Genomic DNA, 141,492 nt, shown 5'->3' on the forward strand with positions numbered 1-141,492 from the left:
CTGGTAAGTAATAGGTCAGTAACAGCAAATGTTTAAATACCATCTTGTTTCATCATTGAACATAAAGCATAGCAGTAATGGGTGAATTAGACAGAACATTTTTCTTGACCTTTGTACATATAAACCTATAAAACAGAAACAAAGCTGCTTTGATTCGTGAGCATTAATAAAACTGCAGCTTATAAATAAAAAGGATCTATGAAACCCTTTGACCAACCCCAAAGCTAGTCCCAATGTGTGCATTTGGCAAAACTAGTAGGATAAGGCTTCCTCATCCTTTTCAGGTATCTGAGCCCTTAGCAACATTGCTTGTTGCATTAATATTGATGTGTACATTCAGAATTGGATTATTATGTGACTTAATGTGAACTGGTATTACAATTTTACTTCTTAAGACATTTACCGTATGTGTTTTAGTTTAAAAAAGATTTGGTAATACATTTTTTTAAACATAGTAAAATGTTAACCACATCCAAGTCAATCACACACACACACACACACACACACACACACACACACACACACACACACACACACACACACACACACACACTCATACCTGTGCCAAGCTTACCAGAAGCCAATTAACTTACCAGTAGGTCTTTGGACTGTGGGATGGAGCCCTTGTGACTACAAGGTGAATGTACACATTTCTTGCAGATACCAACTCAGGTCTGGAATGGGACCCAGGGCCTCAGGGCTGTGAAGTAGCAATAAGCACTGCACCAAAGTGACCCTCCCCACCTACAACAGCTACTAATAACCACCAATATTATTTAATTTGCCCTTCAAATACCAAACATTTATTTGTACACATTTATGTAGTATAATTGTTATCAGAATGCATTGATGCAGTTACAATCACTACCTGCTTAACCAATGGCATAGAAATTCATTTAAACAGAATGATTTTCTTGGTTGGGCTCTGCTGAGTGTTCATGGTGTTCTATGCTGTTTTACCACCAGACGTCAGTATCACCTACTTAAGGGTTACATTATTGGACAGACACCCTCATAAACATCCTCATTTTCACTACACAGCAAACAACAGTAGAAATTACTTTGCAGTATATATAAAGAGCAAAATACATTTTAAAAATACATTGAAATAAATTGTATCTCTTTTTCAACATATTTAGCATAAAATGTTATATAATATCATAAATATTGTATAATAGTATAAATTCAGAGAAAATACTGCACTGTATAATTTCACGAATACAATCTTTATTTCATAATGCAGCCCAACACACTGTATTAAAATAATGTATATAATAACATATTTGGAAAAAAAAACTTATTTTGAATGTACAAAATAATGCCTTAAAACTTTTAGACAGTCATTTTCTTGAAATGTTCAAGGTAGTCACAAACCTAAGATTAAATCATTCACTATACAACAGGAGTAACAGGGTTATTCAAGCCCAAAGGAATGTAATCACTGATCAGCAGAAGACAGATAAAAGACACTGGATGGCATGTAAGAGACACACCATTTGTCCACCATGAGTTTTTCCATACTATAAACCTCTTAATTAAATGTCTGATTTGAGTTGAACAGCATGCTGAACCCCTCTTCTTAGGTTTTAACAATGTTCAAAATGTCATCCATCCATCCACCCACTTTCTAACAGCTTCCTCCAATTTATGATTGTCGGGGAGCTGAAGCCTATCCAGGAAGCAACAGGCGCAAGGCAGGGTACAGGCATGGTCTATTAATAGACGCCAATCCATCTCAGGGTAGACAGACACAAACATAGATACAAACATACTCACACCTCGGGCCAATGTTCTCAGAAGCCATTTAACCTACCAGTATGTCTTTGGATTGTGGGAGGAAACCCACACAAACACGGGGAGAACATACAAACCCCATGCAAACAGCACCTGAGGCCCAGAAAACACTCACCCCTGGGAGAGGCAGCAATGCTATTGATGAATTGAAACCTGGATTGGAAGAAGCAGTTAGAAAATAGATAGATGGATCAAATTTACCTACCAAAGGGAAAGAGTTTGATATAAGTTCCTTAAATGAGGAATAACAAGGACACCCAAATATGGAAGCTGTCCCTGAGCCTATTTGAAGGGTAATTTTATTTTAAGATTCTCCAACAGAGAAGGCATTAAAAATACTGCAATAAAAGTTTATTGAAGAAAAACTAAATTCACGTACAGTACGGTCAAAACTGCAGGAATGGATACTTCAGGTTTGTACTTGATTAAAGGGTATCATCAGCATAAAGTCATATTTTATGCTCTACCTCTCCAGTCTGGACACTGCATATCATTAATTGACCTTCTAGACTCTGCAGGAGGTTTTATTAGAAAGGTTACATGGATGCTGAGGAAGTTAAATGGCAGCCAAACAACTTGAAGGAATTATGGAAAGTGGTAGAATTTAGAATAATACTCCACAGTCTTTAATTGATTAACTTCATGGGAACAAAGATGCACGAAAACAAGTTCCTGAGCTCCAAAACGGGATTATACGCCAAAAAGTAATGTTCTGAACAATGTTTTCTTTTGTCTTTTCTTATGAATTATGCTTGTGTCTGTACATATTTGTTTTATATTTTTTGCATTATACAGTATAAGCACTTCATCTTCTGTTACCCTAAATACTTCCAATATTAAATGTTGGCATGTTCTAAAATGATTTTCTTTCAATTTCTCCAACTAACACATTTCCACTCTTATCTGTCAGCACTTTTCTGAGTCAGGGTTTAAACCAACACAAGTATTCTGTGTTGTCAATCATGTCTAATGCAAATGTCTCCTTCACAAAACTAACCTAACTGAGTTGTACAGTTTTTGAAAGAATTATCACACATATATTTTTTGTTTCTCCTTTTGCAATTATTTTGACATCAAAATTTAACAAGGAAATGTAGTCAAACTAAGCATTTGAAATTGTTGAAGTAATTTTCATTGAAGTACAAAAATAAAGCGTGGCTTGAATTCTGAATAAAAGTAAACTCTGTAAACTCTTCTGCTGGAAATCCATCCAGTCCTGGGCATTAATTAGATCTGATAGCTTGTAAAATCTCACTGCAACATCTATTTTTTATAAATCTAACTATAAATATTTGCACCGGAACATTATGTCTGATTTAACGTAAATTTGAGCAGATGCAGAAGTGCTCTCTCACTGAGATTAATGTAAAGTAACATAATGTATTTTACTGAGGGCTAATTTAAATACCTCATTCAGTTTATTCTTTTTTAAGATGGATATGCTGGATGTGCTTCTGAATCCAATACAAATGTATATCAAGGTGCTTGTCAAGAACCTTAGGTTGCACAGTACTGTGCAATAGGACATGTGTAATACACAACAAAAGCAAAAATAAAGAATAAATTCACAAAACAAATTGGTGATGCAGTGGTCAGCGGTCAGCATGGCTGCCATGCAGCACTGGGGACCTGGGTTCAGTTCTAGACCTGGAATAGTATCTGTGTGAAGTTCGTAAAGTAAGTTCTCCTTGTGTTTCCTCTGGGTGCACCAGCTTTCTGTCAAAGCTCAAAGACATACTGGTTGGTTAATCAGCTTCTATGAAAACTGACCCTTGTGTGACTGTGAATATGTTAAATCTGGGTGGGTGAATCTGAAGTATCCCTGGACTTTGGGATATTTTGGTGGGTGTGTGCTTTGGGATCTGTTGGTGGGTGTGTGCTTATCCAATGCCAAAACGCTTGTTCATTTCTTAATAATACATTTAACAAAATTATATGTCCCAGACCTTTGAGAATAGTATTCCACAAATATTTCTGTATTATCTGTGGGGGTAGTAGTAGGAGGAGTAGGAGTAGTAAAAATAGTGCTGTTGATGAATAAGAGAATCCGTATGGATTATTGTTGAAGTAAGTGTTATTCCACATTATGACCGCTTGAGGCAGTTGTATCGGGAAATATGACCTCGCTTATGTTGTTTTGTCTATGCGAGCTTTCTTTGTTAAGGAGGCAGGCCATTTCTCCTCCTTCAGACTACAAAGTCAAACGCCGATGAGAGTTCGGATTTCAGCCAGCCCGTGTAATCTAGTGTGGATAAAATGATTTTTGCGGTGGCTGTTTGAATATGGCTCTGTCAAGAGGACTACGATGCTGCCAAAGGATTTTCTCTTGGATACCCGTGATTATTATTACAGCGGTGGTGGTGTGGTCTTATTACGCTTATGTTTTTGAGCTGTGTCTGTGTAAGTAGCTTTGTTGTTAATGTTAGATCTGCATAAAATAGCACTCAGGAAGTACTGGGCAGATGAACTGTAGTAGTGTAACCAGTAGTTGTAAGATTCGCGTTAGATACTCCAGCCTGACTTAATGAACAACTATTTATTTTTAAAATATATGTGTTTTAATTTGTATTTTATGTGGAAAGAATAAATGTGAGTTGGTTTTATACGTCTAGTAACCACTGTACAGACCTTACTCTTGATCTGCAAGAGGCTTTGTTTATTCTGTGATATTTTCTTTTCTGTTTAATATATTTAAAAGTTCAGCTTTTTAGAACAACTATAGCTTACAGTTGAATCGACCTATTTATACAATTAGACAACGTTCGTGATGTAAAGTGATTTCTGCTCTACGCAAACACGTACAGTAGCTGTAGCTGAGTCTGCTGTTACTAGTTCCTGTTTCAGTCACATACAGTAGCAACGAAAGTTGATTTCTGGAAATTGCTGGAGATTTTTATTTAAGAAGGTTTTCTCGTTATTTTCCTTTTCTTCATTATATGTTTGCAAGAGAACGATTTTCATATCTTAAAGGTGTTCGTTTGACTAAAATAATTCTGAGGATTTAAAAATGTTTATTTTTTAAAGGTAATCTATGGTGACTAATACCTGATTTGTTCAGCTAATTGGTTCTATTTCTTCACAGTTACGCTCGAAAACACTCTGGAAAAAGGTAAGCCGTGTGATTGAATGCAACTGTTTTGAAACCAGTTTTGAAAGCTATCAGTTCATTAATTCATCTGGTGATCCTGACTGGTAAAGGTATTTAATGATACTGTATACTGATATTATTCATGAACTATATAACTTACTGTATCTTGGATAAGAGTTCCCGCTAATCAATACCATTTTGGTTATTATAAGTAAAATGTGCCTAATGTCTTTATCTAGTGTCACTATATTCTTTAAGATTATGCAGTGTAATATTAAATATTTAAAGAACGGAATTAAAATACAGTGCAAGATACATTATGGACATAAATAGTTGTAAATAATTTCTAATAGATAAGCCTAAATGGTAGAAATGCCTGTTACCAAACTAATCAGTAAAACGTCATTGTGGTTTTTTTTTTTGTTCAGTTGAAATAGAATCATGATAAAGCAGAAATTAAACTTGATCTTCTGTTTAATGCATAACATCTCTTAGCAGTTTGGCTGATTCATGATCACTTCTCCCTTGTGGATGTGGAACTGCATTTTGTCATAGGTTAGAAATGACTGACCTGCCTGGCATTGTGGATGATAAAGTTACAGGATGCCTATTTGTAACTTAGCGATGATCTCATTTTCAGTCACCTACCTTGGACTGTTCCATGTCTGTTTTGTGATGTTTTCCTGGACCTATTGGAAGTCCATCTTTACACCACCGTCTCAGCCATCAAAGAAGGTAGTATAATGGAGAATTATGTATGGGTAATAATTAATTATGCATTACATTTATGTATAGAAATATAGATGTGGATATAAAATGTATTTACAATTATTAAAATATAATACAATTCATATATATAAAATATATTATAGACTATATATAATTCATTATATTCAATATAAAATTATATTGGCACCAGTATAACCCAAAAAGCCTTAGCTAAGAACATGTAAATGAGTACACTTTCTGTTCTCAGTCAAGAGTGTTACAGACAGGTTTCAAACTGAGACAAGAGACAAGTGAAATTGTGGGGCAAACTAGCTGATCTGCTCTGTGAATGTCATGTCTGTGGTTTCAGTTAAGATGGTGGGGCAGAAAAGGTGGAGGATGATGATAAGGTGAGGGTGATAAAATCTGATCGTGTATATATAGTATGTAATAAAGATACTATGAAAGAGAAAGAGCAAAAAGTGTTTTATTTAATGAAGTACAGATCTCAGTCAGCAGGTACAGAGAAGCTGTGCAAATGAAAGGATCTGACATAGAAAGATGAGAAACAATGAAAGGGAAGACCACTATTTTTTGAAACTCTAAGCAAAAATTGTTTGCTTACCAGCCCTCAGCTCGATGCTGATCTTAATTTCAAGCCATACCTCGCCAAAAATATTGAAATGGTGATTTTGAGCACCTGGTATAATGGGGAATGTTGTCAGGTGGGGAAACCATTGGTAATGCCAAGAATTGTCATTTAACAGAACAAAAACAAAGCAAAAGAGGGGACTGTTACTGTATGTAAAAAAATTAAAAAAGTTTGGAACTTCATGAAAACTGGAAAAAAATGAAGATTGTTAAACTGCTTCATTTGCCATTAGCAAATGGAGATGGTTAACATGAATCTTTTGGTGGTTTTGTAAAGCTTCGGTTTCCAAAAATGGAATGAGCAAAATGGAAGAGCAAAAGTAAAATTAAAAAACATCCTGTATGGAATATTAGGGAATAGAAAAAGTCTCCTTCTTGGTGAGTTTGATTCTGGGCTGAGGTGCCCTCTGTGTGGAGTTTCCATGCTCTCCCAGCGTCTCAGTGCTCCCTTTTCCCCCCACCTCACAAAGGCACACTTGGCAGGTTTGACAGATTACTTAAACTGCCTCTTACTCTGTGTTCCTGAGACAGACTGGTGTCCTGTCCAGAGCAAGAGCAGAGCAACAGCAGCCATGTGCTCTCAGTCTGCCTTGTGCCCTTGTGTGTTTTTGGGATAGTCTCTAAGGTGCCACTATTGCACAAAGACAAAACAGCTTTCCGATAACAGGTGGATGGACGGAGTCTCCAGGAAAAAAAAATAGGGAAAGGTATATACTGTGCCAGACGGGAATTTTGAATTTCGAATGATTCGGAAGAATGCCCTTTCCTCAGCTGGGCAAAGCTTTTCGATTCAGGAGATGGCAGGTGATGATGCTGTGGTGTTTGTATAATAACATATTGAATTTTGTTCCAGTTCCATCTTTCCTACACGGACAAAGAGCGTTATGAAATGGAAGAGAGACCTGAGGTGCAGAAACAAATTCTTCTGGAGATTGCAAAGAAGCTGCCAGTTTTCACCCGGGCTGCCTCGGGCGGTAAGTGACTGCTGAAACATCCACTATTTGCTCTTCAGTGTGTTCAGCCGGAGAAGATGGGTAGATATCAAGTATTCAGCATTACATTCAGAAACCTAAACGTCTGACACATCTGGCTACATGAAACAGAACATGGAAAAAACATAAATGTAAAAACTTCCAAAACAATTTTTTGGTACAAGTGGCTTCAGCCTGGAACAGCCCCAGATTATTTGAGCCATTTAAGCATAATACTAAAGTAATTGTTTTAATGTCACATTCTTCTGGCTAACCTTTATCTGGTAGTTATAGCAAGGGTTCTAGATCCACACGACCTGCAGGATAATGTATGCAAGTTCTGTATAAGAATGAACATCAGGCCTGTGCTATAACAGTGTAACTAAGGCTACACTTTTAAGTAAAATTTACTTTTGCTTTTAAAAAGGTATACAGTGATGTGAAGCATCTGTTATACAGATTTAAAGGCTATCTAGATTACTTGACATACTGTAAGATATAGTATATAGTACTATATATAGTATATATATAGTAAATATATATTATATAGTATATAGTACTATATATAGATATATAGTAAGAGGTGGGCTATCCATGTGCCGAAGCCAAGCCTTTATCCTGTTTGCTTTCTTTATAATGTCCTGTTGACAAGTATACAAACATAATCACTAATCATTCTTCATTTCTCTGTAGCTTCTCTAGAGGATCCACTAGGTATTATGTTGAAATAGGACTATATCCATTTGTTTTTTCAGTGTATCTATTTGTATCTTCCTAGTAACTGTCTAGTGACCCATAAGAGCATCCTGGCTTTGTTAGAATGGCTGTGCTGGCATCATCCAATGAGCACTGCTCCCACATAGCTGGCATGTCTGAAAACTAGAGAGATGTCTAAATGTGATGCTGGTTCAGTGGGCGTCTGACTTGTGAATATTAGGGAAATGTGAAAAAAGAGAAGGATGTGTAACCTCTATTATAAGCACCTTAATCATTCTAAAAACAAATCCAAATGTTTTTGCTTGTTGATATTTTTGGAGATTTTGTTAGTGTGTGCGAGGGTAGTCAGTTTTGCTTCTGATTCTTATGGTTTGTGCTTTCTTTAACCTTTTGTATGAGCTTTAGAATAATTGTATCTTAATCATTTAAGTAGATGATATATTACTACATAACGCTCACAGTCATCACATAAGGACGGGGACTGCCTCCTCCTCAAATTGAGCAATCTTGCTAAACGGATTACAAACTTAGACTTGTTCTGAGTCCCAAGAAAATTATGACTCAGTGCAGTCTATAAATCATACTAGATTTTTTGATGCAGGGCTCGCAGAAATATCCTGGTATAAACTAATATACCACTAGCAAATAATAATAATAATTTTATAGTTCTTAAAACAAGTTTCAGCCTTCTTATTCCAAAACCACTTGAGCGGTTCTTCTTTTGGTTCTCCCAGTCTTCTTATTTCATTGTTTAGTTGTGTTATGGCTGTGTGACGAGAGGGCAGGAGGTCGGGGGTCTTGGTTTCAGTTCAAATGCATTTAACCAGCGGCTGTTTTCATTATGTTTCCAGCCATCAGGTTCTGTGATCGATGCCAGGTAATAAAGCCAGACAGATGCCATCACTGTTCAGTCTGTGAAATGTAAGTCTTTTACCAGATCGTACGCCTTTTCTGTCAGGGGAGGGGGGGAGATTGGCTACCCATTATTTTGTGCGTGAGCCTTTAACTCTTTTAATAACTGCAGACATTGGGGGTGCTGGTTTGAATAAACTCCGTGAAGTTTACTGCCTGAAATCAGGGTTTCTTACATTTTAAGAGCTATTTTCAAGAAGACTTCTCAACTGATTTGGATTTTAAATTTTGTTCCGCATCAAGATCACCATCTTCAAAGTAATACCAGTTCTTTACACAGAGTGCGTTTCATCCGATAGGATTTCAAAGTGCTTAACAGGTAGTAGGAGAGTCACTTTATCAGTCCCTGAAGTGCAGCACCTTCCCAAAAGCAACTTCCAGGAAGCATTTAGCCGGGGGATGGAGAAAGACAGTGTTCTTGATTCACTGTATGAGTAAAAATTTGTCACCTTCAGACATGCCAGTGAAAGCTGTATCAGGCCTACAGTTAACGAGCAAGCTATCCAGACCCTGTCATGAATTTATAGGATAGCATTAAACATTTAATCTGATGTCCTGTTTCACATGAAAAAGGTTCTTCTGGGACAGAACAATTTAAAAGATGTTGGTAACACATTTTTAAAGACGTGTTTCACCCAGCTGATATACTGTTGTATTCATGTTGCATCCCAGTTTGAAGGTGTGAAGGGAGACTTTTTTTTTAGAATACCTGTTTAGTTTAGAATATAGTGTTTAATAAGCAAGGGCACTGAAATGTTGTCCTTTTATACCTCAAACTTTGTTGATGTTTGGTACAAAAGTATTACTGTGCATTTAAGCCTCTGCTGTGACTTACTAATGGCTCACTTTCTGCACTCTGTTGTAATCTACTATGATTTTATCATTTGAGGGTAAAATCATCTGAGTGCAGCACAATAGAGCAAAGAGATCCACTTGTCATATGATCACTTCAGTTCATAATAACCTTCTTGTTCTTTAGTGCCCCTTTCTGAGTCATCAGCACAATAATCTTTCACGGATTGGGTGCAGGAGAGGGAAATGGCCTACTGTGAGCTGCATGCTGTGTTGCGCAGCTATTTTAGACTCAGAAAAGAGAAATAAACCCCAAGCCTGCATTAAAATCATTTTGATTATAAAGATGGCAAGCAAGGGAGACAATGTATCTCAAATATAAGACGTTGATAAAGCTACCGTATATTGCAGATCTTAAAATAGTTTTTTCACCAAAATATCTTTACCACTATGCATTTACTATAATGAATGAGTGTTGAGTTAAAAGAAGCATCATTGACCAAAGTAGCTTGCCAGTTTCTAATATAATTAGCAGTGATGTGATGTTGGAAGTTGCATTGAATGGACATACACAACACATACATTCACAGAAAACCAAAAGCTATACTTACCCAATTCTGAAATTCTGTGTTGAGATTACAAAACACACTGCCAGCAAAACCAACACATGGAGGAAGGAAAAGGGACACCATCCAGCACACATAATAATGACAAAGCAAGTGAATGCAGCACACAGTTGTACACTCTGTATAACTATCCGTTGTATCTAATTGTCACTGGCCAGTGCTATGTATTCTTCTCTCTTTTTCTCTGTTTCTGTGCGTTTGTATTGACCTTTGCATACGTGTTGCAGTGTTCTCTGCCCTGAAGGATGTGTGTATTGTTTAGTCAGGCCTCACTGGTCTGTTTTTAATTGAATGGTCATATCTCTAGACTTAGAGCACAATGGTGTGAACTGTAATCGGCAATTTGGAGGAAGAATGTTTGTATATACTCGGTTTTATTTATAGTTTACTCTTTCATTCCTCCTTCACCTCACTGCTCGCTCTCTCTCTCATTCTGTTTTTTGGTTGTAAGTATGTGGCTTGTTTGTTTTGATATTTTTTTGTATTTCATGCACTGTAAATAAAGACTCACAATTTATTTAAAGTGCCTTGCGAACATATTCATTTATGCCCAGTTATGTCCCATATTTTAGAATTACAAATGGTTGACATTTTCTTAAGTGAATATCTTATCAGTCAATTTAATGACATTTTGGGTGGTCAAAGAAAACACTTACATGCATGAAAGAGGTTAAATGCCACAAAAAAACTACAAAGAAAAATCAAAATAAATTATCACCTTGTATATGTAAAATATGCGAATACGTAAAAAGAATTATAATACAGCACACTGGTGAGGGAAGACGTTTATTTTACAGCATTGTAGCATTGAACATCTTTTTATTTCACACCTTTCTCCTCCCCTCGCCACTTTGCACTTCCTGAGTGGCCTCTCTGCCTCTCCCCTCTCCCTCCTCCACTTTTCCAGCTTTTGTTCTCCTGTGCTATTTAATCTTTGCCATCTACACTGTCTTTACATCTACATTGTTTCCTTTCTTTTCTTTTCAGCATGGAATAAACCTGTTACCTGTTACTTTTTATTTCTACTGCTATTTCAGTTGTGAAAATAAAAGACAATTAGAGGCATACTTAGTGCTTAATCCAGAATTTCCGTGAACTTTTTGACTGTTTGCCAGTTCCTTTTCTGCTGCCTATTGTTATTGTTGCCATGTACTGTATCTGACCTGTCTTGGTTTGTTGCCATAATTTTTTAACTCTTATCCTCAGTTTTTCATTGGTTATAATAGTGTCACAAAGACCTTTTATAAAGCAATCTCAGCCTATTCTGAAACTTTATATTATGAGTACATGGAGACTTGTTAAAAATGATAGAAACTGATGCATAAATTAGTTTTCTGTATTGTTTGTTTTATTTCAGGTGTGTTCTGAAGATGGATCACCATTGTCCTTGGTAGGTAATCACTAAGCATATCGCTATAAAATAAATGCTGAATATTAATGGATATATACCATGAGGACATTTGCATTTTTCCATCTTTTCAGTTTCTTTATAACTTTCATATAAAGTGCATTTAGCCCTCAACATTTATCTATGATAAAAGGTTATTTTAAAAACAGTTACTGTACTGTATCAGTCCAGAAGGATTTAGAGGCAATCACTAAATAATTTTGAAAGAGCTGGACAATTAAACTGTGACCAATTAATCAAGTGATTTGTTAAATTAAGTAGTTTAGAGATCATCTGTTATATAACATCTCAATACCCACTAACCCTCAAGGACTAGAGTTGCATTACTGAACAAATTGATTTACTCAGTTGATCAGTAACTTTCAGTGCTGCATTAAAAATGCAATTTAGGGTGAGCTATAAGATTGGAGATCCCAAATCTGAACTGTTGAGTAGCCTTGGGTAGAGTTCCCACGATGTATTTACAGTAGCATCTAATCAGGCCAGAAGCAGGGAGCCTGTTTTTAGCAGCAGCTACTGATGTTTAATTTATGTCCGAACAACTACAGTACATTGTATATACAATGAGTGGCTGTAGCTTTTCAAGACCTCTCAGCATTGCAGTATTTGCACATCATCTTGAAATGACCAAGGCAAGGGTCACACATTGTTTTCTCTAGTTTGATGACCAAGAAATTTACTAGGCCTTTTGGTCCATCAGTTCTGTGATGAGCATCTGATTGTCACAGTCACAAATGCAAGCAATGGTTGCAGTCACAATGAACCATGATGATATACAGCCCACTTACAACACTCCAGAAACAGTTTAAAAGTACTCGAATGTGATTGGGTGAAGATACTTCAGTGTAAACCCTGAGGATATAGCATATATTAAAGCTGAAAACGGAAAGAGACCTTTTGCCCTAACATGCTTACTTCTAGTTGCTTACTGATCTGATGGCATCATCCTTCTTTTTTCTTAAAAGCACCCAAAAAGCTGGCATCAACTGTAGGCCATGGTGGCTTGTTTCTGACACCAAACACTCTTTGTGTAAAGAATGCCCCCTACTTTCTCTTTGGTTATTTATTTGAAGCCTCCTTTAAACCTGCTAATAAATCAAAAAAGTTCAGGACTAAACTTTAGAACAAGACCAAAGATGTTCAGTTAATGCTGATGTCCGTGAAATGGTTTTAAAACCAGTAATTATTTTAGTTCCTTCTTTTTTAAACTTTTTCCATGGCAGAAGTGACATGGTGTTATACTAGCAGCGTAGTAAATTGTCTTTACATAGAGATCAGTTAGTAATTTGTAAGTTCAAATTTTTGCAATTCATTTGCAGATTTGGGGTCAATCTAAGAACGTAAAAAGGTTGCAAATGTGAGGAGGCGTTCTGGATCTCTTACAGTTTTCCTTTTGCTGATTAAGTGCAAATAGATTTGCAGAAGCAGTTTATAATTCAGCCCTACACTGCTGCTGTGGTTCACATAAATTCTAAATTTATCAAAACATAAAGGCATAAATGAATTGTATTTAAACAGGTATGTGAATTACAGGGTATTATCACAGTGTGCCATGACCTGATTGCAGCAATGAATGCCTTTAAATTATCATTGTAATTTCTCACAAACTATACAGTTGTATTTGATCCCATGATACGTTTTAACACATTCCTGACATTTATTAGATAAGCGTATTTGTTGCCAAGATTTCTAATTGTTAACATTTTTCTTTAGCTTTTGTTTTCTTCTTCAATATACTGTATATATATACACCGTGGTCATGGTAACAACACATTGTTGTGTTTTACTGAAAAAAAGTGTTTCAAAATTATTTTTCAGGGTGAACAACTGCATTGGATTTTCAAACTACAAGTTTTTTCTGCTGTTTCTGTCTTATTCCATGCTGTATTGCGTCTTTATCGCTGCAACAGTTTTTCAGTATTTCATCAAGTTTTGGGAAGTAAGTAAGACACCCCATTAATTTTTCCTATCTTGATGAGAAAAATAGTTAACTGTTATTGGGGAAAAGTGTACCTATTGTGTTTACAGTAAACCTGCTCTGTGTACACTTTAATTTGTCGTGATTTATAGCTTTGTGACATTTATTGTCTTTTGTCTGATAATATAAACCTGTTGCCTTGGTCTTGTCCCTTTTTCAATCGTACTGTATGTATTTTGTATATTATTCAAACTTTAATTCAACAAATTGTACTGTATGTACTGCCATATGACATAAACATACATGAGAATCAACTTTTATATCTGAAAGTAATAGTATTGCCAGGTGTCTTTTCATTTCAAGGTTTTTATTACAGTGGGTCAAAGAACAGCAGTGAAGATATGCAGCAAAAGATATGGGGTCAGTAGAAAATGGAGCAGACACAGACACTAATAAAAACATGACAAGAAAGGTTTTGAGTCTAGATTTAAATGCACTCTCTGATGTCCTTGGGGATAGACTTCCAGAGCTCTTGGGCATAGCAGGAGAAGGCCCTGACACCCATAGAATGGAAATGAGCTTGAAAGACCTATAGAAGAGCAGAATCAGAAAAACGAGGGTTGTGAGGTTAGAAATAGTCAGACAGGTACTGAGGTGTCAAGCCATGTAATGCTTTATATGTGAGCAAGAAGGTTTTGAAATCAACTTGAAACCTGATAGGAAGCTTGTGCAAGGGCTCCACGCCAGGCGTAATGTGATTGCTTGCACGCAACCTGGTCAGGAGTTTCTTGGAGTTTGTGGATTTGGATAAACCAGTAAGCAGGGCATTGCAGTAATTATTTATAGAAAAGACAAATAGGTTGACCGGCTTTTCTACTACAGTGAAAGACATTATAGGACATAGTTTGATAATATTTCTGAGATGGAAGAATAATGTTCATGCAATATTCTGCACACAATGGTCAAAAGTCAAGCCAGGAGCAAATATCACTGCTAAATTCTTCAATTATGTTTAAAATTCAAGGACAGTGCCATCCACAGATAGGGTTACTGCATTTGCTTAACGTAGGTGTAGGTGCCAAGAAGAAGGCCTTACTCTTGTCACAGTTTAAGTAAAGCAAATATGGAACCATCTAGGTTTTTATATCAAAGACACAATTAGAGAGTACAGAGAGCTTTTTTAGTGTCAGGTTTAGTATGGTATAGGACTTTACAGTCAGTTGACTGGTCCTGCATTGATCAGACGCAATTAGTATTGCGTATAGTACTATCTTGTCAATTAGTATTGCTGCTATAGTCTACTTATTGTGGACTGGTCTATGCATAGTGCATAACGTGGAGATGTTGACATAGTGATGCTCCTGCAATAAAAAAGATTCCTAGAGCATGTTTTAATATACCTTCATGCTACAGTATGATTAAAAGGGGGTAATCCCATTTGCTTTTGTTTGCCCACATCTTCTTAGCACATGTAAGCTCATGAGTGCACATGCTGTCAAACCTTTTGTCATGAACATGTGAGCAACCTCTCGTATCTTCACCCTGGAACAGAAAAATCCTATTAATCTATAACTAAAATAAACGTTTATTTTTCTACTAATAGCTATATATTTTTATATAAGAAGCACACTTGACACAGGCCCTTATTGTTATGTAAATAATATTTGGTTTAATTGGGTTTTATCTTCAGATTCCTAAGTTTGTTCTTGCACTAAAAATTCTGTGCACCAGTCCCTAATTCTGAGTGTCTGAGGTGTTCAGGTGGGGAAAGAAACTTCTTTTTGTCTCATAAAACATATTTTCCAGTACATCTGAAGGATCTCCAACTTGTTTTAGTGGTAGTATAATGATAAGTGGTACAGTGATACCTTTTACAGCAATAAGTCGTAGTACAGTGATAATATCTCGAGACATTGAAATGAAATTTGGCATTTTTTCTGTGTATAAATGAAATTTGTATTCTGATGAATATGTTGGAAAGACAGAATTTTGCGTTTTATTTCTGGATATTATTTTGCATGTTTAGCATGCACCTGTTTAGCCATGTTAGCATGATGCCATATGTTGTGTTCAATCCCCCCATTTCAGGTGAGCATAAGACAAATGGCTGACATGTTTTTGTAACTGCTCCTCTGTTCCATGTTGTATTAATTCTGAAAACGTAAAAGAGCTGTGAATACTCTTTGGGTCTTCCTCTTGAGTTAAAAGGCATAAACCAAGATGTAGACCAGTGAGATGTCTGTGACGGAGAAGCAAGCAGTTGTGAAAATGAGAGCAAAGCAAATTTCAATTAGAACCATTGAAGTGAGGTCAGGCATTGCAAAATCAACAAAGAAACCAATGGAGGAGTAAAAAACATGTTGTCCAAGGAAGATGACAGCAGTTGATGACAGAAAAATCATTAAAATCATTAAACCTTAAAAGTACAGCCAAAGAGATTGCAGACAATCTCCAGAGTGCAGAGGTGAAAGTATCTCAATTTATTGTGCACAAAATACTTCAGTAGGAGAATTTACAAGGGCTACACTGCAAGATGAAAACCTCTCATCAGCATTAAAACAGAAGGGCCAGCTTAAATTTGGTGAAGAATTACAAAGATGAGCCACGACAGTTCTGGAACAAAGTATTATGGACATAAGAGACAAAGGTAAACGTTTATCAAAGGGATGGAAAGGGTGGAGAAAGAGAGGAATTGTGGTAGTGTGATCCTCAACACACCATCTCATATGTGAACTATGGTGGAGGCAGTGTCATGGTTTGGGCATGCATTGGCTGCCTCTGAAACTGGCTCTCTGGTCTTTATTGATGATGTAACTGATGACGGCAGCAGCAGAATTAATTCTGAAGTGTACAGAAACATCTCTTCTGCCACATTTGGTTGCAATTTGTCCTGCTGCAAAGACATTAACTGAAAACATACTGCTTACTTAACCAAGGAGTTTGTCAGGGAGAACAAGTGGAACCTTTTTGAAATGGATAAGTCAATCTCCTGATTTCAGTCCTATGGAGAATGCATTTTACTTGTTGAATATGAAACTAAAGTCAGAAAAACCGACAACAGGAACAAATAAAAGTGACTCCACTTATGGTTTGGCAAAACATCTCAAAGGAATATAATTATATATTAGGATACTGTGATGGTGATGTCAATGGGTTGCAGACTTGAAACAGTTCTTGCGTGTAATAAGTGGTATGTAACCAAATACTAACTTTACACTTGCTTATTTTGCTTTAATTTGTCCTGGTGTTTATTCTGACCTGAAACTGCAGTGGATTGAACACACTAACATGGCTGAACATGTTTGCACAGAAATCCAGAAATAATCTGACATTCTGTACCTTGCACCCATTTATCTTTTGATCTTAAATACAAGTTTCAGTAGTACACAGCAAAAATGACATTTCACTTCACTGTCCCAAAAGCTCTCTGATTTTCACTGAATGTCCTTTCTTGTTCATTTTGAAGAGATTACCAGTATTCCAATTAAAACAGACCACTTGAATGATGTAGTAGATTCTGTAACCAAAATGGAGAATTTTTAATCTTTTGCTATTATGACTCTGTGAAAAGGGTGACATTTTGCCTTTCTCATTCTTGATGTGCTCTACAAAAGAAATTGTCCTACTGCTGAGTGAAGGTCCCAGGCAGGGCACATACCTTAATGGTTTCTGAGATTTTGTGTTTAACTTTTCAACAGGGTGAGCTTAGCAACGGCCCTGCCAAGTTCCATGTGCTGTTCCTGATGTTCGTTGCACTCATGTTTTTCGTCAGTCTCATGTTTCTGTTCAGCTACCATTGCTGGCTGGTGGCTAAAAACAGATCCACTCTAGGTAAGAACGTGCTGCATTTCTCTCTTCTCATCTTCAGATGCGTCACATCTGGGAATGTGTACAGAATGGGAGTGTTATTTGTATTTCCCAGTGTTTCTTCTTTAAATAATTTCTGCAGCCAGGAATGGCTTGATACAGAGAAATACTTGTTTTAAAGGTGAGAATTCCAAGGGAGACCTGACCTTCCCCTTTCCTTCAGTTCACCCAAGTTTTTTAATAGCAGTCATTAATAATGACTAGTCTTGCCGACAAGTTCTATTTCTCTGTGTATTGTTACAGGGTAACTGATGTATTACCTTGCTTTAATTGTTGGGGACAGGAAGGTTGTTAAAAAAAGAATCAAGCTTTGTATGTACAGTATATTAAAAAGGAGATTTAGCTCCAGTCAGTTTTTTTTTATATGGTCTATATGGGTTAATTGGTATCTGTACACTTTTGTGGACCGGAAGGTGCTGCTGCATAATGCTTCTGTGTGTTTTACTGGCTTCTACATTAGCCAGAATATTGTCTGCTTAATCAGCTGTGACGAATAGAACTTGTGTATCCGCGATCTAGGAGACTAAATAATCTTGTGATCTTCAAACTAATATATTCACCATTCTGGCATGCTTTAGTCTTGCTGAAGTCTTACACTATCTTAATCACCACATAAGCCAGATCATGGGAGGTGGATCAAGAATGAATAGTATTACATTTATATTATGAGGAAAGCAGAGCACTGTGGGTAGGTTTCTGGACCTTGAGTGAGGTACTTATCCCAGTATCTCCAGTCCACCCAGCTATGTTAGTGAGGATCATCATTGCTGAGGGTAATCCAGGAGCAAAGTCATCTAGATGTGGACTCTAGTCTGTTTAACACTAAAGAAACCAGGATGATCTCTGGCCTGATGAGGTGGTTCTGAAAAGGACATTTATATTATACTGTCATGCTTTCATATATTATATTATGTATTCTAACTATTGTTTTTAGGAATAAACTGGTCTAATAAAAAAATGGAAAGACCAGTCATCTGCAAATGCACAACATCTCAAAAACAACCAAAATTTCTTTGTCACAAATACACAAGTGCTAGGTACCATACACTATCTTTTGGTTCTGTCCCTGGTACATTTTTGCAAATCAGAATCACTAATCCAGTACGTTTCTCATTGGTTGTAATGGATTTTTAACATCTGAATAAAAAAATAACATTTGTAGAAGTATTGTGAAAGGTGAGCTATATTAAGTGAAAAAATTGTTAAATAAAACTTCTTATTTTTATTTCACCAAAGAGGCATTCTCTGCTCCGGTGTTTCAAAATGGACCTGATAAGGACGGCTTCAGTGCTGGCTTTCGAAAAAATATCCAGCAAGTGTTTGGAGAAGAAAAAAAATACTGGCTCATACCTGTGTTTACCAGGTGAGTTGTGGATTGGGTGTTGTAGGAAAAATTGTTAGCTGAGTATTGCTGAAATTACAGGAGGTGGTATACCACTGTCTGAACACCATCTGGGTTTGCCAGATTCCCAATTATCCAAAGATTCCTGTGCTTGCCACTAATAAGTCAACCCAGAGTGAGACTTGCTTGACTCCTGTAATCTTCTGGGTAGTCAATGAAGGGCCTGACATTCCTCCAGTTATTGCTGACTCTGTTTACACAGTGAGAAAGTTGGAAAAAGATGTTCTATTTCTGGAGGGGAACAAACCAAGTCCTTGTTTTCTCATTACTGCACAGGAAGCTCAGTTGATTAGCCCATTCCAAATTGTGAGGAGAGTGTTACATAAAAGAATAATATCCATTCCAAATTGGAAAGGGAAATCAAATGAAAAAGGTGGCATAGTGGTGCCCTGGTTAGCATTGCTACCTTGCAGAAATGGAGCCTTGGGTTCTATTCCTGAGGTGCTATCTGTGTGGCGTTTCTTTGTTCTCTACATGTTCACTTGGGTTTCCTCTGGGTGCTCTGGTTTCCTCCCATAGTCCAAAGACTTGCTGGTTGGTTAATTGGCTTCTGTAGAAACTGGCACTGTGTGGATGTGTGACTTTGTTTGGTATATCTTGCTTTTCTAGCTCCCTACTGGATACTGGATAAACAGGTATAGAAGATGGATTTATGATGTTTAATAAAATAAAGAACACAGGAATGATGAACAAGAATAGGCCAGTTAGCCTTTCATACTTGTTGAGCAAGAATCTCATTTTGTCATTTCCGGAAGGAGGCCAAAAAATGAGCCTCAGCTACATGGCTAATGTGTGTTTTTAAAAAACAAACAAACATGAGCTCTCCTTATTCAAGCCTAAAACTACCTGTCCACTGAATAGCCCCTGGTGTCCGTGGTCGTTGTTAAACTGTTTTTGTTTGACTTTATTAGTACATCCAAGGCATTAAAAGCCTACGGGATTTGGCATCGATTTATATCATTTCTTTGAAGAAAGGAATAAAAATAAAAAAGGGGAGAAACTACAGCACCCAAAAAAACTTTCTAACCTGGCGAGAACGTGTGATCTCCACACCGAAGATGGCTCACAAATACACAAATATATGACTTTTGTCGCACATTCATTTGGTTGTAATGTTCAGAATAGTACGTGCTTGTTTGTACTGTAGATGTAATTTTCTGCATTTTAACAACCTCCTGTTTTTTCCTCTGTGACTCAAGCCTTGGTGATGGCCATTTCTTCCCCATGCGGTGCTTGAACGAATCTCAGAATCCTCTATTAGCTAATGAAGAACAGTGGGAGGAGGAGGGATCAGATGAAGAGAGCTCGGGTAAGCTGAGACATTTGACAAGTGGAAATAGGGAAAAGTCATTAAAATAATAAGATGGTCCACAGTTACATGTGCCGAGCGTGAGGTAATTAATTTAAATGACCATTGGGAGTGATGCCGAAGTACTTCAGCAAAGCAAAGAAGCAAATTATCAGGAAGGATCAGATACCTGGCAAATGATCATACACCTGTGATTGGAAGGCCTATACATTTCATGGAGCAACAGAGCAGATGAGAAGATTCCAATAACCTGCATTTGCTGAGGAATAGCCATCCACATCTACAGTTACAAGGAGATCTTTTACAGATCATGTAAATGATAGAAATAATCCATAGCAATTTGAGCCATTTCAGGTTTTGTCAGTTACACCTCTCTTGTGTAAATCGTACTCGGGGTGCTGGACGTTTCACATTTGTAAGGAGAACAAGCCTATCTCTGCAGTCAGTGTTGAAAATATGTAAACCTGCATGATCTGTACAGTTTATCAACCTATAATACTCAAAATGGATCAAGGCATTATAGGTTAAGCTCTGTATTGATTCCCTAATGAATATCTCCCATTCATTCCCTTAATTTCTGATTAAGTCTAATTTATTTTCCTTTCTGATGAAACTCCAGTTGTTTCTTGTAAGAGATTGTTTCTGCTTGATGAATGATCAGCAGTCTGTGATGAGTGTACTTGAACCTCACTATAGAAATGTAATATTGCTTGGCAATGTTAAATTCTTGACGTTTAGGACTGGATTTCCAGAACAGGCATTTGTAAACCACCTTATTTTATCAAATTAAACCACACTAAGGTTATTAAGCAAGTACCACATTAATTTTCAGAGTATCCCTAAATGTGGAAGTTGCTGCATTAGGTCTAAATTACATTAATACGTTTTTAATGAGTATTTGGAAGTTGATGAGATACTAGAACAGAGATTATGTAGTGTTTTACCTCCCAAGCTGTGCACTAAATATGAATATTTACTCATCTTTTTCAAATATGTTAAATGTTCTTTACATTTATCCTAATGAGATACAGAAGAAATAATCTCGGAAACATTTAACTGAGGAATATATAACGTTGTTCACAGCACCATGGTGTAGAACTTTGTCGCCACTCAGTGGAAAAATCATACATTACAGTTTTGGAAAATAATTTGTATATGCACCGGAATCACTGGTAAAGTTTTGATAAATCATTTTATCATTTCAGCGATATCCATATGTTTTAATTTCTTGTTTGTATTTCAGCACTTCGGAGAGAGTGTTCAGTCACCATAGAATTGGAGTCATAGCAAACCTTTGTAGGGGCATTATATCTAAAGACTGGTGAGTTTATTTGCCTTCCTTTGTAAAATAAGCAGGAATTGAAGTTTGGAAAGCAGTATATCAGGGAAACCTATAAGACACACGTTTCACAGCATTTTAATCCATTCCAGGTTTTAAGAGCAGTAATGTGCATGAACACCATGTTCAAAGGATATTTGAAACTATTTCTGAAGTTGATGCAGTATGAAGTGTTCTGCTCATGGAACCTTAAATGACCCTAACTGATATGATGCTGGCTGTCAAAATCCTATTTTAATGCTACACTACAGTGTGCAGTATTGATGAAACATTGCTATATTTAAATGTGTCTGTAAAGGATAAAAAATATATGCAAATATAAGAAAATACAAGGAAATATGCATTTTTTGAAATTATATATAAATATTTCAGCCACCTGATATACATTTTGGCACACATAGAGTTTAATATCCCTAAACTACTCCATTTTGACCAGTGACTGACCCAGATATTTTTGTTGATTTCTACTGAAAGGGTGATGCCATTTATTTTAGTCATCTTTTGGGTAGTATATTTATTAAACATTCCATTGCCTTTCTGTATATTTAGTTTAGATCGATTTTGATATAGTTCATGAAAGTGTGATTGCAATTTGTCTAGATGGAGTCCAGTTCAGTTCCTGGGGTGCTATCTGTGTGGAGTTTGTATGTTCTCCCCATGTTCATGTGGGGTTCCTCTGGGTGCTCTGTTTTTTTTCCCCCACAGTCCAGTCACATACTGGTAAGTTCATTGGCTTTTGGGAAAACACAGGCCCTGGTATCTGCTGTTACCCTGTGATAGACTAGTGTCGGGTCCAGGGTGTATCCTGCCTTGTGCCCATTGCTTGTCGAGATCAGCACCCTCCGGCTCTCCTTGAATTTGATGCATTTAGAAAATGAATGGATGGATTCCTTAAAAAGGCCTCGACTGTTCGTAGTTAAGGTTGCTCTGTAGTTGTCTTAGGTGATGACCAGTGGAATTTCCTTAACACATGCGGCAGCTGCTGATATTAACTTTTGATATTTTTCAACAACTACAGGAATTGCATCTTAAAGATCAGGACCCCCCAGAAAGAAGAGGAGTGAAAGGTGTGCTGCTCTTGCACTTAGTGGCAAGCCGATGCATCTCAGCTACTGAAGAGTTACGAACCACACTGGATGAAAAATATCCAAAATGAACAAGCTAAGGCTTGAAGAAGTGGTGAAATGGAAGAACCGAGATGTTTGGTTTTAATCCACATTTGTCGTATTTATACATTTTAAGTATTAAAAGTGGGAACATAAATGCTCACTCTTGACCAGTGGACACTCTGAAACGTGGGAATGTTTGCTGCAACCTGGATTAGCCACAGAATTACAGAGACTCACCGTACAGCATGTGGTGACAGGGGGATAATAGGAGACCAATTTTATGATACTGTGCATTTAAACTCAGTCTTAAATCTTAAAACTGTCTTTCTTTCTCACCTGTTAGAATTGAATATTTGTTTTGAAGTTTTTAAAGTCTGGTTCCTGTATTTTGCAAAACTGTAGCTTAGTAAATTGGTTGTACAGTCTGTCATCGGTTCCGAGTTAGTCCTGAGTTAGCCCATTATGTGAAAAGTAAGGGAAAATGAATGCACCAGGGACATGGGCGATTTATTTTTTCTTCTTTCTGGCTTGTAGACCATGGCTATCTATTAGTGGGGGAAATTTCAGTTAGATAATATTGAGTGTGATTAATTTATTTAAAAAAATAATCAGGATAACTATGCCACATATTCTTTTATTGTTGGTGTGTGAAACTTTTTAATGCCATACAGTTTCTAAATTAGAAATCCTGTGTGGTCAAACCAGATCGGTTTAAGAATCTGCAATTATCATTCCTTCTTAAGTAATAACTTGCCTTTCTATGTTCTTTTTTTATTTAGAAACTAGCCTCGAGACCATTCTTTCTCATTTAAAAACATGAACACTCTGCTACTTAGAAAAAGGGGTGGCGCGGTTGTTAGCATTGCTGCCTTGCAGGGGCTGGGACCATGGGTTGAACTCCAGACGTGGGTTACTATCCGTGTGGAGTTTGTATGTTCTTCCCATGTTTGCATGGGTTTTCCCAGGGTGCTCCACTTTCCTTCCACAGTCCAAAAACATATTGGTTGTTTTATTACTTTCTAGGAAATGTGGCCCTTGTGTATTTGTGTCTGTGTCTGCCCTGTGATGGACTGGTGTCCCATCCAGGGAGTATTCCACCTTGTGCTTGTTGCTGGCTGGGATAAGCTCTGGGTCTTTCATGACCCTGAATTGGATGAAGCATTTATCAAACGGATGGATGGTTAAAAAAAACAGGCCAGATCTGCTTTTCACTTCACATCCCCAGTCACTTACGAGTTTGTCATTAGCAATCCCTTAAATGTGCAATATAATTTAAGATCAAATTGATCACTAATCCTTGAGACCATTCAACTCACATTTCAGTCCTTCAGTGGGGAAAAATGTGTAGCCATTTTTGAAATATGTCTGACGATATGATTTTCAACAGGACAGATGTATATAGTGTACAATAATCAAAACTATGGTATTTTAAATATTTGTGGTTCTAACCTTTAATTAGAGGGGAATGAATAGGTTTTGCCAAATTGGAGTATACTGAAGTCACTATTAGTGTTAATATATTTTAAAGGGGAGGTATGTTGGTGTAAATAGACAGTGATTTTAGAGAATGCTTCTGGTGTACTTCTGGGTTTATGCTGTTCCTTTCTCAATTCTGCTCCCACTTGCTAGAATATTAGTTAAAACTACTCAATATTGAAAACTCAACCAGAGTATTATAAGTGTACAGTGGACATAGTCTTGTTTAAATCCATCTAGAGAGTTACGTTATCTTCACCACTGCAAAGGGTTCAGAATAACATGAATTCTGAGAAATTTTCTTAAAGTTGAAGTTTGGTGATGAAGGTAATAGAACACATTAACCACAAATGTCCTTTTTCTGGAAATGAATATTTTCGGAATGAAAATTGTGTGGTCATACACATTGATATTTGACAAAAAAACTATTCTGGTAGTCACTAAAAAATGAACAGCAGATGACTGTAATTTTAGTCATGACATGTGTGCACAGTTTGAGCAGTGTTTAGATGTGTTGATTTAATGTTTGGATGGATAGTTTCCATTTAGTTCATATGTGAAGCAGGGCCAAGGACTCCAGTGTGAAAATAAATTACGATGTAATCCTGAACACAATTATTGGACTCGTTTATGCTAAAGTGAAGAGGTGTGTTGCTCACATCACAAGTGTGAGAGATAGTGAAATAAGTTCATAGCTGTACGTAAGCTGTGTGCTGCTGAAATGAGCTGGTTTCACTCGTTGATTTGCCATGCACTGACATAAGGATCGCTGGCCATTCACCAGGTTCCAGTTGGTTTTCCATGCAACAGCTTCTCCTGTCACATGCCTGCAGGCTTGCCTTAATGTCCCCCAGTCTTTGTTAACTCTCCTGTCAATCACTGAGGCGCTTGTGACGAGCCAAAACGCAAATGGCTCCATCTGGTGGGCATCATCACTGGCAGGCATCACACAAAGGGTATATACTGTACTGTAATTATAAAATGATTAGCTGTTTCAAATATTTTTAAAAAATACAGTTGCAAGATATGCGATCATCAGATATATTAAGAAATATTACTGTTAGGTTTATGAGCTGTCAAAGTCTTGGAATCTCACTTGTTAGGGGACCATTTTCTGTGAGATATCTGCTGGAAAGAAAGCATTCTGTATTATTGCCGAGAGAATGAATTTGTGAGGGGGTAGTAAAATAACTGCAGCCTCTAATCTCATTCTAGTTTAGATTTATGAAGCCAATATCCTTTGAACTTAAAATAAATGGAGAAGAGCAAGAAGGAACTGAAAAAAACTAGGCATTTTATCTATCTTGTTCTTTTAACATTGTTAAGTTATTGTAAATGCAAACACTGCAGGGATCTTTCATTTTGCTTTGCTCACTGTTTTTGAAAATAAAAATAATAAAAAATCTTTTTCATGTAACTTGCTCAGGAAATGACACCTCCCAAATGTTCTCCTGGCCCTTTTGTTACACATTTGAGACACAAATCCACCATACAGTGAAAAAAAAAATGGAATTAAATGTGCTTACCAAAATGAAATGACAAGAAATGTCAGCAGAGCCCAAAAGAGAGAGGGAATTATTAAGGCAGGAAAGATAACCTGAATTCTGACAAAACATTCCAGGACACACTCAGAGGTAGAAGGTAGTGGTAGAATAACAGTATATATTTGTATGCTTTGCTACTGGTTTCACAGCAAACATATTTCATATGTCAGAGCTAGATACAGTATAGCAAAAATGAGAATCCTGCATTGAAATGTAAACATTCAATATACCTTTTGTTTCTAGACCTGGAAAAAGCCGGTTAAGGTGGTTGAAATGTGTCACTGTCTGTTGCAGAGCTTGGCTCTGCATCACTAGGCTCATTTATTCACTCTTGCAAGAGAAATGCTTTTTGTTACATGTAGTATTGGAGTGATTGGCAGCTCTTTTGCTTGATTTGTGACCCAGGGATTGAGTCCTTGTATTGAAGCTTTCCCAGATTGTTATTCTCACTGTATGATTACAAACTACTGCCAAATTGCAATACGCTGTTATTGTGTCATAATGTAGGGACAGGATTATGACATGCACTATGAGGATGTAAATGTTTCAGCTTTTATAGAAGGTTGCCTTTCTTATGTCATTTGGTTTTCCCTTTTCACTGTGGTCAAACAAAGAATTATGACTGTGTCATTCTTTGAAGAATTGTTTCCCATTTTACTTCTGGTGACGAAAGCAGCTGTTACATGAAGACCAATATTCTGACTGGGGATGTGTTAATTAAGAAACATGACGATATCTAGGCTTTTATGACTGAAAAGCAAGCTAGAAATGTATACCCAGTAGTATATACCAAATCATGTACTACTGATTTGAAAATGGCTTTAGAACTTAAATCAGATATTCATCTGACTGGAGCTCAAAAGTATTCAAGTAATGGACACTATAAGAAATTGTATGTGCTGTGCATGTACTGTATGAAAAGCTTGATATGATGTTTATGTAGTGATTTGGCAAGTATTCAAGAATCTTTCATTTGGTCTACAAATATATTTTAAAATAGATTAATTTGTGATTGTATGACATAAGTCTAGCACTTTACCATTCCATATGTTTCCTAAAGTTGAAACTATTGTAGGGGTTATTTGATTTTATACCAGTATACTGCCTTTTGTATCTAACTTCCAAAAAAATGTTCCAGCAGTGTCTGTCAGTTTCCAGTTTAATAAACCACTGTATTTTACAAAGCACATGATTACTTAAATGGTGTGGAATGCAGACAGATTTCTAGGGACCGGTGGAACTAAAACAGTACAAAAATAATCAACATCACTGAAAAGCTTGTCTCCAATAAGAAAACAGTAAGCAATTTCAATTCACTCTCCAATAAGAAAATAGTAAGCAGTTTCAATTCACTTGATAATTGAACCAGATTGACTCATATTATGTAACCAACAACAAATACTGAATAAAAGTGATAGTGACTTTAACTTTTGTTCAGTCTGCAAGTTCCTTTGTTTCCTCAGGAACGTCTGATTTGTAGGATATAGTCTTTAAAACTGGGTTCATTAAAAAAGTGCAATTTTTGGTAGGGGGAACTGTCTGTCTTAAACATTAACTGTCAGGAAGAAGGCTGGACCTGAACTGAAGCCCTGTATTTGAGTAACAGGGTCATGACACAGAGGCTTCAATCTGTGTCCATGTGGCAAACCTATATTGTCCTGATTACCCAGAAAGGCACTGCACTTGTTTGCTTGCTTTAATGTCTTCTTTGTGAACTTTTGCATTTAGTATGTCAGCTTCCCTGTGCCTGAACCGACAAACTGCAACCTAAAATATTGAAAAGTGGTGTGGGTCATCACCAATGTGCAAGTGAATTCCAACTGTTCAATAGTAGTACAAAGGTAATTCACTGTGTGAATGGTGAAAACATTGTCCCTGCAGAGATCCTTCTTTTCTCCTAGTTTCTGTCCCCATTCCTCAATTGTTGGGGTTGCATCTTTGTATTTTAAATACATTTTTCTGTATTCAATTAATAGTCCTGTGTTAGAGTATCCTTAGGGCTTTGGTCTGTTGAATGTTTGAAAAAACAGTTACTCCACTTGTTACTAAAAAAACCTTTCACTAGTGTTATTGCACTACCTGCCAGTCTGGGAGCTCAGCCTTACTACTGTAGAGCATAATATATCACTTTTTACAACTGTCAACTCTAAGTTTACCCTACGTTTACCCAAGTATTTTAATAGATGACCAGTCAAATACAGTAATTTTTAGCATGCTGTTCTTTATGAATCTACTGTATAGTATGTAAACATCTGTTATTTGTTTGGGGGCTATGCAAGTGTGGTGTTCCTTCTACGTGGTGTTTTACACTTTTTGAAACGGGGGTATAAGAATAGCAAGATTTTTTTTTCTCCAAAGCTTTAATGATGCAAGGCAAATCAACATATAAATATTAATGTCTATGGAGGCTTTCCTACTGACTTCATAAACCAATATATCACATTTGTAATAAAATATTGAGGGTATTACTTAATAAAACATACGTACTGTGTTTTCTTAATGCATTGACTGGATTGTCTTTGTGGGCAAGGCTATATACAGTATCTTACACTGAAATGCCACTTCTGAAAAGGTGGAAAAATACTTTGTCTCCCCACCTTTGGATATCTTGAACTAATCACAATCCAGGTTCTGGAATTCTGGACTTTCATCCAGTGGAAACTTGTGTTCTCCTTCTACTGCCATCCTTTCATCACTTCTTGAACATAGTTTTTAAAAGCATAAATGAGGAATTCATTTCAGCGTGACATTCATGATTGCTTCAGTGATCCTATTCGTGGTGATGTACAGTAGATACTTGAGCTTAGGAACACCTGAGGCCAGAAGTAAATGTCAGTTTATCTAGCATTTACTGAACTAAGAGTATGAAGCAGCCCTATATTTCTCTGCACTGCTCCCAGTAATGTCCACAGTGCCATTTATAACTTGACCATATATTAGTCAGTTTTTTTTACTATTAGATGTATTTAGATGGGTTTTGCATTTTTGATGGCAACTTTGGAAGAAATGGTCTTCCTTAAAATATTCTTTGTGCTATCCGTGCTTTGTAATTAATCCCAACAACATCCATACATAGAACGTGTTCATTACAGACGTTTTAATTCCATACAACAGCACATGACACACAAATGAACTCACAACTGCTGTGTCCCCAATCATATTCTAAAGGTTGCCTCTTATCATTATCAAATTAGTTCTTCCTACCAACTATCAACTCTTTTTGTACCAACTCTTTATTTTGTATGCCAGGATATCTTTGTACAAATAAAATGTTTTTGTTTTATTAAAGCAATGTTTCCTAGCAGAACATATAAACTTGCTCTGCTGTTGTCTGTGCCTGCATTAACACATAAAAGCAATTAATCAAGATAAAATTAACTAGGAGCCCGTCAAAAGGAAACACCAAGAATGCAGCAGAGGTTATCTTTTGAAAGACAGTATAGTCTTCATGGCTGGCATGATTTTAAACTTTGTTTATTTAAAATTGGTGATGATAAGAGATTGAAGTAAAGTAGCGGAGAGCTATAAATAAACTTTTTAATCTGTCGCAATCAACTATATAAGACTACCGAAAGAAATAAATAAGATCAGAGCACACAGTATGCAGCAGCCCACCAAAGCACACCATTTCCTGAACACTTGTATGGAATGTGCTTATGAGAAATGCTTAACTTTGTTCCAGAGTAAATATGAGAGGGTAAGTCATAAAAAGCAAATCCAAGGAAATGCCAAATCAAGTTAAAAAAAAACTTCTTTTAAGGACAATAAAATAATACAAAAAGAAAAGCAGACAGTCAACAGAGTTATAATGGCATGTGCATTTCTAGAAGGCATCACTTATTAATCTGTCCCAAAATATTTCTGTCCAAAATGCGTGGGAGCCACAGGGTGCACCTCAGTGGTGAGGATTGTGATGTCTGGAAACTCCTGGATGATTGACTTTGCACCTGTGCAACAGAAGATAAAAATGTTAACCTTGTGACCGTTTTACTGGGTTACAACATAGAAGTGCTGTGCTTAGTGGCAGTGATAGTCTGTCTTTTGTTGGAAATTTAGATTTGATTTTTTTTTTAACATCCTCCAGCCCAATCAGAATTTCTTAATCAGCACAGCTAACTGCAATAACTCTCATAGTCCCTCAGGACAGATAAATATGGTTTAGGTGTCAAATACAACATATAACTTGGCACTCCGTCTGCCTCAGAACCAAGTGGAGAGCTACAGCCTCAATGACAGGACAGATGTACCACAAATATTAACAACAGCACAACTTTGCAGGTGTTGGAAAGTGCCAAGTGACCCAACTGGGGGCTGAAGCTTAGACAACTGTGGTGCCAGTAGACGAGCCCAAACTCAGATTCGCACAGGCTTGGGTACAGGATGTACAGTGACAAATGCAGCTTGTAGTGGGATTCTATCCCAGCTAGTCGTAGGCTCCCAGCACAGACAGCCCCACTGTCTAGACAGCAGATAACTCCAACACACCAAAAGCCTGGGTCCTCTGCTGCAGGAGAGTTTCACACTGCCAAGACTTCAGAAGAGGGTGCCATAACTTCCTCAGTGCACTGAGCCCTGCTACACAGGTACTTTAACTGGAGAAGCACATTGGGTGCAACTGTGGGCAGAGGTTTAAATAAAGCTCCTTCCATTTTTTTATACATCTGTGAGGTAGTGAGAGGTGACTTTGAGAGAAAACCACCTTTACTGGGAAAAAACTGGAATGAGCCACACCTGTTCTGATTGAGTAAATAGCACTAAAAGGGAAGCAAATCCCACATGGGGGGAAGGAGCTGTCAGCTTAGGCTCTTTGTGGAGTCACATCTCACAGCTAATTAAGAGGCTTATATGACCAGTTAGGAGGAAATGGGTTTCAGTCTGGAAGGAGTAAGAGTGAGAGTTGCAGAGGAGAGTGTTGTTTAATGGGAATGAAATTCACAGCTATGGAGTAGAGTTGGCATGGCTGACTGAAGGCATTAGCACCTGGAGGAACAGGGCAGTGCTAGGCAAGGTAGCAGCGTATTTTCTCCCCGTAGATGAAAGAGATGAGATAGTACATGCTGAGTCCACAGTACTCCTTGGGGCTTGCCATCAACAGACAGACTGATAGTCTCAGAGTGTGAGAAGTGAGAGGGGGAACACAGCAAGCCAGCTGCAGCTGTGTCAGGAATACAAGTGTGAGAGGCATCCCTGGCCAAACAGGATCAGACTGGATAGTTAGTTATGATAAGAGGTACAGGTTGTTAGTAAGATCTGGTGCTTAATGAGGCAGAAGAGCTGGAAATTGAGCTGGAGTGATTTTAATAACAATGATTTCCCATCTGGGTGACATTTAGTGTCTACTTGAATATTCTAGTGCCCAATGGTGTTAGTGAGTAGTGACTGGTGTAGTGAAGATTAAGAATTGGGTGTGAATGGAGAAAATATGAATGCTCTCATGCCTGGTAATTAAAGAAGATGGGAAAGAGGTAGTGAGAAGACCAGAATAAGTGTAATGGGTCGTGAGTTGGTTGTAAAAGATAGGAAAGACAAGCAGACAGATGAAAACTGTGCAGGTCACCCTGAGAGGGGAACACTAGGAGAGAACTAAGATCCAAGAGGGGGTCTGAAAGATGAAAGACCACTTAAACACAAAAACTAACATAACAGACTGGGAGTATTGTAACTGTGGTGGCATTTGTGCAGGCATTGTCACATCATTTTGTAATGCAACAAATTAAGTTCTTTTTGCTGTGAGCAGCCTTTAAACATACTGAGTCCCTGAAGATTTTATCATAAGCACAGTGGGATTTCTATTGAAACGTTCCGGGGAGTAAAAGAAATCTTTAGAGAATATCAAAAACAAAACACCTATTAAATATACCTAAAAAGATTGTTTTGTGAAAAAATAGGGATACAAGATTTATGCCTAATTACAAAAAAAAAAACTTTTAAACAGATTCTTAGAGGACATTAAAAAGATTGGCAAAATCAGATCTATAGTTACGTACCATGAGGTGTAGAGAACAGACTGAGCAGTATGATGTGTTTAGGCTGCAGGCCATGCTCAATCAGTACTTTGACAGCCTCAATCACTGTGTTCCCTGTACCTGCAGTGGAGTGAAAGAAAATATAAAGTTTACAAATAAGATTTAGGCCATTTGGCCTGTCATACTCAGCTGATTGCTTAGTAATTCAAAGGCCACATATCTAGGTCTTTCATAACAATAAGGAAGAGATCCCAGCCTAGTACAGTTGTATTCCACTTGTTACATCAGGCCTCTGTGATGTGACACCTTTTTTTGTCCTGTCCTTTTGCACACTTATGTTGCTGACCCATACTGATATATCATCTTGATACGGTATACTGCAGCTTTCATTTCAAGAACTTTGAACTTTGAATTTTATCGGAGGTCATCTGAAAATCTAAAAGAAACTTTATTGAAACTTTATGTCTTCCCAGTTTGGGTTTTAACATCCTCAGAATAAATATGCCAGCTAAATGACTGACATGCTAGCATTTACGTATACAGTATATATATATTAAAAAACTTATACAGTAGGGTTGTATAGCAGCATCTGGATTTAAGTAGCAAGTGCTGGTGATGGACAAAACAGTATACTGAAAACAAGGGCTTCCACACAAGGCGGTTCATGTTAATTAAACAACAAACATTCCAGTATGCTAAGGGTCATATATACAAATGCAGGACAGACCTGTTTGTCTATAATTAGGCAAGTATGGCTGCAAGAAGAGACCTCAGTGACATTCAAAGAGGGGATATTGGCAGGAGTTTCGGTAACCAAGACAGCTCAATCTACTGATGTTTCGTCAGTGATGTCAGCATGGAAATCCAAGGATAAGAATTTGTCAGCAAAAGGCAACAGTAGGCAGAACAGTAGGCATACTGAAGAATAGTGATATCTGTGCATGAATTCAAAGTGGAAGGTAAAATAGCTTACTAACTGAAAAAGTTCAATCTGTGGCATGAGCAGCCAGTTGCATCAGAACTGTCTTCTGAGGACTCCAGAACAGGATACCCTAGCTACAGTGGTTATATACACTGGTTACAGCGCACAAACCACTTTTCACACCTAGCAAAGCACATTTAGCAGTGTAGTGGTGCAAAGAGCACAGACAATGGATTACTGAACAGTGGAGAAATGTCATATGGTTATATGAATCATCCTTCACTGTGTTCTTGACACATGGATGAGTGCATATTTGGTGTCAATCCAAGGCGTTTTTCTGGTTCTAATGGTTCCATTATGTTGTGGGGTCCATTTTCCTGGTATGGTTTAGATAACTCATTCTCTCTGAGGGCAAGGTCAGTGCTGGTCAGTCCTGCAGGGAGTGTGTCTTTCAGTATGACAGTGCACCACCCACAAAGCACATGTGGTCACCCAGTGGTTTGTAGAGCATGGCTTTGATGTTACCCAAATGTCACAGCCTACTCAGTCACCAGATCAGAACTCAATCGAACACTTATGAGATATGCTTGAATGATGCCCGAGAAAACATTTCCCCCCCTCCATCAACAAGGCATGAGGTGACTGACATTCTTGTGAAAGAAAGGTGACACATCCATCAATTCAGAATTCCAGACAATGGAAGACTCTCTGCCACAGCACTTACAGGCCATATCGGATACCTGTAGTGGGAATAGTAATAATTAAAAATTGCTTACACTTATATAGTGCTTTTCTGGACACTCCACTCAAAGCGCTTTACAGGTAATGGGGACTCCCCTCCACCACCACCAATGTGCAGCATCCACCTGGATGATGCAACGGCAGCCATAGTGTGCCACAACGCTCACGCCACATCAGCTATCAGTGGAAATGAGAACAGAGTAACGAAGCCAATTCATAGATGGGGATTATTAGGAGGCCACGATTGGTAAGGGCTAATGGGAAATTTGGCCAGGACACCGGGGTAACACCCCGACTCTTTATCCGGGGATTTTTAATGATCACAGAGAGCCAGAACCTCGGTTTTACATCTCATCCAAAGGATGGTGCCTTTTTACAGTATAGTGTCCCTGTCACTATACTGGGGCATTAGGACCCACACAGGCGGCAGGGTGAGCGCCCCCTACTGGCCCCACTAACACTTCTTCTAGCAGCAACCTTAGTTTTTCCCAGGAGGTTTCCCATCCAGGTACTGACAAGGCTCACACCTGCTTAGCTTCAATGGGTTGCCAGTTGTGAGGTGCAGGCCATAGTAGCTTGGTGTTTCCTTTTTTTTTGTCCACTACCTGTAGTCAATAGAATCTTGTTTTATCTCTTATTTCTGGTCCAACGCAAAGTGAAGGAGAATAAAATTCTGTCAGATGCATCAGGGACCTTTTCAATTAAAATTACCCACTCCAATTTGTAATTTATTTTACCACCACAAGGCAGGTAATTAATCATGATATTCTCCCAAGTCACTGACCCCGCCTGAACACTTCCAGCATTGAATTAAAAGTCAGATTTTCACCATTTACTTACCGTTTTTAAAAGCTACAGGGAAACAATCTCTGAGAAGAAATATCACACTTATACACATGTAAGTACTATTGTTCTGTTCAGTGAATCATAAGAAAATTGTCTGTCAACTGCACGTTAAACTTTAGAATTAATATCTTATATGACGTGTTACAGTATCTGCTACTCTTATAATCAGATATATTTTGGAAATTCAGCACTTAATCAGCAAGACTGAGACTTAGAAACCGCATAAAGTCTCTGAGGAGAAAATTCAGTTCTTGTAGCAAATTTTTAAAATGGTTATTTGGTTAAGTTTAAAAGTAAACAAAATTCTTTTGGAAAAAAGAAAAACAGGTTATGGGCTAAAACACTAGAATAAAATTTTGCTGTTAGTGTTATTTTCCAAATGGCTTTTATTCAAATGTTATAGTCCAAATGTCCTTTATTTAAATATTCATCACCTTAATGGCCAACCAACATGATCTGTATAATTTCCCGAGATTGCTGTAATTATGTGCCTGACTTAATGATGCTGAAAGTCGTTAAATGAGCTGCTAAGGTCAATGTGATGAATCTAATGAAAATATACCTGGCTGTTCGCACAGACGAGGGAAAAGTGTCATGTGAAACCATGTACAAACATTTTATTCAATGGAAAATGTATGGAAAGTAATTTTTAACTGTTAATCTTCATGCGAATAAACAAGCCAGTGGTTAGTCTTTCATTACTTTGATAAAAAAGCAAGGTAACAAGGACAAAGAAGTCAAAACGTTGATCTCAGATGAGATCTGTCATTGCCAAACACCCTCATGATGCAAATCATCCTGATTAGCAGGGTTTTGACTTAGGTGATCACTGGACTACACCCATTTAAGTGGCTGTGCCTTTATTGCAGCAATCTGAATGAAGCTATAAGAGTATGAATCCCTTTTTCCACAAAGTGAGTCATATAGCCATAACAGTATTTGTACACTTAACAGCTTATACACAGTACATTCTGTACTTGACATTCATAACTCTTTTCCTTTTCTTAGGCATTTTAAGGGCTATTAACACTCAGAAAAACATGAAATGAAAGCAAAAGTTGGATCTTAAAGTAAACAGGACCAGGCTGCCCCAGAGCGAGCCCAAGTAGCCTTGAGCCACACCCCCTCTTGATGACCAATGAGTGAGCCCCAGTTCACTGCTCGTATATTTCAAGCACATTCGCTATTTCATATGAAATTCGAATTACTTATAACAGGAATCAGTTCCTATGCTGTTTCTATGTCCAGATGCTCATATCTTGTATTCTAAAATCAGTGTCCCAATCCTTTGAGTGGAATCGTGTCTCATATTGTCCCCTATTTGGGTCTGACAACTCCTATTACATTGTTCTGTCCCTTCTCACGTCCCTAACACAAGCTTATTCGCTCTCGCTAAGCCTGTCTCCAGGGACACTCAAGATGGATCTTGTTGTACTCAAAGATGGCTATTACAATAGTAATTGCTATTTTCTTTCTGCTGGAATCATTAACAAATAAAATTCCCAAGTCACTTTTTACTCATTTTATGCTTGATAAGATTCTCGAGTTTAACCCTTAACCTCAGAAAACCAGCACAAATTAAGACATGAATTCAAAGTTTTAGGTTTTGTCCCTAGCGCATGCAGGATGATGATAAATAGGAGATTTTGGCATTTTTGCGTGAAGGGTTGGTGAGTGATAGTCCAGACATTCCCACTTTTCTCTGTATCCCCATAGCTCTGCACAGTATAGGCTCTGCATTAAGCTCTAGCTGTGGGTGATACTTACTCAGTATAGGGTACATGAGCAGGACCTTCCTCCTGTAAATGTCCGGGGGGAACTTGGCATAGTAAACTTTGGCTTTTTGGGTTTCTTCGTCACTCTGAATGAGGATCTTGCCGATGCGGATGGATCTGCAGCAGTCTCGCAGTCCCTGTTCCATCGCTTCACCTGAAATCATACAGTAACAACCAAAGCTCAAGCCTCACAGCCTTCAAAATCTGTCCTGTAAGAGGGAAACTGATCAACCAGTGTTCTGCCTTTGCCAGCCTTGCAAATTTAAAAGGTCACCTTTAAACCTGGTAGCAAAGCTAAACCAGTGTTTGAATTTTTTCAGAAAAAAATCAGACAGTTGCTGGAGTGGATCAGTCAATTGGTCTTTTGTCCACTGTGCTGTATAAGGCACTCTCTCTTAATTGACATGCTAAGCCAGTATCCTAATAGCTTGTAGTTATGTAAGAATTAATGTCACCATTTGAAAGAGTACACATGAAAATGAACCAATTCTTGGTTCCAGGTCTAAAGAAATTTCCCACTGCAGTTTAATTCAAGTAATTCCTAACATCTCTACCTTATTCGCTTTGCTTTGAACAACTTCACAAAATGGCTGCCATATACCTCTGAGAGGGGATAGCAATTTTACTGGTGGACAAAATAAGTCCCTTTCTGCCTGAGAAGCGCCTTGGGTTCCTTTAGAATTGATTTGGAATGGAAGATAATTGTTATAATTACTAGTAACTGCTTTGGGATCCTTTTTGGGAAGGAGCAAATGCAGTTATTTGCACTAATAACCACTTTATAGAGTCATATATGTATTACAAATACACTAACAATTATCTGATCTTATACCTCTGATGTTACTTTTAATGGAGAGGCAGTTTTTGTGTCATGTGTTTATTATAGCTTAACCTTAGTAACTAAACACTTTGAAGGAGATTTCTCCTTTTCTGAATTAATATTTTAAGTTCTGTATTCATTAAGGGCAAATTGATATAATTGGTTTTCTATCCTCTAATAGCATGGTAGGTCTTAAAAAGGATGAATTCAACAGTGGCTGTAACAAGACAAAGATGCAGCAACATTAATTCTCACTTCAAACCATACTTAAGTAACCAAGAAAAAGGCAAGATATTCAAGATTAGGTTTCCCACATCTGTAGCCGCAGGCTGCAGATACTATACAGTAGCTCTGTCATTTACATGTACTGAACTGTGAGAGACAAACCTTTTTGTCCCTTTTCTTTCTTAAAATTTGGAATGAAGAACTATTTTTATGTTTATGCTACCAGTTTGATGAAGGTAACATTAGAGAGTGGCACTTAAGGAATCTCAAATTTAGCAAATGAATGAAATAGATGAGATCTCTAGGTTACAGAGTCAAAGTTTCACTGTGTGCTAAAACCTGTACTGGATGAAATACTCAAGACACCCCTCACAAGTCTTCCTTATACATTTCTCATTCATATGAGATATTTAGGAAATACAGGAATTGCCAAAAAGTCTATTTGTGGTTAAGTTTCTCTCGGTTTGTCAGTGCAGGAACTGTAAAATTGAGAAAAATGTTGCTTTGGGCATTGAGCTGCAAACTTAACGTAGGAGCAAAAAAATGGGCTTAGACAAAATCTAAAATCTTCCACTATTGCTAAAAAAACTGTCCCTATTTTGTCACAATATGGCCTTTTTCTTTATGTTCATTCCCCACAATTTCAGTATTAAAGACAAAGACAGAGAAGGGATGAGCCAGATCAGATTATTCAAGACCAATACCTGCGTTCCAGAAACCCAGAAAATTTTTCTTTCAGCTCAGATACTCTCAAAATGACTGATGTTTAGAATTTACCAAAGTTTTTTTGGCGGCTGAACATTAATTATGGTGATTTTTTTTCATTAAAATTAGGCGCTAAAATGACATTGATGAAGACCCGCAGAATGTTAAAATCCCCAAAAGATCACGGGATCACCTTATTTCCATCGCTATAATATTGCATCAAGATTATACTAGATGAGAAAGCAGGTCGGACTAATTTGGTTTCCAGCTGACCTTGGATGAATAGACACCAATCACTGACAAGACCAGACAGAATATAGGCTATCAGCTTGCAGTGCTCTTTTCCCTTTAGGTTCTAGTTGACTAAAATCTTACCGCTTCTCATGATACTGACGCCACAGTTGCCCTTTTCAAACTTGACCCCGTCATACTTGTGCCCTAAGGAAAGAGAAAGGATGACTGTGAACTGAGGTGCTGGAGTCTAATGTTCAGCCTCACCACTCACCATCCTGGGCAAGTCAGGCAATCCACTTATTTTTTCAGCAACATGAATATTATCAAACCAAATCAATCACAAGGGTAAGGTAAACTCCTCTCATGCGAAAATATGGTTAGAGGGTGCTTTCTGAATGCATGTCTGAAGAGACCTTGTGTGAGCACATTAGCCATGAACATTTACATCTACTGTATGATTCACTTCACCATCTAAAAATTGCATTGAGAAACTGCTTTCCACCATAGGTGCGACAGGTTTAGTAAAAACAATTCAGTTTTTTTACTGTAGAAACCTAATCCTAATCCTGCATCACTGGCTCAATAAACAGAATTTTATATATACCCAAAAATGAGTGAAGTGATTGTGCCCAAAGTGTAGGGTGAGTGGGGTTGATAGTGTGCTGTCTCACCTGTAGAGGTAGTGACTGTGCCCATAGTGTAGGGTGAGAGAAGTTGATTGTGTGCTCTCTCATCTGCGGGGGTAGTGACTGTGCCCACAGTGTATGGTGAGTGGGGTTGATTGTATGCTCTCTCACCTGTGGGTGTAGTGACTGTGCCCATACTGTAGAGTGAGTGAAGTTTATTGTATGCTCTCTCACCTGTGGGTGTAGTGACTGTGCCCACACTGTAGGGTGAGTGAAGCTGATTGTGTGCTCTCTCACCTGTGGGGGTAGTGACTGTGCCCACACTGTAGGGTGAGTGAGGTTGATTGTGTGCTCTCTCACCTGTGGGGGTAGTGACTGTGCCCACAGTGTAGGGTGAGTGAGGTTGATTGTGTGCTCTCTCACCTGTGGGGGTAGTGACTGTGCCCACACTGTAGGGTGAGTGAGGTTGATTGTGTGCTCTCTCACCTGTGGGGGTAGTGACTGTGCCCACACTGTAGGGTGAGTGAGGTTGATTGTGTGCTCTCTCACCTGTGGGGGTAGTGACTGTGCCCACACTGTAGGGTGAGTGGGGACGATTTCGTGCTGTCTCACCTGTTGGGGTAGTGACTGTGCACTCAGTGTAGGGCAGCTGATTGAGTCCTTCTTCCACCACTAGCCTGATCTGTAGGACAAGAAACAGTTTCAACACTCTAGTAAAAGAAAAGTGTGATGAGGCAGGGCAGATGCAACTCACAGAGTTTGGGGTGCTATTAAAATATTCTCATGACATCACTGCAACCATATCTGTACCCAGACTTTGACTTTTCATCTTCTTCCTCCCCTAAATAAAACCTCCTATATTGTGGAAGATATCCATTCTCCTGCTTCTTTACACAAGGGACATTTTTTTTGTTGTTGTTTTCAATTAACTCACCCTAGTAAAATACTGTACTGAACATTACACTACATTCAGTATTGAAGAATCACTGTTAGGTAGAACTGCCTTTGATTGTAAGTTCAGATTTCAAATAGGTCAAGCTATTTCTGTATAAGAAGTTATGTACTCTGTAGTTTGCTCTTATGAGAGATTTAAAACAACAATACAATTTTCTTGTTGTACAAAAAACAAGCAATAAATATTACAGCAGGTGTGGTATGGTGAATAGCTATGTGGTGTTTTGGGGAAGATCTACCATTGAACATCAGACAGACAACCAAAAGATCTCATGCCAAGAGCTGTTTGCAGGAATTTATAGACATTTGGAATCTGCTGGTTTTGGTTGCTTATCACTTCACTGCTCATGATGACTATATGATAAGGAAAACAAAGGGGGTGTGACAAGCACTCTAGACCAGTTTCCACTTTTCTTTCCTGTCAGACATGTGGATGCCACTTTTCCTCTTAGTTTAGCAGAAGATGAAATTGGAGGAATTTGTTCCTTGCGAGTGTGATTTTTAAAGAGGCCCAGGTAAGCAACAAGCTACTGATCAGACATCCACCAAAATTAAGACTTCGGAGGAAATGCTTCAAGAGGCTGTCAGCTTTTATTCAAATCAAAGCAAGTGACAACAATTACAACGCATGAAAGAACGTGAAAATACTGATTGTTATCTTACCAGTCGATCAGCACAAAATACAAAATCCCCTCTGCTGGTTGTCCTATAAGGGAACAAAAAAAATATTGGAAGACAGCAACTTCTCCCATGCTGCTCCTGTTTAAACTGTTTGTTACTTCCCCGTCTCTGATATCTCTATGTCCAGCATCTCCATCACTCAGGCCCCTCCTGTCTCCAATCTACCCTCTCTCCCTATTCCACCTCTAACCCTTTCTGCCACATCTGCTCATTCTCCTCCCACACCGTCAAACAGTAAAGATCACAACTGTAACACCTCTGTCGTACTGTCAAGTGACTTCTCATAACTGACATCTTCACACTCACTTACAAATCCTGTTGTCTTTCTATGTCCTGCTGCCTAGGTTACTCCTCCAGCATTTGACTGCTGAACTCTCTTCTTCAGCATGCCTTATGTCCAGCCTTATTGTATTGTCACTAATCCATTGCTGTCGCAGCTGTATTTTGCCTGTTACTGCATTTATGATTCATTACATAATTAAACAGCTGTAGTCTGTAATTTGTAAGAGATCTTACATCGGCACACTAGTGCAGTGGTTAGCATTGCTGCCTTGAAGCATTGAAGCCCAAGGCTCATCAGGCTCATCCGTTCCTGGCATATTATTTGTGTGGAGTTTGAATGCTCTCCCCAAGTTCCATCCCAACTGGGTTTCCTTCAGGAGCTTTAGTTTCTTCCCACAGTCCAAAAACATAATGGTAGTTAAAATTTGCTCTGGTGTGAGTAGGTGTGTGCTTGTATCTATGTGTGCACTGTGATGGACTGGCATCTCATCCAGGGTGTATCCTGCCTTGAGCCTGTTGCAATTGTAGTTGTGGGAGTGGAAGAGGGAAATAGAGATCCTTTCGTAAAGTACTGTATATACTACCAAGGCTTTAAATGAATGAAGGTGTAAGAGGAAAGCTGGGTAATGTCAAGAGAATGCTGGTTTGTCCCGAGGCATTTCTAAATATACCTTATGAACCATTACACTGCTTTCTGTACAGTAGCACAACTGAGTTACAGAGCTTCTGAAACACTAAGGCGCTCATTGTAAACTGAAACTGCCAAAGCCCGATTTTCTTGATGGCAACTAAGTAGCATTTCTACTCCTGCTGTACCATAAAATAGTGCAGTCCAGTAATAGTGTATATCTATAAGCCTCTAAAACTAAAAATGACAAGCACAGGAATTGTAGCTTCAGCATCAATATTACAGTGATCTAATGTATGCACAAGCAACATTTTAATGGTGATGCCCTATTTAGAAAAAATGACCCATTTGCGCTTAGGTGCAAAGTTTCTTAATTAATTACTTCCAATTAATGTTTCCAGACAAGTGTCTGGAAGATGATCCTCTCTCTGGTGTGTTTTATGCAATTGGATGTAGATGACAGTCCACAGATAATTGGATGCCTATTCTTTTTCACTTACTTTTGACAGGTAAAATCTGTCATCTACTATGGCCATCAGGCTTTGAGGCTGCCATAATGTATTCTCACAGGATCTCAATTTTCCCAAAGGCACGTCTTCCGCTAGGTGAATCATGTTCTGATGGTAAAATCTATATTTCTTTAATCCAAAAAAATTTTTCACCGGCCTTTTCCAGAGAACGTCAACCCACCTTTTTATAGCAAATGAAACTTGGGAAAGGCAGATGTTGTATGCATCCACCCAAATCGAAGCCTGTCCAAATCAAAGGTGGGGCTGTAAGTGTTAAAGGGGATCTACAGCCATTCTTTAAATAATTCCTTGGATGGGCCAATTGTCAAACCAGACCTCGAAGTTGTATGGCTACACAATTGTTTGAAATCCATCCATTTTCTAATCTCTTCATCCAATACAGGATCACGGACACAAACAAGCAAACAATCACAATGTCTTTGGACTGTTGGAGGAAACTGGAGCACTCAGAGGAAACCCACGCAAACACGGGGAGAACCTACTAACTCCTCAAAGATAGCACCCCATGTATCGAACCCCTGGCCCCAGTGTGCTGAGGCAGCAATTTTAACCTTTGTGCCACTATGCCATGCCTGTTTAAAATCCTGAAAGCCTTGTCATTGTGAACAGCTTACACAATCTGGACTGCTCATGCCTCCCCACCACACTCCTTTATTTATATCCCACTGATAGGTCCAGTCATTAGCTAGGCAGGGGTGGGTAGCTCCACTTCTCCAGTTGCAGAGCCCTCTTGTTTCATTTCCCCTTCTGATCTTAATTAACATCAACTTATGATGATGCTGTAACTGGTTTTGTAAAACCAGCAAAACTCCAGCTTCCAAAAGACTGGAGTTCATCAAACTTATTTAAATTCAGTTATGAGACATGAAACAAGCCTTAAAATCCATGATTACTTTAACCCTCATTAGCCCGTTCAGAACAAATTCTCATTCACAGCATGTATGAATTATGTTTTTTTTATATATATACATAGAAAAGAACACAGAAAATATATTTTAACCTTGTAAAGTTAAAGAAGAGAAACAACAACTAATAGGTTTATTCTTCTTTTTTTCAGCATGGAATAAACCTATTACTTGTTCCTTTGCAGCCTACGCATGCTGACGCAGCTACCCACCTGAACTACAATAACAACTAATGCTGCTCTCGGGGAACTGTTGTAAATGGGCAGGTTGAGGGAGTTAAATCTCTTCAGTATTAGAACAAATGAGACGGAGGAAATTTGATCCAGGTACACAAAAATCCTAACAGGCAGAGATACAGTAGGTTCAATATGGGGGATTTTTTCACACTAGGTAATGAAACAAGGACACAGGGTCACAATTGAGAACCCAAGAAGAATATAGGATGGAGAATAGAAAACACTTCTTTACTCAAGGAGTGTCTGGAACAGACTTCCCAGACATGTTATTGATGCCCAAACTCTGGCCAAAATGAGAGATTCACTCAGCTACCATTTACACAGTGCCCATTCTTTATAGAAAGAAAGGCAATGCAAGGCTCATGGGCAAAACACAAAAAAACAGTTTATGTATCAGAACTGCCAAAATGTCTGTGCTATGTGATCTTAGGCAGTGGTTATTAATATGTGAAATTCGGGATGTGATCTAATTATGGGAGGTGAGAATGACTTTGTATGTACATTGTTCTAGCTCCTTTATAAAACAATACGTTTACTGGTGACCAAAGGAGGAAAATAACTGAGCATTGAATTTAGGGGTGATGTGATCTGAAAGATCTCTGTAAGTTAGTAATCTAGTTACAGAATCCTGTACAAGCTACCATCTGATATACTGTAGGCATAACAGTTATCAGGGCGCTTATTATAATGGAATGATGCTGGTAGTGCATTTATAATTTTAACTCTTGTAAAGTCTTTTATACTAATATAAAATGATTAAATGATTTCCTCGGTGGATTTCATTTCAGCCCCAGAAAGATATACAGTGGTATCAGTATGCCAAGCGCGTGCAGCAGAGGTGGACACAGCTCTGTGCGCGCGTCATACATTAGACCAAACGAGGCTGTCAAAAGACACAAAAGGACATTAAATTACAATATCGAATCCTACATCACCAATTAAAAAAAATGAATTGGCATTAGATTCTAGTGGTACATTAAGACATGTGACTTTGTTAACCGTGACTTTGAGGTGACATCGAAAATGTTATTCGAGTTTAAGGTTATTCTTTAAATTCACAGGTTCCTACAGGACGGTCTACCTGAACAAAAACCACATAACCCATCCTCGCATCCTGGTTACCTCCTGTCTCAACTGTAATGCACTGGCTTGAGTCCTGCTCACCCTGCTACCGTCCGGCCGACCAGTGACGTTAACAATCGCGTCAAGATAAGAGAATCAGACCGAAAGCACATCCTAGAATACTCACTTATCCCTAATGATGGTCTGTAATTCTCTGATTTAGAATACTCACTTATCCCTAATGATGGTCTGTAATTCTCGGATTTGATCATTTAGAGGTAGAAGTTTCAACTGCGGCCCGATCTGCCGAAGCGCTTCACCGCTGATATCCGTCTGACAGGGGTCAGGGACTTCCTCAGCCTCTGTATTACACACAGGCGAGTCGCTACTGCCGGAGCTGCCGTTACTGCTAGCAAACCTGACCTGCTTCGTGCTGCTTATCACAGCGTTCTCTTGGTTAGCAGTGCTACTCAGCTGCTGGTTATGGCAAGGCATTATCTTCTCCGTGGCAATGCTGATGTCAGTACAGGTTTCCATAGAACAGGAACTAGTGCCCGTCTGTTGTGTAGCCGTGCTACTGGGTCTTGGCTTTCAATAAAAAAGACAAATAGCAACAAATAAAACAACGTGTCCCCGCAGCCATTGAAGAGGTCTCGGTGACATCAATGCGGCGGCCAGCGCGTAGCTAGAGAGCAGTACAGGCTGTAACAGGATATGCGATCACTGTGTAGAATACTCTCTGAGTGGCTAGGACTCCAGTCAATCACGGGAAACCCGGTTTCGGTAATATATAGAATAAAATAAGTCGCTCTTTAAAAAAGAAGAGTGCTGTACGTACGTTTAAACACGGGATAGTACAGTGCAATATTTCACTTTTAACCCAGCACTATTCCAATAGATATGCAAGAATACCACAAGCTACGTTAAAACCCCCAACTGTAACACCTCATCGATCGCGCTGGAATGAGCTGGCTCTGTCTTCCTGTCGATTGCATTGACAGTCCTGCCCTCGTTGAGTGTCGCCTAAACATGCCTTTGTGCAAAGAGTCGTTTTACACGTGATGTTACAGTCTCCAGAAATGGCGACATCACTTAGTAAAGTAAGTTACATTCCACTCCATAAAGGGTGAATGCAACAAACTGTCCGGGTTATTGGGAATAAAAAATGTTTAACTTGATAGATTTGTCAGATTATTGTCAGATTACATGTAGTCATGTTCTTGCTTTAAACTAGTGTTGTTTATTGTCCTGTCATAACCATGTTTGATCATTTAACTTTTTTGTATTATTCTTATTGTTTTAAGTATATATAAGTGTATAGTGTGTTCTTGTTGACTTCCAGTTCCGATTTTTTTAAAACCCAGTTTATTACAGACTATATTTTAAGGAGACACTTCGAATTCTATCTGTAAGGTAATAATAATAATAATAATAATTGCTTACACTTATATAGCGCTTTTCTGGACACTCCACTCAAAGCACTTTACAGGTAATGGGGACTCCCCTCCACCACCACCAATGTGCAGCATCCACCTGGATGATGCGACGGCAGCCATAGTGCGCCAGAACGCTCACCACACATCAGCTCTCAGTGGAGAGGAGAGCAGAGTAATGTAGCCAGTTCATAGAGGGGGATTATTAGGAGGCCATGATTGGAAAGGGCCACTGGGAAATTTGGCCAGGACACCTCGGTTTTACGTCTCAGCCGAAGGACGGCACTTGTTTACAGTATAGTGTCCCCTTCACTATACTGGGGCATTAGAACCCACATGGGTGAGTGCCCCCTGCTGGCCCCACTAACACCTCTTCCAGCAGCAACCTTAGTTTTTCCCAGGAGGTCTCTCATCCAGGTACTGACCAGGCTCACACCTGCTTAGCTTCAGTGGGTTGCCAGTTGTGAGTTGCAGGGTGATATGGCTGCTGGCTATATGGTTAACTGGTGAGTAGCTTAAACCAGTTCATACCAATAAATATCAGTTCAGAGCATTTGCCCATCACTTTTACCCAGTTCAGGATAATGGGGGAACTGGAGTTTATACTGTTAAGCAAAGGGTGCAAGGCAGGATGCACCCTGGGAAAAATTGGTGTAAAAGTGCATACACACACTCACAACAGGGCCCATTTTACCACGTTGTTTTTGGAGTGTGGGAGAAAACCCATGTGAACACAGGGAGAACATACTAACTCCACACAGACAGCACCCCAGGTCCAGAGTTGAACCCAGGGCCTCAGCATAATGAAGTGGCAATGCTTACCACAGTGGCACCTTGCCACCCCAGTTCAGACCAATAGAAACCATTAGCTTATTTTAATTGGATGCAACTGGAATTTCCAGTAGGAATGTCTCTGTAAAAAAAAAGAACTTGATCTCAAGGAGACTTCCTTGCTAAATTAAGGTTATATAACTATAAAAATGGGACCACTCAAAGACAGTCCCAGGAGGATGAACCTTTCACCTAGTAAAGCATAATAAATAGAATCAACAATCTTGCACTGTGACTAGGTTAGTTCCACGTTTCTGATGATCTTGGAGTAGGATCTGTTGACCTTTAGGTACGTTTTTAATATTTTGAATTTTAAATGAATACAATAATTTGTATTGCTATTATATATTTTAGTTGATTTATAAAGAGGAGATTTTATTTGAATGGTACCTCCAGCCCCGGTTTCCAAAAAACATGGAACAGGGCTACCTCTGCCTATCTAACGCAATCCTTCAGTCTGGAATAAACTAACTAGAGGACAGCCTATACTGAACTCATAACACACCTTAAAATAGTTACCACCTCACTGATCCTGCAATTTTAGCATCATGATTAAATAGCGTTATCGTTAAATACATAAATACACCGGCATATCTTCCATTGACAAAAGTAGTCGCTTTCATATTCGGAAACTACACAGGATGGGTCGCCATCTTGGCTCATTTTCATAAGAAACACTCCACGGGCTGTTCGCCCTCCCATTGACCCAACATGGAGTCAGTTTCTTGATAGGAGCAAGCTACACCATATCCCATAATACGTCAGTCACTTGCCTAACTTGCCTCTTTTTCGTTCAACATGGCGCTGTTGGTAGGTTCACTGAAATGTGGATTTTACTTTCAGAGGAGAAAACTGGCACTTTTACTACAACAGACTAGCTCCTACCATGTTCTAAAACATCACAACGGCCAGAAGAACAGGACATATCATCTACAGCAGAAGACATGCCAGGTAAGAGCAGCACGGGCAGCATGAATTCACAAGGACACCTAAGTAACACAGGGACGAACAAATGAGGTTGTAAAGTTATGTTGAAGTGCAACATAATTTCGTGTCATAGCAACTGTTACGTAGCTTACAAAGCAAGAAGTGTGAGTTAAACGTATGAGGAACATTGGAGTCCAATTGCATTTAAATTGATTTAGAGCTGCATTAAAAGTTGTTACTATAAAGCTCAGTGTTGCGATTTATGAAATATGAGGACTAATATTTTTGTGTAGGAAGGGATTGATAGTATGTAACCAGTTGTATATTATCTGAAGTTATTCAGAAAAAGTTTTTTTCTCTCAGGGAGATACTTGGCTGTTAATAGTGTGTGTTTGTTTAACGTTGCCCTTCGGACCATTCGGTGTTTGTTTAACGTTTTACCATCGGTGTAATTTTCTTTACCTCAAATCCTTAACCCGCAATTAGAGCTGCAGTGTTTGCGATGTGTGTCCGTGATCACTATTTACAAAAAATAATAATGTATTTCTGACCAGTGTTAGAGTTGCGCTGACTTTGCCATCTGGCTTGGCATTTATTTTGGTGGTAGGGAAAAAACGCTATTAGAAATGCCGTTTTCTTCCGGTTGTTATAGGTCATCTATAGATAATCTTTATAACACTTGATTGTTCCGGTGCAGGAAAGTATCCGATCCGTGTTGCGAAACACAAAAGTGTGGAAAATGTAATATTACACTACCACCGGTGTAGGTGGTCAGGCGACCTCGTATCACATGACATTCCTATCACAACAAGGCTTGTTCACATTTTGCAACTTGTATTTGGAGATAAAGTACAATGCACTCCTAACAGTGGAGCTACTGCTCCGAGGTGATGATGAAAATTCGTATTGCATGTACTTACCTCCAGGCGTTATATAACGCATGACAGACGCTGTTTCTGAAAGCGTTTTTCTAGTCCTATAGAGCTGTTGGGTCAATTATTTCTTCAGACCAGTTTATGTATATACTCCAGTACAGTATGTATACCAAACTCTTATGGAACAAGTAATATCCTTCTTCTCCACAGCCAAAACGTTGTTTCCTTTCTTCTCTTTTCAGCTTGGAATAAACCTATTACTTGTTCCTTTGCAACCTACACATGCTGACACAGCTACCCACCTGAACTATATATCTCTTATGTCTAGGCAACAGAAAACTGGTTTAGCTGCAGGAACCTGAATGATGAGTAAACTTTGAATTACTCCTTTCCAGCACTAGTCCTGGACAACTTGGAAAAAGCTGCTGTAAAGAATTACATTTAGATAAAAAAAATCATCTGCTTGAGGCATTTTTTACATCAATAAATATAGCTTAAGATCTTGATTTGGAACAAAACCTAGGTATTTCACCCCCGTGTTTAGCTCCTTTGATTCAAATTCACTCTTTTCTTTCTCACTTGATATGTTTAATACAGTCAGACATTTACTGTTTTTTGTGTCAGTGAAGACATTTTAGATTGTTAGGTGTGTGTTTTCATCTGCAAGGTTCTTGATTGTGTGGAAATGGAAGTGGAGGTGGTCACAGAAATAGCCCTGTATGTTGTTATACAGAGACTAACATGACATGGGTTAGCCTCAGTGATTAAAGAGTTGTCTGCACCAGGTTCCCATTCCTGGTCCTGGAGACTTGCATGCTTGCTGGTTTGTGTTCCAGCCCATCTCTTGCACTAAACATAGTTTAACCCGTAACTGCCTTAAGAAGAGGTTTCAGCTCTTAAGAAATGCCAACAGTTAATAGATGACTTCCAGTGTGTTCAAGTAAATTATCAAACGTCTCAGTAGAAAAAATGCTTTCTCCTTTAGAAGAATTATAGAATTGACTTTCCTTGATTGTGCTGATGTAGTTTTGTAATGTAAATTCTGTGTGGGGTTTGAGTTTGACATTTTCTATTTTTGCTCCTGAAGTGAGTTTTTCTGGAGCTTCCTGAGGGACTCAACTGATAGACCAACATTCCTGAGTGCAGCTGGAACTCTATGGCCACAGGTTCGAGCCTGGGTCATGTCAATAGCCGCCTGGGACTTGGACTCCCTAAACAGTGGTTCACAATTGAGCTGAGCACTGCCGATGCTAGGGAGGGATTAGCTGGCTAGGGCTGTCTTGTCTGTTAGTGACACAGCGCCCCCTGTGGCCACCTGGACGCTTGTAGGCACGTGGTGCTATTGGTGAGTGATGCCCTGCTCTGCCGATCAGTGCTCATCCTCCACTACGGGGTTGTGTTGCCAATAACGCCTTAAAACACTTGTGGCTCAGAGCTGGCAGGTTAGTGAAGTCTTCCTATGCTAATAATTCTCTTTCTAGCATGTGTGTGGTCACAGGATTCATAGCTGCAAGCCATTAGGTGAGAAACATACAACTGGCAATCCTAAAATTTAAGCACTTTTTAGTGTCCAAGCTGCTGTGCAGCTCAAATCCAGATACCCGAACCCATTTTAGGATACATTCTAGCTTCTTCAGCACTGGTAATATTTGTGATTAACTGACCAATAAGCACTTTCTAAAATAAGGCTGACCTGTTTTTTTTTCTGCAGGTTTCAAGCACATGTACAAGGGCAGCAGCATGGCAAAACATAGGAAGGGACAGTCACAGGCAGTTACTGGAAGCTACAAAGGTAAGCTGATGTTCTACACACCCATATCATGTTTTCTTCTGATGCAACCTGACCTTGCTCAGTTAATAATAATAATAATAATAATAATAATTGCTTACACTTATATAGCGCTTTTCTGGACACTCCACTCAAAGCGCTTTACAGGTAATGGGGACTCCCCTCCACCACCACCAATGTGCAGCATCCACCTGGATGATGCGACGGCAGCCATAGTGCGCCAGAACGCTCACCACACATCAGCTATCAGTGGGGAGGACAGCAGAGTAATGTAGCCAATTCATAGAAGGGGATTATTAGGAGGCCATGATTGGTAAGGGCCAATTGGAAATTTGGCCAGGACACCGGGGTTACACCCCTACTCTTTTCGAGAAGCACCCTGGGATTTTTAATGACCACAGAGAGTCAGGACCTCGGTTTTACGTCTCATCCGAAGGACGGCGCCTGTTTACGGTATAGTGTCCCCATCACTATACTGGGGCATTAGGACCCACATGGACCACAGGGTGAGCGCCCCCTGCTGGCCCCACTAACACCTCTTCCAGCAGCAACCTTAGTTTTTCCCAGGAGGTCTCCCATCCAGGTACTGACCAGGCTCACACCTGCTTAGCTTCAGTGGGTTGCCAGTTGTGAGTTGCAGGGTGATATGGCTGCTGTAGTTAAGCTTGGAATCCCATGGTGCTCGTATATATCTGGGGTACTGTTCGCTTATTTTATTTCTCTTTAGTAATTGCCACTCATCTGACAGCCTGGGTGTTTTCAGTACACACCAGGGCTGCAACTGAAGTTTCCATCATGGATGAAGTGCTGTGGGAGTCAACTTTTATCATCTTCACTATGAAATTAGGACAGAAGAGCAAGTATAGAAAGGGCCATGTTTCACACTGGTATGTGTTCCACATAGGCTGGAATTGTAACCAGTCTATATGCTATAAAATCAAAATGAGAAAGTAGAAAAAAATGTGATATTTTTGGGCAGATGGGGGAGTACTCTTAGGTGCAATGTTTTAACTGGGGAAAAAGACAGCAGAATTCGTCTTCCTCTTCAACCTCTGTTTGACCTGCTGTCCTGCCCTGCGAGTTTGCCTTTTTACCAGATTAATGAAGTCTTTAGGGTGGTTTATACTGAGTTCATGAGTTTAGGGAAAGAAAGGCTCTGTTCCTTTGCCAGACAGCTCAAATTTTCCAAAAGTAAATGGACATGCTGTTTTCCCATTGTACAAAAAAACATTTAGTCTCTGTTGCTTGGTTACTGACAGCCGCCTTCAGGTGAGTCTTAATGCGCTTTCACATTCTGCAATCAATCTGTAAGTAACTTATTGCAAGTTTGAAGGCACCAAGTGGCAAAAGAGGAGAATGCAGTATGTTAGCCTGGGGAGCAAAAGAGTAGTGTGTGTATAAATGCAGTATACAGTATATAAATAAGATGTAATTAAAGGCTACAACACCTTACAAAGGAGAGGTTGGTGGCCAGTTATTATTTTAAAGACCTCATCAAGTTTTAAAAAGGTGCTACTGTCAAGTGTTCTTTGTCAGCCTGTCCAGGTAAGGTGTTCTCCTTCTTTTGGTAAGAATCTGGTTCTCTGTAGGTTGTATTTTGAAAGCTATACAGGTCGTTAGAATGTGGCAAACCAGTAGAAAGTAGTGAAATTTCTTATGTAAAAGGAAAGTATTAATACAGTGGCGGGAGACCTTTCTGTCTGTTAGTCTCTGCACGGAACTGCTTCTTATGTAGGTTATTACAGTTATGTTTTATGTACATCAGGATTGTACATTCTCTTCAGTCTTTGCCTCAAACATCTGGCTGCAAATTAGTTTCATTCTTTAGGTATTATTCACTAAGTAAACACCTGCAGGCTTTTTGATTGAAGAATTTGTCATGAAGTCTGTCTGAACTTTTCTTTCCCGTTCATCTAAAAGCATTTTTACTGATTGCTGAGAGACAATTTAACCCCGACACCTTTTTGCCTTGTCTTATTGTTGTTTATAAGACATCTTTATTCAAAGCAACAAACGAGACAATGTCAATGTCATTTTGATTTGTAGCCAAGTATAAAACACTGATAATACAGAAGTAACTGACAAACTATTTTTGTTTTTCCTACTGGCACTGCATTAAATGTCACTGTGCTTCATTTGTGCTTCAGGGCTTGAAGTGGTGGGATGTGGCAGACAAACGAACATGCTGGCATGGACACGCTGGTGGAGGTCTGAATGCGGATCCAAAGAATGTGGTAAGACTGTCGTCCTTTGGATTTTTAAGAAAAAACAGGTGCATTCCTCAGGGTGCTGGGTGTTACCTATTGTCTGTAGTTCAGAGGCTGCTCTTAAAGTTTTTGTCTGCCAGTAGTTTAACTTTAAGATCTTATTAGTGGGTTTTATTGAGGTATTCTTCAGAATAGTTTGCAGAATGTTTTACACAACTGCAGTTTTGTTTATTCGTAAATAGCTCCTTCTATTCTTTATTTCCAATCTGCAGGTGCTTAATTGCGAGTTGTCCTGTTCACTTTATCAGCTTGGGTTGTCAGTCCTTTGTTCTAAGAAAAAAAGATGGGACTCTTTCAACTTGGCTGTATACATTATCCTTTCATTTGTGGGATTTTTCCCGATAATCTTTTAACATTTTTACAAACAAAAGCTTCATTGGAATATATTTTATCCCTCGACAAATCTTTACTATCTGTTTTTGTGTTTACTTCTGTAAATAAAAAAAATCACCCCAAATGTCAAGGCAGTTATTTTTGTATACTGTAGGTTTGTCTTGGAAGTAACTTTGTGTAAGTCACAATACATGATGCAGAGCGTGCCCTGTATAATTTTTGTGTGTGGTTTTGATTTGAGTTAGGGTTGTCTTGAAGCCATATTATATTCTTAGAGGATATCATGTTGGGTGGAATAGAGGAGCCTACACATGCTTCTGAGACCACAGTTGTCCCTGTAGCAGGTGGTAGTGAGCAGTACGCAAGGTAAACAGCTACACTGGCAACAAACTGCTAGTCTGTCAAACTCAACAAACTAGAGTCTGTTTTGCACTTATCACAGATCCTCTGGGCTTGTGGGAGGCCTCACTCTTTAAACACTGAAAAGAGTTATTGTGAAGTCAAAACAGTCAAAGATGCATTACATGAAAACTGAGTGAAATTTAACCAATTCACCATGGGGTTTCATATACCTTTCCTCAGCTCTGTCTGGAGTAATGTCTGTCGAAGAGGTTTGTGGAGACCAGAAGAATTTTGAGAGCAGGAACATTTATAATGGGGATTAAACTGGGGATAAAAAAATGTGGTTATTTTTTACAAATGGTAACAAATAGCAAAAATCTCTAAATTACAGAATGGAAGTGCGTCAGCACTTGCTTCCAGTATAAAAATGAAAGGGTGATGGTACTGACATCCATTTATTTTCTAACTGCTTCATCCAGTTGAGTGTCATGGGGGAACTGGAGCCTATCCCGGCATGCAAAGGGGGCAAGGCAGGATACACCCTGGACAGGATGCCACTCTTTGGCGGTCACACTGACTCACACACTCGCACAAAGGCATTTGAACTCTGGGAGGAAACTGGAATACACATCTAAAATCTATGTAAACACGAGGAGTTCCATGCAAAAAGCACCCCAGGTCTACAGTTGTACCCAGGTCCCCAACACTATGAGGTAGCAATGTTAACCACTGCACCACTTGTCATTCTGTTCTTGCCATAATACACACAGACAGCAGGGTTTGGAAAGATGCAGTAACAAAACAGATCACATCTGTACAAAACTTTTAAAATGACCCATAGTCTGTAACAGATCACCATCCAGCCCTGTGAAAAGCAGAAGAAAAAAGGTCTGTGCCCTGAAGATTTTAGAGATTCTGCAACCTGGTCCTTGTGTGACACAAATTCAGCGACCTCTGCATAGCTTGTTGTGTTATTGGTAGGAACTGGGTTTATCCTTCATGTTTTTAACAGCACAGTTGGAAATTTTCCTGAAAGTTCGACTCAAAAGACCAGTTTAAATTTTTGAACGTCAAATACACACTCCGAAGGTCAGTATTTTTTTTTTCAGTTGGAATTGGGAGTTATTTTCTGTGTTGTATCCAGTTGGCCTGAAGACCTTTGTCTGCACTCTTCCACTGCCCAGGTGTGAAAGGCATTCAAGGTGTACAGGGCTTTACACATGCAGTTGACACCACCTGGTGGAGCAGTGGATCTCCGTCATGATACTGGATGCTTGCAGGCGCTTGACAGTTTCCAGGAGACACTATTATGTAGCAGGTTCAGAAAATCCTGGTCAGCTTCTAGCACCACTCAGCCAATGGCAATCCTAATCACAGTTGGTTGGTGAAGTAGTCATCAGTGCTTAATCAGTACTCTGTGGTTTATAGCTTAACCTGTACTCTGATCAAGCACCTTTATTGATTAAGTTGCTTGGGGGATTCTTAGCACTTTGATATTGCAGGCAACAGACTTTCACCAACATCATAGTCATTGGCTCAAATTAATTTCTGAAACTGGTTTCTATTTTCATTGTGGAATCTGCAATAGTACTTTGGGTTCAGTCTGTTAGAACTTGTTAGAACTTGTCAGGATTTTGAAAACTTGTATCCAAGTCTCTATGTAGTTCTTGTTCTTAACACATTTAATTTAGAATGAGTGAAAAAATGGGAAGAAAATAAGCAGTATTACTTGAAACAATGGTATATGTGTTTTAAAACTGAATTATGAGCCTGCACACCTAACACATACAGTAGATTTGCGTTTTACACTAAATGTACGCAAATTTGTTTAAACGTGGCATGGTGGCGAAATAATAAATGAAAAATCAAATAATGCAGGAAATTTCACAAATTTATGTATGTCGTGGCACACACCTGAGCTTCACTTTGGGAGATAGTTATAGAGCCTCTAACACACTGCTGCTTTCTTTATCATGCAACAAGAGTGAATCTTGATCTGTGCAGTTAGAGACCGATTTGTGAGAGCTGTGCATCTGTGTTCCCTGCATTTTATTATTGTTAAATTGTATTTGATCTATTTTGTACACTGTCTTGCTATTTCATAATACTTCAAACTACATACATGCACATACTAATACACTTATGATTGATTTTACTTGTTTTAGGGAGGAAGACTTGTATTTTGTAATCCCTTCTCATTTGATTAGAAGGTTATGAACATGCTGAAATGTACATCTGGTATAAAATAAAAATCATACATTAGCTACAGCAAACTGCATTTCATTTAAGTTAGCTTATTGTATAATCACTGTATGTTTCAAAACACGCCGTAATGCCATACCACCAACCCCACAAACCAGCCATTGTAGGCTTCTGGGACACGTAAAGGTGTCTTTTGTATGTGCCAGATCTTCTACTGATATCGTTAACACTTTAAATAGCCATGGACACATTAAAAGTGTACATTAGCACTAAGTACATTAGCAATATTTAATATATAATATATATTTAATATATAATAATGTATTAGTACATTAGCAATATTTAATCTTAATATTTAATCATCTACTCCCTGTGATTATATGGTCTTTAACATTCAAGGCTGAAGCCCATGGATGTGGCATAGGGCATTGCCAGTCATGCCCCTGCTGGTATGGATGGCATCTTCACATTGTTCTGTAGGCTGCATTGAGAAAAGCACACAATTTTTTTTAGCTTGGCCATGTAGTATTAACTCAAATCTAAGCTGTGGCATTAAATAAAAAAAAAAAGGAATGCCAGCCTTCAAACTTCAGAAACAAATTTGTGAAGCTTATTTGTGATGTTAAAAAAGTTAATTTTAGATGACGCAATACATTCTGAACTCCAGCGCAGTATAGTTTTAGTTTTGCCTCTTACCAGATATTCCCTATAATGTTTTTGAGAGGGTCTCTGTGAACTTTGTACACACTTTTCCTGCAGAAGATGCAATATTTTATAAGGCGGACATTCAGAACTGGTTTGAACTGGATTGAAAGAATGCTGGACACAAGGGCTACTACATAATTCTATATCGTTATATAGGAAAGTGTGCTACGAACCTAAGTAACCAATTGTATTAAAAGTAATACGTTTTCTTTAGTAAATAGGGAGATAGGAAGATGTGCATGATTTTGGAACACTGACAATCTTGTAAGCACAGGGAAGCGTGATGGATAACAGAAAAATATTTAAGGACTGTTCTAGTTAAATTACCTTGAGAAAAATACACAGAGCATCTCTGTGTGTTTCGCTCCCATGTGCATTAAATAACTTCTGAGACGGACTCCTGACTGTCTTTTAAGGGGAAGCGGGGAAAAATTTATCCAACATGTCGTTATTTAGGCTACATGTGTGTCCCTCTCAGTGTGTGTTACACAGAGGAAGAGCAGAGACGAGATGATGTTCTGTGAAAGAGTTTGTTGATTAGAAGGTAAACGTACATTTTTGTTCCTCTAAACAGCTGAAGGAAGTTGATGCAAGGAAGATCCTGGCAGCCATGTTTTCATATGTGTGGCCCAAGGACAGACCAGATCTCCGGGCACGTGTTGCTGTTTCTCTGGGACTTCTTGCTGGCGCCAAGGTGGGTATGGTAGGGCAGAGTTTGTGTTGCAGATCGTTTCAGATTGCCTGTCTCTGCATCTGCTACATTATGCTCCCTCTGCGTTTTTCATTAATTTGTTTTATGTATCCTGTTAAATCATGAATAATATCCTTTTAGCTCTTAAAACAGTGGGGTGATGTTAGAAATTTGCACAACTTAGTGGTGAATTTTATATACTTTTACCTTTTATTACTTTAAAAATACTCTGGGTATTTTGTCTCCACAAAAACGTCTAGACCTGGGCAATTGCATAACTGACAATACTGTAGTATTTTCACTTTAGTTCCCACTAGTTAGTAATGTACTAGAATTGCTCATATACGAGTTTATAAATCTCCTTAGGCCAACATGGGTGATAAGCTTGTGTGAAAGGTGTTAAGTTACACAGCGCACCTGTTCAGTCTCAATCAGTGGAGCGTCTATGTTATTTTGGTTTTTAATGTGAAACAGGGTGTGTAATTCACAATCTAAAGTCATTTACACCCATTGTTAAGGAGTTTTAACAAGCTGATAACTGCTTAACTGCCTTCAGTAAAGAACTGAATCAAAGTTTGGGTTATGCTGAGACCAAGGGCTTCAAGCTAAAAGAAGTCGATACATAATGGTAGGTACTTACTAGAATCAGTTAGCCTAATTACTAGTTATTAGTAGTTCAGGTAGGTTAAAAATCTGAAGATATCGGAGATCCATAGAGCTAGAATTGTTTATTGCCTTACAATGATCAACTTGGGACATGCTTTCTAAATGTTACACAAATGCATTTTACAGTTGAACATTGTGCAGTTTGATGTAGATTCAGTAATTTGCATATATCCAAAATTGGTTTGAACTGTCTTATAATGTTTGATAAACCTGCTACAATTTCTTATTTTTTGCAAACTTAGCAATGGTGCTAAATATACCCGAGTCTAGCCATGTGAAATAGGTTAAAAGGAGTGGTATTGGGTCCTGTTCCATATCTTGGTAAGCATTGCCACTTTACCATTTCTCCCCCTATCAGAACCATCCATTTTCTGTTTGTTAACCGACTCCACACATACACTTTATCTTGGGTTTCTTTAGCTTTGAGTTAAAGGCTTAATCTTTCATGTGGAACTGCATCAAAATATTTTATACGCTGTTATCAATTGCTTTAATGTTTTCTGAAAAGAATTTTAGCACACTGGATAAGATCTTCATTTTCTGCACCCATGCTGAGTTGTTTATGAGGATCAGTAAATCTCATTATAACCCAAGGTTCATTGTATATGAAAATGGTCACAAAAATCCTCTACCCTCATTATTTCTGCATATATGTTTGCCTTTATGAGAAAAGGCTTGACTGACTGACAGAAAAAGGTGGTTTTGATATTGTTTAAAAGCCCTAGAACTGCCTTGGCTTTTCATACTTTGTAATGTTCTTTGAAATGTAATTATCTTGGTTGAACTCAGTTTATTCTATTCCAAGATGCATATTCACAGGCTTTGTCAAGAAGGCTTGATAAAAAGGGCAAGGCAAAACACTATACATATACTTTGTGCTTCTGAACATTTTTACTTCGACTGCCCATAATCGTACCTTTCAACTTTCAGGTAAATAACTGCAAAGTAAAGTCCTGATTTTTGGTTTACTGTTGTGGTTACAGGTACCTGCCCTTTGGTACTGTATTACTGTCCTTTCTTATGCCCACTTCAACAACAGTATAGCACAGAAGAAAATTTTCTATTCCTTGTTGAATCAAGGGTTGTTACCACAGTGCTTGTAGATTAGGGATGTAGGCATCTGTACCAGAATACTTACAGTTTTTAATTGACACACCAACTGTGCCAAAAAACAAGCACGTAAGAGCCGACATCTTGTAAAAATAAAGCTTGTCAGTGTATTAACCATGGAAACAACTACTGGTATATCATTTCAGCAGATGTAGCAACATGTGGGAAGCATGTTGCTCCTCTAGGGAACCCTGTTACCTGCTCTTGAAATAGCATGAACAGCTGTGGGGAAAAACAATGACAATGTGAAAATGTTTTTATTAATGCTTCACGTTGTATCTGTTAGACAAAGAGCTGTGGACACTGATTGCTGCACACCACTTAAAGATGTAAAACGATTTCCTGCTGTTTTAACACAAGCAACAAAATAAATGTTGATTCTCTTATATCTGAACGCATTGAAGACTGATATCTGTCTTGTAATAATCCAACCTGACATGTCTTGTCCAAGTTAGTTTTACAGAGAAGGGATACATGAAATAAGATGGCAAAAAATTATACTTGCTTTAAAATGTTTCGGGTTTGGACAGGACAGTTTAGAAAACCAAAGCCAACAAGAATGCAAACTCAAGACAAAGAAGAATGTTGAGGGGGTTAATACAAGAAGTAAACACATTACAAAAACACTCTGTTTTTACTCTACCTCCACTCCCTTAGTGCAGTTTTAGAGGAGTGAGGATTGCATTAAAAAGTTCACAGGATTTCCCAGACTGTAGTAAAAGTAAAACTAATTTATAGTCCAAACTAGTGTATTTGGCTCTTGTAACAGAGCACTACATTGTATATAATGGGTTTAATTATTTAACTGTGATTGTAATATATCTTACATGGTTTCAAATGATTTTATATGAAACTATAAGTTTAATGAAGTGACTTCATTTATGAACTGTAAAATCTTAGATATTTTCTGACTTAGAAATGTATAGAAGGATTAGGTAAAATTGACAGCTCAGGTTGGAACAAAAACCAGAAGACACTAGGCCTTCCAGGAGTTGATCTCCAGGAGCACTGCTCCAGATGTTCACAGATGGCCATTGAGATATAGGGCCGGTTAGCCAGCAGGAGCCACACCATCTGTCCACAGAGGAATTTGCCATCCCCATGTGGACAGATGGTGGTCACTGCCAAGTGCTTCTGGTCAGCAGTAATGTTGAGGAGCATGATATCATGAAACATACCACCCAGAATAGCCAGGGAAGCTGATGTCCCCATCAGCAGCCTGAAAAATGGTCATAAAGCAAATGGAATCTATGCTTCATGGGCTGTCCTCTATAAACTGATTCTTCCATCAATGCGGAATAACAGGAATTGGGATTTGTTTGGCCGTGTACATCTCCAATGCTCCCCCAATAACGTCCATTTTACACTCCAAGAAAACATGCGTTAATTTACAGCTACTAACAGATTTTCCAATTGTGCAGCCTTCTTTATATGAGCCTTATTATTCAGCCCAGCGTGCTGCACTTGTTTTACACAAGGAAATTACCTTCCCCTTGCAGTGCTCTACAGTGACCTTGCTAATTTCACTCCCTTAGGCTCCCTTAGCCCTAGTGAAAGGTGTTTTGAAGCAGCTCTCTTATTGATGCATCCAGTAAATGTTAGCTCTGCATTAAAGGTGACATTTAGCTCATCATTGCCGTTTTTTTTGTTTGCTAAATTAATCACTGAATCAGTGTGCATCCAAAATGAACACATTTGACAGTGAAAGTCATTTTATTAAGTACAGTGCTCTTCACAGCTCCTCTAAATGGCATAATTTGAATTTTGAAATCCCAGATTATAACGTTTTTAAAGAAATTTTAATTCATTGAGAATATTGGACATATTGTTTTGACACGGCTGGGAATGCCTAACTTGCTGATAGGCCCTTTTTTGTATAAAATTCAGTTAATGAGGAAAATTAAGGAATATTAACCTCACTGAAAGCCTGTGTTGTGAGGAGAGGGGAAGTTGTGAACTGTCAACAGGCCATGCAGGGATTAGGGTCTGTCAGAGGAGGAGTGTGTAAAAGATCTGGAGAAGGTGAGACTCGGCTGTTGCTTATGGTTGTGAATCTGTCTGTGAACCATTCAAAGCAAAATGGTGACCATACTCCATTTTAGAGATGTGTGCAAAAATCTTTGTTAAAATTGCAAAGAGATATTGGATTGTGCAATGAGAGAGAAATCTGGTAGAACAGCTTTGTCTAGAATTAGATATGAAGTTATACTTTTAAATAGAATGTAAGTTAAATCAGTTGGCTTCTGGTAATAATATTTAAGCCATATAACATTTCTATGAATGATCAAAAAGAAATGTCCATGATATGAATACAAGTACAGTGATGAGATCAACGAAAGATTTAGTTTGATTGGCGACTTTTTATGTTTTAAAAGATTAATTTGATGTGTAGTGGCACTACTTACTGTAATGGTGTTAATATTTGTGGCCACTGCTTCACCTGTAGGCTTATAGTCTTCAGTCAAGTAAGCCCATATTGTGCTACTCAACACTACTTCTCTCTGTATACCTTTATTGTGCTATGTTACACTCCATGAATTTTGCTGAAAGACCCTTGTGACCTAAAAATGCAAATCAAACAGGATCTGATTTGAGCAATAGAAGATTGTTGTAGTTCCAGTCAATAAATGTACTGTGAACTTTGACACTTACCTTGTAAATTCAATGTGACATTTGTTATAACTAAAGCAGTCAGAGCTGTATGCATAGAAACTTTCTACGTTTCTATATTTCCTAGTTTCCCAGGGAACTAAGTCCTTTCAGTCCGTCATATAAGCCCTTTTATGTAACCACAGTTGAGAATGATTCTCACTTAAATGGCATACTCAAACTATGAAATGCCAGTATTAATGAAGTAAATTAACAGCAGTGGTAATCAAACACCTTGAAACACAGGCACTGATGGCATCTATGTGATTAAAAGCATCACCAGACAGGAATGTACTTTCAGGTGGGTAGCTGCGTCAGCATGCGTAAGCTGCAAAGGAAGTAATAGGTTTATTCCCTGCTGAAAAAAGAAGAAAGAAAACGCAACGTTTTGGCCGTGGAGCCTTCTTCAGTTGTAAGGTTCAGGTTCTTCTTTGCAGGAATCTACAGCCAGCAGCCATATCACCCTGCAACTCACAACTGGCAACCCACGGAAGCTAAGCAGGTGTGAGCCTGGTCAGTACCTGGATGGGAGACCTGGGGAAAAACTAAGGTTGCTGCTGGAAGAGGTGTTAGGGGGTCCATGTGGGTCCTAATGCCCCAGTATAGTGACGGGGACACTATACTGTATACAGTTACTTCGGATGAGGTCCTGACTCACTGTGGTCATTAAAAATCCCAGGGCGTTTCTTGAAAAGAGTAGGGGTGTAACCCCTACCTGGCCAAATTTCCCATTGGCCCTTAACAATCATGGCCTCCTAATAATCCCGATCTATGAATTGGCTTCATTACTCTGCTCTCCTCCCCACTGATAGCTGATGTGTGGTGAGCGTTCTGGCGCACTATGGCTGCCGTCGCATCATCCAGGTTGATGCTGCACATGGTGGTGGAGGGGAGTCCCCATTACCTGCAAAGCACTTTGAGTGGAGTGTCCAGAAAAGCACTATATAAGTGTAAGTAATTATTAATTATTATTACTTTTACCTTCTGAGGTAGCTCCTTCCAATCAGTGGCTGCTGCAAACTGTAATAAGTAACCAACCAGTTGAGATTTAGAGAACAGCCAAATCTGATAAGAAAAGATAAGATCACTTTATTAGCCATATACAGATTCTTGCATTAGGGATTTGTCTTTTCACATACCCCAACTTGCTCCATGAGATACACAGACAGGGAGAGAAGCTTGGGGTCAGAGTGCAGGGTCAGCAGTTGTAGAAGCACCCCTGGAGCACTTGGGGTTAAGGGCCGTGCTCAGGGGCCCAACAGAGTAGGATTCCTCTGCCGGCCGCGGGATTTGAACCGGCAACCTTCCAGCCACAGGCACAGATCCTTAGCCACAGAGCCACCGCTCCACCCCCTGTACACCCCCTGAGGCCTGAGTCTTGGACTTTGCAATAAAGAGGAGGACTGTAATATGTCATGCATGTCATCTCGAAATTGTTCCATGGGGGTTAATTAATATTTTCTGTTGTTTTAGGGGTCTTATATGTAGCAAGGGTCAGTAAGGCAGAGAGGAAAGATCACAGAGCTAAGATCAGCAGGGAGCTTTGTTCAATAACAGCATGATTGGATTCCACTTTCTCCTAAACAGGAGCTGGAATACCAGTATTTTCTCATGAAATTGAGTATGTCTGTTTACAAGTAGTCCAGGATCTCATGTTTTAGTTTTTAGATTATCTTTTGTTTTAGCACAATTTATGCTACAAAGTAATTGCAGTTTGGATTCACTTATGCACAACTGAATTTAAAAACAATTAAATTGCTGAATGATTACACCTAAACATTTGGATTTGTTATATAGTTGTATATCAAGGGATATATTTATATTTTGCAGACAAATATTTTTGGTTGTAGGTAGTAATAGGATACTTGGAAAAAGTAGTAATGGTGGTTAACTGTGGCCTCTCCACTTTCAAGCGTATTTTGTTTCACTCTACCATTGCAGTCTTGTGTTTTCTGGAAGAACTGGTCATGTATACCTCTTAACTAAGTTCTTGTGTGTCTCAAATGCAAAACAAAATGGATGACTAGTTTGTTTTGCAAAGAGACACACAAGAAATACAATACAAAATGTTTATTTGAGAAAATAGCTTTTATGTATGGAGGGTCAGTTGCTGGTACATTACATCAAAATCAATTTTATCAAGCTACTGTGTGTTTCTGCCACTTGATAATACAACAAGAGAAAACACTTCTGAAAGAAAAGAGAAGCAGTGGCATGTCTGAACAGTCTTGATACTGATTAATCCTTTCACACAGCTACTGTACGTATTACTGTGAATGTTAACAGTTTCATGAAATGTAAAAGTCATTGGTAGCATTGTTGACCCTTAGTACAGGACCCAGATTTTCACCTAAGATTTAGTCTGGAAGAAGTCACCCATTATTATCATTAAAGCTAGTATCCTAAAATCCTTCAAGAAACACAGTTGGCAACCAAGTGTACTAGATGCTTATGTTATATTAAACACTTCTAACAAGTTCTTTCTTTAAAGATGGCTTGCGTGAAGCATGTTTTTTTACTGAAAGAGCTGTTTTGCAAATAAAACTACCCATCAGGCCCATCTGCTGATAGTGCTAAAGCCCACACAGTTTTTCCAGCTTTGTCTGACTGCTTCAAGTTTTATTCATTTTATAGAATCAGTTTGCATAGGCATCTCTGCTTCACCCAATGCAATGGTATTGCAGCTTGGGCATATTATTGAATTTGTAAAACATTGTAAATTGTAAATATGAGATTTGACATCCATTTCTGCAAACATAATTTTCAACAAATCACTTGTCAAAATACGTAACTCAGTAATAATTCTGGACATTCCACTCAAAGCACTTTACAGGTAATGGGGACTCCCCTCCACCGCCACCAATGTGCAGCCCCACCTGGATGATGCCAGAACGCTCACCACACATCAGCTATCAGTGGGGAGGAGAGCAGAGTAATGAAGCCAATTCATAGATAGGGATTATTAGAAGGCCATGATTGGTAAGGGTCAATAGGAAATTTGGCCAGGACGGCAGGGTAACACCCCTACTCTTTTCAAGAAACACCCTGGGATTTTTCCCAGGACCTCGGTCTTACGTCTCGTCCGAAGGACAGCACCTGTTTACAGTATAGTGTCCCCGTCACTATACTGGGATATTAGGACCCACATAGACCACAGTGTGAGCGCCCCCTGCTGGCCCCACTAACACCTCTTCCAGCAGCAACCTTAGTTTTTCCCCAGGAGGTCTCCCATCCAGGTACTGACCAGGCTCACACCTGCTTAACTTCAGTGGGTTGCCAGTTGTGAGTTGCAGGGTGATATGGCTGCTGGCTGCTGGCAGTAACCCAATGTAGCTCACTATTTGATAATTCATTTGCATTATTGTGCAAAAAACAGTTGAAAACTAAGTCAAATAGTGTAGAGCTTTAAAAATATGCTGATTTAATAGAATTAAAATGCTAAAGTTGTTGGAAACTGCAAATGTGCAAAGTATTCTTAAGAGAAGCTGAAATGCTGCCATAACGTATAAAAGTTTGAACTAAGGAATTCAGAATCTTTGAACCCTTAGTCCATTTATGAGTTTTCAGATACTGTAGTTTATAAAGTTTTTAAATGATTTTTACAGGGTTATATGGATTTGTGGCTGGTGAGGAATTTATTTTTTGTAAGAAACCAATGTCTGGGGGATTAAGATAAAGATTGACATGCCAATAGTGAGCAGGGACAGATAACCAGCTTTATCTTCTAATCGAAGTACTGTACTTCTGTCCTGTTCAGCTGCAAGACTGAAATTTACAAAGCAGCATAACCTCTTTTAAAAGAATAGGACATAACTTAAAGAATCCAGTCTTGTTCTCTCTATGATTCAGGGTGTTCTGCATAATGTAACAGCACTCCATCTTTATTTGTACTTGATAAATTTGGGTACAGATGACGTTGGAATAAACAATACTTTCCATCCCAAAAAACTTGGCAAGATGCAGAAAAAACAGACTAAATCATTTTTTTTTCTGTGGAATCCTACCAGACTGGGCAAAGGTGGAGATCTGCAAATATGAATATGACAGAAGATGCAGAAGAAGACTTCAGTTTTCTGGGACACTGGAAACCTTTCCATGAGAAAAGGCAGCTGTACAGAATTGACATCTAAATCTATATCTAAAATGATATGTGGAAGAGTGTTTTTTAATCATCTGATTAAAAACAAGAAGATCCAGTTAAAGGAAAGGATCATAATGAATTGCAAGCACAAGTCATCAAAAGGCCAAGAGATTAACTGAAACAAATATTGTAATGCTGGCTAAAATACATTATTTTACTGTCAATAAAGAAGTAAAATATATCTGGGAAAATTATCAGTGATGGAAAGCTTATGTGACAATATGAAAGAAAAATGGCTTAGGTAATGAATATTTCACTCAAGTGTTCCCAATGGGTAACCAGCTTATTGGATGTTCAAAGAAATCTAACAACAGTAGTGGATACATAGGGGGCATACTATACAGTGTATTTAGATTTTCAGCAGACTTCTGATTAAGTTCATGACCAAACATTAATTTTCATTACAAACAATAACCATTCAGAGCAATATGAGTATTTGGATGAGAATTGGTTAATAGAAAATAGATAAAGGTGAATGCTGGGGTGACATCTTTAGTGTTATACAAGATGTTATACATCTGTAGTAGAACCACAGCCCTTTCTAATTTATTATTTTTTGATAATTCTTATTCAAATAACTACACCCTATTATGGTAAATAAGTAAGTAAAGACTATACCAAATTAGCTGGATAAGCAAGCACTGCAGAAGCAGTAAATCAAATTCCAAGAAATCTTGATAAAGTTCAAGACTGACATATTTTTTATGTAGTGCCAACTATGTATACAGGTAGCAAAAACATTAAGCATTGCATAACTGTTTTGCCCCAATGAAGAATGTTTGAGTTTTGTCAAACATTTTATTTTGTAAAATCATGAGTCATGAGCTCTCTTAATGTGTGCATCTGTCTTAGGTTTCCATTTCGATGGTCGAACAAATGGTTCCGAATATATTGAACATCAATGATAACATCACTTGTCACTGAAACAAAAACAGAAAGTTATTTTTGGAAAGTCTTGTTTACAGACATAAGCTTGTTATTTTGATTAACAAGTTTCTCATCAACTGGGTTGGTCAACGAAGCTTCTACTATGAAAGTTACAGGCTAGTAGTCTAACCACCATTAGGAGCAATTCTAATAAGCTTCCTCTAACATCTGCACACTTCCCTCAAACCCACCTCCTTAAACCATCACTCTTGGACCTCTCTGCTGTTGTTCTTCACAACAGTTTGTGTTCTGCAGGTCTGCAATACATTCACTGACATCTATCGGGAAGATCTTCACAAAACCTTGATTTATCAATAAATATGACCTATTTCCATTGCTGGAGGTCCACTTGTTGTGGTTTAGTCCAGCCTTCCAACATACTGATGGCAAAAAGACATTCCTATGATAAGCGGTGCATATTGGTTCCCTACTGTCTTTTTCTGTCTTTAATCGTCATGATGTTTTTTGATAGGCTTAGCATTTAACAGGGTTAATCTTCTTGTCAGCTGTGCCTGACCAACTTTTATTAACGGAATGATTTAATGTTCTTGCACCAGTCATTCATGTCTATCGCGGTCAATCATCTAGGGATCAGTTAATCAAAATGACCCCAAAACCATTTAATCAGTATCCACAATTTGGTTGTCCATGTCGTGTCTGTGACATTTATATCCTCAATTGCTTCATAATCATTTAATTGGTGTTCTGTAAATTGAAGTCTTAAATATTCTTTGTGCCCTTGACATTCCAGTATTATGTTCCAGGAAAGCATCAGTGGGCAGAAGAGCTTTGTTATGATAGAAATGCTGTCATTCTATGTCTTGTGTGGGCTCTGATGGCTAGCTTAAGGTTAGTTGATTTGCTCTTTGTTTAGACAACACAAAAGCCTATTTAGTAAAGTAAATTCTGAATTAAGACTGTTTTTGACTTCTGGGGACAGTCGGTGTGTAATGGCCAAAGCACTGAGCTCCCGCATTATAACCCCTATTTTTTTCATTTATATTCAGATCAGAGGTGGATTTTGTTTCCTCTTTTTTAATTTTTCTTTTTATTGATCATGCTATCAACAAAGAAGGAGGGCTCATCTCCTTCCGCAATGCCCGAGGGGACAAGCTTCAGATCGGTACCAAGGCACAGTGAACTTGTGCCTGTTTTAGAGGGCATTAGGAGCACAAAACGATTCACTTTGCAGTATGATACAAATTTTAGCTGAGGTTTTGAGTCTCATTAAAGAGCTTTGTAGCCTCTTCGATATAACAAACAAGTTCAAACTGTTGAACAGCTTTCTACTTTCTATGGTGGACACACTAAGTGCTGCTGTGCATCTGGTAAAAAAGAGAATTCAATGCCAGTGTGCAACATCTGAGCGCGCCCCAGGCCAAAATGAATGAACTGTAGGATAATGGGTGTTGGTGTAACGTGAGACTGTTGGGGCAATCCAAGGGCACTAAAGACAAAGGAACAGTTCGGTTCCTCCAGAAGATGGTGCCTCATTGGATCCCTTCACTTCCTACATCTCCTCCTACGGAAGTAATGAGGGCCTACTGGGTCTAAAGCAGTTCTGCGGACAGCTCCGACAGGTTCTCACACTGATCTTCAAAACTGCTATTCCACGTAGGTTGTTGAGCTCTTGTAGGAAGCTCTGACAGCCCTCTATATCAATGCAGAGGGAGGTAGACTTTCTTTCTACGCTGACTAACCTTCAACCACAGCAGAGTAAGAGCCAAGCTTCAGCAGAAGGGATCTGAAAATAATTTTCTGATCTACCTTGCATCTCTCTGGGTGTCGAACTGAGGTGAGAAGCAGCTTTTTAGGTCTCTTTCTGAAGTGGATGCATTTATTATTAGGCTTTTAGATCCTCCTTCTTCAGTGAGGAGAGATCTATGATTTGACTCTCTGAACATGGACTGTTCTACAAAGCAATTTTCCTAAGAGTGAGGCTCTTTCTCTTTTGTCAGTGTATAACTGTTCACTTTCTTGTACAAGTCATGTTTTTCTTTTTCTTTTTCGTCTTTCTTTTCAGCTCTCTGCAGTAGCACTCCACTTTCAGTAAAAGGGAAAAACATTTAGAAACCATACGCATTTAGTGCTTTAATAGTACCACACTGTCCCCATCATTGCTGACAGTTTTGTTTTGGGAGTGACTTTACTATATGTTAAGTTCTCCTAGAGTTCATACCCATAAACAACCAGAATGCCTTTTCCTTCAGTCTCTGAAGGCATAATGATACAGTGCAGTCCATAAGTATTTGGACAGTGACACGATTTTTGTTGATTTGGCTCTGTACTCCAGTACATTGGATTTGAAATGAAAGAATGACAAGTTAGATGTTAAAATGCAAAATGTTGACTTTATTTTAGGGTGGTGGGTTGGCTTAATCTAGTGGGTGAACCATATAGGAATCGCAGCCCTTTTTATACGTAGTCCCCCCATTTCAGGGGACCAAAAGTAATTGGACACATTAACAATGTTAAATAAAATTTTCATGTTTAGTATTTGGTTGCAAATCCTTTGCAGTCGATGACTACCTGAAGTCTGTGACCCATAGACATCACCAGACACTGGGTATCTTCCATGGTGGTGCTCTGCCAAGTCTGTAATGCAGCCATTTTCAGTTCCTGCTTGTTTCGGGGGCTTTTTGCCTTCAGTAAGTGAAATGCATGCTAAGTGGGATTCAGGTTGGGTGATTGACTTGGCCAGTTAAGAACATTCCACTTTTTGGCCCTGAAAAACTCCATAGTTGCTTTAGCAGTATGTTTGGGGTCATTGTCCTGCTGCAAGGTCAAGCGTCGTCCAGTGAGTTTTGAGGCATTTGGTTGGATCTGAGCAGATAAGATGCTTCTGTACACTTCAGAATTCACCCTGCTGCTGCCATCTACAGTCACATCATCAATAAAGATAAGTGAGCCTGTTCCAGTGGCATCCATACATACCCAAGCCATGACACTACCTCCACCATGTTTCACAGATGAAGTGGTGTGCTTTGGATCATGAGCAGTTCCTTTTTTTTTCTCCACAGTTTCCTCTTTCCATCACCATATAGATGTAAATGGCTTCAAATTAATTCTGCCCTTTTACGTCTAACTAGTCATTTTGAATCCAATGTGCTGGCGTATATAGCCAAAACAACAATTTGTGTCAATGTCCAAATATTTACGGACTGCACTGTACCTCAAGAATTGCTAGTAAATTATAATGTGGCTGCTTCCTCCTTCGTGCATAAATCAAGGGGATCACTAATTCTACTATGCTGGGGAGTACGTATGGGAAAAAATCACTTTCGTATCCGTTTATGCTCCAGATACATTCAGGGCTGAATTATTCAGTTCTCTGACTAAACTTCTATCAGGATTGACATTTCTAAAGTAAAGAAGCTGTGAGAAAAGAAGAATCTTGGCAATGCTTTACGAGAGCCCAGCTTGTAAGAGGAAAAATCTGCTCATTGGGGTTGTCCTTCACAGCACATGAATACTGAATCTGACTAATAGTTTTCACAGTTTGATCTCATTCAGTGCTGTATTTTCTGCAAGGTTATTTTACAATTGTGTTGATTTGCAAGGTTTATTAGGCATACCCATGTTTTCTGTGGTGTAGGAGAGTTTTTCCATAGTATATGCTTTTTTCATTATCCACAGAAAATTCAGGACCGTATCCCTTGAGAATAAAGAGGACTAGGTGTATACTGTTGGTCGTTGCTGGGTAGTTTTTAATATTATTGTTGTTATAATCATGTTAACCTGCATTGCTTAAAGTAAAAGACTGCTTAATGTATTGTATGTTGTTTAATAGGGGACACCTGGGAAGCTAGATGCAGTGAAATTTAAAGCACACAATGTGGTCAATGTCAGTGTCTAGTGACAACAACTTTACCACCTCTCAGCCTGGACTCTTCAGATCTTGGAAGCTAAGCAAGGCAAGGCCTGGTCAGCATTGGAATGTGAGACCTTTAAGGAAATCCAGGTTGTTGCTTATTCAGTGATATTAGTAGATGAGTAGTTGGCCTTGTTCCTTCCTACAATCTAACAAAAAATAAAACAATGTTTGGAAGAGCACTGGACATTTTATGCAGCTACCAAGCCAGTCCAAACAATCTTAAACGGTTGAGAAACACTCCTTTAATGTCTATATAGCGTGTTTCATGGAGAGCTACGCTCACTCTAAACATACTGTACTGTACAAGTTCTAGAAGTATCTCCATCGTATTTGATTAAGAGCTTTGGATCTGTACTAACAAGCAACCAAAACTACGTGGATGAATTATTAAGTTTAAAGCTAACACAAAGTAGCATTGAGTTTAGTTTTGAGTTCGGCTGCTCCAAATGTTTTTTGAGCTCATTATATAGTGGTTTGTATAGTTTTTTTTCTTGAAAAACTATCCCAAGGTGCTGTGCAAAAGCATAGAATATGTACAATTATTTTGGTGACTATAAACAGTTGCTTTTCTATTTTGTTTTCTTCAGAATTTCATACTTAAAAATGGTTGTGGACTTGGTAATAGTCATTCTTTACTTATTGCCTGTTGGCAAATTGCCCAGTAGAGGAATGGCATGAACTTTTGTCAAGAGCTACTGATATTTATGGTCATGCACTGCAATAACTATCATTGAAAATTCTTCATCTAGGTATTCAGATGAATTGCTGAAAACCAAGTGGATGCAATCTGGGAACCTTCCTCTTTTCCGAGTAAAAGAAATCCTGAAATGCTGTAAACATCCTAACAGTATTGGCAGTGATAAGATGACAAATGCGGATCAAAAAAATGCTGCCAATTTATTATTCTCAGTAACTGATGACAGGATTACACGCATTAATTACCCTAAGCATGAAAACCTGATGGGATTACTAATGAGGTTTCTGTGTGTCACCAGGTAACTACAGACACTTGGTTCATTCAAAACTGCAATGCCTTGAAGAGTGTTCAGACCCTTCCTGGGGTGTCCCATTTTGGGAAATTATGCCACTAATTGGCTGAAACGAGTACTTTGGTTTCATTCACTAATCCTTGGATCAGTTAATTACTGAATACGAAATGGGCTAGAGGGGCTAAATTTCCTCCTTTGTAACCTTTTTTATTATTGACTCACAGACATTTTCTCCCGTCTCATTCTTTGATCTCTGTAGCTCTTTAATTTTTGTAGAAGGCTGCTCAGTAACAACCCTCGCCTGTTTCTGGGCTGCTCAGTTTGTAGAGAGTCTGATTTAAACATTTTTTGGGTGGTACAAGGCACCTTCCATTTCTTGATGATTCAATAGACTGTGCTCACAGGGATATTCATGGACTAGAGAAATATTTTAGGACCTTCTTCCAATCTATGCTTTTCAGGGACCTACAGTAAGTACTTCTTAGACCGGTTGAATCTGTACTTGAAATTCACTGCCTGACCAAAGAACCTCACAGAAGCAAGTATTTTTATTCTGAAATCATATGAACCACTATGAGGTCACTCAGCTAATTGTGTGGTCCATTAAGGTAATTATTTACTCCTAGATTAGGATTGCCACAGCAAAAGTTTTGAATACTTACACATTTATAACTTACATTTGTCTTTCATGTTATCTGTTTAATTTTTTATTTGTGTGTATTTCAAAGTATCAGGACTACAAGCATTAAAGAAACAAAATGTGGATTTCAGGGTCTGAATTCATTTCTATGACACTGTAGCGAATATTTTCATTAGGAGGGACACATTTTCATCTTAAATTATTTGCAAGTGTCTAGCCAACATTATTAACATAGGGTGTGAATTACAAACATAAGAATGACTTAACAGTTTGATGCAGTTGCAGTTTTAAATAAAGACAACTTTAGGATAGTTTTTTTTCTCTTCTCATATTCACAGATTTTCTTCAATTATGTATCATCAATTTATAATGTTTTATAAATTCAAAGATTCTTACAGGAAAATCCCTTTTCAGAATGTGATTTATGCTTACTTTCAAGTAATTATTTGAAATACTGTGCCATAAAAATCAAATGAATTTAAAACTGAAGTTCCTGCAAGGTTGTTTCATAGTTTGTAGGTTGAAGCCCTTTGAGGTGATAAAACACCTTTTGCCTTTCAGAGACAGTAAAAAATATTCATTGGGGGTGTGGGTTATGGTAATTTAAGTGTTGATCGTAAGATATTGTTTTATTTTTCTGTTTTCCTCATTGGCAGTACAGTGGTTAGCATTGCTGTCTCACAACACTGGGGCCTTGGGTTTAATTCCAGACCCAATTCCATGGAGTTTCTAGCCATGTACATATAGGTTTCCTTTGGCTGCTCAACTTCCCTCCCATGGTCCAAAGACATAATGATCGATTAAATCCCTTTTGGGGAAATTGACTCTGGTGCAAGCGAGTATGTATGTCAGTCTGGGTATGTGCCCTGCAATGGACTGGCATCCAGTTCAGGGTGTTTCCTACCATATGCATGCTGCTTTCCAGGATAGGCTTTGCCTCTTTGGTAACCCTAATTGGATAAAGTGTTAGAAAAGGAAAGTGTGGCTGTTTCACATTGTGGTATCAACACAAGAGGCCCTGAAGGGGTCTGTATTTGTATGCTCCATATTTTTAAATGAAACAGTTTAGAAATCTTATATGAAAGTACAACATACAGATTCAGAATATATAAAATAAATATACAAAATAAACATTCTAAAAGGCATGAAAAGCAAGTCTCATATCAAACACAATAAACAATGGAGTTCCTTTGTTTTTAGTAATGTGGTTAATACCAAAAGCATTAGCACATTTCTTTGTAATAAACCACCTTCAATCTCGAACCATTTAACCAAAAGATTTTATGAAACCACATGGAAAGTAGACTTCACCATGTAGTAATAACAGGTATAATGGGAACGTTATCTTGTCAGGAGCTGATGCTGCTTTTTTGTTTTGGGGATGGCACCCTCACTTGAAATGGTCATCTTTGAAGTGTGATGTACTGTATTTGCTGTAGCACTGTTCACGTCATTGGTTTTCTGTGGTACTACAAAATCCTTTATCTTTTTTTTTAATGCACGCACTGCTGGTCTAAATGCTGATTCTATAAAAAATTATAATGTCACTGTCAAAATGTACTAGCAGCAGACTCTTTGTACCCAGCCCTGATGAACACTGTCAAGATTACAGTGATCTTTTATTCTTTAACTTTGCTGTCAAGTCAACCTACAATACTACAGGTCAGGCAAGCAGACTGAGCACAAGTGGTATGTGATCTATGTACAGACTATTAGCACAGAAGAACCAATAAAATCCAGCATTTACTTCTTAATTTATACAGTCGCCTCTGGCTAAAGGAATTTTAAAAATCAAACTGAACAGAAAAAAAAATCCTAGCACCAAGTGTTTTCAATTTTCTGTGCATTGTAAATGCAGTAGTGTTAGTAAAAAGTAGCAATGCCGGATACATTGGTACTAACAATTGGGACAAATTAAATACATATAGGATTGTAATACCTTGGGTGTGAATTATGCTGATGGCAGCTGGTGCAAAAATACTAATTGCCTTTAACCCAGAAGGATGAATATGAACAAATTCTGCAAAGACTAGAAAAGGCCTCGGGTATATGTGTATGAACAGTTCTCATATGACCACCATTGTTGCAAGCTATTATATTGCACAGGTGCCAGGAAACATTTTTTAAAAATCAGGTGTTCCACTTTTTGTTTCCCTAAGGTGAGCCATTACATTACAACCTCACAGCCAGAAACAAGCATTGAAAAATTTGCCTGCCAATCATGGGAAACGCGCTTTGGGGCAATGCTGCCATAATAGTTATTTTTACTGCTTGGCCACATTTTAAATAGTTGATTCTGGTATTGAAGACTGCAGTTTCTGTTCATCATGCAGTGTTCACTTCAGCCAACGAGATTAAAGGACTCTCACGGTGTGTTCTTTGGCTTTGAATTTATGAGGTGGCGTGCCAACAAACAAGCTTGCTCTCTTGTGAAAGCGCTTATCACAAGTGAATTTCCTATTTAGGAACAGTGGACAAGTCTGGCATGGAACACCTTGTTTTGTTGTAAAGATAAGAGATTCAGGCAGCTTTTGCAAGTTAGATTATTTAATGTCTTATTTTGTGTTCCAGACAACTACTCCAGTAATTGAAGAATTAGTATTGTGTTCACTTAGTGTATAGCCCGAGTGCTGTTTGTCGGCTCTTCTTGCCTCAAAGGAAGAGGCGAGAAAATGAAATAGAAATGCTGAAGGTCTGCAGTATGCTTGGTGAAATAAGGGACAAAATCCAAACTGACAGTTAACATCCCTCCAACTGCCCTTAGTTTATACATAGTCTGCATTGTTCCATAAATGAGTATTACTATTCTATTCTCCAGTGGTAAATTATTGTTGTCACTTAGAAAAACCCTATACTCTCAAATTGCTAAAGTGCTGTATTATATTGTAAAAGGTTTACTAAAATAACCGGTGCCCAGTGGGGTATTTGTGCTTCACACAATCTTTGTAAAATTCAGGAATACTCAGATACAGAAGTTTATTATTATTTCTTAAACGAAGTCAGTTGCGTTCTTAGTGTTAACTCAATGTTATTCACCTTAGGGACACTGTAGGAGCAGTGCTGATCATACAAATGTGAGGTCTTTCGCAGCAAGGTGTTCTAAGCTAACATTCACCTAAAATTATGCATGCAGGAACAGAAGTAAAGACTTCCATTGCATAGTAGCTATTTAATATGTAAAAGACTGCAGGCTCTTGTAGATACAGCAATACAAGGTGCCGAAGAGATCTTGCTTATCCCCTTGTTTTGAGTAAATTTTAGACAAGTGGTGTGAAAAAAAACTTGATATTCTTTTCTGCTTCATTGGTATCATTTATACTGAAGCCTGCAGCTGAAAATGGATCAAAACTGCTTTGTGATGTAGGTTTTATTTCCAGAGCAAGCTGTGCATCACAATGCCTGTTGGTTAGATAATACAAGGACTTCTGAAAGCAGAAAAATCCCACATAGGCTTTTCAATTTCTCCTTTGCTTCCTTTAGTTGTCAGGGGCAAGACTTGGGGTTCAGGTGTTTGTGGTTATTGACCACCTGTTAGGGGAGGGGGTCATTTCACAGATTTCCAGGCCTTGCATGATAATGGTGAAATGGAAATGCTTCATTTTTTTCAGATGACGAACATCGTGGTTCCCTTCATGTTTAAATATGCAGTAGACAACCTCAACCAGATGTCGGGAAACATGCTGAACCTGAGTGACGCGCCAAGTACCGTTGCAACCATGGCAACAACTGTCCTGATTGGCTGTGAGTACGATTCTCTTATCTCTTGGCAGGTGTTGACTTTTTTTGGAAGGCTACCGTGTATTATGTAGCATCTGACCTTTTTGCAGAGATTAATTTTAATGCCGCTCTTTAACGTCTTTTTGTTCCTTGTTGCAAATCGAGTTTGTGGCTGTCGTGGAGATTTGACTAGGGCACGGCAGTGGCAAAATGTTTACCTGCCAAAAGTTGCATTCTTTTAAGAGTTAAGAAGCCTGTATGAATCACTGTGTTTTGCATCTTTATACGTCTCTTTGGTTATCTCGTCTTTGTTTTTTCAATATCATACAACCCACAATATCTTGTACATAGTCCTGTGAAGCCTGGCTGGCACAAGTGCATTTATATTTCCTTGAGCAAATAAAAGACTGCATTGACTGAAGGCAGTCAAGTGATTTTCTGTAAGCTGCTTTCTGAAACTACTTCCTGAGAATCTGATGTGTATGTAGTGGGAGGTTTTATAAACTGTAATAAAACTAAACCCTTTTCATGCTTTCTTATTTAACTCCTGCACATGTCATGTCACCTAGGCTCCTGGAAAAAGTAGCACAGACTGTATCTACACTTCGAGTTTAGTGATCTGAACAATAATTTATTAGGTCATTCAGTACTTTGTCTCTTCCTCCACACCTTCTGAGAAGATAATAAATTGCTTTGAAAGCAAATTGATGAAATGTAGGTAAAATTACCATCAGAGCTCAAACAATGGAACTAATTGTATTGGTAATGTGTAATAATACCCTCTCTAAGCACTGAATCAGTCTGAAGCTTTATGCAGCAATCTGCCATAGGGGCTGTGTGAAAATATGGCCAGTGATATTTTTTATGTTACACCCACTTATTCTGGAATAACCAGTCATTTCTAACTAACTTTACACCTATAATGCACAAGGAAAGTAAGAACCTATGGATAGGCTTCACTAACATCCATACTTGTTATTTTTAACATAGTTAAACGGCTCCATAGTGCTGTATAGGAATGTTCACGGAGGTTTGGGAGGGGGGCTGTCTCTAACTAGGGCTGGGCGATATGGCCAAAAATATTATAATGATTAAAAACTTCATATCGGTCGATATAGATAATTATCACAATAAATGTCAAATCATTATTCCTATCAAGTTTAAAGGCAGATTTTTTCTCTTGAGTGAAATTTGAAGAAACCAGACAGTTAATTGGTAAATTAAACAACTCTTTATTTTAAGAACACAACAAACACTTGCCAAACAGCAGAAACATTAAACAAATCTGAGGTAGAGAGTATTCAAGTCTTTTTTATGTCAAAATATGCATGAGTAAAATTTACAAAATAAATATCTTAATAGAAAAATTAAATACTGCAGTGTGATAAAACACACATAGAAGATGGCTCAGACAGACTGCAGTGTTTAAAGGGCTCTGTTTTATGTCTGATCGTAAAAAGCCAAAATATCTCCAAATTACCAAAGTTGAATGACCTTTTCTGTCGACGATGTCATTGTCCTTCAAGCTGCTCATTGGCAGCACTACATTTTCTTCAGTGTCGCTCATTTCTCCACTAACTACAATCCTGTCAGCCACCACCGTGTGGGTAAACAGCACCATGTTAGCTGCCCGGTCCGCAACACGCACGCGCACTCATGCAGTATTTTGCGCAAAGCATAAACATATATATCGAACATTTATCGAACTTTTGTTAAAATTATATCGCGGAAAATTATATCGCGATAATTATCGTTATCGAATTATCACCCAGCACTATCTCTAACTCATGTCACAGTTACAATGCAGTTGCCTGATGTGTCCTAGGAGTCCCTGTAAAGCCAAATGTCCAATCCCTTCCTAACTCCTGCAACACTTAGTTGTATATAGTTACTTGGTAATCCTGGTTACAGTTGGCTAACATAGCATGAAATGCAACACATACCACAGGGCTCAGCCTGTGTTCTAAGCAAGCATCTTCGCTGCCGAGCCATGCACATTGTCCCCTGGGGTGGTACAAGGGCTATACTGTTGAGCAAAGTGGACTGAAAACTGTGGATTACATTTCAAATCCAATATATATTATGCAATATATTATGGAGAAATGGCAACTCCTAACCCTTCCCCAGCGACAGCATCACTTTAATTGAAAATTTCGGGGGAGACCCCTGCAGTGAATTGGGAATTTGGACAATGGATTATTAAAACAGACATATGGAGCTAGCTAATTGTTCACATGCCTGATTGAAATTCTTTGTGATGAAGCTAAGCAGGATTAGGGGAGTGGCACTGGGCATTTTTCAGTCACACTAAGTGTAAATCCTTCTGCGAGTCTGCACCAGGGCTTCACAGTATGGGAGTGCCTGCTGTTCGTGCAGTGTTTGGCATTGACTTTATTCATCGATGCTATTAATTATTAACGGGACTTTAGGACAATTTGACTGCAAGGAGCTAGATCTGAAAAAATAAACATTTTAATAAGCTGCAGTTTGAATATGACTGATTTTTCTAGCCATACTAAACCTTTTCCACTTGAAGTCTCCCTCCTTCACTTGTGTATCATATTTCTGTGGTACTTTGATGTCCTCCACAAGAATAGTGTACAATTATTTTTTTTTCCTCCTAGGTCATGGCATTTTTTTCTTAGGCAGCTTGTGCAATATCAGTCCACTTGTCTTGTTGCCTTTTTAATTGTTCTTTAGCAAGGTACCAAAGTGTACACCAGTGGAGTGAGCTATATATAATGTATATTATAAAATATATATTTTCTATAAGACGTAAAGAGAACGAAGAAAAAAATGAAGGTTTTTAAAAAGGCTTTAATGGAGAACAAATTGTGAAGAAGTATAATGCTGTGTTTTTACATGCATAAGAATGGTTACAAATGAGAGGGGGCCATTCAGCCCATCTAGTCCTTTTAGTAGTTGTTAATTGATCTGAGGAGCTCATCCAGCTGTTTCTTGAAAGAAAGCAGCGTTTTGGCTTCAACCGCATAGCTGGGTACCTTGTGGAGTACTCCCACAAACCTTTAGGCAAACTTGTACCTCAGTGTTCGTTATGAAGAAATCAGCTGCTATTTGGCTGTCAGTGCATTTGAGGTTTCTGAGCACATGTATCAGGTCCCCTCGTAGTGCTCTCTGTTTAAGATTAAAATGATTCAGTCCCTTCAGCCAACCAGTGTAGTATTCAAGCCCCGGAAAGTAGGGCTTGCTCTCATCTTGATGGATTCCAGCAATGTCTTTTTATAACGTGGTGAATAAAATTGTGCAGTTTTCTAAATGAAGTCTGTCTAGTGTGTTAAACAATTTGGGACTCGTGCTAGCCTATATTTTGTTTATTAGCTCTTACTTAGGGTACTTAGGAGTAGGGTAAATTATATTGCCAGTGCTGTTTAAGTCTCAGAGGAACAGCATCTGGTCCAGTTTGTATTCACGCCTGTGGTCTTCTTTTTGCTGATAACAAGCAGACTTTCAAAAAGGTGCAAGTGAGCTGTGGGTACAATTTATACATAAAGATAAAACCTTATCCTGCCCTTGTTTAGATACATGTTCCTGCTGTTACGCAGAAAAAAATGCATCATAAATTCATTTTAGTTATTCTCCCAAGGAATGAGGTTTGCCCTTCATTTTCCCTCCAGCCTCACATTTTAATGAGACTATTTAAGTCCTGTGTGTGAAAGTGCAGAATTAATTGGTACTGTGTCTGGCTCTTGCAGAGAACATAAGGAAATGGTACATATCCTTTTTCTAAAAACTGTAGATCTCAGGTTGTATAAACAGTTGATTTAAAGTTTTTTTTGTGAAACAATTTTACTATGATATAAGGGAGTTTGAATACAATTATCTCCCAGTATTACTTTTCAAAATCTATACAGTAGCACTGCAAGGTTATATCAGAGTGACTGAAGGATGTAAATGTGGCAGCTTACTTCCCATTTATGTATATTTTAATTACAAATAAATTGCAACTACTAAAATGTAGTAATTTCTAATGATTGCTTGCATTTCCATAGTTCTTTTCATCCTAATGGATCCCAAACTGTTTCACATATAGGAAGCATGTATTCATCTACCTCTGCAGTGTAGCATACCTCATTCTGCTCCAATAACTTCATCCATCCATCCATCCATCCATTATCTAACCACTTCATCCAGTTAAGGTCATGGCAGAGTTTGAGCCTATCTTGGAAAGCAGAAGGTACAAGACAGGATACACCTTGGATGTGACGCCAGTCCATTGCAAGGTACACACAGACACGCACACACTCCCAGAAGCCAGTTAATCTGACAGTACATCATTGGACTTTGGGGGCAAACCAGCAGTTCCATCACACAGCACATCAAGTGGAGAAAGGAGAAAGTGCTTCACCAATATGATTGATGGAGAGCTTTTGGGAGGCCAGAGTGTAAAAGGAATTAGGACATAGTGGGTAATACTTAATCTGAAGAGATGGCACTTTCTAAAGCACATACTTTCAGGTCAATGTCCTGAAACACTGCTTTTGAAAAATCTGGTCCAGGAATTAGAGCTACTTACAGCAGCAACCTGCTTTTCCTTGGGTGTCTTTTACCACTTCTGTTTTTAGTTCCCAAGTCTGAAATGGTAAGCAATAGTGCTTAAAACCTTAGAAGTGAGGCACTGAATAAATGTAGCAATATGCTGTGGTTGTGTGTCAGTATAAATACTAGTAATACTTTAATTCTGACAGGTTTTATGTTTTAAATGTATATATTTTAGTGAACCATACTTACTTTTGAGATTCCATCCTACAGTATGTATTGTCATCATTAGTAGTATTAATACTAATTGTGATGTAATTCACCTTGGAGCAAAATTCATGCCCATTTTCGCTGTCATTTTTCCCTTGTAATATGCCTCAAGCAGAACTCATTCATTAACGTTTATTAAAATGCTTCTTTTCCTTTTCCTAAAGCTGTTCACCTTGGCTTTGCAGTAGCTCTCCCAAGGCAAGCGTTTTGCTTGCAGTTGTCAACCTTATTTTGGAAAACAAAAGAAAAAGTTTCTCTTAGTAATGGTAATTACATAAAGCCACATCACTGCAGTCATCTTCACAGGCTCCTTTGTGGTGGTCTCTGAAGTCTCCTTCATGGATTGATTTGGAACTTATTAACCTCTATAGAGAAGAGAAACAAGGTCATCTTCCTCTCATGCTTTTGGAGGTCAGACTATCCATTCATAGCTGTAATAAAATATATATTTTTTATATTTAACCATGAAGTTAAAAAAATGCTGTTTTGTAGGCTGATCAGTGTCTCTCAGGCTTGTCTGGCTTGGGAGAGTGAAGTGAGGAGCAAAGATCCATGATCCGTGCATGAAAGTGTCAGAACTTTCTTCATTTGAACTTGAACCTGAACTTGAACTTTATTGCCATATGTAACCGGTACTGGTACAATGGAATTCTTACTTACAGAAAGTCTCTCGATTGTAAAACAAGTGTAAAAAACAAGACAAATTGCAAACAGTGCATCAAGACAATGTACAAACAAACAATAGACAATGTGCAAGTAAACATGTAGACAGTTTGAATGTAAACAATACAGACGTGTAAACAATGACTGGAGATGTGCAATAGATAAGAAATCATAAAGAGGTAGATGGGGATGGTGTAGGTGTGGTCCGAGGGGGATGGCTAAATGTGTTCGCCAGTCTCACTGCTTGTGGATAGAAGCTATTGAAGAATCTAGTGGTAAGTGTCCATATGCTCTTATATCTCTTGCCTGAGGGCAGTGGGGTGAAGAGCTCATGCCCGGGGTGGTGACTGTCCTCTGTGATGGCCAGAATTCTACCATGGCAGCGGTCCTCATAGAGCTGTTTAATCTCGGTGAGACCGCAGCCGATGATCTTCTGGGCCATATTGACCATTCTCTGCAGTGCCTTTCTTTCTCGCGAAGAGGTGTTGCCATACCACACGGTGATCCCGTTGGTGGGGATGCTCTCGATGGTGCAGCGGTAGAAGTTCACCAACACATGTATTGGCATCCCCCATCGCTTGAGGCACCTCAAGAAATAAAGGCGCTGCTGAGCCTTCTTCATGATAGAGTCAGTGTTCACAGTCCAGGTTAGATCTTTAGAGATGTGAATTCCCAAAAACCTAAAGCTGAGAGGTTAACAATTCTGCATTTCCAGTGAAGACAATACACGTAGAAAGGGCAGCAACGTTTCTATGATACCTCTGTGTTCTTCTCGGGTATTTGGATGGCTGCACTCATCCTTAAATTGGCAGTTGAAGGCTTGCCATCACTGTACATTTGTTATAATAAGGCTGAATTTACTCTGCAGCCAGCAGGGCTTGCATATGTACGTATGCAAACTCATAATCCCTTGTGTTTTCATTAAACTGTGTTTTCAGTATTGAATATTTTCTTTTTAACTTTTGTCTTTTTTTCCTTTACTCTCTACTTCTGAATTGAAACTGCAGATTCCCAATTTATTGTTTGTAACTACATTGGAGTTACTGGTTTAAGTATAAAATAAAACAAATTCCCAAACTTCTGGCCAGGTAATGTTTAGGGTGAAGGAGGAATAAGGTATTAATTGCTGTCATTCGGGGGAGCCCTGGTCCTGCTGGGTTTTGTTCCTACTAGGACCTTAATCCCCAGTGCTAATTGGTGCCTGTTACTCATCTGGTTGCTTGTTAAAACTTTTTTCTGCAGTCATATTAAAAAATGTGGGGTATTCACAAGTACCTTATTTAAAGTACATTATTTTCAGTACCTACAGCACAAAGAACTTTATGCAGTCTCTCCTCAACTTGCCAATTAAGATTTTCTCCTTTATTTCTGACTAAACAGCTCTTAATAGGTGATCAGTTGATGATGAACAGACACAGGTGGGAATGAAACGATCAGGCACTCCCACAGTGAGTCAGTGTTTTTCCTTCTACTCAGGTCCGTTTGGTTATATTTCAGCTGAGTGAAGGAAGCACTGAAACTGACTAATTAGGACAAGATTCGAGCCAAGTACGCATCTCCTTAAAAGGTTTAAGAGCTGAAAGCAGTTTTAAAAACAGGCCTCAAATTAAACATTGAAGTAAATTAGGTACTACAGCAATAGGATTGAGAACCTAGAGCACTAGGATTGGTGTAGGGTATTCCTAGCCATTGGATATGGGATACAGTAGTCTGTATAGAACATAGTGTGACACCGCTTGTTTCATTTCCTGTTGTACTTTACACAGCCTTCCTGTTCCAGGCTTGTTCCCATTAAAAAGGTCAATCTCATATTTTTATTTCCTATCTGAATAGCACATTACAGCACATTATTAAAACCACTTACTAAACCCAAGGATTTCCTTTCCAATAGTCTTGTATCCATGTTTTCTGATTTTCCGGTTTTCTGAGTGTTTGTTTTTTTCTGCTTGGACTGAAATTGTTGCACAGCGGATAGCATTGCTGCCTCACAGCACTGAGGCCCTGGGTTCAATTCCGGATGTGGGGTGCTAACTGCATGGAGTTTGTATGTTCTCCCTGTGTTTGTTCTCTAGATGCTCTGGTTTCCTCCCGCAGTCCAAAAACATACTGATAGGCTCTCCCACAGCCCCACATTATAAGTAGCAGTTGGAAAATGAATGGATGACATTAATGGAGCTACTTTGTAATTTAAATTGCAAGAGAAAATATGCATTATCTATTACTACAGTGATCAAATTGGTCTGTAATCCCGAAGACACCAGGAAACAGTATTGGGTGTTATGTTTTCCCTTAAATTGGCCAAAAGAAACTCGTAAATGATCATACATTTTCCAGGATGATCAAGAGTTTAGCTTTTTTCAGCTGCTAATCACAATGATTAAACCACTAAAAAATGCAAATTAGTGAGTTATTAGCTACCACAGAACTGATATATTTATGAGCTCAAAGAAAAATAAATGTAATGTTATGATTCTACTAATTTGTTAAAAGTGGGTTTTTACACATTTGTATATGCTTTCTATGCAAACATAGACAGGTTTCTAGTAAAGTCAGTCACATGCCAGGCGATCAAATTTAATGAAGTGCACTGTACAGTCATTAAATCAGATATCTGTTTAGATGGTTACAGTACAAAGTAATCACCACTGTTGCAACTGTGATGTAGCATTGTGCGTCATGGCTTGTTTTGGCCGTAAAGTAAATTATTTTTTCCAAAATCAAAGCAAAGACTATGAATGCTGCTGAATTTGTGTTGTCCGTTACATTTTAATTCTCCGTCAGGCTTGTTCTGTTAAAAAGACTGCAGTTTTAAACAGTGACCACTTCAGTCCACTGTACTGGAGAAGTGGGAGAACATTGGGAGAACTGCATTTAAAAGAAAATATGTAATGGTTAAAATGTCCCCATTGTATGAGTGAAGTTCAGGCTAGTATGGCTTGTCTATGGTAGTTTAAAAGATAGCAGTTCCTACCTGTATGTGCAATTCACACACACATAGCTATACCAGTAACAACAGTGTAAGGGGAACATGGTTTCAGTATTTTGAATCAATGCTCTCATCTTGAAAAGATGTTTGCCTGGAGAGCACCTTTAATGCTTAATGATTCTTTTGATGGAAGGGTCTGGTATTGAGCTACAGACAAGCAATCGAAATATTAACAAGCACTTTAGAGAGGTACGATATTCTGTCCTTTAAGGTTTGTAAAAAATCTATACTTCCCCATCTGTACGTTTTTTTTTTAGTACATCCTTCTACTTTGAGCAAGAAACCACGGAGCTCAACTCAACTTCTACAACTCCATTTTGTTGCAGGTTTCTGTATTGCTCTTGCCTTTACTTGCTTTAGTCATTGTAGTTCCAAGGCTTTTACAGGGGAGAAATCTTGAGGTGGCTGAACATCTTCATGTGTAGCTGCTTGGAAACATTTACTGTGGAGGGATAAGAAAAAGATGAAACAGGAGTTTCACAGCAGCTATACTGCTGTATTCTCCTCCCAATGAATACCTATTTTGTACAAATGATGTAGACACATTGTTTAAAGTGAATCTTTTTTAAAGTAAAAGCGTCTACTCAAACACTTTTATGGGTGAAAAAAGTTAAATGTATATTGAGACTATTCTCGTCTGATTTGCATTTCACTCTTCTTGAAGAAATGTTGACTTTTGTACTTAACAGCAAGGTTATTCTCAATTGGATTGTCACCTGTCACCTAGAAAATTTATGCTGAGAAGCTTTGCATTAGATCTGGAGATTCTTTATCCCTCTATCTCTTCTATTGTGAGCAGTACCAGCTTTACAAAGACAATTCTTTCTTACATATAGCAGTAAATGAAATATGAATTTGCACTGTGATCTTTAGAAAGATATGGCTTTCATTACCTAGAGCTTTGATTTCTATGCTCTTATGATATTTCCTTCCCAGAAACCAAAGCATTTGGCTCACACATTTAATACCACATATTTAATATGCCATTAGAAACACATTCATATACAAAGGTGGATAGTTTCACCTTGCTCTGCAAATTGTTCAAATCATTTATAACAGCAGTATTATCAATGTCCTTATTATTAAACCACAGATGCTGGGCCTCATCAATACTAGGATGGAAGACGTTCAAGGGAACCCAGGTCATTAAACATCATGACATTGGCATTGCTCAAAGAACTAAAGGTGTTAACCATGGTGTCTGGCCTAAATTACAATCTAGGTTTCTACCATCTGGCCTATCTTAAGTTGCCTCTTCACTTAATTAGTGAAGCAGTAAACACGTCTCCACTTGATCTGCAGTACAGTGGGGCTACTGCTTGCAACCTAGGTGCTGCACCTCAGTGGTAAATGAAGTGGGTACCTTCCTGTATGAACAACACTTTGGAATCCTGTGGGATCAACAGCACTATTTAAATGCAGTTAATTATAAGTATTATTTTTAAAACAGTCCTGTTATTGCCCATACTTATGTTGGCCTTGAGCTTGTCAATTTCTGATATGTTGCCAGGCAACCAATGATATTGTGGGATATCAGTATAATAGTGACACAAAGATTTCATTTTCATTCAACAGACTAATACTACAATACTACTATTTACGATACTACATATAAGCACAGTTAATAACAAATTGAGTTCATTACATCTAATCTATACTGATTACTTGTGCTTAACTAAGAGGAGTATCTAAGGGCCTCTGAAGGGTCAAAATTCACTCACAGTTTTTCTTCAATATTCTAATCTTTTCATCTTCCTCCTCCACAAGGCTAATGCTAAAAAGTATAATTCTAAAGGAGATTATAATAAAATAATTGTTTACAAATAAATACAAGACCGGTTATGCATCCTTTTCTGTAATTAACGGTAACCGGTGTCTTTGTGTCAAGAGAATTGTCCAGCTTTTTTTCGTTGAACAACAATGTATCAGTTTATTTGCAAACCAAATTAAATAACTTCTGTTATCCTTTTGTCTGTAGCCTTGTTTTGTAAATTCCAAATACAAATTAAAATGTCCTGCTTTTAGAAGTAATGCTGTAAGAATTGTTTTGTAAGATGAAGATGATACACCTGTGCAGTCAGTAACTCATTTTATTTTTCTGTGTGGTGAAAGCAAATAGAGAAAGTTTTAAAAATATGCATACAGTGGGACGTAAGTTCTGCAAAGCATTTTGATTTAGATGCAAGGTTTATTATCTCTCACTAGTAGTACCTCTATTTGTGGTCAAGAGCTGAAGTATTCAAATTAATGTAATCCAATAGGGTAAATCAAAGAGGAATTTGAAGGATCTGTAATATGGGTGCCAACTCCTACTTCTCTAGATTATTGCAGGTGTGTCTAAATGAGGGATTGATCTGCATGAGATTGTGGCTACACATTCTCTCTTTCTCCTCTCTCTTATTGGAAGGTTAATTAGTGTGCTAACCACCCTACACAAATACCACAACAAGGTGGGCTACTCATTTCCTGGGGGGCCTGGCCTTCTTCTGGATTTTGTTCACCAAATCTCTCAGTTACATAGTAGTTTAATTGACACCTCAAATTGGTGAAAAATACTAGACCCTCCAGGAATTTGGTATCCTAGTAATATATTGATGTAGTGGAGCAAGCTTTTTAATGCTACTTTGAAATCAAAGTCATGTGTAACATCCTGAGTCTATATTTCATGGAAATGTACAATGAAAAAGAGCATCTATGTCACCCTTAATAAATAAATACTTAGACAATTAAGGCAGAGAAATACATAGCTGATCTATCGGGTAAAACTTAAATCGCAGCAAAGTTGTCAAAAAGGAAATGCACCATAGGCTTAAGTAAATAGTCCAAAGTGGTACTGAAAGAATTCAGTAGATCCTTTGAATATGACAAAGAGATTACTCATTGTTTGAGAAATAAGACATTTGGAGAGTGCAGAAAACTATGCAGAGATTGAGGAACATCCTCTGCAAGGCAACTTATGTTCCCTGAGCAAGGGAACATAAGAAAGATTATAAATGAGAGGAAGCCATTGTGTCTTTTAGTCCATTTGGTAGTTAGTCATTAATTAACCCAAGGTGATTAGGCATCCAATAGTTAATTGATTGACGGGAAACCTTGTAAATAATAATAATTGCTTACACTTATGTAGCACTTTTCTGGACACTCCACTCAAAGCGCTTTATAGGTAATGGGGACTCCCCTCCACCACCACCAATGTGCAGCATCCACCTGGTAAAGGTTGAGAACTGTATTTAACAGAGGGGTTGAAGTTTTCTTGTAAATTGTACTGTTACTCATAATGGTGATTCAAATCGTTATGACTTTTAAACATGCATCCCAGCTAAATAATGAGAGGAGAGATGTCAGCGATTTTGACAAAGCAACTAGCATTATTTTGTGCATTATAGCATTATACTTTTATTATTTTGTCAGTTTTTTAAATAAAAACATTACAGTTTTACAGTTCTCATCATTTGATTCTGGGTACTATTTTTATACTTCTCTTGCAAGATAATGCATTTGGTAAACACATACAATAAGTAAAGTGCTTTTTCATTATGTCTGAATTTCTGGACAGTTATTGTTGCATAGATATTTTTAAGAGGTGCGTGTATTATCACTTGCAGCAAGTGTAGGTCCCTGCATAATCTTGACATTGTTTTTCTTGAAATAATCTTACTTTCAACAGTGTCATATTAATTCCAAAAATTCTCAGTTGGTAAAATCATAGGCCAACAGAGACTTTTTTCCTTAGGAATCTGTTACTTGAAGGTAGAAAGACCTATTTCATTGGTTTGGAAACATCAGTAATTTTAATTGTAATAGATTGGGAAAATTAGTGAAGTAGCAAAATCACTGGGGCAAATCAGAGCAACCTTCTAAAGATGGCTGAGAGCATTATGAAGTGTGTGGCTCATGCCATCCTTTAGGAATTTACACTCCTCCCATCTGTGTCCCCAGGTATAACAGGGATAATTAAAACACTACCTCAGTGCAGAATTGCTCAGAACAAGCATGAAGTACTTAGCAGCTGTTTGCTTCCATACTGGACCCTGAAGCTTATGTTTGAGACTTTCTACTTTTGCTCCATTCCCAGATGGCGTGTCAAGAGCCTGCGCTGCACTTTTCAATGAGATGAGGAATGCTGTGTTTGGAAAGGTGGCCCAGAGCTCCATTCGGAGAATAGCCAAGAACGTGTTCCTTCACCTCCACAACCTGGACCTGGGTTTCCACCTGAGCCGACAGACCGGGGCCTTGTCCAAAGCTATTGACCGTGGGACCAGGGGAATCAGCTTCGTGCTCAGTGCCTTGGTTTTCAACCTGGGGCCAACTGTGTTTGAAGTGGCCCTTGTCAGTGGGATTTTAGTAAGTACTGCTTCTCGAGGACTGTACTGTGCCATTAGTGTATACTGCTGACTCACCTTAGAACCTTAGATTAGATAACTGCATTTATTTCCTGCTAACATTTGAATTATGTAAAGAATCATGAGATTTTTGTGATGTTGCATGTACAGTGGCTATTCATCCACCTTGGATTTGATGGATATGGATGCATCACCTTGGATGGTTTTATATGGAATATTTTGCCATTGATGGACACAAAACACTCTGTCAAAATGAAAACAAGAAGCAAATATGTAAATATTCACCCCCTTTACTCTGATGCACCAAAACAGGCTCTGGTGCATCCAGATGTATTCTGAAGTCACATAATTTGTTAAATGGAGTCTGTGTACAATTTGGGTGTTTCACAAGAGTTCAGGACACATATACCTAACTCTAGGAGGCTCCCAACAAAAACTACATCATGAAGACAAAGTAACCGTGAAAGAACATCTGTGATTGGGTTTTTGAAAAGCACAGATCGGGGAAGGGTTTAAGAAAATTTCCAAGGCAATTACATATCTAGAAAATATTGCACATAGAAAATATGGCACAACTGCGAAGAACAGGGTTTCCAGTTTAGTGTCAGGGAGGGAGGCCACCAAGAAGCCTGTGAGAACTCTAAATGAAATTACAGTACAGTCTTTCATGGATGATATGGGAGAAACTGTGCATAACACAGTCGTGCACAATTTCCTGGGTACTTCATGAGAGAGTGACAAAAAACTCAGATGAGATCTTGACTACACTTTTCCAAAAGGCATGTGGGAGATTCTGAGGACAAGTGGAAGAAGATTCTGTGGTCTGATGAGACCAAAATTGGCCTTTTTCACCTCAATGGTAAGCGCGTGGTGCATGCGTGACAGTGAGAAACCCTTCCCTACTGCCAAGCTTGGTGGTGGGTGACCAATACAGTCAAGAATCTGTGAGAGGAATTGAAAATTGCTGTTCACCAACAGCTCCCATGCAACCTGAGAGAGTTTGAGCAGTTTAGCAAACAAGAATGGGCAAAACGTGTAGTGTCCAAATGTGAAAGCTGGTAGAAATGTATTCAAGAAGTCTTATGGCTGTAATTTCTGTCAAACATACCTCTACCCGAAACTCATGTAATAATTTATTTTCTATTTTATATTTGCAGTGCCTTGAAAAAATATTCAGCCCCATCCCTTTATTCATACTTAAGAATCTCAGACCCTGGAGAATGGGAAAAAAAATTTAGAATGGGAATTTTTATTTGTTAATCACACATTCATATTCACAGATTCCCCCCCCCCCAAAAAAAAGAAAGATAATATTGAACCATAAATTAATTTAAAAAAACTGAAATATCATTATTTAAAAAATATTTGTCCCTCTTGGTCAGTACTTAGTTGAACCACCTCTGACAGCTTTTACAGCCAGTAGTCTTTTTAAATAAGTCTCTATTGACTTTGTATACCAAGGTGGAGCAATATTTACCCATTTATCCTTGCAAAATTGCTCAATCTAGGTGAGGTTAGTTGGAGAGTGGCGATGGACTCTCCAACTAGTCTTGACGCATATTTTCAATGGGATTAAGGTAAGGACTGACTGGACCACTCACAGACATATAATTTCTTCATGTTAAGCCACTCCAGTGTTCTTTGTGCTTTGGATCATTAACCTGTTGAAAGACAAACTTCCTTCCCAGTCTGATTTTTTTTTTTGGCAGAGAGTAGCATATTTCTATCCAGGATTTGTCTGCAATGTGCATCATTCATCCTCCCATCAATCCTGATAAGATTGCCAGTCCCTGCTTCTGAAAAGCTTCCCCACAACTTGATGCTGCCACCGTCATACTTCACGGTGGGAGATGGTGTTACCTGGCTTGTGTGCAGTGTTTGATTTGCCCGATGCATATTGTTTATCATTCGGGCCAAAAAAGTTCAATTTTAGTCTCATCAGACCACACGACTTTCTGCCACATCTCTGCAGTGTCTTCTAGATGGCATCTTGCAAACTCTTTGCAGGCAAGGATATGGCTTGTTTCAGCCAAGTCTTTTTCCTTGCAACCCACCCATAAAGGCCCTTTTTGTGGAATGCTTTGGACATTGTTGACCCATGTACTGTATATTATCTTCCATCACAACCACTAACTTGTAGCACTTGTAGCACAGTCACAAATTAGTTTGCCTCACAGTACGTTCTCTGATAAGTGCCCTTCTTGTCTGGCAACTAAGTTTAGGGGGCAGCCTGATCTAGGCAGTGTGGCTGTAGTTTCAAAATTCTTTGAGTTCTGTACAATTGACTGCACTGAGCTCCGACAGATGTTCAGTGCTGTGGAAATGGTTGTGTACCTTTCCCCAGATTTGTGCCTCTGTATAATTATTTTTCTGACTTGCTTCAAATGCTCTTTCCTCTTCATTTTGAGTCTCTACCATGCTGTAGTCTACCATGCTCACACAGAGAGGGATATTTATATTTACAAAAGAATTGACAACAGGTGATCCACTAATTTATTACACAGGTTGAGTGTATCAACAAATGGCTGACTTTTAAGGTGACAAATTGCAATTACATTTGTGCTTTTCGAATGTTATCATTTCAGTTTTTCACTTTTAGTAAATTGTGGAAAGGTTTTGGACCATTTGCTTTGTGTTGACATGGCATGGAACAGTGCCAAATAATCCAACATCAATCGATTTCAAATTCAGAATCTGCAGCAACAAAATGTGAAAAATCGGCTGCATACTTTTTCAAGGCACTGTATAAATAATTTAGGAAGATCTCTAGAATTTTGTTTTCACTTTTACATCAAAGAGTGTTTTCTGTCAATAAGAAAAAACATTGCCATTGTTATATGTATATCATTGCATACCATTGCCCTTGTTAGTTTTAATATCCCTTTGTGCAAAATTTTACACCCTCAAGCACTATTTTGAATGATTTATAACTATGCAAATGTATGTCTCAACAGCTTAACTACAAAGATGCAGTGTAACAATGATCTTTTGATGACACGAACCTAAATCTTCTAGAATGACTCTCAGGCAATTAATATTTCTGATAGAAATCTGTCTTTGTATAGTACTAATATTTATCGGTTTTGAAGGGCTGTCTATTTAATTATAACTGTGCGCCATGACTTTCATTCAGCAAAAGAGTGAAAGGAAGAGAGAACTTAGCAAACAAACTGCAGAATGTGGTTGTTGAGAAAATCTAGTTGCACAAAGAATGTTTTTATCAGGGATGTGAGTCAGTGCTTTGAAGTCGAGATCTGTGACAGCTGGTCAGTGTTTTACAGTTAATGTTATAGTGATATTGTAGCAATTTGCTATCTTATTAATGTTTATATGAAGCTAGCTTCCATTTAAATTGGAGTAACATTGATATCACCACAAAGCTGAGCAATTTGTACCATTGTTGTCATTGTTAGCAATCAATGATGCTGAAACCTCATGTAACTGAGGATTAAAGTTGTTGTGTTTCCTTATTCCTCTGCTGTGCTATGCTACGCTATGCTGTATTGTACAGGTAAAGTAGTTACAAAGGCACACGAATGTAATAACATGCCTGTTGTTTTTGCTATACAATTGCACTGCTTTTTGTGATGCATAGCCTATATTAGCCTGACACTATGCATGTATGTAAACCCTTACGTTTTTAACTTTCTTTGCAGAAACTGTAAAATGACAGGAGACCATATGTCCAGTCTAGTTCTTTTGGAAGTTAGTATCTTAATAATCCAAGGATCTCATCCATCCTTTTCTTGAAATAAGACAGCTTATCAACAGCAACAATATGGCTGGGTATCTTGTTCCAAATGTTTAAACAAAAGTATTAGTTGTCAAGCTATAAGTGTTTAATTAAAAAAACACCAGACAATTGAAGAAGCATGTTACACTCAGAGTTCAAAACAAAGTCACACAAACTGTAAAGCAACCCAAGGTCCCTACTTCTTAACAATCACCTGGTAAACCCTTTCTATGAAAAAGATACAAAAAAGTCTTTAGATTTAAGTCATTTTCTTTGTAGTTCTGCTATATGAGATCTAAAAGTAAATATTGGTTCTAACTTTCTTTATACCATGACCATATTATGTAAGTAGTTTTACAAACCTGCTACTCACCTCAGTGATTCAAACCACAATCATACGTGATCTTGTGTCACGTTTGGGCTATGACTATTTTCCATATATCACAGTTCATTTCTTATTTGTCTGTTCCAACAAGTAACAGATTGAATGAGAAAAGAATGTTTAAAAACATCATCCCTTCCAAAGCACTGCTGTTTAATCCCACTTTTGTACTCCTGTACAGTTTCCAAGAAAATGATCAATGTTTTATAACACCAAGAGAAAGTCTTCAAATATAGCCCATTTATTTTCTTCTTTAGTATTTTTGTTCTCATTTCTCACTAACCATGTCTGTAGCTTAACAGTACTTTTTGCCAGTTACCTAAATATTGGTATGCATCCCCCAGTATTGTTTACGTAATTCAGTTCAAAACAGAGGTTTTGCTTGAGGTTTTAATAGTTACATTAAAACTAATAGTTAAAACTATGTAATAGTTAAAACTATGTACATTAAAACTATGTAACTAATAGTTACATAGTTACATAGGGTCTTTAACCTAGAAAGAAAATAAACCTGTTTCTGTCTCTTTTGTAATACAACCTCTATTTTCTATCCTACTGAATATCTGATACAGTTTTATACGTTTTCAGTGCAGGGCTATCAGTTCAGTGCTGTTAAAATATACAGCGGGCTAAAGAATGAATGGCACATAAACATGATAAACTTGATAAATATGAACAAAAAAAAAGCACATAAAAAAGCATATAGAATAAACAGCACAGCTAATGAGCTATATTTAATGCCCATAAAATAGGAAAACTACATTTTTGTTGGAATTGTTTTTAAATGAGTAATACTATTTTTTTTACAAAATATCGTGCAGGGTAACTATGGCTTATCAATCAGAAATCGGGCTTATTCAACTTTAGAAGGGACACATGGCATTACTGCCATAAGTGGATATCTAACTTAGAAAGCATTCCCTCTTGTGGAGCCATTAAATCACTTGGCTTAATGAGAGCAGGTATTGTACTCCACACAAAAATAACTTATGCAATTTGTTGAAGTTAACAGAATTACTAGTTCAGTGTTTTTTCCAGTATATTCAGATTGAATAACCACTGCATGATCACTTATGCTTTTTTAATATGCTGTATAAACCACACCTTACACTTAAAAATGCTGCAGAAATGGTTTTACCTTTGTAAAACAATATAGATACATTTGTACTAGAGGTCTGGATGTGACAGTACTTTCTATACAGAATGCATAGAAGAGAGCAGTTTGTTTCAGTATCATAGTGCTGTATACCAGTAATTCAGTTTCATTTATGAGTTTAGAAATAATCCTGTCTACAATTATAATTCAAGTACATTTTTAAAATGTATATAAAATGCATAATTCAACAGTTTGTCTTCTGATTTTCTTTGGACTATGGCAACTAACTGTATTGTATAATGTGCTGTTGTTTTTACATATGACTGTTCTGATTTAATGTACTGTAGATATATATTCAGACACTACATTTCCTGCAATTTTTGTTAAAGTTGAATGTATAGCAAGCTCTGATGTAAAAAGCAGCTGGAAGCATTAATTTTTATAATGCAGCACAAAAAGTAAACATTGTGTCTTTCATTACATCATTACTTTACTTCCATTACTTCCAAAACAATCCATATCCTAAGCTGACAGAATCAGAAAAATAGGTAGAGTACTTGGTTTACAACTAAACTCAACCCATTCATTAGGCTGCACATTTTGTAAGAAATGTACATAATATTTGAGAGACTAAATTATACTTTTACAATGTTACACATAACACACATAAAAAATGAACACAGGGCTGGCAATCAATGCGATTTTATGTAGATCTTCTGATTTTGCTGAAATTTGTCATATTTCTTTACATTTTTGTAATGTATTGTTGGGGGTTGAGGCCCAGTAATGAACTGTTTCACGTAAACAAAAAATTAATTTGACCTTCCAGTCAAAAGACAAAACCCCCTTATGTTTTACCATGCTATATTTTCTCTTAATTTTTAGTGTTAAATGCCAAGTAATACTTTAGCGTTAGGTTTGTTTGTGATATTAATAACTTTGTTATTTATAATGTTAATAACATGCTGTTGGGGAAGATGGCAGTATGTAAATTTGCAGTGAGATGAGAAAGGCTGAGAAAGAGGTATACACTATGGAGTGTGTGCAATCAGGAAACCCACTTTGGTTTCGATGCAGATTTCAGCTTTGACCCACAGGTCACTCTGCTGGCCCCAGCAGTCACGGGCCCTGAGAACGGACTGTGACTGATTGACATTACGGCACTCCTGTCGAGCGACCGCTTTTGAGACCGGGAGGGGGATAGGCTGAAATGAGCCGCGTCCTCCTGTGAACGGAAATAAGATGATGGGGTAGAAAAGACTAAATTGACCCTCAGCCCTGTATTGTAGCCTTGAGGTGATTGAATCAAAGGACGGGACAAGTGATTGGACACACGCTGAAATGGAGAAAAAATGTTGCAGAGACTGAATCACAGCAAAAGGAGGGGAAAAGAAAAAAAGTGTGAAGGCTAGGAAGGAAAACAAATCAGACTTGACTACTGAAAGTTGTTTGAATTGCACACCATTATTGAATTTTGTCATTCTTAACAAGTTCTTTTCTTCTTCTTCTTCCCCTTTTAGTATTATAAATGTGGAGGCCAGTTCGCCTTGGTTACGCTGGGGACATTGTCAGCTTACACGGCCTTCACCATTGCAGTCACACAGTGGAGGTATTCATCTCTTCATTCTGATACTCAAGTGGCTGACAGGGTCTGAATTCTCCCTCATAACGGTTTTTCCTTTTTTCCCCCAGGACAAGGTTCAGAATAGAAATGAACAAAGCTGATAATGAAGCTGGAAATGCTGCCATTGACTCGTTACTCAATTACGAGACGGTAAAGGTAAGGTTGCGAACTTCCCCATTTTCCTCTCCTGTCTCCATAATAGTTCTTCTAAATATTATTTTAATAATTTCAAAAGCTTCTAATTAAAGGATTGGGTTGCATTTTTTTATTTTAATTTTCTTTCTTCTTAGCATATTCCAGAGGGATATTTAAGGCCTTTGCAGTTTTTTTAGACCCGTCGCCTGCTCTGTTCCTTTTCACATCTTTAATGAGCCTTAACCCAGCAGTCATTTGTTAGCCCCTTGTTGCCCATAGTTGACCGTTTACTTTGAGATGCACTACCCAGATGATTTTATTCTCAAATCATCAGAATCACTCAAATTGAACGGAGGTGGAGGCTAGATTTTTGTATGATTTAGAAGGCGGTTGGTTACTTTTCAGAATGGTTTATCATTTGGAGTTTCTGTGTTACAATGTGTAAAAGTAAAATAAATAACAATGGGTCTTGACTTTAGGTTGTTTAGGCTACAAAATGTACTTTGGAAAGGGTGTGTAGAATTTCTCTAGGCACAGTATGTGGAATTGTCTGTACCTAAGACAAACAGCCATGTTGTTGAGGCTGATCTCCCTGGAATCCCTGAAGAAATGCCTCAATATAGTTCTTTAACATCTGACCCTTTGGAAGCAAAGCAAAGACAATCTGAAAGTGCATTTGTTTGTTGTGTGTCTTGTGGCCTTATTTTTTTTATCAGTGTCCTGTGTATAAAGGTGTTCCTCTAATGCAGTTATAGTGTTTCATTCTGAAACAGTTGAAAAATACTAAAAGTTCCAAACTAAATATTGTTGCTCTGATTTTTTGCATCTTAATTGTAATATGAATAAGGTTATTTTAATAATAATGATTGCTTACACTTATATAGCACTCTTCAGGACACTCCACTCAAAGCGCTGTACAAGTAATGGGGACTCCCCTCCACCACCACCAATGTGCAGCCCCACCTGGATGATGTGACGGCAGCCATAGTGCACCAGAACGCTCACCACACATCAGCTATTAGTGGGGAGGAGAACAAAGTTATGAAGCCAATTCATAGATAGCGATTATTAGGAGGCCATGATTTGTAAGGGCCAATGGGAAATTTTTCTGGGGTTACACCCCTACTCTTTTCGAGAAACGTCCTGGGATTTTTAATGACCACAGAGAGTCAGGATCTCGGTTTTACGTCTCATCCAAAGGATGGCAAATTTTTTACAGTATAGTGTCCCCGTCACTATACTGGGGCATTAAGATCCTCACAGACCGCAGGAGGTGCTCACCCTGCGGTCTGTGAGGATCCTAATGCCCCAGTATAGTGACAGAGACAGTATACTGTAAAAAGGCGCCACTAACACCTCTTCCAGCAGCAACCTTAGTTTTTCCTAGGAGGTCTCCCATCCAGGTACTGACCAGGCTCACACCTGCATACCTTCAGTGGGTTGCCAGATGTGAGTTGCAGGGTGATATTGTTGCTGGCATTTTATTGGGTTCTTCATATCACTTATGTCAGCCAATCCTTTAACCTTAGTAAGTGAGGATACCAGGCTTACGTTTTGATTGAGGATGAATAAAATTGAAGCTGTGGCATATTTTTACTTCAATGTTATACTCAAATAACATCTCCTTGTTTTTTTTTGTTTTTTATCACTGTGGTTTCAAACTGTGTACACGTTTTTATTTGACTTGTTGTACATCTATAAATAGAACAAAATGTTGCTGTAGGTGAAGAAGCAGCCACGGGAAAGAGCTTTAACCTTTGTCCATGAACCAAATACTTATGTATCATTACTTAAATTAAGAGTTGAAGTTCATTCCTCTTTTTCTAACCAGACGGCTCACGAAAGGAGCACCTGTCTGCTCTGTTAAGTACGTGATTACTCTTGGTCTCCATCTGTAAAGGACTTAGGAATGTCAAATCAGAAAATTTGGTCAGAATTCAGCAGCCCACATCTTTCTGGTGTATTGTAAATCCTGCGAATTAAATACCTCTATCACTATTTTCCCTGTGTGCCTGCAGGCTTGGAAAGGAATTAAGACTTAAGCTATCTTTCTGTACAGGTTTAACTCTTATTTTTCAATTAATTCCTTCAAGATGTTGCTCTTTCTCCTTCCTCTTTTAGTATTTTAACAATGAAAAATATGAAGCTGAGAGATACGATGGATTTCTGAAGGTCTATGAATCTTCCTCACTAAAAACTACCTCAACACTGGCGATGCTGAACTTTGGACAGAATGCTATTTTCAGTATTGGCCTCACAGCAATTATGGTACTGGCAAGTCAGGGTGTTATGACAGGTGAGGAACCGAATATCTTTTTCTCATTAAAATATAATGTGTTTTGTGCACTAAGAAGTAGAACATTTCTCGTCATGCATGAGAAACCTAAGAATTCGATTTATTGGCCCTCATTGAGCTCTGATGAGTTTTTGAAAACAGCCGAGAAAGAAGCTCTTGCTTCTTTTTATCTTGAGTTATTATGCAAAAGATAAAAAAGAATAGCACATTTACTTAGGTGTAAATTTATGGCATAAGTCTCTTACCCAACATATCCAAGGCACATACTCAGGAGACCAAGTAACTCCTTCTTTTTGGATAAATAAAATACACAAAAATAAATGCAGAAAATTATCTGAAAATGTTATGAAGTCTGTCCTCATCACTTGTTTTAAACAGAGCTAGTTTTATATCTGACAGTTAGTAGCCTCTGCATTATCTCAAACAAAAATAGGAACTGAGTGATGAAACACACAACATGAAGAAACTCCCTGAAGGCTAAGGAAAACACAAGGAAAAACAGTATCTGTGGAAAATCCCTTCTCTGCTTCTTAACTATGCTTTTTATAAATATAGTATAAGAATATAAGAAGGCTTACAATCAAGAGGTACTGCCAGTTTGGTAGTTAAGTGGATCCAGGGATCTCATCCAACCACTTCTTGAAAGAAACCGGGATATTGGGCTCAGCAACATGGCTGTGTAGCTCATTCCATGTTCACTATCACAACACTTTGGGTAAAGAAATGTAATTGATGTAACACATCAAACCTTAACCAAATGGAAATTAATTTTGTAATGCAAGTGTGGTGAAATTAAGCTTTTGCTTTAACATGGCATCAACACTATGTCAGATGGTGTCTGACTGCAGAGCTGCATGTTGTATGATGTGCCTTAACTCAGCCTTAAAATAACAGACTTGCTTAAATTGATGTTATTCAAAGCACACAGTGCAGGTGGTGACAGATGTGACAAGATGTACAGTACTGTAAAAAACAAACATTGTAAAATACTTAATCCTACTTAGGCTGTAACCTTGAAATCCACATATTGTAAGCAAAATTAGACTTTCACCTTTTTTTAATGTGAACAGATGAAAGCCTTTAAGACCTATCCATGAATTGGTTAATGCAGGGGAACAAAAAATGGAACTGGTATTTAAGAAGATACCTGAGGCAAAACTTAAATTGATCACTCAAGTAAAATATCAAATGGATGAATCAAAAGGATTGAAAATGTTTCAAGTTTTACATGTCACTTTTTCCCCTCTGGTGTTCAGGGGCCCTCACAGTGGGAGACCTGGTGATGGTCAATGGCTTGCTCTTCCAGCTCTCACTTCCTCTGAACTTCCTGGGAACTGTTTACCGAGAAACCAGGCAGGCTCTCATAGACATGAACACCCTGTTCACACTCCTCAGTGTTGATACCAAAATTAAGGTAAGGTTAGTCTTTCTGAAGTTAAAAAGATACATGTTTACCTCCTGAATTTGAATTGAATTACTGACTGTACTTAGACCTGTACCTCCAACAGTGAAAGTGGAGGTTCACTATTTTTTATCAATTTATACACATTTACAAATGTAATTTGTAAGAGGTGTTGTGTCTCCAAGAAGGACACCCATGAGAGAGATAAAGAGAAAGCCTTTATTATGTACGCATACAAAAGGCCCACCTTCAGACTAAAGAGATCTGAAAGGTGAGACTCAAAGGCTTGCTTACAGTATATAGTTTTTATACAGAACAGAAACTCAGGGTGGGAGAGAGTTTTCACCAAGACTTCTGCTCTCCTGACTAATATGTTTTCCTTAAATTACACAATGTAAGAACAAGATATGGCTGTTTAACAACAGAGTTCAAAGAACATCTGATTTTGCCTTGCATGATCAGCTCATTCTTAAGGAGTTTTTTTCTGTACAGCTTGTGCAAGCAGCAGATAAGAAACAGGTAAAGTGAGTAAAATCCGCCTGGTCAGACATGCATGTCTCGCCAGAAGCTTCCTTCACAGGGAACAAACTGTAACAGACATTTTAGTTGCAAGTTAAGAGCAGGTGTCTTTCATGACCAGATGTTGTCCCCTGGTAGCCTAGGGTTTGGAACCTCTGAATTAGTTCATCCCTCTAACTGTGCAGAGTTGTTTCACTTGTAAACAAGAATAATGTAACCAGGATTGAAGATTTAGATCTTCTTGTATCTATTCTATGTTCCCATTCCAACATACCGTGACCTTTAATGGTTCTGGTTCTGCTCTTATTTGACTGGCAGGCAGCATGTCATCTCCCTTGGTCCTCATAAATCCTCCAAGGCCCCAGTCAATCACAGTCTGCTACAGGGTTTATTTTTGGGCCCATTACATTTTATTATTTATATGCTTCCTCTCAGTCAGATTATACGCAATAATGGTTTGCAGTTTCATCGCCATGCAGATGATACTGATGATAGACTTGCATTAAAACTTCCCGCATTAGGCAATTTCTATCAGTGTCTGATGCTGAGTGCCTGATTCATGCATTTCTAACATCAGGACTTGATTTCTGCAATCCTTTACTCTATGGGTTCCCTTACTCTATTCTCAATAAAATGTCCAAACTCTGCAGCTAAACGTCTAACTCACACCAGATCTTAGCAGCATATCACTCCTACACTTAATTCTTAACATCGGTTGCCTATAATAAAGTCAAGTATCCAATACAAGAACCAGTTACTGACATTTAAGGCTTTAAATAATCTGGTTACATCATACTGTACATATCTGAACTCCTCCATGATTACACTCCCTCCTATAAGCTCCATTCAGTTGGGGGACCAGGTTGAGGCTGGTCCTCTGCTCACTGTACCCAAGACTAGATCTCAGACTTTTGGTGACTGTGCTTTTTCTGTCATTGCTCCGTTTAATGCCCATCCTCAAACTCTTCATGAGACAAATTGACTCTCTTCATATCGAAACTCAAATGCACATTTTTATTAAGGCCAATGTCTGACCCTACTTCCTATGATGTTGGAAAAATAAGTCTTTTACTTTTTGTTGTTCTTTTTATTCTCTATGTACAGTGTTCCTGGGTTTGGAAAGGTGCTTAATAAAAAAAAAAGTTATTATTATTTAATGTTGCTGTAACTAAGTTGAAGTAAAGCAATTTCTGCTTTATCTGTGGTATGTAACTGAGATACCTTATTCATTTAATAAGAGAAAAATGTTCAAGTGTGTTTGTTAAACAAGAACATTGGTTGCATGTAAATTTAACAAGATGATTATTCTGAACATGTCCCTACCCAGACTACTCTGTTGTAAACATTACGCTACAGTAATATTAATACAAAATCACTTTGAGCTGCAAGTGTTGAAGCTTTGTGGAGTCCCATAGTCTCAGCTTTTGTGGTTCTTTCTCGTCCGCTTTCCCCTTAGGAGAAAGACATGGCTCCACCCCTGCTGATCTCACCTCAGACAGCCACCATCAGGTTTGAGGATGTATATTTTGAATATCTGGAAGGGCAGAAAGTTCTCAATGGTGTGTCCTTTGAAGTCCCAGCTGGGAAGAAAGTGGCACTTGTCGGTGGCAGTGGGTCTGGGTATGTATTAATCCAGAAACAGGCTAGTATGAGTACAGCTACAGTCCTGCGCTTAGTTGTCATCTGCCACAAGGAAATCACCTTGTCTGAGGGTTAGCATTATTTTATGCAGATAGAATCCTGAAAAAAAGATTACTGAATAAACTGAATTCTTAAGCTCCTGTTTTTGTCCTTAAAGTTAAGATCTGCATTTGCCCTTAGTAGCACTTCTGCGATAGGGATCACAGGAGGGGCTTAAAGAATTTCATCAGGTGTTCATTTGGTAAGGTCACATTTTCCAGATACAAAATTATCTATGGAGTAATTACATAAAAACATGAAGTTGGGTACCGAGAGGAGGTACTTCAGCCCATTTAATTTGGTTTTTAGTAGGCATGTCATCGAAAGGTGTTACCCAGCCTTTTCTAGACAGACACAAAGGTGTTGGCTTTAACAGTGTGGCTGGGCAGTTCGTTCCAGACTCCTGCAGTCCTACAACTATGCATTCCTGCACAGGAGGGGAACTGAACATGCTCCTCATATAACCCATCAACATACCAGCCACATAAGTTATTTATCATGTTCGGTAGCATTTTAGACTATGAATTGATATCTACAGCATGGGCCAGTGATGAATCTTTTCATTTTTGCATTTTAGATAATGCCAAAGCAAAGGCATTTTGTTTTCCTAAAAACAAGTTTGTTTTAAGTGCTGGCATGATGCTTTTCATGGCAGGACAGATTCTTAAGTATTCTAGCTGTGTAAAAGGCATTGGAAAGCATAAGAAGCAGTGAAGCAGAAGGAAGGTAGCTGGGGAGTGACAGTACTGTTCAAACACAGTGCTACTTTTTGTGTCATAAGCATCATGCTTTTTTTCCCCTACTGTAAAGCTGCCAATTATAGGAGCATAGTCCATTTCCAGATCGAGACAATTTTCCAAAACTCTTGCTGCTATTAGGAGACCTCTTCTGTGTGCAGAATAAAGTGACCTAATCACCATTAGGGCATTGCAAGAGCAGTTGGCAGGCTGAACACTGACAGCTCTTTGTTGATCCTTTTGTGTCCTGCTGGGGATTAAGAAACATCACCAACAAAAGAAATAACTCACTTTTCTCTTCACTGCACATTACTTCATTTTAAGCCATAACAATTATTTTTTTTAGCTTTGCAATATCAAATTGAACCCAGGCTTACTCCAGGGAGCTCAAATAATGGGATTAATTGAATTTTAGAGTTTTGAATTTTAGAGGCAGAATAGGATAAGTGAAAAAGTCTACTCAGTGTTTTATTAATGTAGATGTGACAGCACAAGCTGACAAAATCGTATTGAAAGGGGTTTCTTCTTGTCCATGGTAAAATCCTGAGTTGCTCAGCAGTGGCATCAGCAGTTCATAATATCTTGAATATATTTGCAAAATGTTGCAAGAAATATGGGAACTTATTAAAATTATTGGGTGAGTGATGACAATTTTGTCAACCAGAGCATAAGCTTGTTAACATTTTTGAAAATGAAAAAATAATTTGAAAAGTCCATTTAAAACAATCTTTTTGTGGAATTACCTGGTGAATGTTTTCAAAACACGTGGTACAGTATATAATAATAATAATAATAATAATAATAATAATAATAATAATAATAATAAACTTTATTTATATAGAGCCTTTAAAGGTGGCTTCTCAAAGCGCTTTACAGGATGACAGTAACAATAAATAAGAAGAATACACAAGATAAGACACAATTACAATTAAAACAATACAACAATAACAATAGAGGAGACCGTGGAAGGTGGTACTAAGAAGAGCAGAGGGGTGAAGAATGGAACCAGTTAAGTAAAGATTTTTCTAAAGAAGAGGGTTTTGAGTCTGGATTTTAAGGAGTTTAGAGAAGGTGACTCTGATATCCTTGGGGAGAGAGTTCCAGAGCTTGGGACATAACAGGAGAAGGCCCTGTCACCCATACAATGTAGACGGGCTTGGGGGACAGTAGGGAGAGCAGAATTAGAAGAGCAAATCATGCCTTATGTGGTGGGGAGTAGGGCAATAATAGTTCAGACGGGTACTGAGGTGCCAAGCCATGCAGAGCCTTATAGGTGAGCATGAGGATTTTAAAGTCCACACGGAATTTGACCGGAAGCCAGTGCATACAGTATGTGTAGATATTTTACTTTCATTTACCAGAATAAATACCTTTTCAAAGAGCAACAGTTACATAAAACATATCGACACATTTTGTAAAATAAGTTATTTAAAATAAATTAGTATGATTAAATACAGCATTTCATTATCCACATATGACAGATGTATTGAGGCAGAATTAGATTATGGAGGATGTTCTCGTTAACACTTCAAAATCACAGCTACCAAGATTTGTATTGTTTTAAGTATTGAAAATGATGTTGATAAAACAGTTAGATTAATAATATGCAAATTTTTAACATTTTGTCTAAATAACAAATTTTTGTTTTGTATCTTTAATGATAGAGAAGCAACCCGGACAATCAACTGATGATATGAACAGTTTTAAAATCTAAAATCTATGGGCAATTTCCGCAAATTTGACAACTACTAAATTTCTGTGTCGTGGGGTTAAAATTGTAAGAAATGTTTCTGTGTAAAATTTGCAAAGCCAGGCAATACGTACATATTCAGTTCAGTTAGGGGTTTATTAAAGCTTGGTTTACATCAGTTGTAAGGTTTGGTAGAAACAACATTGGATCAGGATTGTCGTTTTGGACCCAAGAACACTGTTCTCTGCCCACTAGAAAGAGCAGAAGCAGAAACTTAAAACATGTGCGCAGTTTTATAAAAGCAGTGAGTGAGGTTGCTGTGGTTTTTCAGACTGTAAATCTTCAGTTGTAGTGTTCCTCTGTTTCTTTTAGGAAGAGCACAATTGTAAGATTGCTGTTCCGTTTCTATGAGCCTCAAAAAGGCAGCATTTACATTGCCAACCAGAATATTCGAGATATCAGCCTTGAGAGTCTGCGGAAGGCCATTGGAGTTGTACCACAGGTGAGACAGTCTTGTCCAAGGGAAAGGCATTCCAGTTTACCCCAGATATCATCACGTGTTACACCAGTGTGAACTGTAATAAAAGGGCATGTAGTTTTCTGTCCTGAATTTTAAGCAGCAAATCTGCACTTTGCATTTAGAAACATCCTTTTATGGCATTTTAGTTTTTTTCTAAAAATATATTGATTTTTAATAGGGATGTTTATCATATACTGAAACTTACCTATTTTGTTGTGGCTAGGATTTAGCTAGTCACAGTGAACGTTATGTGGATCAAAGGGAAGTTTATTAAATTAGTTATCATCTATATACATTTTTTATCAGTTAAGGATACAGATGTTAAATATTTCTCCTGTATTGCCAAATGCTTTTGATGGTTTTCATGCAGAATTAGTCATTTCCGGTCTCTTTTCCACCATATGGACTCTGGTGTTTTAGAATGCTGCATGTGGTTTACATGCAACATGTCTTGACCCCTGCCCTATTTATTTCTAGGATGCTGTGCTATTCCACAACACAATTTTATATAATCTTCAGTATGGAAATATCCACGCCTCACTTGAGGATGTGTACAGAGTTGCAAAGTTAGCGGGGATTCATGACGCCATTCTCCGAATGCCTCACGGATACAACACTCAGGTTGGAGAGAGAGGTCTGAAGCTCTCGGGTACGTAACTTTTTATCCTTATTACCCCAGAACGCCTCTGATGCTTTAAGAATGTCAAAATCCTCCTTTTAAGGGGCTCAATCAGCAATGGCCATCATCCTTGACTGCATGTTACTTACTTCCTTTTTACTTCATTTCTTTTGTTGTCTCAGGTGGGAAATTAGCTGTAAAGGCAAGTAAAACACATCACATAATACAATTAACGCCACATGAGCCCATTAACAAATAAGGAAGCATACATGCATACATGTTTAGTGCTATAGTCATGAGACTGTGTATTCAAATACAGGCAGCATCATTAGAACCATGTGCACCACTAGGTACTGTAAGTAAAATGTAACCAACAAGGAAATACATTTAAAGTAACTCCTGTGACTGGCCATCTGGCCATAAACTTGAAACTCAGTCAGTGAAGCTCCATTTGTCCTGTGACCAATGTCTCATGTAAAAGTCTTTGTAAGACAGAAATCACTGCAGTAGTGTTTTTGATGTCTTCCTGGAAATTACATGTCAGCCAATGATTGACATTTAATATTGATTTAAACTTTCTTTAACCTGCAGTGGTGCTAAAGACTTCACAAATTGCTTTGAGCTCCAAATAATTGAAACTGGATGGTTTATTTTTTTGTGTGTTGTGCTTTCTGGTACTTTTTTTGTTTAATCAGTTTTTGGTTTGCTCTTATGTGAACCCACTTGTCTAAAATACTAGTTTTGATATTCTTTTCCACATAGTTGTGAGTTAGTGGAAGTTTGAATAGTAGGAGATAAAGCAGCACATCACATAAGACCGTATTTGTGTAAGCTATGAAAGCCACAACTATTCCTAGTAGGACTGCATAAGCAGTTTTGGATACCTCCATCTAAGTCTAATTCCATTTGTAATTTCATTCAGTTTGTTCACTGTTAGCTTTTCTGAATAATTACAATTATAGTGCTTAATTCAGAACCCATTCTGCAGCACAGAATTCTATAATGGATGTCAAAATTAAGAATTACTGATGTGGAACATCCGGAAACCGTTGGTCGTAATTTGAAAAAATCGTAACATGCTAAAATGCATTCCTCTTCTAAAGTCAAGGAAACCAATCCTAGCAGTTGGTTTGATTTATTTAGTTCAATATCAAGTTTTGTATGTTCCTAATAAAAGAAATTACATGAATTGCGTTTTAAAATTATCTTTTAAAAAGACAGAATTAAGCCATTTTACGAACATTTTGTGTAACCGTACTTAAAAAAAATCGACATTAGGAATATTTTGCCTCTGTGGTTTATTACTGGGGGTACATAAAACAAATATGCAAATAAATAGATTTGGTTTTGGTTTCATTTACATTTAAACTGTATAATTGTACATTTCATGATTCTCTTTATATACCGTATAATGAAATATTTGTAAATTAACTGTCTTCTGATACTGAAAAGTTAAAAAAAAATACATTTTCAAATTATATAACTTGCAATTGTGTGTTGATGGCTGTCAGTTGTGTACATGCATTTTATGGAGCAGAACAGAAGTTGGATTATTTTGAGCAGGTTAACTAGGTTGCTCTTCTATAATAAAAATGGATTTGTTTGTCACAGTCAAGAAAAAAAGGCCAAAGAAAACAAAATAACAGAAGTCTCACAAATACAAAGGCTCATATTTAGATTTAGGATTTACAGTTGTTGACTAAATGTTATCTGCTTGGAAGAGCCTTCCATTGGTGGCTGTATGAAACCATCTCTATTATGAAGATGCACAAAAGCAAAGCATGATAATTTGGTTGCAAGATCAACTAAATCTTCTAAATGGTGGCTCAAATGTTTCAAATGTCAAAAGCAAGTGTTGACTCCCAACATTACCGGAAGCACATACAGAGAAGCATTAATTGTTCCTTCTGCAAGTCGCTTTCTGGCAATGGGCAAGTGGAACAAAAACTGTTTTAGACAACACCTTTTATCGAAGGATAAGTAAGGGCAGAGGATATTGAGGTACAACTGTTTGAAAGAGCTTAAGCCTTAATGGGTTATGTGCTTCAGGTATACAGATTTATGGACATTGGAAACCAGGCTTAACTGGTTAATTGATATTTGTTTGAGTAACAAAGTTGAACATTTTCTTGCTTGTCCTCCACTGTCAACACAGACGGTCAGTCGAAGAATACATTTTTGAAGCGCTGAAACAGTATATCTTCTAAATAAGTACAAATGGCCTTTAGCGGGATAACTGCACACACAGATTGTACAAAGGCTCTGATTGGCAACAAAAGTGGGCTAATTACAAGACTGGAACAGATTGCAGACAATTTAAAACCCATTGCATTTTACAGAGAGAAACATTGACATTGAAAACACTAAAGCCCTGAATTGAGTGTTTTACTCTATGTTGTAAAAATGAGCTACCCAAAAACTAGGCCTCAGAAATATGGGGTTTTTGCTGCGATGACAGCCTCACAGCTACCTGCTACATACCAGTGTCACTGGCTCTCCCGTGGGTCTGTATGGAGAAAGGAGATCTGTGTGCAGAATCAAGTGACCAGGTCAGAATTCCGTGCTGGTAGATTATTTCAAAGACCACCTGTGGAATGCAAAATTAGCCTACTTGGCAGACATACATGATGAACTGAACAGATTCAACATCAGCATGCAGGTTCCAGATGCCAAAATCATAGATCTGTGTGTGTGGGGGGGAAGGATTCATCACAAACGCATAAAGTGGCACAAACAGATGAGCATGGGAATATCGGAGCCTCAGAAGTTTGCTGATATGTTACATGTAATATGTAGGTTTAATTGTGGTGGTTGATGACCTTAATGTGTTGAAATTGAAACATCAGCACAGTGTATCGAGACTGTATCAGTGTTCACAAGCAACACTAGTAAGGAAATTCTGCACAGTTTGAACGTGCTCCAAAATAACAAATCGATTGAGAGACTGACTGACAAATGGACACTTTTTGTTGCAGAAGCATAAGAGCTGTGGATGAAACATCTCAAGTTTTCAGTTAAATGAAGAATATCCTGAGTTTATTAGGAAAACAGTGAAAGTCCTGGTGCCATTTGCAGCTACATATGTCTGCTGCTATGAAGCAAAACACTGCAGGATGTAAAGGATGGGTAGAGAGTTTGTCTTTCTGACATCTGAAAACCCTAATTTATAAGAGTCTTATGAGCTCACAACTGAGAATTACAATGAACGAGGGTTGCATGTAAATGTTTACATTTCATATTAATTTACCATAAATTGATACAAATATCAACTGTTGGATCAAATACAAGCTATTGGGAACTTGTTTTATGCCTGTATGTCTGTTTTTAATATTATTCACTAATACTTAACATCACCTCTACTGTCTTTTTGCATATAGGAAATAAATTGCAATAGTAGTACACAATTAAAAACAAATGAATTACAACATTGGATATATCAGCTACTAATTTACAAACAAGCCTGATAGGCCAAATGACTTTCTCTCGTTTGTAAACATCCTTGTGTTAATATCTTCTACTGCTCTGTAACCGTTTTCATTTACTGTTCTGTACCTCTCTCTTTGTGTCTTTTAAACTAATCCTCTGTAACACTACAAGATCAGTATTGTTTTTGGCAACCTTCTTAATGCCTACTTGCATCATTTAAGATTCATTTGCCACACACTCATAAAGCATCTGCATTGCTCATGGTTGTACTGTATCTTATTTTGTTGTGGTGAGTGCAAGCTAATTTTTGTTTTCTGCAGTGATTTATTAGACCTGTTCATTTCTACCATTGGGAGCAATATAGCTGTGGTAGAGCTCTGTTGAGTTTATGCAAGGGCAGTCACACAGTAACAATCCAGAGCTGGTCAAAGGACCTGTCAGAAACCAAGCTTTTTGAAATAATTTAGAAGATGGATCTTTTTCCCGTAATCCTTAAATTTAGCTTAACAGCTTCTGAAATGTGAATCTTTTTATGTCAGTGATTCCCTTTACCTCAGTGGGGAAGTTGTTTCAAAATATAATGAATGATGCATTTGTCTGGTGAGTCAGATTCACCTCAAGACAACTCTGCACTTTAAAGTTCATTCAAAAGGGTCAGGGTCCTAGGTTTCTACTTTGTTTTATGTGAGGAATTCTCTCAGAGGTGTGAGTTAATAGCTTGATTATGTTTCAGTTCTTGTATGGACCAGGTAATGTGATGAGTCTGACTTGCAATTTGGGGAGATATCTGCAAGGGAATAGAAGAAACCTAATGCTTTCAAAATAGAACAAATTCCTCTAGTGCCTGCTTTACAATTGCTGCATTTGACGGTGTAATGGTAGTTTAAGCATGTTCAGCTAAATGAGGATATTAAGTTAAGTGCAGCAGTGAGTTTGCTACTGAAGGGATGATCTGAATAGTGGAACTCAGCAGCTCAAAGCCTTTGTGTTCTTCTCTATCCATGATAGTACCCCCGCAAGTGTAACAAATTAGTATGTTATGTTGAGAGTGCTACAGGTCACCTAAGCACCAATTAGATTTGGACTCATGGGTCTGTTATGAGTTATTTTTATCTTTAATAAAGTGCTTCTCAGACAGCAGTGTATACCTGGTACGCTGTGGCCTTAAGCTCAGACATGTACCCAAAGAAACTTCTGCTGCTTATTAGGCCCTGCAACCTTCAGGTTAACGAGACAGTTTGACTGAAGATTGTTTTTTATTATTTTTTTGTTTGGTAATGGTATGCATTAAGTTTTGTATGATTTTTTTAAACATCCTTATTTAGGACTTATCATTACCGTCTTTATGGTGGCAATCAAATTTATGAAGCCACTTGGAAATCATGTTAAAAGTTTTGAAAGGAATCAGAAGACTGTTTAAAATATCATTAACATACTCAAAACAAAATGTTGCAAAGAATAGGTTTTACTGCAAACTCTTCTTTGTAGCATCTATTCTTCTTTGTAGCAGTTGCAAATATACTATACATACTTGAGACGTTGTCACAATTTGACCAAGGTATCACAACCTGGTGTTCATTTTTGAAGTGTGGTTCCCCAAATCCTTTTGGCCTATAGCAGATGTTATGAATTGTGGAAATGTGGAAATGATGTTGGCATGGCCAGTTCAAATTGTCTGCTATGCAGATATCCTTGTTTTTTTAGTTCCTTCACTGATGATGTTTCACTTCATGTACACCTCTCTGTAATTTTGTTGTATAACTGTGCGATTAATTAACTTTAGAAGGAGTTTGATGTTTTGTTTAGTCAGTTCATACATATCTAACATTTTATCAACCAGGCAGTACAGGAATAATTAACATGTGTTTTACACTGTGTAGCAAAAATGCTTAGACATCTTTTGCTTTTCATAGCCATTACCATGCTGATTAGAAAATGTAATGGATATTTACTAATAGATTACTACTTGAAGGGTGAAGCACACAGGCAGTTAGATAGATACTTTATTGATCCCGTGAGGGAAACAGCAGCTTAATACAGTCAACACAGCAACAGTGTAAGGAAATGATACAATAATACAACAATACAATACATATAATACAATCAGTACAGTCAGTGAGACGTGCACTAAAAAGCGTTGCTCACAGTCCAGAATATACAATGAACAAACCAGAACAGTACACAAAAAGTTGTATTGCACATTATAAATATAAATATATTGCACAAGTCCCTGGCATACAGTATATTGCACAACAAACAGTTGTTAACAGGACAAACCAGATGTGGAGAGTTTACTGCTTAGTCCAAAAACAGGTCAATATTAATGTTGCCCCTGCCCAGACACAAAGTGGATGAGTTGTAAAGTCTTATGGCAGAAGGTGAGAATAACCTCCTGTAGCTCTCCCTGTCACACCGTGGATGGATCAGCCTAATGCTGAACGTGCTCTTCATTCTCACAAGCATGTCATAGAGGGGATGGGAGACATTGTCCATTATGGCCTCCCAGTTTGGCACCATTCTCCTCTCAGCCACTACCGCCAGGGGGTCCAGGTCAGACCCAATGACAGAGCTTGCTCTTTTGATGAGCTTGTTCAGCCTGTTAGCATCCCCTGCTCTAAGAACCAAACAGGTAATCGAACAGCATTCCAATGCACTAAAAGGGTGGATTTGTCATGTTGTTATCATATGTTTGTCACAGGAGGAGAAAAGCAACGAGTGGCCATTGCCCGGGCTATCCTGAAGAACCCCCCCATCCTGCTGTATGATGAGGCCACCTCCTCCCTAGACTCCATCACTGAGGAGGTATCTGCGTAAAAGTTTGCTTTATTTTTAATAGTCTTGGTTAATGGCAAATCACCTGATTAATGGTGTTTTTATACAGAACAGCCGATGGAGACGAGGGGATAAAAATATACTTCGACAAGTGCTGTTGCACCTTTAATGTCTTTCTGTAAAACATAGCAGGACACACTTAACATTTCACCAGTGAAATTACAGATTTTTAATCTTTTTTTTCATTTCTTAATGTTTGTTTTTAACAGATAAAATATGTTTTTCTAATTTGGGAGGTCTGGATTAGGGTTTTTGTAAATCCCATAGGTGAAGCCTAATTGGCTGACCATTTAGTGACCATCACTAAACCTTAAAACAACCATAAAAGGGCCCACTTTTATATATTTAAGGAATCAACATATCAGTCATTAACTACTAAGAACACATCTTCTCATAACAAGGAACACATGCATCAATCCTGTAATTAATGTGTTTAATCATAAGGTTTAATTGGTGTATAAAAAGTGGATGCACCTTGTCATCTTTGAAAGATTTTAAATGTGTTTTAAATTATAAGAAACATTAATAATTCAGTCTAGGGGACCCCTGTGGTGAAGCTGAAGGTGTTAATCTGAGATACAAAAGTGAATAACAAAGCACACAAGAAACTGTTTTGTAGTTGAGCATTAGGTAATTTAATGCAATTAACCTTTCCTAGGTTCAAAGCAGTTAGTAAAATCTGCTTAACAACCTCACAGCACTAAATATTGTACTCAGTCCTGGTTCTAGAGGGCTGCCGTTGCCTTATGGTTTTCATTAAACTCTGGATTTTTATTGTCTTATTTGAGTTACTTGTTCACATAGTTGGTCTGTATTACAAAAGTTTAAGAATTATAAGTTACCTATAAAAGGTATATACTGCAAAATATAACAATTGTTCACATCACAGCCTCTCCTATGATAATAATCCCCTAACCAAGAAAAGCGTAAGCATACTGTATTGTAATTCCATGAATAGTGTCCTTCACATGCATTCATACCCCCATTGAAGTAAGAACAAAAACCGCCCTCTAACAGAATGAGTTGTGGATCAGATAATCTGTCTTTCTTAAATCAATTATAAAAATATTTACAGAAATTGTAGTTGCATTTCAGAGCAAAGTCATGTTTCTCATAAATAATTGAATTTTAGAAACCATAAGGGTTACAGTTACTTACAGCTCTGGGTACGCCTGTGAATTGGGTGGCAACTACTGTATATATTGAAAAGGCAACACACTGAGATCTCCAACACACACTGGCATCTTCAAGAGGCAAAGTGTCAAAAACTACTGATAGACATCTCCTGCATGGATGTGGCATTCTTGGCAAGGATGCAAAGAAGAAACGTCTTCTGAGGGTGAACCACAAAAAGATTTTGCAGAGCTATCTGAAAGACAGGTGGAACCACGTCTGATGGTCGTGTGATTAATTTAATACACTAGGAGTTTGGAATATTTTGTTTACTTGTTTGGTCAGTTCATACTAATTTAACATTTTATCAACCAAGCAGTACAGAAACACTGTGCTGCAATAATGTTTAGGCATCTTGTGCTTTTAATGGCTATCACCATTTATTTCTCTTTTCCTGATGTTGACTTTTAACATAAATTCACTGAGAAAAAAATAACCTGAGATGTATACAAGAAAATGTCAATACTGCCATTACATTATAAAACTGGTCAATGCTTTTTGGTTTTGATAAACTATAACTACTATTGGTTATTTATTAATTTAAGATTGTTAATGAATCCAGCTTGAAATTGTCATTCCTATGTCTGTCAATGTCTATAGAGGATTCTGTGAAATCCACTTACCCAGAACATCAAACTTATATGCAACCAGCAGATGATAATCAAGATAGGGAATATGCAGGTGTCTTTACAGTTACGTGTCTTTCTTCTCTGTATTTCACAGTCTAACATAAACTAATCCAATTTAAAATAACAATTATATGCAGGTAAACCTTTATTAAAGTTGTCTCTGTAGCTGAAATTTATATACCTGGTCTTCTGTCGTTTTTTATAGGAGCTCTTAAGTTATGTCTAAAGGCATTTTTCATATCTGTCCTGTCACTCATGTCCTAACAGCATATTACTAAGGCAAACAAAGAACTCTCCAGGGAAGCAAGAGAAAAAACTGAATATGCTTAAAAGAACTGCCGGAATGGGGGGAAGGGCTGAGCCTAAAATTATGGACTTTTTCTGTTTTACAACAGGGACTAATTGTGCTTAATGTTTAAGTCTTACTGTGTTGTAATTATTGTGCTGCTTGCTTTCAGAACATTCTCACTTCCATGAAAGATATGGTGAAAGACCGCACATCTGTCTTCATTGCTCACAGGTTATCTACCACAGTTGATTCAGATGAAATCATTGTCCTGAATCAGGTAAAATGTTTTTTTTTGTTTCCGGAACTGAACGTGACAGACTTATGCTGTATTATATCATTGTATAGTCATTCAATGAATGCATCTTTGTTATTTTGTGAATACTGAAGTAAGATAAGATCACTTTATTAGCCATAGACAATTTCTTGCATTAGGAATTTGTCTTTTCGCATACCCCAGCTTGCTCTCCATGAGACACACAGGCACACAGACTGGGAAAGAGAAGTTTGGGAGGGTCACTGGTCAGATAGTTGTTGTTTATAGTTATGAGGCAGACTCCTGGTTTGCAGTCAGCTGCTACAATGGTAACGATTCGGGGTTGGCAAGCTGTCTAGAAAAGCCTCTGGTGCAGAATGGCTGCAGCATGTCACCCAGGTGGGTGTGTTCTGCCTTACTTCTGAAGTGCCTGACTTCCTTTTGGATGTAAATGAAAATTTGAATTGCAATTAGTTGCAGTCATGTTCTGTATAGACATTAATCAGACTTTACTACCAAATAGAATTTAACAAAAACTGACAAAAAAGACTTGGATTTTGAAAATGATTGACAGAAAGCAAACATTTGTAAAGCATTTAGAAAACAAATAAGGGAAATCAGGAAAAGACTTACTATGGGTGAAAAAGCACTAACAGCTACATAAATCCTACTTCAATGTCATGGTCCACAAATACTGTAAAACAATTTTTTAGGTTAAGAATAGAAAAGGTCTTTTTCATAGCCTGTATTAAACAGAATTCATGGACTTTCATAGTGCAAGGCAATGTTGATAGTAACAGTGTTTATTTTTGTTTTGTAGTTTTTTTTTGTACATCATGGTGTGCACAAGGATCTTTTAGAAATTTTCTGATTGTATTTTGTAGTTGAATGTCCCATTTTCTTTATCTACAATACATTTTAAAATCACTATCATTGAAACAGAGGGGAAATTGATCCTTGTCTAACCAGAACACAGCAGAATGCTGCAGTTCTTGGTCTGAGCCAGGAATGCTAATCAACATGTCTACTTGCAGCCAGCAGCCATATCACTCTGCAACTCACAACTGGCAAACCACTGAAGCTAAGCAGTTGTGAGCCTGGTCAGTACCTGAATGGGAGACCCCCTGGGAAAAACTAAGGTTGCTGCTGAAAGAGGTGTTAGTGGGGCCAGCAGAGGAGCTCACCCTGCAGTCCATGTGGGTCCTAATGCCCCAGTATAGTGACGGGGACGCTATACTGTAAACAGGTGCCATCATTTGGATGAGACCTAAAACCGAGGTCCTGACGTTCTGTGGTCATTAAAAATCCCAGGGCGTTCCTCGTTAGGAGTAGGGATGCAACCCAGGTGTCCTGGCCAAATTTCCCATTGGCCCTTACCAATCATGGTAATAATCCCCATCTATGAATTGGCTTCATTAATCTGTTCTCCCCCCCCCACTGATAGCTGATGTGTGGTGGATGCTGCACATTGGTGGTGGTGGAGGTGATCCTAAAAAAAAAGGTGTCCAGAAAAGCGCTGTATAAGTGTAAGCAATTATTATTATTAATTTCAGCATACTGTTCAATCAAAGATTGTGACTTAACCTATCCTTAGCTGTGATCGTTCCAAATATCTACATAGATGAAAAACCCATGATCGCTGGCAATTGTGCTGTCTGGAATCATAAAATCATTTATGTAAGTGTTAGAAGCCAGAGGCCAAATACACAGCCCACCACCACCCACCCTCTGTGCTGGCTAGGAAATATTTGGCCTGATGCAATTAACCTTCACCCTAAAACTGGACTATGGTGTATTTGAAGAAAGCAGAATATGCCTTTCAGCAGTGCAGGTGTTTATTAGTTGTGTGCAAAGAACAAATGAATGCAGTCATTTGCTTGTATGACATACAGTATAGAAGAAATGTTAAGTTTCCAGCACTACAACAGCCAAACTTCAGCTCTGGAATTCTTGAAGAAATAAATGTTCTTGACCTTCACCTGTAACTTTGCCATCCCTAGATATCAGCTTACTACAACTACTTTGGACTGATCTGAAAATGCTATAGCCAAGCTTTTGATCTCTAATCTGCCTGCACTAAAGAAAAAAATTCAACATAAAAAGGGACTAGACTTCCTAGATCAGATGTAATCCTCTGATGGAGAATTATCATTAATGTCTGAAAGCTGTAAAGATAGGCAAAAAGACACAAATTTCTAAAGCTGGTGATCTAACGTTTTTGGTTCCAATTAAAATTTTAATTACAGTGTTTCTGAAGGAGATCACTGAATACATTTAAAAAATATTTTTGTTTTTTACTTTATTAAAAGTAAATGGCTGTAAACCTCAATCATTTGATGATTAAATCTTTGAAAATTCACAGTCAATCTTTGATGCATTTCCTGTTGGAGTTTTCTCTCTCCACTTTAGCTTTATGACCTTTTTCTTTGTAAAGGAAACCCAAAATATTATTTTTATTAAATATTTGATATTTATATAGCACTATTGACACTATAATAAAGTTTACATTTACATTTATTGACTGTTATATCAGGTGCTTAGGTACCACTTGTGTCAAGGAATAATTGAAGATCACGAAGGATTTTATGGAACATTACCCATTACTTGTGATTTACTTGTAAGTTGGAAGCAGTGACAGAATTCAACTGCTTATACCTGGAGACAAGATACTTAGTTTATCTTGTTTAGTGCAAGATGGATTGTTTCAACTGAATTTCTGCTCTTGATGTTTACATGACGATAATTGATTTTGTTAATATTGAACTTTTCATCCCCAAAAAATCCTAAATGCTTTACAAATAGAAAGGTACATTGTCTGAATTGTAGATCCAAGCTGGCATTTGGCAGCTATTGTTTGTTTAAAACTTCTGGTCCAGAAGAGAGCCTGAGAAGTCAGGGGAACAGCTTTCAGAGAAGCATAGGAGTCCAAAAACATTAGGATACAATTTGTTGGCCAGCAGTTTTCAGACACCTGTGCACTGCAAACAAATGTTTCATACAAATGGGACTATGGACAGCAACAATACACACAACAGGGCATTATGTCAGCTCAGTGTGATTGCACTTAGTATCCAAAATAGCATATGTCTTCTAGTAGATACTGATGATGTTTGCACCCTTTTGTGGGTCTGGTGAGCACAAGCCCCTAGCTTTATCTTTTATTAGTTAGGAGTGAATTTGGAATTTCTTTCAGGTATTGTAGGTATTGCTATATTATTTTCTTTCTTTATCATATGGTGTAATTTATCTTGAGGAGCAGTCCATGTGTATAGTGCATTAATTACATACATTCTTGGGCTTCGAATCCAATGGTTAGAGTAAGTACCTAAAAGGAAGAAATATTGGTGGATGGGGAACTCTGTGACAGAAGGAGTAAGGTTTTCTTCCTTCCTCATTAAAATAAAGGGTCTTAATCTACACATGCCTTTACTGGCACCTCCATTTTCTTCTCTCTGTGGTATACTTTGTCTTTGACGATTCTGTGGGCGGATATCTGTAAAAAGGTTGGGAAGCAAATGATAATGTTGGGGGGGGGAGGGCGCTCGTGCGTTAATGTGTGGGTGTACTCGCCACAACTCACTGGTATTGGCTTGTTGGATTACTAGGTCCCTGTTTGTTGTTATAATGAGGGAAAACACGTGCACATTAGCTTTGCACCAACTCAAGTGACAGTCTAGTTTGTTAGACCTTGTCCATTTAGATTCCGCATTGTATGTGCTTTACATGAACACATTTATCCCTCAAACTTCCACAAAGCCTTCTGTCACTCGTCTGCTTTTGTGTTTTGTACAGAAACAGATTGAGGTTTTTTGCTTGACCACATAAGTCCCAGAAGATAGAAGCAACTTGTCAGAGACAATGATATACGTATTCACTGTCAACAACATGAGCTGTTTCTATTTTAAAATGCAGCCTTTGAATTATTCTTGGCAGATTCCTGTGAGGATCATAGCTAAGGAAAGCAGAGGACATTAAAAAACAATTAAATGTGTTTCTCTGTGAAAGGCCTGCTGCTGCCTCCCACACACAGTCTGTACAGCACGTTTCTTTCCTTTCAAATGTCTGTTCCTCACATCTTTAGAATACTGTTAATGATTGTTTTTCTTAAGCCCAAACACAAAGCTGTGGATTTGAACTGGAATCTTTACCTGGGTACAGGTACAGATTGTTTATGCAGTATGCCCCTCCCCAAGGTGATTGGAAAATATCTTATATGCAGTAGCAATATGTTTATAGTAGATCAACACAAGGTTTTTGTCAGAAGGCAGCAGTCAGTTTAAGGGCTGGTTTTCACTAAGAGATGGATGTAAATATGGCAATCTGTCTAAAAAGCAGCTGAAATTAGGTTTAGGAGTTGTTAGTGGTGTTGTACTGTATCTATAGTATTGGTCCTACAGTATACTGAAGGGATTATGCTTTTCTGTGGTAACCAAGACAGGATTAATAAAAACACGTACATGAGGATGCTACAGCAACTGGGGCATTTCAGGGCAGGAATATGCTCATAGGCTAGCAGAAAGTTTCTAGCCAACCTGTCCAAAGTCCAGAAGGTTTATTTGTAGGCAGATGGTAACATTAGTACTAAGTAGTCATTGTTCCTGTCTTTCAATCTGTGTTGGCATATGTAAATTAAGAGCAGACACATGGTTTCCCTAATTTACAAGCAGTTACACTTTGCTGCGAGGAAATATTAATTCACTAATCACTTTTATTTAAATTGTTTTTGTCTGGAACATTGAATATGAATTCTCTTTATCAGACCTGTAATTTGATGTAGTCTTGCTTCTGACACCACAGCGAATAAATTTAGAAAGTCATAAAAACCTACCCATGGCAGAGACCTCCTGACTTCTGCATTTATTCTTTTCCTGCAAATTTTTGTTCCCATAAACACTTTCTTAGGCTATTGTGATAGAAGTAATATGGATATTGCTGGCACACCACTGTGGAAGTTGATCTTAGAATTACTTAATTGCCTTTAGGTAATGATAATGTTTCACTGCTGTGAAAGGAATTGTCTGAATTTTTATATTATTTTAAAGATATAAAGGTCACATTTTATGTATTTTCTTTTTATTGCTTTACATATTTCTCTACCTGGATTTTAGAATTTCAGTAACAGATTTACATATCTTCTGGATTCTGATCAGGGGAAGGCAATCTCTCTTAAGATTGTTCTATCTGAAACCGGCATTCGCAAAGTAGGAAAGAGTACTGTTTGCACAGGTTCAATGTCACCTGATTATGATCAACTGTTATTTTAATTGTATGCTGACTTTTAAGCCTTATTTTTTAGCTTTAATCGTGTATTTTCTAAAACAAACTTTGGCAGTTGTAAAGGTACATGTATCTATATTCTTTTCAGTACCTTAACTTATATGATAAATTTAACACACCTGCAGTATGTTAGCCAGTTTCACAAGTAAATCAAGAGATCAGTCAGTGCTGTGTGGTCTCACATGAAGTGTTTGCCACTGAAGTGTTTACTGGTGTGTCAGATTCCTCTAGAATTCTAGCTCTAGTTCCAAAGCCCTCTGGATAGTTGTAGAAGAGTGATGTTCATGTAAAGTATAGTGATGCTGTAGTGGAAGACACTGGAGGAAAACAGCAGAGCATCACGTGGAAAGAGTGAAATTTTTCTGTGGGCTTAGAAACCTAGACAAACTGAACAGCAGCAAGGCCATAACTAGAAAAGACATTTCTCTTAGGCGCCTGGAGTATTTGTGAATTGTTTCTGATTTTTAACTTTGAGAATTCTGCCTATGTAACATAGGAAGTGCTTTGTTGTCTACTGTTGCAGTCTGTGAAAGTGAACATATGACACAGCGATGGCTTAAAAATGTATCTTGCTGTAATTTTAATTGGAATTTTGGAATTTACTACTGAGGACAAAATGTTCAAGCAGCACGAGTCTGCTCCGAGAGACGTTAAAGAGCCGATGAATGGAATTCATTTCTGAAGTCATTTTTTTCAGGGCCTGGCACTTTTCAGGATTTTGTATGTAGCCCTCCTCCCATCACACGCCCTTGTTGATCAGCCCTTTATGTTTTTTCCCCACTTCCAGGGGAGAGTGGCGGAGCGCGGAAGTCACCAGTCTCTACTGAGCAACCCCAACAGCCTGTATTCAGAGCTGTGGCACACGCAGAACAGCAAGGTCCTGAATGGTAACAGCCTGCCCAGCGAGGAGCAGAAGAGGCTCTCCCGCAAGGAGGAGGAGAGGAAGAAGCTCCAGGAGGAGATCCTCAACAGCGTAAAGGGTTGTGGGAATTGTTCCTGCTGAGAGGAGTGTGTCTGCTAATGGACAATACAGCAGTATTTTGCACTGAGACTCAGGAGTGAGTTATTTATAGGATTACATGTCCTTCTCCTGTTTTGTATCCTGGCTTTACAGGATTGTCAATATGGTCCTTGGAACAGTCTGAAGGGACATTCCCATTTAAGAGACAGATTGTTCAAATCTGCCCCCTGCTTCCAAAGTGACACTTTTGGTAGATTCATATTTTCTCTAATATGGAGACACTAATGCAACGGGGGCTAAATTGTAAATGAGGTGCAACATAAGTGTATCCATCCATACAATTGTCAGAACACAACCATGGTTTTCTTTGAAGAAGAAGAAATGGAAAAGCAAAGTTGTCTGTGGGTTTACCCCTATTGAAGTCATGGATGGTTACCATTTCACTTAAGTGAGGGTTGAAATTTAAATCTGCTGTTGGTGCATTATTGACAGTGCACTGGAGGTGCACCTCAGTTTATTTTTTTAAATCCTAAATTGGAAGTAAAATGAATACTGGAATTTCAGAGTTTTATATGTTATATAGATAATGGTAAAGAGCAGCCAAAACTGTTTTGCTAAAATGGTAAAGGTTCAGTTCACTGCTTAATGTGAACATATCAGTAGAGTGCGTTGATAAAATGTTTTTAAAAATTTATAATTGGGATGGGAGGTGTTTGCATTGCGAGATTGTTCCAAAATGTACTAATATAATCAATGTACAGTGATATTCAAAATTATGGGGAGATGTTGACAATCTGAATTCAAATAGACAAATAAAGCAAGAATCCTCCTACTTTTTAGATTTATTTGAAACAGAGGTACTGTTAAAATGTGGGGCTGTTGCTTAGCTGGTGGACTAACAGTGGATATAGTACAAATAAACTGTGTATTTGCAAACCAACAGTTCATCAAATTCTTTAATGTAATGTAATATCCTCATTTGGGGACTCTAAATAGACTAACATTACTGAACCCAGAATCTAGGATACAGATGCACAGGCCATGCCAGTCTCTGTCCTGTCTGTTATGATGTTACAGGAATGAGCCTGGCAAGAGAGTGAAACACATTAGTTCATATACATGTACTTTTAGGACTGATAGAACAAAGTAATAAATGTTTTTTTACTGTTGTGAAGGTCTGTAAAAATCCCCCAAAATATATACAGTACAGTTGTTTGCAATTTTCTTTTCTTTCAGTAAGATTGTCATGTATCCCTTCAATTTTGGCTTTCAGTGAACATATTTTGCAATTAAAGTGTTATATCAACAGTTTCTCCTTTTTTTTCTATGAAGAGACCTGGATTCACTGTACCTACTGTCATCATGTCAGTATGTGAGTTTAAGCAATATTGAAATATCACAGTATTGATGGCTCATCATGAACAATTATTTGTCAGAGATAATTACCTATTTCTAAAAATGTCTGAATTCAGATGCCTTGATGCTTCTCTTTTGAGTAGTTCACAGGCATACACTCAGACTCAGAAGCTCTGGGCAGTTAAGGGTACAAACATACTGGAGTGTGTTGTTCTATATACAGTACATCTATATGATTTTCCTTGTAAGCAAACAGCCCATCTGAGCTATGAGATGGGAGTTAGATGATTGCAAACATTAAACTGACAAGAAAGTTCACAAGCCATTTAAGGGGAATAAAAATGTTACGTATTTCCCTTCAGACTTGGACACGAGTTTTCTTCCAGTCATAAAAAGACATTTCCTGAATTCTGTTAATGAGTTATGTAAAACAACATGAACTCGGTGAGTGCATTGCCTTTATTTGCTACTGTGGCCAGCTGTAACAAACCTGCTTATACAAAATTCTTCAGTACAGTGCAGTTTGGAAGGGCAGATGACTTCCCATATACAAAATAAATTTGAGTTTGCCTGCAGAGAACTACAATCTTTGTATCATGAGGTGTAAAATAGGTGAATAGCGCCCAAAGTTGTGGTTTTACAATAAGGTTATCAGTATCTAAAGCAATTAAAGTATTGGTGCTAATTTAGAAAACATGTAGCTTGTCAGTCAGATGGCATCAATTCCTCATGAAGACATTTGGGCAAAAGCTTTTCATATAGGAGATGAACAATGGAACCGTTACGAGTTCTGTGGTTTTTTCGTTTCTCAGGACATTGCAATTTGATGTTCATCTCTCAGGTGGTTTCTTTTGTACACTTTTCTAGCAAAGCATAAGAAAACACCCTTGAGTGCTGTGACATTTTTACTTTTTTTCCCCACTTCAGTGAATCTACTTTTAAAAACGGCTCTAAGTGGCTCGATTCTTTTAGCCATACGTTTCACCAACAGATCAATATTGAGGACTTATCCGTGTTCTCAGGTTACTGCTACAAACTCTCAGCCGTCTGTCTGCGCCTGAAATCCAACACTCTTAGGAGATGTCTTTGAATTAAGAATCCAGCGAGACTATGAACTTGTTGTATGAAGTTACATTTTATTCTCCATTTGTTTGCCATCCAAAGATTGCTCCTCTATGGTGCGACTGCCTTCTGGCAAGCCAGGCAGAATGGACATATTTCTGATGTCATTTTTAAACAGAATTGGGTTTACCTTCCACTCCGAAATACAAGATGAGATGTCCTAGACAAGACTTGAAATAATCATAACCTATTGGCTGTTCTCTGTGCATTTGCACAGGGAGCCACAGTTCATATCAAGCATTACTATCAGTATCTAGGTGTGCCCCAAGTTTCTCATTGTGCATTCTCATTTGCAGGCACCTGACATTATTTCCCATGAGAACCTCAGTCCCCCCGGGGTTATAGAATTTTGTTCGATTTTTTTTCCTCACTTTTCACTCTGTGCTTTCCCACTTACAGGCATCTGACACCATTGCCTTGATGATTTCAGACCCCTCAGGGGTGTAGAATATAGTTCAAATTTGTTTTTTTCCTCAAGTTGAGAGGTTACACATCTCTCACAGTAAAACTGTTATTGACACTGACTAGCTAGCTGGATATTTTGTATAGCTGATCGTTTTGAGAGAGGGCAGTTTATTTGCCATATGTACATATTGATTGTGATCTTTATTCACGTGATTCTCTTGGAACATAGAAAAAGAGACAACACCACACAATGTGAACAGTACATTACAAAACAGTAAATAATGATAGTCATGGGTGAGCATTGTGCATAACTTAGCACAACATACAACGGGTAGCACAGAACAATAAGGAGACAGAACAATAAATATGTGGTAGCCAAGTAAAAAGTGCAGTGTGGAGGTGCATCGAATTCGAATTCAGTTACCTGTTAATGATGTCTCTGCCAAAGCTATAGACTTGTTAAGCCTAGTGGTCTGTGCTTTAATGCTGTGGTACTGCTTGTCAGAGCCAAGGGGGACAATAGTTTATGGCTGGGATGGTTGGGATCTTTAATAATTGATCAGGCTTTATTGTGACAACTAATGGTCTGGATCTCATTGTTTGATGGTAAATGACATCCTATAGTCCTCTGTGCCATTGCCACAATCCTTTGTTGAGCGTCTTTGTCATGTATGGTAGTATTGCCACATCGTTCAGTGATTTCACTAGTTTAGACACTTTCTTGGATGCTGCTGTAAAAGTTTATGAGCTAGCTGCTTCCCCATGCAACATTTCTTTAGGAACTACAGAAAGGGAAAGCGCTGTTGTGCCTTTTTCAGACAGGCTTTCATGTTGTGAGACCAAACCAAGTTGGTGAAGATCTGCAGCTGAGAATTTCCACTGTTGTGCTCTCCAAACTGATTCGGTCTGACTCCCTCTGGGCTCCCTTGAAGTCCACAATGAGTCTTGTTGACATTCATGGCCAGGTTGTTGTCATGTCACAACTGTGTCAGATGCTTCACCTCACTTTTATATGGGGACTCATCGTTATTGCTGATCAGCCCAATCAGCAAACTTCGTAATGTGGTTGCTGCTGTATATGGCTGTACAGTCATAGGAGAACAAGGAGCTCAGCCTATGGCTGAGATAGCAACCTTGGGGAGCTCTACTATTTAAGATCACTGTAGAGGAGATATTGGTGGCCATTTTCACCACCTGTGGTCTGGCCCATCAGGAAATCCAGTGTCCAGTTGCATAATCCCCGATACCTGAGTTTTGGGACCATCTTGGCGGAAACAATTGTATTGAAGGCTGAGCTGTAATTTATAAATAGCATCCTAACATAGGTGTCCCACCTGTCTAACTGTTCGAGGGCAGTATGTAGTGCTAGTGATATGGCACTGCTCAAATAGCTCAGTTGATGATAAGCAAACTGAAGTGGGAATCTGTGATTTACAGTATATTTGACAATACCAGGGTTTACAGGCACTTCATGACCACAGGAGTGTGTGCCACTGGAAGACGCTCATTCAAACATGTTACCTTGGTCTTCTTGGGCAATGGCACAAAGGTGATTTTCTTGAAGCACTCTGGTATAACTGACAGGGACAGACAGAGATCAAATATGTCTGTCTATGCAGGAAATAGCTGACCTGCACAGGAATTAAGGACATGAGGGAAATACAGTACCATCTGGCCAGCTGTTTTGCACTGGTTTATACTCTCTTAAAGGCTCTACACACTTCATGTTTAGAGAGCTGTAACACAAAGTCCCCTGGTTCACTGGGAGCCTTGACAGCGTGCTCGGTGTTCTTAGCCTCAAAGTTGGTGTAGGTGTTCAGTTCATCTTGTAGAGATGTGTCAGTGGCAGACATTCCGCTGGTGTTGCCTTTATACGGTAGTTTGTGATGGCTTGCAAGCCTTGCCACATGTGCCTTGAGTCCGTGCCCCCAAGCTGTTTTTCTAATTTCTTTGTATTCCTATTTTGCCACTTTGCTGACTTTCTCCAGGTCATACCTTTCCTTTTTGAAGGTCTCCTGATTGAAAGGGAGCAGTCTGCACCTTAAGTTTACTGCAAATATCTTTGTCCACCCATGGTTTTCTTTCCTGATAGAAACACACAGGGTAATTGATGGTGGATATGACCACCTGTGGACATTCTAGTTAACAAATATATCCCTTCTTCCTGAAGCAACATCCCTTTCCTTATAGGGTAACACAAAAAAACTCTGCCACTGCTGCAGTTAATGTGTTAAAGGCACTCAGAATTGTACACTACTGAATTACATCTAAGTTAAGTAACTATCTCTGCTTGAATCTCTGGGGGCCTTCAAAGGAATCTTATTTAAAAACTGTTCTGTGACTTTTGCATCCCTTGAGAGGCCTCATTCAACCTCCTTTTAGGATTTCCTTATATCTTCATTGTTCAGAGAGTGCCGTATATTTTTATCTCATGGCCTGAAAAACGTGCGTATCTCTATCCCTTCTCTCCAGTAATGGGCCAAATAGTATTTATGGTAGGCAGGTGTGGATCAGCTGAATTTAACAGGAATTAGTAGCATATTTGCAGAAATGAGTTTTAATGGCTGCCTACTACCCAGAAGAACTTGAGAGTGATTTGTCTTGATTTTGAAACTTCCTTATCGAAATGATTGTGCATCTCATTGAGCAGTGGTACTTTTTGCACTACTCAGGATATCAAAGACAAATCTATTTCCCAGATGTTTTCTTTTAGATACAGTATATATAATGAATGTTTTGTGGATTTCATGGTAGTTCTAGAGTTCTGGCATTCCTTTATTCACAGCCTTACCTCTTTATCTACTCAGTTAAATACGGGAAATACAGCACACATTGAAAGTGGCAACACCTGTTATAGATTTTATGAACAAATCGAGTCTAAATTAGGTGACTAAGTCTGAGAGGTCACATGGAAAGTGTCAAGTGGATGGGTCATGTCATTTTACTCCCAGGTTGTGTCTAGATATTGATTTTATTATTTGCATCTTAACTATATATTCTTTAGTAGAAAGGCCCTTTTGAGTTATGTTAACACATGAAATATTCTGTTCCTCCTCTTTCTGAAATGTTTTCCTGTCTGCCCTCCAATATTTTAAATTTGGAATTTAAAAACATCCATTAACTTCAGTGTAATATAAAAGGTAATGGAACTGAATCTATTTTGTTTTGAACACGGGTCGCTCAAGGTTTTGTGTATCCTCGTCCAGTATTAAAAATGGAACAAGTAATAGGTTTATACCATGCTGAAAAAAAGAAGAAAGAAAACACAACGTTTCGGCCGTGGAGCCTTCTTCAGGTGTGAGTACATCTGAAGATTGAATACCTGTAAGGCTACAGATTTATGTGCAAGATTTCAGCTTTCCAGATTGTTTTTTAATTCCATTTTACGGATTTTGCCTCGTTTTCAATTATCTAGCTCAATGGGATCTAGTAGGACTTCCTTTTTAAAAGAAATCACACGGTGAAACTCTGAAGCTTGCCAAGAATCACACACAGTACCATCAGTGAGACAGATGTACTGCAATACTAAAAGTAAAGTGCTGGTATGCACCTTTAAATCATTACAGAATTTATGACAAGAGCATTACATGCTCATAATTCTTAGAGGAAGCTCTTTGTTAGCCAACAAGATGATAATAAGCTTGCCTGATTGTATCAGAATTACAATCCCCAGGGTCACACACCAATAGATTCACTCTGATGATATGGAACAGTGAAGAGTAAGCAACAAGGCTGTCATAGATTATTCCCAGATTATGAGTCAGAGGGTAAGGTTATTGTGATGACTACTAAATGGCTTCTATTGAAATACTGTAAATTATAAATAGCCGTCTTGACAATTTACTGAAATACAACATTAAGTAAGAAGAAGCATAGAGAATACACTGTATATCTATTTCCAGGAAACATTTCTCATCAAAGTATGTCTGCTTTCTTGTGATGATGCATGAGCAGTATATTTAAACATACTGGGAAGTGAATTACATTTCAAAGATCGTGGACTTGCCTCTCCAGCAGCCTGACCTGAAAGGGCACATTGTGTTGGACTCAAAGTTAAAGCAAATAACCAACCTAGAAGCAGATCTTCACATTCTGGTTACTTTCCTCTATTTTACCATCAGAACAATGTTATAGATTAAAGGAGAGTAAAGATACACAACTCATTGCCTCTTAAAGTGTCATTCTGAAAATGAATCCTTTGCAACAAATGAAAATTCTGTTCAACAGAATAATCCTTCCCTGCTACAACAAGCTTTTGTCGAAAAAAAACTGCTGGAGGTCAAAGCAACAGATATGTCTTTTGAGAGCATAATATAACACTAGAAAGCTCTGAGTTTGTGCTATTGGATGGAAATAAGATCAATTTTACATTCAAAGTTGCATACCTTTAGTGCTTTTTTCTGAAATTCTGCACAGTTATACATTCGTCAAAGGTTGCTGTCTGATTTCACACAGCTTTTTCAGCACAGCTTTGTAAAGGGCGATCATCCACAGCACAGCTTTGAAAAGCAGCTGCAGGAGATGGGATGTTACTGTGAATCAATAGAGTGACGCAGGGGTCTTTCATTGTTAAATTATTTTATCTTTTTTTGGGTATACTCCTTTAAACTTCCAACATCTAGTAATACTTGAATGACCCTCAGCAAAAATGAAAGCACTTCTAAAGTTATTTGCTTTTCTGCTGCACAGTGTTTGTAGAAAGGTTGTTTCTCTTGAAGCGCTATGTTGTATCAGACATCCACCTCAGCAGTTGATGCACTTCAAGAACAGAAGCAGCAAAATGTTGTTGAATCTGGACTACGCTATATGGAATCTGAGGCTGAGTGAGGCCAAATCTTCCAGTGATTTTCTCTCTCTCAGAAACATGCTCCAATGTGTCCATGAGCTCTCTGCTCCCTTCTTCCTCTGGTCTCCTCCAGCCATCTTCTCAAACTGGCAGAGATTACTTCTTTCCATGTAGCGTTTCTAGTCAATATGAGTGTTACAGCATCTTTTCAACTGTGTGCAGGCCTAGTCCAATGGTTCAAATTTCATTGCCAGGATTGACTTTTAGTCAATAGTAACTCTCTTTTTAAAATTATTATTTACTTTTGTGAATAACACTAATCAAGAATTTGAACCTTCAACCTGACGCCTCCCTCACATCCTCACCCACAATAGCAACAAACGTCTTAATAAAAACGTAATCAAAAAGCCTACCGCTGCAACAATAAAGACAAATATCTAAAATTAAAATAAGGACTTAACTAAGGGGTTGGCATGGTAGCGCAGTGCTTAACATTACTTCCTTGGAGCGCTGGGCCCTTGGGTTCAATTCCAGGAGTTCAATTGAATGGGTTTATTTCTGGGGTGCTGTCTGCTTGGAATTTATTTGTTCTCCCCATGTTTGTGTTTCTTCTGGGTGCTCCAGTTTTCTCCCACAGTCCAAAGACGGGTAGGTTAATTAGTTTTGGGAAAAATTGGCCCTGGTGTGATGAACTGTTATCATGTCCAGAGTGACCCCGCCTTGCACCTGTTTCTTGCTGAGATAGGCTCCACCTCCCCCGCAACCTTGTCTTGGATGAAGTGGTTAGAAAATGGATGGATTCAACTAAGACAATTGCTAAGAGGCAATTAGATCATGAGAATCTTGGCACCATGGATATGGGCTGTGGGAAGTTCCAGAAATAAGTTCCAAAACCAAAAAGACACACTAATGCAGAGGGAGAACACCGGACATATGTAAATGTAAAGCCATTATTTTAGTACTGTACCTGCATATCCTTTTTTAATGAAATTAACCATGTAAAAAATGAATCATCATTCAATAAAGGTAACTGGTTAAAAGGGGCAACTTTGTCTTTTATCACAGGTAAAGAGGAACCCTTTTTCTTCTAAAAGGTGGACCTCAGTGGACCTGGACCTCACTATGCCCTGGCTACACAATGCAGGGAATCGAACAGACCCATTAAAATCTTTTATGTGGGGTTAAATAGACCCCAGTAATCAATTTGTGCTGTATCATTTGATGATAAAAGCCTTTAGAAACACACGTTGATTTTGTTCTCATGACATAATGTCCTCCAAAGGGGATATATGCCAAATTGATGTGATGGAAAATTACTAGTGAGAATGCTTTAATAGAAATGAATAAAAAGAAGAAATTTCACTGGCCGAATTTTTTCTATACAATTTCTTAGATAGTGGATGGGTAACAAGTACTGTACCACAGGGAGTCCCATAGGCATGAATAAAGGCTCTCAGGCAGAGATATGGGGAAAAAAAAGATCCTGGAATGTTGCAAGGCTCCTGCAAGTTTTGGAATGTGCATAGCTCTCCACCATCTGATACTGTACATCTGCAACATTGTGTATTCCCTGCGCAGACTTTTGTGGAACAGCAAATGAGCAGCTACCAATTAAAATATAAGCACAGTGAAAGACAGGAGACTGTAAAAAACACTTTTGTTTTTGTTTAATATGTTTCTCTGCCTATCGTTACAATAGAGACTTTTTAGACCCACTGAGCCCCTGCAATCTTGTATTGATGTCAGCGAGTTACACGCCTCTCAGTGCCAGCTCTCTTATTAGACTCTCAGGGGGTGACAGCATTTCAGTCGATGAGTGACTTTGAGAGTTTGGGACAGAATGTTTGGTGCTCCTCTATGCCCTTGTATTGCACGGGGGTGTGGAGAGGAGGATGAATAGCCTTATAATGAAGAATTAACCTGCAAGAGCCGGATTTTAGAGTGGAGATTTAGTTTGCAAAGGAAATGGATGTAGATGGTAACCTTGCAAAAAAACACATCCTGTGATTTTACAGCTTTCCTAAACAGGTGATTTTGCACAGTTATGAAGCCCTAGAGGGCTTTGCCCAGACCAATAGGGGTTGCGTTGGGCCTTGCCAAATCAACAAAGATAAATGTGACATTTCAGGGACATATCGCCCACAGATAATTTCCTTCCTGTTTCCCCTGGGAGTGAGGATGCCAACTTTGTGTTCCCTGCTGGACCAAAGCCCAGACAGGCAGCAGCCCAGCTGGGACTCAAGCAAGCAAATCCATGTGACACCTTCCAGCGAAAACAGATAATTCTTTCTGCTATAGTTTGTATGAATGGACAGTAAATATGGAACTAGAAGCAGAGTAAGGAAATGCCAAGGCAGTAATAATAAATGATGTGTCATACTCTTAAAATAAAATGAAAGAGGATGCAGTGGTGGTTTATAAAAATAACATTATAGTTTTGACTTCTTACACTTAATTATTTTCTTTCTTTTCACAGTTATATTTTATTTGCTCTAAAAAAATTAAACCTTGTCCTGTTCTCAGGTTTTGAAGTTTAACTATTTTCTTTCTTGTTACAGTTGCATTTTATTTGTTTATTTATTTAAGGTTAAAAAAAACTAACTTGTCCTATTTTGGGTTGTCTCCTCTCACACAGTGTGTTTCCAGTAAGGGCATGTGGTATGTCCCTCTGGTTTGCTCATTGGCTCCTTTTATAACCATTAAAAAAGCTGTGACTGATGACAAATGGGTTTCCTCCTTACACAGACCTAGAGTCAGTGTGAGGGACATATTTTAACAACTCTGAATTGACTCAATATGAAGATGATTTTTCTTGGAGTGCTGGCCAAGCCCTGAGTTTCTGACTTGCATTCTGGTGCACTATGGCTGCCGTCGCATCATCCAGGTGGATACTGCACATTGATGGTGGTGGAGGGGAGTCCCCATTACCTGTAAAGCACCTTTGAGTGGAGTGTCCAGAAAAGCACTATATAAGTGTAAGCAATTATTATTATTATTATTATTATTATTATTATTATTATTATTATTATTATTATTATTATTATTATTATTATTGTTCTGGTCTGGGCAATGTCATTACTTTCATTAATGTCAGCTGGCTATAACTAGAAATCCCCAGGCAATAGTGCAGGACCAGGAACATGGTGGAAAAGAATGGAGGGCCTGTGTTGACCAGTGCATCTTTGCCTTGCTATGCAAAGCCAAGCCCTTTGACTTGTCAGGCTCTGGTTTTCAGTAATAAGTACTACAGGATTTGCGATACACAATGAATGGTGAAGTGCTCTGACAGTTGAATGTTTTGGACGAAATCTTGTACAAGTCTTATTCCTCTCCTTAGAGCTCAAGTATAAGCCTTTAAGACATGATGAGTAACAAATGATTTTTCCAAAATGAAATAAGCACAATTCCACATTAAACAAATAAAATGTTCTAATAAAAAAATGGAGATAATTTGCATGCTCTTTACTTAAACAGCTGAGGCAACATGCGGTGATACATAGCACTTTAATTCCTGGAACTCCACAACTTGCTTTTTCAATATATTTTGAGCCCTGGCAGCCTTTATTTTTCACTTGAAGATCATTAAAAACTTGAAATTAAGGCTTTGGTATGAGGTCTTTCTCAGTGTATGTGGGAGATCGATGACTTTACTTGCCTCCAAAAACCCTCTGACAAATGATGCAAATGTCCTGCCGCTAAACTCCCACCTGGCACATGCTCGTGTTGCATCTTACTGAGCAGAAAAATATAATAAAAACTGATTAAATTTGATTAACAACCCTTTATAGTCCCACACTGCACCTGGAGTGGCACGCTCTACTGATCCCAGCAAGCAACGGCTGCAAAACTGGATACACCCTGGACAGTGTGCTTTCACAGAGCACACCCAAACACACACACTTGCACCAGGGTCGATTTTCCCACTTGATATCTGCATTCTGATGGGTGTAACCAGAAATTATTAAACTAGGGGTGTGATGGATCGTCACAGACAGATTTTGCAAAACACGTCTATGATAGATGGAGGAGAGGGCTGGAAGATCAGCACCAATGACCTCCTGACATATTTTCACAAGGCTGCCCAGTTTGTTCTTGCCTCTCAGATTCAGGTTGCCAAACCAACAGATCAAGGTAAACATTAGAACAGATTCAAGGAAGGACCGATCAAACAAAATCAACAATAAATAATTGACCTTAAAAAGTTTCCTTGAGAAAAAAAGACACTGTTGTCTTCTTTTGAGGATCAGGATTTTTAACCTACCAGTATGTCTTTGGACTGTGGGAGGAAACCCGTGTGAACACGAGGAGAACATTCAAACTTCACATACAGTACATACTGTAGCACCCCGGGAATTGAACCCCAGTGTTCCGATGCAACAATACTAACCAGTGTGCCACCTGAATACTGATTATGATGAAAAAAATCCTACTAGAGTTCTTTACATAAGGCTGGAAAAGTGTCTTTATTTCTAATATTGTTTTAGGATATGTAAATATTCCCTTGGTAAATGTTAGTATTTTCATGATTAATAACCTATGAACTGTGCAGTGAAAAGAACACGGCTTTAAATTCCCTGGTGCTAGGTAGCACTTGTTTACTGTTTTTTTATTACAGATATTGAAAAATCACAAAACGCTTTTGCTTTACACTTGTGTGTTGTGTCCATTATCATAATTAGCTCATTGTTTCACTTCCATGATCATTGTGTTAAAGTAAATAAAAATAAAACTAGTTCTTTCTTTATAATGGATATTTTAAACAAATCTAAATATTTAATATATTTAAAATAAGGCATAAAAGCTCTGATGAAGAGCAGCTCCACTGGAGTGAACTTTGTATCTAACATACAGTAATCTAACACTTCTCGACCAGTTTTAGTTTAGTGTTGTTCATTTATGACCCCACATCACTCCCGGTTTCCATCAGCTGAATAACCTTTGTTTGGGGATTCTTATTTCAGATTCATGCAACCCACTGACTCTTCTAGTTTTCATCTCAAACAAGCTTTTTAATTCCGGAGTCTCATTGATCCAGTAATTGGATATTTTTCTGAATTAAATAATTTTAACAGTTTTCTGTACTTGGTTTTAAAATACCCTCTTTTGGTTGCATTGTTGTTAAGAATTGTAGAAAATGTAACTCTGTTCATTTTTCCTTGATGGATTGGTGTACCCTTATCTAAGCAATACAGTATGTCATTGATTACTGATGTGAGTAGCAGATAACGAATAAAGCTTACAAGGGTTACAAATGTTTACATTTCAGATGTTGTTACGGCAACAATATATATTTGCTCAAGGAGAGGAATCGTACAGATTTTTCAAACCTGCAATTTGTGTTGATTATTTCACAAGATGAACGCCAGGTTCATATTGTATGTACAGAACTCATCTCAGCAAAAACAACACAGCACCAAGCCATAATGCAAACAGCTTATTAGTATTTATGTCCTGAAAGAGTCTTTGATATTTATAGCGGTATTCAATAATTAATGGCAGTAGCCTTATAACGCCAAGAATAACTGGAAAAGAATATGGTTTAGACTACTATATTTAATGCTCCTTTGTGGCAAATGTCAAATTATTACAATCTGTAGTTTAACAAAACGTTATTTTTGTATTTCAGTTAAAAGGACATTTCAGAGAGCTTGGCTGTCACAAACTGCCCTAATGTTGGACACCTAAAAGTCAATATTGGACAAGATAACAGTTACAAATTTGTTAGGGGACAAATAAGTGATTGAGAACAAACTGATAGCAATGTTGGGGGATTGTGAAGTATAATTATAACAGTGACACCACTAGCACAAACCCAATCAAATTGAAATACAAGCTGAGGAATTATTATTTGATTTTGTTTTTTAACTTGCTTGGGCTTTACTTACAGGCTGCAATAACATCACTGGTGATAAGAACACAGAAATTCTCCTTGACCAAGATTATGTTTTCAGCAAAGAAAGAAAACAAAGAACTTGCTATGTTATCTGTACCAAGGGATTAATCTTGAAAAAAGTTCTTTTAGAGGCTTCTGTCTATTCAGATAGCCACATCCACTATCTGAAAACAACTTGTTCCTAGTAAGGGTCACAGCAACTCAAAGCCTAGAAACATATGGTACACAACAGAACAGGAGGGTATGCCCACATCACAGGTCACAGGACCTACCAACAAAAGTGATATTCTGTCGCGATTGTAATCCCTTCTCTTAAGGGAGCTCCGGCTCTTCTACATTTTAGTTGATTATGTGCACCTGCCTCCAATCCTGCCCCTCCTTACATAAGCCAGACGCTCACACTATTCCAGGCTCTGCATTGGAAGACGGACGCCTGGAGGCCCGCCTACCACCAAGTCACCCGACGTCCATGGCTCGAGGGCGTAGGCCTCCTATCGGCGTCCTGAACCAGCTGAGTCGGTGGCTCAGAGCCCTGTCATCCACATTTTTATTCCCTCTCCCTGCACCGGATCCCGTTCTGGTTTTTAACTTTGTCTTGTTTTGTCTTGGATGGATCACCCGGTACTGGACCTTTGGACTTCACCCTGGATTTTCCTTTGGACCCCTTTGGACTTGTTCGCCTGGACCACGCCCCCCCACTCCCAGCACCAGTGCACAGTCATCATGCCCCCCTGTTTGTCAACCTGCCCAGTTCCTAGTCGTCTTCTCCCTGTGTCTGCTTCACTCCCTTCTGGATTATTCCATCTGCATAGGGTCCTGACCAACACTTTGTGACATATTCCTCAATAAATAGATGGCATAAAAATTAATATTTGATGTAGTGGCATTTTTAAAGTATATCTTCAGTTACCTGTTATTCTTTACACTACTGTTGACCCAAAAGCATTTCACAGAGCGTTACATTTATTTTTTAAACCCCTTTTGTTGTCTTTTCTGTTACTATGGAGATAATTTAATCCTTGTTCAAAGCTTTCAATCAAGTGTAACATTTGCCTCACGAAATTACCAGTTATCATTTATACACAAGGTGAACTACAAGCATTGATGGCCTCTTACACACACACAGGCAGTGTGATGGCCTGAATGACCTTTAAGATTTAACAAGCGGAAATGGAAAAATTGACTCAAATTGGTTTTTGATCAATTTTTTTAGTTGTGTTGTGCAAAAGGGAAATGTGTTGTTTGATCGGCTTTGCACAAGCTATGTGGAATAGGGGCCATCTGTGCCAAGCAGTGGGGATTCGTTGAACTTTGTGGGCTTGACGGCTGTGTAATTGGAAATTAATTCAATTAGTCCAACAGGGCAGATGAAGAGCTTTTCATAAAGCACTGAAACTTTTAGCCTCTACAGTTAGATTATTACGTCGGTATGTAAAAAGACATGTTTTTTACATATGTCACATATGTAGCACTGCTATGACTGTCTGAACCAATACTTCAAGACAGCGGTAAACTCCACTTTACCAAAAGAGCATGTCTTTTGCCACCTGAGGTAATGGCTTCACTTCTGCAACATATTAACTGCATTGAGCACTGTTACACATACAGAAAATAGGTTATGTCCCCCTTTCATGCCATAAAGGTCCCTGGGGGAATGGGGGGCAAGGGCCACTATTTTTCTTGACCATCTAACATTGGAGGTGGAGATGGTGCGGTCAGCATCACACTCCGGCTGGCCTTTTACCCCCAGAAGGATTAACCCCACCATACTCATTTGGAAAGCAGGCTGAGTGGACCTGGGAGCTATCTGGAAGGAATTAAAGCAAGTTGCATCACTTGCCCTACCTGCGATTGAGCCCAGGAGCTTCTATTCAGGTGCTAGACACCCTTGCCATCTGAGCTACCACTGCTCCACTTAAAATAGGACATGTTCAAAATAAAGATTAGCATTTGAAAATAAAGAGTATCACTCATGAATCCATTTGAGCTCCATGATGAAACAACACAGCTGGTGATACCTACAGTAGGTGTACCCCACCATACAATACAAAAACTCAGTCAATGCTTAATTCCTTCTGTTTGCTACCTGATGTGCTTCATAACACAGTATGTAATGGATGTCAGTATTTAAAAACAAAAAGGAAACCTTATGAAAAATCTTGATATCAAATGCAAGTGTAACAAGGCCTGTTCCTGTTAAATCACAGCAGCTGCTGAAGGTTGGTGGTGGACAGGGCTTGAGTGGCTGACCTCAAGGAAAGTCAGGTTCCTACACAAAGTGGCATTGATGAACCAGTAGGTGGTCCAGTTCACTTCAAGATTATGGTTTTCAAATAAGATTAAATTTGGTTACATTGCCTGGAATAGAACTGATCCAGCAGACTGTTTTTTTTCATTTACTAGCTTATTATTTGCTTGTCTGCCTTTGTCTGTGGTGACCTATATTCATGGTGTTACAGTAGATGACTGCATCTGTCTCCCCACAGCGCTACAATGCGTCCCATCTTTCTTGTGAAGTTTTCTGGGTTCCACTAGGTAGCAAAGTACTGCATACATTCAAGACAGTGGTCATAGAAGTGTAAGAAAAACACTGTTTCCTTTCAGTACTGTGGAGTAGGATAATGGAGAAATCCCATAGAGTGTGTGAAAGATCTCAGCTCAAGAGGACCTTCACACATAAAATACTCCCAGAAGACTGTCCCTGTCAGAAGTCAAGTACGCTTTTTGTCCTTTGCTTAAAAATAAAAACAAAAGCTTTCACCTCCCTTCCATTGATACTGGTTCTATCTAGTACAAACTAGACTATTTTACAGCATCATAATCTGCTTCTCCTGCACCTTCACCTCCCTAAAGCACAGACGTCTTCACCAATGACTTACAACTGAACAACCATGTCCGAGTGAGACACCTCCATATGCAAACAACCTAAACTCATGTAAAAATGTTCCCTCTAGCCATTGCCCAGTTGTTCAATTAATAGTACTTTTACACCCAAGTGAAGGCTGTACGGAGGTGCCAGGACCTAAATGCAGCTGGAAACATCGGATGCCAGCCTTCATTGAGCTTACAGCAGCCAGAAAGATAATCAATCAGAATGGGTCCTCTCCTCACTCCTTCTTCTAATAATATTGGTTTAAAGATAGGAGCAGTGATAGGTTGCTGTTGCTCCATTGATTATCTTGTGGAATGTATGTAGAGTGCTCAGTGGGGGGGAAAATAAGAATTACCAAAACATCTGACAGGAATTAACAACAGAAAAGTTGGTTGCTTGTATCCACCATTGTCAAACCTTTATCTCAAAAAAGTTCATAAAGGCATTGGATATGTGATTTAGCCATCTTTATCATTGATCTGCTTTAGTTTCTCTTGCTCTGTTCTTAAAAAGATTTGTAGGTGAGAATTTTCCGGTATACAGCAGTTGGGAGGTTTAAGCCTCTTTTCTGGATTTTGGATTTAGTGTACAATTTTGACTGCTACAATATGCTACAAAAAACAAACAAACACGACAACCACAATCTCCATTGTGTAAAAGCATTTTATTTTTTTTCAATATAGCAAGGATAATAAGATGATGAGAAGTATTAAAAGCACAGCAAGTAAGTAATGGAATCAACATAATTTGTTAATTTGTAATGCCTCTCAATATATGAAGTCCATATATTCAACTTTCATATGTTGTAAATTATCTATCCATTTTCTAATTGTTTTATCCAGTCCAGTGTAAACAGGGGAGCTAGAGCCTATTCCAGCAAGAAATTAGCAAAAGTCACACACAAACGCACCAGGGCCATTTTCCCAGAAGCCAATTAATCTACCAGCGTGAATTCTGACTGCTGGAGGTAACCTGAACACCTAGAGTAAACACATGCCAACATGGGGAGAACATACAAACTCCACACAGATAGTTCCCCAAGAACTGAACCCAGGGTCGCAGTGTTGAGAGGTAGCAATACTCACCAATGTGCCACAATGCCACCCTTATTTGTTCATGATGCAATTAATTAGATATTATTATTTCATTGTATACTTGCAGAAAGCCTGATCTTTAATTTAAGGATTGGAAAAAGAAAATTAGGTCAGATAAAAGGGTTTTCCTAAATGTAAATAATTTACTGATTGCTTTATAACAAGTTTAATAAATGTCAGCAATGAATGTGAGTTAGATGTGGCAAGATTGGTGGTTAAAATTCTAGTTCCCGTAATGGAGGCTTCACTAAAATGTAAATCTAATTTAAATTTGTCAGGGACTTAAATCCTTCAATCAAGCCCCAGCTAAAAAAATAAAAAGCTTAGTTATTATCTTTTTATACTATGTGTACCTCTAAGTAAAACCTGGATGTCTGAATGGTGTTTTCAACAGTATGTCATAGTGTCTCACTACTTGTTCAGCAGGTAACAAAACAGTACTGAACAAGTATTTGTGCAGTACAGTAGGTCATTGATCAATTTCCTTTTTGGGGGAAAGGGCTTCAGTTATTTTTCAAAGGAGTTTTCCAAAGATATTATATTGTGTACATTTTGCTTGCTTAAGTTGGTGATTTTGCAAAAAGAAAAAAATCAATAATACTGAAAGAATAGTTATTTATGTCCCTGTGCTACAAATCTGTTGAAATGTTACATTTTAACAGCTTTCTTTTTTGCCCCTGATTATCTAAAAACCTGATTAAACCTCTTGGGAAAGCTTAGGTTGCTGCTGAAAGAGGTATTAGTGGAAACAATAGGGAATACTCACCCTACAGTCTATGTGGATTATAATGCCGGGGCACTGTCCTTCAGATGAGATGTAAAACTGAGTTCCTGACTCCTTCATGGTCCTTCATGGTCATTAAAAATCCCAGAGGTGTTAAACTCAGTGTCCTGGCCAAATTTCCCCCTGACCTTTATTAATCATGGCCTCCTTATAATCCCCATCTATGAATTGGCTTCTTCACTCTGTTCTCCTCCCCACTGATAGCTGATGTGTGGTGAGTGCACTGGCACACTTTGGCCACCGTTGCATCATCCAGGTGGGCGCTACTCATTCGTGGTGGTGGAGGGGGTCCAGAAAAGCACTATTTAAAGGAATTATTGTTAATTATTAGCTCATTGAACAGATAAAAAACAAGAATAGTAATTTACTTCACTAAAAATGCAAGTTAATTTGGAATTACACCTACATTCAGAACTCAGTGCTAACCATCATATCTTCATACTACCCTTCATTTGTTTATTTGTGTCCCATTTTACTCAGTGGCCAACATTATGACAGTTCTGTTGAAAGCTGTCTGTCTTTACTCCACGTTGTCTCTGTTTCTAGCCTTGGATAAACATGGTATGCAATACTTACAAAAACAGGAAGTTAGCCTCCTGACCAAATTGTGAAAAGATGTTCTTTTGGTTGCAACAAATAGATTCAGAAATTATTAACAATATACTGTATCTGGACTGAACTGCTTTCACCCACAATCACCAAAAAAGTCACTGTTAAAGACATTCGACATCAGGTTCACTCTCATTGTTGTTGTTAAAATCTTCTTTTGTTAAAAAATTAAGAAACTACTTGAACTTCCCCTTCCCCTTTCAGAAGCAAATACAGAAAAAATATATTCATAAACAACTTTCCTAGGCTGAGACAATGCCTCAGGGCTTCATAACTCAACAAAATGGCTATTGTGTGAAGATTATCTGACTAAATAATAAGATGCTGCTTGGAACTTCACATTCCAAATGGAAGAGAAAGTGTGACCTCTATGACTTTATATTATTTTTAGAAAATAAAACATTTTTGCAACATAAAATGATTAAATACATAGGTATCACGAGATATTTTTGTTTTCTAAAAGATTACTTAAAACAAAGTTAGCATATAAGAAATTCATGCTCGGACTACTGATGCCCATTAAAGAATATGAGGTCCTTTTAAAATTAAATATGGTTATTAACCACAGGGATGCTGAGCTTCAATGGTACATGATGAAAATTCATGAGCTCCGTGGTGGCACAGTGCTTAGAAAGCTGGGGCTTTGGGTTCAGTTCCAGACCTGAGGTGACTTTATGGAGTTTTTATGTTCTAACCAGGTTTCCTCCAGGTGCTCCAGCTTTCTCCTAGACTCCAAGACATACTGGCAGGTTAAATGGCTTCTGGGAAAATTGGCCCTGGTGTAAGTGTATGTGTGTCTGTGTTTGTCTTGCTCCCCTTGCTTGATGGGATAGTCTCCGGCTTCCCCATGAGCCAGTATTAGATAAAGCAGTTAGAAAATGGATGGATGATAAGAAACTCTTCTACCTGAGACTGCTGGTCCTTTAAAATGAAAAGAACTATATATTATTAGGTATTATAATTACTTAATTTTAAAGGAAAATAGCTTTCATAGTCTGGCCTTGTTATGAAGTATTTTTGTTCTACTTAACATTTCTAATTGCGGCTCTCCATTAGGTTCTGTTTTTTTCTCAATGGAATTTAAAGATCTGAGATTTAGAAAGATGCATTGGCATATAAACATACTAACCAACAACAACAACAAAAAGAATCTAATTCAAATCATAGTTTCCATCTAATGCGTGATTAAATTAAATAAATGCAAACTTGGGGAGAATAATTATGCTGCACCTTCCAGGAACAGATTCTGCAACTGTAGTGATCGTTAGGGCTGTAAAGAGGCCCTATAGTCCCAGATACTTTGATAAAAACCTATGTTTTTTGCTTTGTGACTAAAAGAAACTTCAGAAAATGTGTTATATTCTGTTATGTTGGCCTCATAAAGTACCTCAGTTCGATTACCTTTCTTTCTGCTGGTGACTGGACTCAGTAAGTGACTGTTCGGCACAGTCACTTGCTAAGAACATATCTAAAGTTATAGTACAAGTGAGAGATCGTTTGGCTCATTTAGTTTGTCCAGCTGGTAGTTGCTTAATGATCCAATAATACCATCTAGCTGTTTTTTAAACACACCCACTGAATCGGCTTCACTTACATGGCCACCAAGTTTATTCCAATGAATCTCTGTGTTTGGAAATGTTTCCTGTTGTCTGTCATGATTGCCCCTGAACTTACAATTGTACTTTAGTCTGTGTGCCATTTTTCTATTGTTAACATTAAATATATTCCCTAGACTGGCTTCTTAAAACCTATTAGGAATTTAAATTCATGAATCGAGTCTCCACATAATCTTCTCTATTACAGTTTGAATAAATACAATTCCCTTATTTTGTCAGAGTATGATATTCCTTTCAGACAGTGTAATTTGTCTGGCTGCCCTGCTTTTGTGCTGCCTGTAGAGCAGCAGTGTCCTTTTTATGGTATGGTGTTCAGAACTGAGTATAGTATTCCATGATGTATAAAAGAAGCACAACACTCCAGATCTAGTCGATTTAATGTAATGTTTTAAACATAGATACAGTAGCAACAAAATCAAAGAGCTTAGTCAATCATAATTGTCATGCCCAGGCAGGGATTGGCTATCAAACTAAATTTGCCACAGGTAACTACAGCATTTCCAAGAGTGCTTGTCTTCAAGCCAAGTCCTATCGATCAGACGGCCTATCTTCTTATCGAGCCGCCAATTAACAATCTCAATTAAGGCTTGATTCACCTCTAGACCAGTGCTCTGATACTGAGCTACTGAGAGCCGTCTGGTGATCAGCTCTGAACTCGATAAACCTGCACACAGCAACCAAAGACCGTCTCTCACTTCCAGCACCGGTCCAGCAGTGAAACCCGTCTGCCTGTTCCCTGGGCAGTCCTGTCCCTTCCAGCCCATCTGCCTGTTTCTCTGGCAGCCCTGTTCCTTCCAGGCCGTCTGCCTGTTTCCCTGGCAGCTCTGTTCCCTCCAGCCTGTCTGCAACTAGACCCCCAGGCAGCCCAACACATCTAGCCTGTCCCCCTGTGTACCATCTCCCTCAGCTGTTCTCAGAATTGAGAACTGACAAGCCCTGCACTTGGATTTCAGCTTGTCGGACTGCCCTCAAACTGCACAACAGGTACCCATGGTTTAACAATTACAAGTTTAGGCACGCTGGCAAGGTGAAAATATGACAAAGTGAGTGTTGAGTATGACCTATCTGAGTATTACAGGTGCCGTCCTTCGGATGAGACGTAAAACCGAGGTCCTGACTCTCTGTGGTCATTAACAATCCCAGGGCGCTTCTCGAAAAGAGTAGGGGTGTAACCCCGGTGTCCTGGCCAAATTTCCCATTGCCCCTTACCAATCATGGCCTCCTAATAATCCCCCTCTATGAATTGGCTACATTACTCTGCTCTCCTCCCCACTGATAGCTGATGTGTGGTGAGCGTTCTGGTGCACTATGGCTGCCGTCGCATCTTCCAGGTGGATGCTGCACATGGGTTGGTGGTGGAGGGGAGTCCCCATTACCTGTAAAGCGCTTTGAGTGGAGTGTCCAGAAAAGCGCTACATAAGTGTAAGCAATTATTAATTATTATTATTATTATTATTATCATGATACTGGCAGAGATGATGCCTAGACTTAATTAGCCTCTGTGATTGTGTATGAGTTTTGTGATATTTCTCATGCAGATGCAACCAGCTGGCAAAGGCTAGCCAGTCTGGGTAGACAACTCCTGGTACAATTAGTGAGCATATGTTTTGTTGGACCCAGAGAAAAAGGTGACCACAGCAAGACCTCAGTATTGCTTTCTTGCTCTTGACCCATCATAAACTTAGCGCTTTTTAATCTTACATTGACCTGCGGGTCTTTTTTAGTCTTTTGCAGGAGCAGTAAGGTTGCCCTCAAACTGCACCAAAGCAGTTCTTGAATTAAAGAAGAGTCCACCCTACAGCATCATGATCACCATGAACATGTCCATATAGGCTGTATCTGTCAGATCTGTCAAAAACTAAATGGCATTCAGCAAATAATAAAATTCTCCAATCCTCACTCAATGTCCACATCGAATGTTCCCAGACCCACAGAAAATGGCAATTTCATCTCTTAACTGTCAGCATTACTCCTGAATAGCCTCCTGTTTCTTGTGTCATATTCATTGCTTGTCTGAAAATGATCATGCAGTTGGCTCAGATGTAT

The 141,492-nt window shown here is 38.3% G+C and overlaps 3 protein-coding genes across 3 annotated transcripts; 2 read left to right on the forward strand and 1 right to left on the reverse strand.

Moving 5' to 3' along the window:
- The first annotated feature begins 1,451 nt into the window (after positions 1-1,451).
- Positions 1,452-28,131, forward strand: zdhhc15b (zDHHC palmitoyltransferase 15b). The gene is made up of 12 exons (XM_088649015.1): positions 1,452-4,194; positions 4,877-4,903; positions 5,523-5,617; positions 7,095-7,215; positions 8,781-8,850; positions 11,617-11,649; positions 13,486-13,606; positions 17,284-17,416; positions 18,689-18,815; positions 20,054-20,163; positions 21,407-21,484; positions 22,521-28,131. Exons 1-11 carry the CDS (start codon positions 4,077-4,079, stop codon positions 21,448-21,450), a joined length of 999 nt encoding a protein of 332 aa, XP_088505141.1. The 5' UTR covers positions 1,452-4,076; the 3' UTR covers positions 21,451-21,484; positions 22,521-28,131.
- Positions 28,132-28,700: 569 nt separating this feature from the next.
- On the reverse strand, positions 28,701-44,493 carry uprt (uracil phosphoribosyltransferase (FUR1) homolog (S. cerevisiae)). The gene is made up of 7 exons (XM_088649016.1): positions 44,002-44,493; positions 40,109-40,151; positions 39,104-39,173; positions 38,007-38,069; positions 35,874-36,035; positions 31,619-31,717; positions 28,701-29,578 (listed from the first exon to the last, which is right to left on the reverse strand). The coding sequence occupies exons 1-7, from the start codon at positions 44,304-44,306 to the stop codon at positions 29,472-29,474; spliced, it is 849 nt and encodes a 282-aa protein (XP_088505142.1). The 5' UTR covers positions 44,307-44,493; the 3' UTR covers positions 28,701-29,471.
- Positions 44,494-46,800: 2,307 nt separating this feature from the next.
- On the forward strand, positions 46,801-120,220 carry abcb7 (ATP binding cassette subfamily B member 7). Its single transcript, XM_088649014.1, has 16 exons — positions 46,801-46,984; positions 49,547-49,627; positions 51,772-51,858; positions 56,048-56,167; positions 74,769-74,901; positions 87,369-87,637; positions 94,368-94,456; positions 94,540-94,627; positions 96,728-96,902; positions 98,159-98,316; positions 100,280-100,443; positions 103,303-103,432; positions 103,928-104,099; positions 110,194-110,297; positions 112,588-112,695; positions 118,736-120,220. Exons 1-16 carry the CDS (start codon positions 46,832-46,834, stop codon positions 118,949-118,951), a joined length of 2,247 nt encoding a protein of 748 aa, XP_088505140.1. The 5' UTR covers positions 46,801-46,831; the 3' UTR covers positions 118,952-120,220.
- The last annotated feature ends 21,272 nt before the right edge of the window (positions 120,221-141,492 follow it).

The sequence above is a fragment of the Lepisosteus platostomus genome, chromosome 10 (genome assembly GCF_059453375.1).
Source record: "Lepisosteus platostomus isolate fLepPlt1 chromosome 10, fLepPlt1.hap1, whole genome shotgun sequence".
NCBI lineage: Eukaryota > Metazoa > Chordata > Actinopteri > Semionotiformes > Lepisosteidae > Lepisosteus > Lepisosteus platostomus.

Excerpts from the sequence above, each read along its gene's own strand:
- abcb7 (XM_088649014.1), top strand. The coding sequence starts at position 46,832 with ATGGCGCTGTTGGTAGGTTCACTGAAATGTGGATTTTACTTTCAGAGG. Across the intron at positions 87,638-94,367 it reads CCCTTGTCAGTGGGATTTTA|TATTATAAATGTGGAGGCCA; the intron begins GTAAGTACTGCT and ends TTCCCCTTTTAG. Across the intron at positions 103,433-103,927 it reads CCATTGGAGTTGTACCACAG|GATGCTGTGCTATTCCACAA; the intron begins GTGAGACAGTCT and ends ATTTATTTCTAG.
- zdhhc15b (XM_088649015.1), top strand. The coding sequence starts at position 4,077 with ATGGCTCTGTCAAGAGGACTACGATGCTGCCAAAGGATTTTCTCTTGG. Across the intron at positions 4,904-5,522 it reads CGAAAACACTCTGGAAAAAG|TCACCTACCTTGGACTGTTC; the intron begins GTAAGCCGTGTG and ends TCTCATTTTCAG. Across the intron at positions 18,816-20,053 it reads CTCATACCTGTGTTTACCAG|CCTTGGTGATGGCCATTTCT; the intron begins GTGAGTTGTGGA and ends CTGTGACTCAAG.
- uprt (XM_088649016.1), bottom strand. The coding sequence starts at position 44,306 with ATGGAAACCTGTACTGACATCAGCATTGCCACGGAGAAGATAATGCCT. Across the intron at positions 40,152-44,001 it reads CAGACCATCATTAGGGATAA|GACAACCAGCAGAGGGGATT; the intron begins GTGAGTATTCTA and ends GTTCCCTTATAG. Across the intron at positions 36,036-38,006 it reads CGTCAGTATCATGAGAAGCG|GTGAAGCGATGGAACAGGGA; the intron begins GTAAGATTTTAG and ends GTATGATTTCAG.